General features: G+C 47.2%; 1 protein-coding gene across 1 annotated transcript; it reads left to right on the forward strand.

Moving 5' to 3' along the window:
- Nucleotides 1-33,985: 33,985 nt before the first annotated feature.
- On the forward strand, nucleotides 33,986-120,663 carry MTX1 (metaxin 1). The gene is made up of 8 exons (XM_086947391.1): nucleotides 33,986-34,283; nucleotides 104,301-104,370; nucleotides 104,716-104,795; nucleotides 110,610-110,702; nucleotides 111,957-112,139; nucleotides 113,516-113,592; nucleotides 117,135-117,289; nucleotides 117,675-120,663. Exons 1-8 carry the CDS (start codon nucleotides 34,203-34,205, stop codon nucleotides 117,902-117,904), a joined length of 969 nt encoding a protein of 322 aa, XP_086803517.1. The 5' UTR covers nucleotides 33,986-34,202; the 3' UTR covers nucleotides 117,905-120,663.
- Nucleotides 120,664-134,180: the final 13,517 nt, after the last annotated feature.

A 134,180-nucleotide genomic window follows, 5' to 3' on the forward strand; every position in this document is an offset into this window, starting at 1 on the left:
AATTGAAGAACTTGATGTACATAAACAGCATTCATTTCCCTTTTTTTCCCACTCCTCTCCCTGCGCGTACCATGAATACCGTAAAGCATTAACTACATCCCACTGCCAGCAAAGGCCTGTACTCCTGTGTACATGACAGCCATTTTAGGCACCCTGGCCTTTTGCCCGCCTAAGATTAGACTCACCGGCTTCCCTTCTGCGTGTATTCGAACTCTCTCTCGTGCATAAACCATGAAACCCTCTCCCTTTTGCGCAACCCTGCCCCGAAAGGCAGCCCTTCTGCTTGACCCACGCAAACCCCCCATTTCCCTCTTGAAAAAGCATCCTTCGCCTCAGCTGACATAACCCCCACCCCAGCTGTATCTGACTGTCCCCGTTCTCTCATGTACGGGTCATAAGACCTCTCTCTCTCTGTGCGACTCTGTCCCTGCGCGCACCCTGACCCCCTCCTTCTCCCTCACATGGACAAGTCATAAACCTTCTTCTGCAAGACCCTGTCCTTGGGAGTCACGGCCGCGCCTGACCAACACCTCCTTTCCCTCCATGAATGCCCCTCTATTGACAAAGCACTCCCTCCGCGCTCGATTGTCCACGCGGCATGAATGCCACTCCTTTGATGACCCCTTCCCCGAGTCCGACTGACCACACATGTCCGAGGCATCGCCTGAGCCAGAGGATACCATTTACTGCACTTTATTGTATGAAGTCACTCCCCTTCAAAGGACCCACTATTGATCCTGGTCTCCCCACCCCCTGGGCTACGATCAGGCGCACACATCCTAATAATCAGCGGAACATTCAGCTGCGTCATTGCCCCCTCTCCTATCAGCAGGTCAAGGGTCCCTATTGTGAACACATGTGGGGTAGGATTGACACGAGGATTATGGGGTTATCTTTTCTTTGTTTCACAATGTCTTGCTTGTAATGCCAAGTGTTTTGCAAGGTATAAAAGACGGAGTCTCAGCTCACTTGTTAGAGCACCTCCCGATGACACCTTGTTTCGTGTCTGAAATGACTGGCTCTCCTCATGAGAAATAAACTCTGTTCTTGTGATTCCTGCTCCCAGCGCCCGTCTCTTTTTTGGTAATTATTCAGAATGGAAACTAATAGGCGACTTGCGCTAGCCATCCGGGCATTGACACTAGCATGTCGCTCTCTTTTTCTACAAACCAGCAGGTCCTAGACCTCTGTTCGGGAGTTTAATATTATCACTAAAGAAGGATCCTGATACTAGAAGGCAAAGGGTGAATTCTGCTTCACATAATAATCATGCAATGTATATACTGCAATTGATGTTATACAGTGCTTATTACCCCAGACCAGGCGGTGAAGCGCTTTATGGTGGACTGCACGCTATATGTGGAATTCATATATTGTTATTGCTTCATTTTTAGTTGTCATTTTCAATGTAAACTAATGTCTCACCTCTGCTCACTGGCACAAAAGTGTTTTTTACCATCAATTCAAATTCTCAAACCAATTTGTTTTAACCACCAATCTAAGGACCCAATTTATATCTTAGCAGAAAGTATACTCCATCGCAATGGTGACAGAGTATGCTTAAAGCAAAGATAATGGTCCCCCCGTCGGATTTAGCTACGGGCAGACCATCGGTTTAATCACACCAAAGACTACTATGTCTCTGCAGTGATTAAGCCCCATTGAGGGCCCTGTGGAGTAAGAGACTTCGGAGGCAGACATGTAATTTACCACCTGATTTAGAAGGGTTGAATTTGAGATCAGTTTTCACTGCCTGTCACCACCAGGAAAATCCTGGCGGTAAGGGGCAGTGAAAACTGCTGAATGCTCCTCTCGCCGACTCCCATGTCAAAGGGAACACTAGCATTTTTATTTGCAAAATGAAAATCTAGTTTTGGAATTTTCTTTTTGAAAATCAAAAAGAAAACTGTTTGGTGCAGAGCTCATTCAATATGACAGAGCCATGAACCAAACAGTGAACTGCATTGACAGAAACTGCTTTGATGCCGGTTCCTGGTAAAGCTTCATACATGGCCCCCAGCATGGTGGGCCTTTATAAATCTGGCAAGCAGTCCCTCCACCTGGATGACGGAGTAATTTACTCTGTCGCCCTGGCGGCACAACAGGCTGTCCACCAGGAAATAAATCTTGCCTTTAGTCACTGAGAAACATTTGCAGCTATTTTGTGAAACATCTGTGTGAATGCTGTGGCAGCCAAATAAAAGAAATCCAATTACTGAAAATATAATTGAAATGGCAGGTTGGGAAATTGAAAGAAAGTGGAATTGAAGAAATCTGTTATAAACATCTTCTAAATTACAAACTACACATGCAATGTACTGCCTATAATTCAAATAGCTTCTCAGTCACTTTTTTGATGAATCGGAATTAAAAGTTATCCGTTCTGCCACTTTTTATCAGGCTTTCAACACCATAACTTAGGCGGAGAATCATAATTGTCTAACACCTAATGAAAGTATTTAAATATTTGACGAGTACCACTGTGAAGTGTCATGTATTTTCCAACCAAATTATTTGAAATTTTGATAAAATTAAGAGTTTCACCCCATTTTCTCAAAACTCTAATGAAATCCATGCTAATGTCCTCCAGGAAGGGCGCCTTAGAAGAAGTGTTTTTTTTTAGGGATTCTCATTCATAAAATCTTTTAATATCTCAGCTAAAGTCTTTAAAAACTGTGCTGTAAAATGCACTGACTTGCCTCTTTTTTTCTCAAACATTCCTTGTGTAGAAATCCCCCCAATCTACCCAGGCAAAAACAAGTTCTTGTCACTCTTGAGATTAAATTCTTAACTATTTTTTTGTTGATAAATCCATACCATAAATGATGAAGATGTTTAAACAACATGGTTTCCTTGATTTAGTCAGAATTTTCAAATTTCTAGTCATTATTTTAGATCTAATTCAAGTAACTGCAACAAGTTTGACTTGAAGCCCATGATAACTCGCACGCTCAGCTCCTTAAGTTGATACAAAAGGGGATGATGGACGGAGCGTTTGAGCCAATCAACACTCACCCCCAGTCAACTGATCTTGGTTTAATCCATCACCATTCTTTAGCTCGCTCAGCCACCCCAGTTCAGACATGGCCATATGCAAATCAGTCTGACCCTGTGCCTCATGGGAACAGTCCAGCACGAACTGCCAAGCCATGTCTTTCCTGGACCGGAAACTAGCATCCTGGGACCGGTTTCGGATTCATAATCCTCATCAGCCAGGCTATCTTAAATCCAGTGGCCAAGTGAGCAAGGGACTCACGTCTGAGCATACTCTACCAACTTAGGCCGAACAAAGCGATACAAAAGGGGATGATGGACGGAGTGTTTAAGCCAATCAAACACTCACCCCCAGTCAACTGATCTGGGTTTAATCCATCACCATTCTTTAGCTCACTCAGCCACCCCAGTTCAGACATGGCCATATGCAAATCAGTCTGACCCTGTGCCTCATGGGAACAGTCCAGTCCGAACTGCCAAGCCATGTCTTCCCTGGACCAGAAACAAGCATCCTGGGACCGGTTTCGGATTCATAATCTTCATCAGCCAGGCTATCTTGGATCCAGTGGCCAAGTGAGCAAGGGACTCACGTCTGAGCATACCCTGCCTACTTAGGGCGAACAAAGCGATACAAAAGGGGATGATGGACGGAGCGTTTGAGCTGGGGTGGTGTGGAGTGCAAAAAAACTATGGGTTTAGGCCCAGATCTCTGTACTGGAGTGAATGTATGACATTGTTCTGCATTCTGTCCATCAATTGTTGTTTTTGCATTTGTTACCCCGAGTGGGATGGGTATGCGTGAGAAGCGTGGCTCAGTGGTTAGAGGCGGCAGACCCGGAAGCTGAGATTGGCCGTGGACCAGGGTTCGATTCCCCGCCTCGGCGGGTCTCGTGCTCAAAAATTCCACGGAGTCGACAATTCTCGCTCCGGTGCCTACTCGACTCACGGGGTCACACTCTGCGACTCTGGGCAATAGCTTGCTTAATCTCCACTACGGCCCCTCGCGGCGGGATGCCTGGCTTTCACCTTGTGGATACCCGGCCGGAGTATCTCACAGGGGAATACCAGGACGGGTTCCCTAAGCAAGCGCCTTGAGACCCCTGGGTTAAAGTGCGCTATATAAATCGAAACACATTTACATTTACATTTACATATGCTCAGACGTGGGTCCCATGCTCTCCACACCACTGGAGTCAAGCTATCCTGGCTGAAGACGGCTGATAGCCAGAAACCGGTCCTAGGATGCTTGATTCCGGTCCAGAAAAGACATGGCTTGGCAGTTCAGGCTGGACTGTACCCATGAGGCACAGGGTCAAGGCTGATTTGCATATGGCCATGTCTGAACTGGGGTGGTGTGGAGTGCAAAAAAACTATGGATTTAGGCCCAGATCGCTGTAACGGAGTGAACGTATGACATTGTTCTGCATTCTGTCCATCAATTGTTGTTTTTGCATTTGTTACCCCGAGTGGGATGGGTATGCTCAGACGTGGGTCCCATGCTCTCCACACCACTGGAGTCAAGCTATCCTGGCTGAAGTCGGCTGATAGCAGAAACCGGTCCTAGGATGCTTGATTCCGGTCCAGGAAAGACATGGCTTGGCAGTTCGGGCTGGACTGTACCCATGAGGCACAGGGTCAAGGCTGATTTGCATATGGCCATATCTGAACTGGGGTGGTGTGGAGTGCAAAAAAACGATGGATTTAGGCCCAGATCTCTGTACTGGGGTGAATGTATGACATTGTTCTGCATTCTGTCCATCAATTGTTGTTTTTGCATTTGTTACCCCGAGTGGGATGGGTATGCTCAGACGTGAGTCCCATGCTCTCCACACCACTGGAGTCAAGCTATCCTGGCTGAAGATGGCTGATAGCCAGAAACCGGTCCTAGGATGCTTGATTCCGGTCCAGGAAAGACATGGCTTGGCAGTTCGGGCTGGACTGTACCCATGAGGCACAGGGTCAAGGCTGATTTGCATATGGTCATGTCTGAACTGGGGTGGTGTGGAGTGCAACAAAACGATGGATTTAGGCCCAGATCTCTGTACTGGGGTGAATGTATGACATTGTTCTGCATTCTGTCCATCAATTTTCGTTTTTTGCATCAGCTCCTTAAGTCATCATAAGTTTGCAAAGCCGCAAACAGCAGGTGTCCAGGTTCTTGCCGGTTTACCCATACAGTAGACATGGGGGAACAGCTTCTAGTCAGGGCAAAAACGAGCATTCAGGACATTAGATGCCACATGCTTCTCATTGCCAATGCCTGTGGTAAACTAATATCTTCAGCACTCCTCCCAGCGACGTTATCACTTTGACCATTACACTGCATCGTCGGTTGCTTTAGCTGTACCCACCAATGAGCTCAAAAGAGTAAGCCTTAATTTCTACTGTGAGGCCTTAGAAGATTCCAAGGCACAGGGTTCTAAAAGCTGCACAACTGAAATCACCATGCTAGCACCTGCCTTCTGAGCTACATCAACAGCCTAGACTTCAAATGAGGAGTAAGCGGAAACAGAGAAAATCATTGCATAGCCTTACTTTTCATACAATAGTTCACCATAAATGCCACAATTCAACATGATACCCTTAATAAAAGAAATATCTGTGGGTTTGTCTTCAGGTAGTTTGAATAATCGTGTTCTCTTTCTATACCCAGCATTTTCTTATTACAAAAATACAAAACACCCTCAAAGTATCTCCTGGTACTATCATCTTATTTTATTTATTTATTTAAGAAGTTTTCTAGAGCGCTGGCCTGATCCTAAGGTATCGGAGCGCTTTACAGCAGATGTTAGCAGATAATCACCAGATACATAACAGATAATCACCATATACAAAAGAGCATCAGATTTTCTTTTACAAAAAAAAGAGCATCAGATCAACACATTGTCCCGCAGGACAGAACTGTCCTCAGGTTTCATCAAAGTCTTGGAGTTGGAGCATAGCTCAATGTCCACTAGTTGCCTCAAGCTATCCAATCTCTGGGGAGCGGTTGAGGCACAAGGTTTTAAGTTGGCTTTTGAATTCAACAAAGAAGGAAATGGTTCTGAGGTGAGGGGGAATGGAGTTCCAGATTTTAGGAGCGCTTCCGGTGAAGGATCTAACTGCAGTTCTTTTTTTCTTGTTTTTGGAGAGAAGAGTAGGAGGGAATTTGAGCTTCTTAGGTTCCTGGTCTGACCGTCTTTTTTGAGTTTTTTCGCCAGGTATTCAGGTTTGCCGGTGTGAAGGGCTTTATGGGTGAGGCAGGCTGTTCTGAAGCTGATCCGCATTTCGACTGGCAGCCACTTAAGATCCCTGAGAGCAGGTGAGATATGTTCGAATTTCTTGATGCCGGTGATCATTGTGGCAGCCGCATGTAGCGTAGTTTTGATGGGCGCCAAATGTACTTTGCAAACTCCAGAGAGGACTGCGTTCCCATAGTCTAGTTGTGACAGTACCAGAGATTGGGTGGCCTGTTTGAGGTCACTAGGTGGAATGAAGGGTTTTATTTTGTTCAGTAGTCTGAGGTTAAGGAAAGCACTCTTGGCCGAATTCTTAATATGTCTTGTCATGTTCAATTTTGGGTCTAGGGTGATCCCTAGTGATTTAACAGAGTATGCTAGAGTGAGATTCCCATTGAGCGCATCAATGGCTTTTAGCCATTCTGCAATTTGGGGTTTTTCTACTTTATTTGAGATGAGGAGTATCTCCGTCTTTTCAGGGTTTAGTTTAAGGTGGTTGCGTGTCAGCCAGTCTTGGATATCTCTCAGTACATCATTGAGTCTTTGAATGTCTTTGAGAGAGGTAGTTACCAGGTAGATCTGGGTATCATCAGCGTAGAGGTGGAAGCGGATGTTGGCTTTCCTAAGTCATTTGGAGAGCGGTTCCATGTAGATGTTGAAGAGCTGCGGTGAAAGCACCGAGCCTTGGGGGACGCCTTTATTGACTTGTTGGAGATCGGAAGTGAAGCTTTTTATTTTTATTTTTTGTGTGCGATTGTGTAGAAAGGAGGTGAACCATTTGAGGACTATCTCGCCAAGACCAGCTCTTTCTTGGAGGGCCCTTATGAGGAGTTTATGGTCTACAGTGTCAAACGCTGCTGAGAGGTCGAGGAGAATGAGGAGGCAGCACTGGTCAGAGTCTAGTGAACCGTGGATATCGTCAATGATGTTGAGGATCGTGGTTCCTGTGCTACAGCCTTTTCTGATGTCAGACTGGTGGGGATCCAGGAGGTTGATGTTGTCGAGGTGTTGGGTTAGTTGAAGTAATACGCATCTTTCTAGAGTTTTAGAAAGAAGGGGGACGTTCGACACAGGTCTAAAGTTGTTCAGTTCCATAACATCAAGGCCTGTTTTTTTCAGTAGGGGTGTGACTTGGCCCATTTTAAGACAGCTTGGGACGATTCCGTTTTTCAGGGAGCTGTTTATGATTGAGCTCCAGAGTGGAGCTAAAGCGTGTTTAAGTTTTTTCATCAGTAGAGGAGGAATGGGATCTAGGACATGCGATGAAGGTTTGGAGGTGGCGATTAGCCTGACTATCTCAGATTCCTGAATGGGGCGGAAACTTAGCCAGGAATTGAAGGAGGAACCAGGAGAAAGATCATTCGGTTCAGCCACGATGCACTTCGAGAGGTGCGTGTTGTTGATGCCCAGAGAGAGTTACATTTTCGTGATCTTATTATTGAAGAAGTTGGCGAAGATATCACATGTTCTTTGGAAGCCTGTATAGAGGAGGACACAGGTTTGGAGGTTTGTTGTCTGATGATGCTGTATAGCTCCTTGGGTCTGTTCTTGGCGCTGTCCAGCGCCGAACGGAAAAAGCTGGATTTCTTGTTTTTTATGTGATTGTTGTACTTCCTGCGGGCTGATTTGAGTTGATCGCGGAGGATGGAGGAAGGGTTATTTCTCCACTTTCTTTCTTTGGCTCTTAGGTCTCTCCTTTCAGAGTTGAGGTCAGAGTTGAACCAGGATCCTAATCGAATGGCTCAGCTCTTTTTCAGCTTTAGGGGAGCTAGTTGGTCGAGCATGGACAATAGCTTAGCGTTGTAACATTCAGTGAGATCGTTTTTGGAGAGGTGGTCGATGGTGTCAGGGAGAATTGAGCTTATCTGTTCTTCAAGGATTCCCACAGGAATCTGGGAGAAGTTTCTCAATCGTTTAGGAGGGTCTTGTATAGGGGTTTGAAGGAGCGTTGGTTGATTAATATGAAATAGGATCATGTGGTGATCTGATCAGTCGACTAGAAGTATGTGATTGATTGTGATTGTGTTTCTTTGAGCGATGATGGCATCCAAGGTGGCTCCTTTGTAGTTTGTCTCCTCTGTGCAGTGCTGGACTAAATTGTTGTCACTAAGGAAACTAGATAGCGATTGGATTAGCAGGTTGTTGGGCTCATTCCATCGCAGGTTAAGGTCGCCAAGGATTAGATGATTGGCATCTCCGAGTGCACCATGAGCTATCAGGTCAGATAAGTGTTCCCCAAATGCGGAGGTGTTACCTGGAGGGTGATAGAGAAGATGGCAAAGTAAAGTTCCATTATCCTTGGTCTTAATGTTGGTTGAGAGACATTGAAATGTGTTGTATTTGAAGTAATCTACTTCCGTGATAACCATGTTGTCTTTATGGATGATAGCTACCCCACCCCCTCTTTGGTCTTTTCTGTCTTTGTTAATGATGGAAAAACCGGGGGATACAAGCATGTCTAAGCATGGTGAGGCTAGCTCATTGAGCCAGGTCTCAGTGATGGACGCAATGTCAATGTTGTGTGAGAGGATGGTCTCTGCTAGTTCAGCTGCATGTAACGAAGCCGACCTGCAGTTGATGCGCAAGCAATTAGTGAAAAGCTCCTTGTTGTTGGGAATCTTTTGTATGGGCGCCCTAGGTAGGGTAGTGAGGACGGGTGGTCTCGGGGGCTTGGTGCAGGGAAGGTTGTTTCGGAGACCCGTGATCACTTGGATTTTTGCTTTAGGGGAGTCAACGGGGTGGGTCGTATGAAGAGGCTAAATCAGCTGCTTCAATGTCAGACATGGCTGCTTTTGTTCTAGTGGGTCTTGAGGTCTGGGGTTTGGGACCAGAGTATGAGTGTCTCTGAGCCCTAGTGGGAAGGATTTCTATTTTTGAGGCTATTTGTGGCCAGGCTTCCGTGCCCAAGTTTGGGGGTCTCTGAGGCAGACTTCCGAGGGATTCTGAGAGTCCAGAAGGGCTCTTGTGGCTGTTGGAAATGGGAGTGGTGGAGCCCAAGGGGGGGATTGGTGTGGGTTGCGTGCCTTATCTAGGTTGGAGAGGATTTCGGACATGCCCCGGGAGATCAGGGCTATCTGGTTTTCTAGTGACGCTAGTCGTGTAGCCGCGGAATCATGGGAGAGGGTGGGGGCGACCTGGGGGGATGCGCTTTGTGTGGTGTAGGTCGGGTTCGTAAAGTGCTGTTTCTTGCTCAATGTGTAGGGCAAGTTGTCCTCTTTTGTAAACCTGGAAGGAGGGTGCGTATGTTCATGAAAAGAATTTGAGTTTCTGTGATCTGTGCGGGAGCTAGTGGAGTTAGGGGCCATTGTTGGCGGGGTTCTCTCGTGAAGTTGCGTTGGGCGGGTCCCAATAGGGAGTGTGATTGTGTTTTCTTTAGGGAGTTGTGTAGTATGAATAGCAGGAGTACTGTAGTGTGAGGCGCCTCGGGGGATACGGACAGTGGGGGTGTGTGATGGGGTGGATTGTGTTTCCTGTTGGGGCCTATTCCCTGTAACTGGGAGCTGGGATACGACAGGTAGGGGAAGGTGTGGGAGAGCAGAGCGTAGTTTGGGGAAAAGGGTGTCAAAGGCTTCAAGGTTCTCATTGTTTGCCTGAATGAGGACAGTGCCATTAGTGTAGATGGTTACCGAGGTGTTACCTCTTCTAGACAAGCAATTAGGGAGCAGGGCTGTTAATTTGCAGCTCTGTGGTGTGGATGTGGTTTGGACGATGTAGAGTTGTGCTCTGAGCGTGGCGATCCAGTTTTCTGGTCTCTCCGTGTGGAAAATTAGATCCATTTTAGTCAGACCTTTGGAGGAGGAGAGGTAGATGTCTGTAAATAGGGTTTCACTGTGTTGTCGGATTAGTTTCTGTTTTAGACTTCGTTTCATTTTGGTAGACAGGTGGGGGGAGAAGTTCATAGTGCATGAGTTTGGGTTGTGTGGTTTCAGATGGGCAGATAGGGATTGGGTGTGGTGGATTGGCGAGTCACGAGCCATAGTGTGAACTCTATAAGCAGAGGGATTAAGCCTCTTAGGGGGTGGGGTGGGGAGAGGGGCAGATCAGCAGAGAGTACGTTTGTTGTTGCGGTAAAGGTTGTTGTTTGTGTCAGTCTTGGGTCAGTTAAGAGTTAGACTCACGGTTAGACTCAGGCCAGGCAGGATCCTTGGTGGATATTGGCTCCACGTCGGGGATATGCTCTAATTTCAAAACTACTTTAGATTGTACCGTTAAAGCTAAGCCATCCCCTTGTTCAATGTTATTGCCGCTCAAGGACCCCCACCCAATGAAGATACACACAGCTCAATAACATACATGCCAATCGAGCTGATTCAGGTGAGAACCTCACGATTTTGTAAGCCAAAAATGACTTTCTTTTAGCTGTTCCCCCATTTTTTCAAAATCTCCCACTCACATTCTAAAATGTTGGCACGTATGCAATAACAAGGAACTCTGTTACACCGGGTGCACAACCCAATCTAGTCACTGGGCATGAACCTCCTTTTCGATCTGAGATGGTGGGCAAAAATAGTGTCCTGGGATTGTTCAGACTGCTGAAAGAAGGCTGCTTGATGATCAAGTATCTTCTAGCTGTGGAGCAATTAGTCAATGTTTCTAGAGCTCTCTGATGTGTTGACTCAAGTTTATAAAAATCCCTCCTTGGTTGTGCCTACATAGACCATGCACATCTCCTTTATGGATTCTATCTGGAACTTAGTGCCATGACTATCCCTGAGTTTACTATATGTTTGCGTGTTTACTCTCTTTGGTTGTGGAGCCCATTGAGGTTCTTTAATTTCGACTCCATCTTACATTCGCCGCCATTTTGTGTTGCCTTTACACAGGCTGCTCGATGAACGAAGTGTCTCTGCCCTTTGGACTGCAACGTGTCAAAAAACCCCTCCGTCCTTGTTTTGAAACCAATCTCAGACACCAGCCGGCCTAACTAATCCTTGTCTGGACTACCTAATCCCTGTATCAACTATCTGTTAGCCTTTGGTATTCTTCTCTTGCTGTATCTTATCTTTTTGGCCTTCGCTATTCTCTCCCTGTGTTTTCCTATTTCACAACCTTTCTTTTGAAGCATACAGACATGTCCTGCCATTGCAACACTGAACCATGGGTACCAGTATTGATTAACTCTGGGGGCTGGATAACACACAACATGTAAGCAGGGAGCATTCTGGTTGCACAACACCTTGTTTTCAAACTCTTCTGATTGGCTAAAACTATGTGCATTGGGTGTATGTTTGTACAGATGTATTTTGGCTATAAAAGTTTGTGAGCCACAGAGTAAAGTGGCAGTCTCCTGAGAACCTACTTGGTGTACTTCTTGGACAACTGTGCTTAGCTGCAGCTAATAAACTTGGTCTTTCTACGCCAACAGAGTATTCCGTGTCTCTGTGCAGCAAGGCAGGTGAACTCGAAGATTTCAGGCGTGCCCTGCGCGGCCAGGCCCAAAGGCCCGGTTCTTCAATTGGCAGCCCAACGTGGGGCGGCTTCAGAGGTAGCGGTTGAGCCCAAGGATCGTGAGGAGCCCCGCAGGAAAATTCCAGAGGAGGCGCCCCCACACCAGCGACCCCTGTATGTCGAAAAGTGGACCAATGGTCTTTTGAAGTGTGGCTTCTCCTTTCCAACGGCTGCTGGTGACTGCTGCCCTGACTGCCGTCCTGCCTTGGTCCCTTTTTTGGTGATGACTGGTATTGCGAGACATTAGACGGACCTCTGTTGGTGTGAGAAGACATTTAGTTAAGTACTGGTGGGTAACTCCCACTTCTTTGTTTTTGGGTTCTTAGATTCGACAATTGCAATTTTCAAAGCCAAGGGGTGAGTACGTTTGTGCTGTTTTGATTAGACCCTTGTTGTTTGTAGGAAGCCAGTGAAGTAACAATGCCTGGTTTCAGTAAGTTTAAAAAATGGTGTTGTTTTTGTTGCGATATGGACTCCCGACTGGAGGACTCTTGTCCAATTCCTCCAGCTGGAACTCCTACTTATGAGCTCTACTCTAAACATGGTGTGGGCCCCATCACCTTTAATGAAGTATGGGTCCGCTATACGAAGAAAGATGGTATTTTACAGTTGCCACATAATGGTAGTTTTGAGCCTGATATTTTAGACAATTTAGACGCTACTTTGTTTAAAAGAAAAGCACGGCCGGCTATGTTTGACTCTTTTCGCCTTTGGCGCAAGCAAGCCAAGCAGAAATAAATTAAACAGGCAAAAAGAGATAGGAAAGAAAGAGGCATGACTGTTATATATGCTGCCCAACAGTTTAAAGATAATGAAATAGATCATGCAATAGAGATCTCAGATAGGCAACATCGCATGACGATTGATAAATGTTAACCGGTGCTGCCGACTTCTTCCCCGAATCCCGATGATGATATTGAGAAGGATCCTTTAATGTGTCACTTGTTAAGATCGCCCCACCCTATGTACCAGGCGCTAATGCACCCCCGCTTTTGTTACTTGTCTAGCAACCTGTCATTCTCGCACCAGCTCCAGCTCCTGCACCTCCACCACAGCCCTTTGTGGCACTACCACTCTCGCCATTTCCTTTGCCTCCAGCTCCCTTGCTTCCAGCTCCTCTGCCTCCGACTTCTTTACCTCAGCCTCCTTTGCCCTCGACCTCCGTTCTACCTGTTGCCTCTTCTCCTGCTCCGTCTCCTACCTTATCTCTTGTTTTTCTGCAAACTTCCCCTTCTGTCTGTCAGCGGATGGTTGAGACTGTTTCTGGTCTCTTTTCTCCTCTTTTTGGGTCAGTAAGTCTGACTCCTGTTCTTCCCCTTAGGCAGACCTGTAGTTTACTCCCTGATTCCTAAGAACAAGGTGCGTTAGATCTCCTTGCTCGCAGATGGATCATGCAGGGTCCCGAGTATACCATGCAAGATATCATGGAAACATTTGAGCAGTGGGATGCCCCTACACAGAGATTTGTTTTTGACACCATGTGTGGCATTTTAGGTCAGGAATGGGAGGTTGCGGGATTGGGTTTAGCTCCCAAGGGTTTGCTGGATATTAGGACTGATTTTGATAAGGGAATTATTGTGGGTCCTGAGGTTGGGAATGCTGTATGGACACTTATCACTTTTAACTCAATGTTCTTTTCCCGGTCTTTTTCTGAAACTGATCCTTCTGTTAGGCGCAAACTGAAATACTACCCTATGCGAGAGGTTCCCCCAGTGTGGAGAGAAGCGGTTGCAGCCCAGGATGGTAATCAGCCTATACCAGCTCACTTCCTACGTATATGGGTACATGTATCTTGGAAGAGATCTGAGGTGCTGGCCCTTAAACAGTCCTTACTTGACCCCCGTAAAAACCCTGCTGGTTACTACAAAGAATTATCTCAGACTGTTGATGCTTGTATTATGAATTTGGCTGACATAGATATGTTGATGGGAAATGTTGTCCCACAACCATTGTGGGCTAGGATTCGGAAAGAGGACCACGTCCAAGAATTAGGAGGTGATTGGAATGCTATACTGGCTGCTGATAGACTCCAGGTGGGTGGTGCTAAACCCAATAATTTAGTTGCAGAACTTCCTGGTAGAATAATCACCTTAATGAAAACTATGATGCCCACTCTGCGAGTTAATTGGGATAAGTTAGCTGCCTGTAAGCAGAAGAAGGATGAGAGTGTCTCCGACTTCGTTACTCGTTTTGAGGAAACCTTCCTTGATCACAGTGGTCAGGATATGAGCACAGAGGGGGGACAGCGATTGTTCGTAGATACATTTGTATTCAATTTGCTTCCCGAACTCTCTAATAAATTAAAGGATTCCGAAAGTTCATGGGCTGTTTCTTCTTCAGCCCAGATATTGGCTACTGCCCAGTAGTACGAAAATAGGGATAAGGAGGAGAAGGACAAATTGGATAAAAAGACTAAAGAGTTAAAGACGAAGGTTCTTTTGCAACAGGCTTATCCTCCTCGTCCTGCTCAGCGCCAGTTTCAGCCGACTCCCCAGTTTCAGAAGGTGTTTCAGAAACCTGAGCCCTTTGTTCCACGGCCTCCACTGGGTCCTAATCAATGTGCCTATTGCAAGGAAGAAGGTCACCTCAAGAATAATTGCCCGATTTTATTGCAGCGTGCTGGTGGTACGCCTGGGCCGCGAGGCCGAGGTGGCTTCCAGTCAACACCTACGGGGAGGGGGCGAAGTGTAATGTTCCAGGATCAACGTTCCTTTCTGCCTCAAAATTCCTTGAATTATTTTGATCAGCAAAATACTCAGTCTGTCCATTATTATAATGACGATTATTATATGGAAGATGAGAATCAGGATTTATCTAGCTAGGACAGCCGTAGACAAAGTGAGGGAGTCATTTCAGTTCCAGTGGACCAAAATGGGCCTTATGTTGATGTTGTTGAGCTTGGTGTGTTAGAGCCATTTCTCTTGGATACTGGTGCAAAGAAGAGTTCTATTATCCACTCTAAAGTCCCTTGGGCACCTTTGTCTGGCTTAACAAATGTTTCTGTAGGATTTTCTGGTGCCCCAGTTCGTAACCCTTTGCCTATCTCCATTGGTCCTTATGATTTGGAGGCTCCGCTTATTTTAACGACTGGTTGTGGTGAGAATTTGTTGGGGTTGGACTTGTTAAAGAGACTGTATGCAACTCTGCATTGTTCTCCTTCTGGTGTACATCTTACTTTAGGTAAGAGATTGACCTCCCCGACATATTTGTCTATAGACCAACTGCCTTCTGAATTACATTCCCTGCCTGCTACTCTTTGGGCTACAGGCCCCAATGATGTTGGTCTCTTGCAGATTCCACCCTATGTTGTCACCCTCAAGTCAAATGTTAGGCTACCTCGCATTCCTCAGTACAAAATTTCGAGTGATGGTGAGAGAGCACTGATGGCTATCATTTATGATCTGCTTGAGAAAGGTGTGGTTGAAGAGACTAGAGGAAATGTGTGCAATAGTCCGGTTCTGCCTGTCCTTAAACGTACTGACTCTTCTCAGCCACCTGTTTATCGTTTTGTGATCGATCTCCGGGAGGTCAACAAGATTGTTTTACCCCAGTTTCCTGTCATCCCAGATATCACTGCTTTATTGACAATGATACCTGCTTCGGCTGCCTGGTTTTCGGTCATAGACCTTAAGAATGCTTTCATTAGCATTCCCATTGCTGAGGAAAGTTGGGATATTTTTAGTTTCTCTTTGGGAGGCCGAAGTTTCCGGTTCAAGCATACACCTCAAGGCTATTGTGAAAGTCCCTCCATTTATAGTCAGGCTTTGAAAACCCAGCTCGATGCTTTCACTTTGCCTCCAGGTGCCACCCTTATTCAGTACGTAGATGATCTGTTGGTTGCTGCTGATTCTGAGGATGTATGTAAACAAGTTACTGTTTCACTGTTGCATCACTTGTCTGACCTTCATCATAAGGTTTCGCCCTCTAAATTACAATATTGTCGCCAAGAGGTTACCTACTTAGGTCATCTCTTGTCAAAGGAGGGACGGCGATTGACCCCAGAAAGAATCCATATCAATTGCAACAAATGTCTGTACCATGCACACAGAGAGAGGTGCGTGCCTTTTTTAGCATTACCTCTTACGGTAGACAATGGATTCCGAATATTTCTTTGTTAGCGAAACCTTTGTTAGCACTTACCTTTAAAGATACACCCCAACCTCTCCCTTGGACAGAGGAATGCCAGAAACGTTTTACTGATTTGCGTACTTCCTTGTGTTCTGCTCCTGTGTTGGGTACTCCAAGTTACAGAAAGCCTTTCACACTTTGTGTGCACGAGAGAGAAGGTTGTGCGTGTGAGACTTGGCCCTTTCCCCAGAAATTTTTCGCTTTTTATCCCCTGTTAATTTAGGATGCCCCTATTGGAACAACAGTGTGTAGGCCTTGGGTGGTGGAGAATGCCCTGTTTAGTTTAAAACTAGTGTTAAAATGCAGGTGCCTTCTACCCCTAATATGGCTGCCACAGACCACTGCTGCAGCAGCGTGGTTTAGCGGGCGCATTCTAGTAGCCAGGGGCTGGCTGGAACCCTCAGGCAATGTATCCATCTTAGCCTGCCAGCCTGCCCATAGGTAGAATGGTGGAACCACCTAGCACCTCCTGGAACCTTCTGGAACAGGTGAGGTGACACCAACTGCCATTACCAACTGTCAACTGGCACTATAAAAGGAAAGGGAGGGAACTTTCCTGAGGAGAGAAGCTGAAGGGAAGACCTGGGGAAGTACCTACGCAGGAGGATAGGCAGTGGGGGTCAGGGCAGGGTCTTATGATGCTGGAATGACAGGGCCTAGTGTGCTGCTTTACAAGTGTTGAGGAATCCTGTTCCCCCCCCACTGACCTAGCCCCGCGGAAGGGAACCCCCAGGGACCCCTTGAAGGGATTGGCTGAGAAGAACGTGGAACACCAGCCACCAATTTATCCCCCCTTCAAGGAACCGGAAAACCAAGTAACTAAACTAAGGGCGCAAGAAACAGCTGCGCCAAGAAGAAATCAAGGAATCAATAACCAAGAAACTTACAAAGGCGCAAGGAACATAAAGCGCCAAGAAGAGACTGAATCACCACAGGACATTTGAAGAACCACCCAGGTATTGGCGCTGTGTTGCTCCCTGTGCCCCCTGACGCCATCTGGGATCCCTCTTTCTGATTTGCCACGGACGTGTGGTCTGTCCTGCGGGTTCTACTGAACTATATGTTCTGCCTGAGCTGTGTTAGCTATCCCTGACTAAACTACCTGTACTGCCAGGCGCTGAACTGAATTATTATTGGGACTGCTGTCCTGCTGCATTCCTAGCCAGAACCCTTATAAAGCGCTAAAGACTGCCTGTGCCTATAGAGCACTGTGACCTGTGCCTGGACGACTGTGATCAGCCTCCTTGAGAAGCGCTGTGGTGAATGCCTGCTGTGAACAGTGCTGGGAAAGCGCTTCGAAGTAAACTGGGAAAGCGCTAAAATCACTGAGTGCTGCTCTGCTTTGTACCCTGGCGTGGAGGACTGGAAGCGCTATTAAAGAAGTTGCCTTACAAGCGCTATAACTGCCCCAGGCACTGGTGCCACGAGCTGCTGTGACCTGTACTGTTTGGCGCCCTCCCCCACCCCTGAAGCGCTGTGGTGCCCGAGACCGTGGAGCTTCGTGAAGCGCTGTGTCGGCAAGCGCGCAATTTCCTCTCCAGCGCTCACCTGCGGTGTTGTGTGAAAAGCGCTGGTAATTGCTCCCCTGCTTGGCCGCCTTTGGAGCGCTGTGAAGGGCTGACGAGCACGCCCTGTCAACGGGCCTGTGGAGCGGATCCGATCGCATGCAGTGGCTGCAGCGGCCCCCGGAGTCTTGGGGAGGCCGCTCCGATTGACTGGGGGCCTCACGCCTTGTTTTGTGTCCTGTTGCGGCGGCCCCCGGTGTGAGAAGAGGGCCGCCGGAATTTCTCTCAGGCCGCGCTAGGCCTGACAGGCCCGAAGCCCTTGCCTGCATCACGTGACAGGGGCGCCGCGTCTCTAGCCACGCCCCCGTCTTCCTAATTTCCGGATTTGTCCGCCGAGCCTCCCAGTTCTCGGCCCGAGTCCCGGGGAAAGCCCGCCCGGGCCCAGCACTCGTCGCGGAGGGGGTCGTAAAGCCTGAGAGCCCCCTCCGATTTGCCCTGCAACGCTTGGAACTGCCTCGCGACCGGCGCTGGTGCTCTGTAGCTGCTCCCTGCACCGCGCCCGGTCGTGTGAGGCTCCAGAACCTATGCAAGGGCCCGGGAAGGGCCGAAGAAGGCAGGTAAACCCCCGGGGAGGAGGGCGGAAGGTCGCATGAGACCTCGAGTTCGCCCCTCCCCTGGGGAAGATTGTTGTTGGGCCCCGTTGGCCCAGATTAACGGAGAGGAGATAGCAAACCCCCAGGGAGGAGGGCGGAAGGCCCCGGGAGACCCCGAGTTCGCCCCTCCCTGGGGAAAACTGGTGACTGGGTCCTGTTGGCCCTAATTAATTACAGAAGCCCTTCAGGCATGGGGACTGGGCCCACGAAGGTCACTGTGGGTCCCCTGCAGTAGGAACCTTGTACTCCTGCAGTGAGTTAATTATTAAATTGGGCTGCATTGTTGATGGATGTTTTTCCCTTGCCTTATGGGACTGTTCCCTGATTAATAGGAGCAATTTACTGCTCATGTATGCACCAGCCGATGTGTAGTTTGCCTAATGCCAGGTTGGAAGTGATGTAATGCCTATTTGAAGCCTGATGCAGGGCTTATAGGGTGCTAAGGAACTACTTGGGGCCTATTGAAATACTGGGTACTGGCTAATTAAATGTTCACTCCTGCCTAGGGCAATGCCTTTGGAAATGTCTATTCAAGTAAATGACCAGTTTATGCCTATTGACATGTTAAATATAGCCTAGTGCCAGGTTTCCTGAAACTCCTATAGCTAGGTACTAAAATGTTTTGTTCCCAAACGGAGGATATGTATATTTCTGCCTAAGGCAGTGTTATCTGAATACTGTTAGCTGCCTCAGAAAGTGGTTATCCTTACCTAAGGAAAGGTGCTTACTTCACCCAATGGAACGCTTGTTCTTGCTCTATGTTGAAATGCCTAAATGAAATGCTGGTTTTCCCCAGTGAGGTGTTTTATTCCTAAATAGGGAGATGGTTAAACCTACACAAAGGGTTATTTATTTATAATGAAATGTTTTTGCCTCTTTAGTGTCATATTTATTGAAATGCTTCCTGTTATAACGCCTTAATATATTTGATGCAGGTGCTGACCAGGAGTAAGGCATAGGTCAGGCCTGGGTTTTACTAAAAATGTATTTCTTACAGGTGATGATGAGGAACCAGGCCAAGGTCAGGCCTGTGGTTATTTAATATTTAATATTTATTATTTATTCATCCAGTATTTATTGCCAAGTGTTCTCACACATGTATTTTAATGGAAAGCTAATAAGCTAATTTTATGATGAATTCCTAATACCCTGATCCTGCTCTATCTTAATAAAGTTAACTTGAGTTTTTACACAAGCTCACTGGAGTGGCGTCCCTAATTGCGTGCTCATGTTTCTGACTCAGTGGTTGCGTGTGCTGTATGGTCGCTTTACACATAAGCTTTCGGATGCCTACCCGCTCGTGCCATGCTACCCTAGGGGACTGGTGACCCCAGTTCCAACATATTGGTGTCGAGCGGTGGGATCCAGGACTTGTGACCATGCAGCACCCTCCATTGGGACAGGGTGCACAGCAATTGGGCTGCACAATTATTGTGTGTGTAAGCCAAAGTAATTGGCCCCTCCACTGTCTAGCCTGTGAGTGTATCAAGATCTGTTTGACCTAATCCTGTCACCCACGTCCTGGTATCTTTTCCCAGATTTATCTGAGTCCCCATCTGGCATAATGGAGTGTTGTCAGGGGATGGGGGTGCCTGTTGGGCGGAGGGAAGAAGGAACTCCGTACCACTTTGGGGGCACGGGTAGGAGCCCACCCAGAGGGGAGAGGGGATGGGGAACAGGAGGGGCAGGTCACACCCAGGGAGGCGGGCACACCAGAAGACCCAGGCCTACTCAAAAATTGTTGTGTCTGACAATGTGCTACCGGGAGGATGTTCTGGGGCAGGGAATAGAGTATCTGGGGGGTGTGCGTCGTCTAAGATGATAGAGCATGAGAGGGAGAGTGAGAGCCTTGCAATGGATGAGAGGAAGCTGGTGCACAGGCTTCAGCTAGAAGAGTTAGAGCTGAAGGCCTTGGAATTATGTGTACCAGGTACTTCCATGGTGGCAGCGTACCCGAGGTTCGGAGTTTGGACCAGTCACGGGGTGTAGAACCTGGACTGGGGTTTCAGGATCAGGAATTGCCTGACCTGGAGGGTGGGGTACCGGTAACTAAGGACCCTACCAGAGGGACTCTCAGGGGTACTACTCCAGGTGGGAGGGTGCGGAACCCTGGGAGGGGGTGCAGAGGGAGGAAGGACTCTCCTCTGGCACCGGTCCAGCCACGGGGTTAAGATCCTGGGTTGCGTGGCCAGGTTCAGGGGTTGCCTGACCTGGCGGGAGGAATCTCTGTATTCAGAGTTCCTCCGGTTGTGACTCTCAGGGGTGTCCCGAGGTGCCCCAGCTGTGGTCACTGGGCCTGGAGTGTTCTTTAAGAGAACCCCAGGTTGGGAGACTAGGCTGTCCCGATGTGTCATCCAGGAGGGAGGGTGCGGAACCCTGGGAGGGGGTGCAGGGAGAGGTAGGTCTCGCCCCTGTCACCAATTCAACTTAAGGGTTTAGACCCTAGGTTGAGGAGGAGAGTGGAAAAAGGTACCACGGGCCTGGGGCGACTGCCCCCCACTCTGAGAGAGAGTAAGGGCCAGAGACATCTGGATTGGAGGTCTGTCCTGGCCGCATCCCACTAGGAACACCAGTGGGGTGGTTGGATTAGCGAGGATGTCATGGTGGTATTGGGCCTGCGTCCACCTTATTCCGCCCCAAGCAGGGAAGCCCGTCAAGGGAATGATCAGTCTACCCTGGCTTTTGGCTGGGGGGGAGATGTGTGAGACTTGGCCCTTTCCCCAGAAATTTTTCGCTTTTTATCCCCTGTTAATTTAGGATGCCCCTATTGGAACAACAGTGTGTAGGCCTTGGGTGGTGGAGAATGCCCTGTTTAGTTTAAAACTAGTGTTAAAATGCAGGTGCCTTCTACCCCTAATATGGCTGCCACAGACCACTGCTGCAGCAGCGTGGTTTAGCGGGCGCATTCTAGTAGCCAGGGGCTGGCTGGAACCCTCAGGCAATGTATCCATCTTAGCCTGCCAGCCTGCCCATAGGTAGAATGGTGGAACCACCTAGCACCTCCTGGAACCTTCTGGAACAGGTGAGGTGACACCAACTGCCATTACCAACTGTCAACTGGCACTATAAAAGGAAAGGGAGGGAACTTTCCTGAGGAGAGAAGCTGAAGGGAAGACCTGGGGAAGTACCTACGCAGGAGGATAGGCAGTGGGGGTCAGGGCAGGGTCTTATGATGCTGGAATGACAGGGCCTAGTGTGCTGCTTTACAAGTGTTGAGGAATCCTGTTCCCCCCCCACTGACCTAGCCCCGCGGAAGGGAACCCCCAGGGACCCCTTGAAGGGATTGGCTGAGAAGAACGTGGAACACCAGCCACCAATTTATCCCCCCTTCAAGGAACCGGAAAACCAAGTAACTAAACTAAGGGCGCAAGAAACAGCTGCGCCAAGAAGAAATCAAGGAATCAATAACCAAGAAACTTACAAAGGCGCAAGGAACATAAAGCGCCAAGAAGAGACTGAATCACCACAGGACATTTGAAGAACCACCCAGGTATTGGCACTGTGTTGCTCCCTGTGCCCCCTGACGCCATCTGGGATCCCTCTTTCTGATTTGCCACGGACGTGTGGTCTGTCCTGCGGGTTCTACTGAACTATATGTTCTGCCTGAGCTGTGTTAGCTATCCCTGACTAAACTACCTGTACTGCCAGGCGCTGAACTGAATTATTATTGGGACTGCTGTCCTGCTGCATTCCTAGCCAGAACCCTTATAAAGCGCTAAAGACTGCCTGTGCCTATAGAGCACTGTGACCTGTGCCTGGACGACTGTGATCAGCCTCCTTGAGAAGCGCTGTGGTGAATGCCTGCTGTGAACAGTGCTGGGAAAGCGCTTCGAAGTAAACTGGGAAAGCGCTAAAATCACTGAGTGCTGCTCTGCTTTGTACCCTGGCGTGGAGGACTGGAAGCGCTATTAAAGAAGTTGCCTTACAAGCGCTATAACTGCCCCAGGCACTGGTGCCACGAGCTGCTGTGACCTGTACTGTTTGGCGCCCTCCCCCACCCCTGAAGCGCTGTGGTGCCCGAGACCGTGGAGCTTCGTGAAGCGCTGTGTCGGCAAGCGCGCAATTTCCTCTCCAGCGCTCACCTGTGGTGTTGTGTGAAAAGCGCTGGTAATTGCTCCCCTGCTGGGCCGCCTTTGGAGCGCTGTGAAGGGCTGACGAGCACGCCCTGTCAACGGGCCTGTGGAGCGGATCCGATCGCATGCAGTGGCTGCAGCGGCCCCCGGAGTCTTGGGGAGGCCGCTCCGATTGCCTGGGGGCCTCATGCCCTGTTTTGTGTCCTGTTGCGGCGGCCCCCGGTGTGAGAAGAGGGCCGCCGGAATTTCTCTCAGGCCGCGCTAGGCCTGACAGGCCCGAAGCCCTTGCCTGCATCACGTGACAGGGGCGCCGCGTCTCTAGCCGCGCCCCCGTCTTCCTAATTTCCGGATTTGTCCGCCGAGCCTCCCAGTTCTCGGCCCGAGTCCCGGGGAAAGCACTCGTCGCGGAGGGGGTCGTGAAGCCTGAGAGCCCCCTCCGATTTGCCCTGCAACGCTTGGAACTGCCTCGCGACCGGCGCTGGTGCTCTGTAGCTGCTCCCTGCACCGTGCCCGGTCGTGTGAGGCTCCAGAACCTATGCAAGGGCCCGGGAAGGGCCGAAGAAGGCAGGTAAACCCCCGGGGAGGAGGGCGGAAGGTCGCATGAGACCTCGAGTTCGCCCCTCCCCTGGGGAAGATTGTTGTTGGGCCCCGTTGGCCCAGATTAACGGAGAGGAGATAGCAAACCCCCAGGGAGGAGGGCGGAAGGCCCCGGGAGACCCCGAGTTCGCCCCTCCCTGGGGAAAACTGGTGACTGGGTCCTGTTGGCCCTAATTAATTACAGAAGCCCTTCAGGCATGGGGACTGGGCCCACGAAGGTCACTGTGGGTCCCCTGCAGTAGGAACCTTGTACTCCTGCAGTGAGTTAATTATTAAATTGGGCTGCATTGTTGATGGATGTTTTTCCCTTGCCTTATGGGAATGTTCCCTGATTAATAGGAGCAATTTACTGCTCATTTATGCACCAGCCGATGTGTAGTTTGCCTAATGCCAGGTTGGAAGTGATGTAATGCCTATTTGAAGCCTGATGCAGGGCTTATAGGGTGCTAAGGAACTACTTGGGGCCTATTGAAATACTGGGTACTGGCTAATTAAATGTTCACTCCTGCCTAGGGCAATGCCTTTGGAAATGTCTATTCAAGTAAATGACCAGTTTATGCCTATTAGATGACATGTTAAATATAGCCTAGTGCCAGGTTTCCTGAAACTCCTATAGCTAGGTACTAAAATGTTTTGTTCCCAAACGGAGGATATGTATATTTCTGCCTAAGGCAGTGTTATCTGAATACTGTTAGCTGCCTCAGAAAGTGGTTATCCTTACCTAAGGAAAGGTGCTTACTTCACCCAATGGAACGCTTGTTCTTGCTCTATGTTGAAATGCCTAAATGAAATGCTGGTTTTCCCCAGTGAGGTGTTTTATTCCTAAATAGGGAGATGGTTAAACCTACACAAAGGGTTATTTATTTATAATGAAATGTTTTTGCCTCTTTAGTGTCATATTTATTGAAATGCTTCCTGTTATAACGCCTTAATATATTTGATGCAGGTGCTGACCAGGAGTAAGGCATAGGTCAGGCCTGGGTTTTACTAAAAATTTATTTCTTACAGGTGATGATGAGGAACCAGGCCAAGGTCAGGCCTGTGGTTATTTAATATTTATTATTTATTCATCCAGTATTTATTGCCAAGTGTTCTCACACATGTATTTTAATGGAAAGCTAATAAGCTAATTTTATGATGAATTCCTAATACCCTGATCCTGCTCTATCTTAATAAAGTTAACTTGAGTTTTTACACAAGCTCACTGGAGTGGCGTCCCTAATTGCGTGCTCATGTTTCTGACTCAGTGGTTGCGTGTGCTGTATGGTCGCTTTACACATAAGCTTTCGGATGCCTACCCGCTCGTGCCATGCTACCCTAGGGGACTGGTGACCCCAGTTCCAACAGTGCGTTGTCAGTTTTGACACAACAATTTGGTGATAAGCAACGCCCGAGTGCTTATTTTTCGGCTACATTAGACCCTGTAGCTAAAGCATTACCTAGTTGTCTGAAATCTACAGCAGCAGCAGCAGTTTCTATTCGCCAATCTGCTGGATTGGTGCTAGACAATACGCTTAATGTCATGGTGCCACATGCAGTGGATACACTTCTAAACAGGACAAAAACTCAGCATCTTACGAGCGCCCGTTTATCGGGGTATGAGCTGACGCTCTTGGCTAGTCACGTGCACATTAAGCGATGTAATACTCTAAATCCAGCTACATTGTTACCGATCCCAGTAGAGAAAGACATTCAAGGGCAACATGATTTTTTCTCCGTACAGAGGAGGAGACAAAAGGTAGGATTGATTTAAAAGATACGCCCCTCCTGGACCCGGATGGGATCCTATGGGTGGATGGTTCGTGTTTTAAGCTTCCCAATGGTGAAACAACTGCAGCCTAAGCTGTTACCACTTTGCATACAATTGTGGAGACAGCAAGCATTAGGCAGAATTCAGACCAAGCAGCTGAATTGATAGCTCTGACTAGAGCTTGTGTATTGGCTAAAAGGAAGAGAGTGAATGTGTTTATCGACAGCCAGTATGTATTTGGGGTGGCCCACAGTTTTTGCCGCCTTTTGAGGGAAAGAGGATTCTTTACCTCACATGGTACTAAAATACAGCATGGTCAGTTAGTGAATGACCTTTTGGAATCACTTGCTTTACCCACTCAGATAGCAATTGTGAAGTGTAGTGCGCATAAGAGGATCGCTGATGATGTTGGTGAAGGAAACGCTTTTGTGGATCAGATAGCGAAAGAGACAGCGAAAGATGTGACGAGTCATATGTATGATGCTGGACCTGCTAGATGGGTCAGTCAAGGAGGAATGTGTGAGGACACAATAGAAAGTGTGAAAATGATTCAGGAAGAGTCTACAGAGAAAGAATTCAGTAAGTGGAGAGATGGTACGGGAATGTTGGATGCGACGGGGTGTTGGATAGAATTGTCGGAACACCAACGCTGGCTGTTGCCAGATGCCTATGTACTTCCAGTAGTAACTATGATGCATGGTCCAGCCCACATCAGTGCGAAAGGAATATGCAAGCTTTTGGCTCCGGTATGGCAGAATGCAGGGATTTCGAACAGCTGTTCATTCTTGTGTGGGACTTAGCCCATATGAGATTGTGTTCGGACGCCCGGCTAATGTCTGGGGTGTCCCTAGACCCAAGAAGTACTCTGACATAGAATACCCAATTCTAATTGACTATTTGCATGACCTCACCACTAAATTGCGTGTTCTCCGTCAGCAGTGACAAGACACCTTGCCGCAGGCTTCCTCGGATCCTGGGCACACCCTCCAACCTGTTGACTGGGTGTGTCTGAAAAACTTCCAAAGGAAGAGGAATTTGGAGCCTCGCTGGCGGGAGCTGAGGCAGGTCCTGCTGACGACACATACAGCTGTGAAAGTTGTTGGGAAAAAGAACTGAATCCATGATGTGCACTGCAAAAAGGAGCCCTTGCCTTTGCCTTTCGATCAGTGGGTCCGCAAAGGTATAGGTGATTGTGAAGGAGAGAGGGTCCCCCGGTTTGTACCTTTTGGTGATGCACACCTAGAATGGACTCAGTCTGAGAAAAAGGATGATGGCGTTTTGCAAAAAGCTGTACCATCGCATCTCAGAATAGATACAACTGATCCAGAGACACTTTTCCGAGACCAAACTGTGCCAAATAAGGACAGATATAATTTGAGGCCTAGAGAGGCAAAAGACATTTGAAACCTTTTTCCTTTTTAAATTGCATTTGAAAAGTCTGAATTATATATGTGATACTGGATTCATCCTACGTTAGGTTGCAGGGTCGTAGTAGGAGACTTGGTTTGTGACCTGAGTAGTGGTAATAAGTCTGCAGGACTTGCAGTGTCATAGGACGGCTAATAACCACAACTGGGTGAGATAGGAAGATTGCCACGAGCAACACTTTAGGGGATGACTTCTGGTGAATCAGAAATTGATAAAAGAACCAAAATGAAGAAGAAATATTGTAAATTATTACTTAATAGATGTGGCGTAGTGCTATGTGTTTTAACTTTGCTATGTGTTTTATTGGCTTGCGTGGGTTGGGTTACTCACACTTTGCAGCCAACATCTGTACCTATATCTACCTCCCAGCCCATACCTTTTCGCACTATTGCTTCCCCACACCAATTTCATACGCTTCCAGAGCTTGAGCAAATTAGGAGAATGGAGTATTTTAACAATTCCTTCATTCAATTTTTACACCAGCATCAATTGGTGATCAATACCACCAATTTCTGGGTATTGTGGACTTTTACCCCATAATACAGATAAAGGAATGCCATATTTAGTTCTACCCTTCTCCCTAAAAGGATCTGCTTGGTCTTACACCTCTATGTTTGCCAATGCCTATGAGAACCAACATCGACATCCTGTTGGTCCGTATAGGGATGGAATTGACGTTAGTCATGGCGCACTAATAAAAGGAATAGTGGCTATGTCAAAACATCATAAGACATTTTATGAATTCCTCACTGACGAACGACAAGTATACATTGATTAGAATGTGACACATTATGTCACTAGTCTTACAGACAGAGCCAAAAGGAAAAGATCCCCACCTATATATACTGTACCCCACCAAGGTCACTTATGTCTCCAAGGAAATGGTCAAAGTCCTAAGGTCCAATTGCGAAAGAGCACTTGTAACATCACATATACCTATGCATCCCAAACGTCTCCACTACTGGTAGCGTCTCAAGGGAAATATTTTGTTTGCCTTGACAGAGCCTATACATGGCTACCAGCCGATTTCTCAGGAACTTGTTATATAGCTTTTCTCCTCCCTCCATCATATACAGCTCCTTCGGGACATCACAAGACAAGGTACGATAGAGGGGTTATTGCTTTGGAAGACACAGCAGGACAAGAAGGAGGCGACTTCCTCAAGGGATTCCTCCCATTTTGGGGCCCTATGGCCAATAGTAGAAATATCAGGCATCTCATTCGAGTAGTTGAAGCAACAATAAATGAAAGTGTCAGAGCACTGGGTAATATAACTGCTGAGCTTCAGGCGGATCGCCTTATGACATTACAAAACAGAATGGTGTTAGACATCATTCTTGCAGATCGTGGTGGAGTCTGTAAATTAATCGGATCCAGTTGTTGCATTTACATACCTGACAATGCCCCTACAGTATACCAGGCCATCTCTAAATTACACCACATTGCTGAGTCCATCCACCAGGACGAAGGGAAATTAGTCTCTGATGGGATGGGTTTGGGGACTACTGTCCACATGGGGCTGGAAGGTATTGACTGAAGTTGGAGTAGTTTTGGCCATCATCTTTTCGTGTTGCCTTTGTTTGCAATGGGGCCCCACAATCTGTGGTCTTTGTGCTCCTATGTGTGTCCCAAGACCCATGTCACAGAAAACAGAGAATATGAAGATGATTTTGCAGCAACAGCTTGACGACCTCATGACCATCGAAATTGATTCAGATTAGCGTGAGTCTTTGTGAATTGCCTGCGTAATGGCAAAAGGAGGGTCTGAGGTTCTTTCATTTCGACTCCATCTTACATTCGCCGCCATTTTGTGTTGCCTTTACACAGGCTGCTCGATGAACGAAGTATCTCTGCCCTTTTGGACTGCAACGTGTCAAAAACCCCCTCCGTCCTTGTCTTGAAACCAATCTCAGACACCAGCCGGCCTAACTAATCCTTGTCTGGACTACCTAATCCCCGTATCAACTATCTGTTAGCCTTTAGTATTCTTCTCTTGCCGTATCTTATCTTTTTAGCCTTCGCTATTCTCTCCCTGTGTTTTCCTATTTCACAACCTTTCTTTTGAAGCATACAGACATGTCCTGCCATTGCAACACTGAACCATGGGTACCAGTATTGATTAACTCTGGGGGCTGGATAACACACAACATGTAAGCAGAGAGCATTCTGGTTGCACAACACATTGTTTTCAAACTCTTCTGATTGGCTAAAACTTTGTGCATTGGGTGTATGTTTGTACAGGTGTATTTTGGCTATAAAAGTTTGTGAGCCAAGGAGTAAAGAGGCAGTCTCCAGAGAACCTACTTGGTGTACTTCTTGGACAACTGTGCTTAGTTGCAGCAAATAAACTTGGTCTTTCTACGCCAACAGAGTATTCCGTGTCTCTGTGCAACAAGGCAGGTGAACTCGAAGATTTCAAGCGTGCCCTGCGCCTCCAGGCCCAAAGGCCCAGTTCTTCACCATGCCATGCTTCAATATCTTCAAGGATTTTGCACCTGGCGCTGTGGTGTAGCTATCCACTTTGCCACCCAAGGTGATCCCTGCTTTTGCCGACCCGCAGCAAACACATGTAAGAGCGGAGGACAGAGGCTGCTGCCTCAAAAACTTGTACCGCCCGGGGCGGACCCTCCCCCCACTACGCCACTGACCTGGCGTCTTTTTAAATTGCATTTGAAAAGTCTGAATTATATATGTGATACTGGATTCATCCTACGTTAGGTTGCAGGGTCGTGGTAGGAGACTTGGTTTGTGACCTGAGTAGTGGCAATAAGTCTGCAGGACTTGCAGTGTCATAGGACGGCTAATAACCACAACGGAGTGAGATAGGAAGATTGCCACGAGCAACACTTTAGGGGATGACTTCTGGTGAATCAGAAATTGATAAAAGAACCAAAATGAAGAAGAAATATTGTAAATTATTACTTAATAGATGTGGCGTAGTGCTATGTGTTTTAACTTTGCTATGTGTTTTATTGGCTTGCGTGGGTTGGGTTACTCACACTTTGCAGCCAACATCTGTACCTATATCTATCTCCCAGCCCATACCTTTTCGCACTATTGCTTCCCCACGCCAATTTCATACGCTACCAGAGCTTGAGCAAATTAGGAGAATGGAGTATTTTAACAATTCCTTCATTCAATTTTTACACCAGCATCAATTGGTGATCAATACCACCAATTTCTGGGTATGTGGACTTTTACCCCATAATACAGATAAAGGAATGCCATATTTAGTTCTACCCTTCTCCCTAAAAGGATCTGCTTGGTCTTACACCTCTATGTTTGCCAATGCCTATGAGAACCAACATCGACATCCTGTTGGTCCGTATAGGGATGGAATTGACGTTAGTCATGGCGCACTAATAAAAGGAATAGTGGCTATGTCAAAACATTATAAGAAATTTTATGAATTCCTCACTGACGAACGACAAGTATACATTGATTGGAATGTGACACATTATGTCACTAGTCTTACAGACAGCCAAAAGGAAAAGATCCCCACCTATATATACTGTACCCCACCAAGGTCACTTATGTCTCCAAGGAAATGGTCAAAGTCCTAAGGTCCAATTGGGAAAGAGCACTTGTAACATCACATATACCTATGCATCCCAAACGTCTCCACTACTGGTAGTGTCTCAAGGGAAATATTTTGTTTGCCTTGACAGAGCCTATACATGGCTACCAGCCGATTTCTCAGGAACTTGTTATATAGCTTTTCTCCTCCCTCCAACATATACAGCTCCTTCGGGACATCACAAGACAAGGTGCGATAGAGGGGTTATTGCTCTGGAAGACACAGCAGGACAAGAAGGAGGCAACTTCCTTAAGGGATTCCTCCCATTTTGGGGCCCTATGGCCAATAGTAGAAATATCAGGCATCTCATTCGAGTAGTTGAAGCAACAATAAATGAAAGTGTCAGAGCACTGGGTAATATAACTGCCGAGCTTCAGGCGGATCGCCTTATGACATTACAAAACAGAATGGTGTTAGACATCATTCTTGCAGATCGTGGTGGAGTCTATAAATTGATTGGATCCAGTTGTTGCATTTACATACCTGACAATGCCCCTACAGTATACCAGGCCATCTCTAAATTACACCACATTGCTGAGTCCATCCACCAGAACGAAGGGAAATTAGTCTCTGATGGGATGGTTTTGGGGACTACTGTCCACATGGGGATGGAAGGTATTGACTTTTGTTGGAGTCGTTTTGGCCATCATCTTTTCGTGTTGCCTTTGTTTGCAATGTGGCCCCACAATCTGTGGTCTTTGTGCTCCTATGTGTGTCCCAAGACCCATGTCACAGAAAACAGAGAATATGAAGATGATGTTGCAGCAACAGCTTGACGACCTCATGACCATCGAAATTGATTCAGATTAGCGTGAGTCTTTGTGAATTGCTTGCGTAATGGCAAAAGGAGGGTCTGAGGTTCTTTAATTTCGACTCCATCTTACATTCGCCGCCATTTTCTGTTGCCTTTACACAGGCTGCTCGATGAACGAAGTATCTCTGCCCTTTTGGACTGCAACATGTCGAAAACCCCCTCCGTCCCTGTCTTGAAACCAATCTCAGACACCAGCCGGCCTAACTAATCCTTGTCTGGACTACCTAATCCCCGTATCAACTATCTGTTAGCCTTTAGTATTCTTCTCTTGCCGTATCTTATCTTTTTAGCCTTTGCTATTCTCTCCCTGTGTTTTCCTATTTCAACCTTTCTTTTGAAGCATACAGACATGTCCTGCCATTGCAACACTGAACCATGGGTACCAGTATTGATTAACTCTGGGGGCTGGATAACACACAACATGTAAGCAGAGAGCATTCTGGTTGCACAGCACATTGTTTTCAAACTCTTCTGATTGGCTAAAACTTTGTGCATTAGGTGTATGTTTGTACAGTTGTATTTTGGCTATAAAAGTTTGTGAGCCACGGAGTAAAGAGGCAGTCTCCTGAGAACCTACTTGGTGTACTTCTTGGACAACTGTGCTTAGCTGCAGCAAATAAACGTGGTCTTTCTACGCCAACAGAGTATTCCGTGTCTCTGTGCAACAAGCAGGTGAACTCGAAGATTTCAGGCGTGCCCTGCGCCGCCAGGCCCAAAGGCCCGGTTCTTCACCATGCCATGCTTCAATATCTTCAAGGATTTTGCACCTGGCGCTGTGGCGTAGCTATCCACTTTGCCACCCAAGGTGATCCCTGCTTTTGCCGCCCCGCAGCAAACACATGTAAGAGCGGAGGACAGAGGCTGCTGCCTCAAAAACTTGTACCGCCCGGGGCGGACCCTCCCCCCACTACGCCACTGACCTGGCGTCTTGATTGCCACTTATTTCGTATGTTTCTTTACTGTTTTATCAGTCTGCTCGACCCTGTTTCTATTGTCTAACCTTTGGCTAAGGTACCATATGCCATAAACGTCCTCTTTAGTTATGTCAGACTGCCCAACAGTTTCTAGAAGCCTCTCTTGGTTTTAATGCTTTGGGGTCCTTGTCTTACCCTTCTTTTACTCTGCTAACTCTCTTTCTGACATTTTCATCATGTTCTTTCTAAAATGTTTCTTTGAGATACCAACAACGGTTAATGATTTCAGAAAATTTTTCTTACTGTGGTGCCCATGAACTCTCTCCTATAGGTCTTGGCTAGACAGCACATGCTCTGTCCCAAACAGACATGTATTCAATCTGTGGGCTTTAGCTCACCTGTAAGCTTACCATTTGTTAGCTCCTTCGTCACTCTTGTATCCTTTATTCCTGTTGGTCCATGGCATGCATGGGTTATTGATTTTTATGACAGACACACGAAGAGGGTTGAAACGTCAGCGTTCTAGAACTAGCATGTATTCAGCCCAGCAAGATCTATATATTTGAGTGGTCTTGTTAAGGTTTCTGTGGTCGCTAGTAGTACAAGAAAAAATAAGCTTTCATTTTTTGTCTCTTTATTAAATTCCTGCTGAGTTTTTGATGTGTATTGTCACAATCTGTCACCACTTTTATGGCACCAGTGTGAACATGCTTGTGAGTGCACAGTCCATGCCACCAAGACTAACTTTAGTCATAAATCAGTAATGTTCTGCAATATGTAACAGACAGCATTATTTTATCTTATATCTAACCGATATTCTGTGAGCCAGTGACCGCAGAGGTGCACCAATCCAGCCCCTTCTCCGCCTTCATAATAATGCATAGCCCAGCCCTCAATCTACAGATTCCTGTCTAAAGTGTATAGCCGCTGCTGCAATCTCCCTCAAGCAGCGCTTTGATCTTCTTCCCAAACTCATTTCCATTCCTCTACATAGCCCAATTCTGAACAAAGTCCTACTTCTTGTCTATGTATTCAACAAAGTATTTTGTGTATCACAAAGGTTAAGTAATAAATGCAAAGACGCCTTTAAGAGGAAACATTTTTCTTTTAGAATGTCTGTTTATTTTATTATATGAGCTTTACTTCATATTTTATATTGCCAAAATGCTTTGCATGCTGAGATATTTCAGTGCTCCCAAGTTTCCAGTGTAAATGCCTGAGTAGCAGGTTATTGCTTTGCATTCTGGTGCACACACCTTGATGAGCTACTCAGGAATAGACACGGAAACTTGACTTCTGATGTTCATCCTATACTTGGATGGCTTAAATCAAATCTAGAAGGCCCATGATGTAATCTACGGTTGGTTAAAAGCAGTGCTTTAAATGGGTCGGTGTTCACCGGTACTGAGTACCGGCACTTTTAATTTTTAACCTCCTGAGTACAGGCACTTTTTCATTGCCACAGAGCGTACCGGTTCTCATGACTGGTAGGCTCAGTGGTACATGTGCTGCTGAGGATGAGGCTGTCTGAACACCACTCTCAGTCTCAGCCAAAGCGCCACCGTAGCCCTGTGCCGAGCCCCTGCTGAATCATTCAGCAGCAGCTCATTACATTTTATTAGTGTGGCAGGGGAGCAAGCTCAGTATCACGTTGTGAGTGACAGGGTCCGATCAGACCTTGCACTGTAAATCACAAGTGTGAATTGCGCAGGCATTGAAAGTCCAGACAACTGGCTGAGAGTCTGAAAGAAGAAATCCGTGGGCGGTAGGAATTGCAAACAATGTCTTTAATTCTGTTGTGAGCCTTTTGTGCCAGTGAATGTCTGCTTTTGTGTGTGAGTGCGGAAGTGACAGAAAGAGCATCGGGACAGTATGTAAAGGTATTTTAAAGAAAAAGTGAGGAATGTTTTGTGTGTGCATGTCTGCTTGGTCTTGTGCCTGTGTGTGAGCGCGTGCTCATGGGCAACAGAATGTATTAATGCTGTACCCAACAAAACAAATAAGAACTGAAGCTGCAAATATTTAAAAAAAGACGCAGAAATTAAAGAATTACACATTTTAGGCCTTCATTTAATTTTTTGTGAGGAGTTAACCACTTTATGTTCATACATTTATCATGTGTTTTGGTGTGTGCTGAAACTGCTGTAACTAACATGACCTTTTAAATGCAATGGGCGGCTTACACAGTTGAAAGGGGCAGAGTAGGAGACAGGTCATTAATTGTCTACATATGCCATGCCCACATGTGCAAAGGTAATTTGCACATTCAGGCAATTTGAGACTATTGATAAGTGTAATTCAAGGGCAAAATGAGAAATGACGGATATTTCAAAGGAGAGAATGGGGCGCTAAAGCTAGAGCTGACAAACTATGAAATAACAGACCACACCAGATCCTACTATACAGTGACTGGCAATACTATTTATACAATGACAGGCCGATAGTATACCGTACTGTACCATCCCATCCGACAGGCATAACTTACCATACTATACAACATAACTAAAAATAAACTGACAAGACAATGGATCTCGCATAAGCAAGACCTATTGGCTTTTCCAATGCTTGTTTTCTTTACATGCGTCTATTCAGCCCCATTCAAGAACCATGGAAAGAGTTGGAACTACTAATATTAATTCGGCGCAACCGCCATTTATAAAAAAAAATCGGTGAAAATTAACGAACTACGGCGCACGTGCCTTAAGAATTGTCTGCGGCAGAAAAGTCATTGGCGATACCTTTCTTAAAAGCCTATCATTGGTCACCATATAAGAGGCGCTCCATATACATCTGATACAATTGGCTAAGAGCTGCCGAGGCATGTTTCGTGATTCGGAAATCCTGGATGGTGATTGGTTATCAACAAGCGCAAGTAGAACCTTTCCTGACTTCGATTTGTCAACCGTTGGAAATGCGAGCCTATGGCTTTCGTTGTGACCTATGAGTGATATCGCAGCTAAGGCAGGCTTGTGGATTCTGTCTTTCCTGAAGTCAGCGGCTCTGGTGCTTGTGATTTGTTAATGGTTTACATTTGAGTCTGTGATTGGTCACCCACGAAGTCGGCCTGCCGGTGCTGTCAGAGTGCGGAAGAGGTTGTGGGAAGATGGCGGCGCCCATGGAGCTGTACTGCTGGGTTGGTGCCTGGGGACTGCCGAGCGTGGAGCCTGAGAGCTTGGCCGTGCTGGTGAGAGACTGAATAGGCGTTGAGGAGTATTCACCAATTTCACCTGCGAAGTGGCACATCAAATCTAGGGTCACCCAAACCAGACACAGGGTATGAGATCCACTACTCGTCAGTAGAGGACGGGGTCACCCAGCCAGAGAAGTTATGAATGTGCCAACATTGCCTAGACAGCAGAGAAGTGAAATATTTGTAGAGTGTATTAATACTTTGAGAAGCAGAACAGCCAACACGCGGAACCGAGGTGTGGGTGGGGTTGTATCCTAATAGTTTTAGCATTTTTTATATCACTATCCGTATTCAGGCATTGGAGAACATCAGCAGCCTCTTAACAATTTGTATTCTGTCAAATGCAAAAAAGGATAATGGGATCAAATATATTTCAGCCAGTCTCAAGTGTCTGGGTTTTTATAAGCAAAACTGATTGTCTATTAGTAACATATTCACTGAATAAACAAAGGTTAAAGTAGCGTTATAGGTGTTAAAGTAGGCAAAAAATGAAATATAAAAAAAAAATTGCCAGTTATAGTTTACTGAACTAACTATAATTTGTGCTGTCCTGCCAAGTACCCCTCATCAGGCGTTAGACTAACTCATTTAAGTGTGGTGCTCAGCATCCCCACACTGAAATGCATTGTCAGACATATGCATGTGTCTCGGCTGTCACTGTGAAGCGCTGCAAACTGAGTGTGTTCTGGCAGCACGCCGCCCGTGGCCTGCACGCGCTGCTCCCACAGGCATGGGGCCCTTGTTACGTAGCTGAGCTAAGACACTGGCAGGCTCACTACTGCTTGTGCTACAATTTATCTTTTCTATCATTAATTGTAATTCCTGCATTGCTGCACGGCTCTGAGTCACAGAGCTAGATGTCACATGGTAGTGCTCAATGGCTACTTCCAAGACCGCTGTGTCCAGTCAGGGTTTGTGATACTTAAGGCCATGGCGCCACGTCACATCCTGCTGCCAGAGTGGGGAGTTTGTGAGGAAGGCGACTGGCAGCTACTGGTTTGTGGGCGACGCCGGTTGCAATGAAATGAAATCCAGTATTTGTAAAGTGCACAATTACCCGAGGGTGTCAAGGAGCTGGGGGCCGTCGGGAAGATTAAGCGAGCTATTGCCCAGAGTCACATGGTGCTGGGCTGACGGCACCGGGGATCTAACTCCGAACCCGTGGTGTGGAGTCAGGCACCCTGGACGCTGTGCCACACCTCTTCCACAATGCAATCATCATTGCGTGGCTCTGCTCGCAGCGCTGCCTCTGCTACTCGCACCGGCCCGACCGGGCTGCCAGCGCGACTGTGGCTGCATGAATATTATCTTGATTTGGCGGCCGCCTATGGCAAATCCATTATTGGAGAAGTGTGGCTCACTGGTTAGAGCAGGCAGACTGGAAGCAGAGGTCAGCCCGGGACCAGGGTTCAATTCCCGGCTGGGCGGGGTCTTGAGTCCTAAAATGTCCATGGACTCGACAATTCTCGCTCCGGTGCCTACTCGATTCATGGGCTCACACTCTGTGACTCTGGGCAATAGCTTGCTTAATCTCCACAATGGCCCCTCGCGGCGGGATGCCTGGCTTTCACCTTGCGGATACCCTGCCGGGGTTATCTCACAGGGGAATACCAGGACGGGTTCCCTAAGCAAGCGCTTAGAAACCACTCGGTGATTTGCGCTATATAAATTCCTGTACATTTACATTATTGAATGTCGAGGCCAGGAAGAGAGTGACGTCTTCTCGATAGTCATGACTGAGGTCACTGTGACCGGTTGCAGTAGCTGCAATGACAGACAGGACTGAAAGAGGACAGCCGGCAGCCTGTACTAAAGTTTGGTGGCAAACCAAAATGATTGCCGGTGAGGGGTGGCTCCCGGCCTGCTGCCTTGCAGAGTCGCCAATACCAGTCACACTGCCTGCAGTGCAGCAAAAGTTGAAGATCAACAGTAAGTAGTTTAGAGAGAGAAAATAATACAAATTATATCCAGTGGCACCACATGATCAGGAACAGTGGATCTGCTGCTGATTTACATCAGCTTCTTACCATCAGCAATTTGTATTTATTCATTTATTTGCACTACCAGTTTTTTAGAGCGGAACACCTCCGAGTTGTATGCTGGCGCTACCCAGCATTCTTTTTTTACCTTATTGCATTAGCGACCAATTATGCCTGAAACTGAGTGATGGTATTATCTCTTTGTTGCACTTGCTATGCTATAAAATTAGCTTTTTAGGCAAGCATGCCGTCATAAATGATCAGATCAACCCAATCTGTCTCCGGTTAGTGCCCTTCCTTCCGTTGCTGGTGCTATGCAGCAGTTGTAAGATCTTCTTAGAGTTTCTTGTTGCTCAAAAGGGTGTAATTTCTAATATTTATTATGGTTCCCTCATCTTCGTTGCTTGATTTTGCTCGCGAGAAAGTGGCACTCATAGGCGTTGAAATGTCACCCTTCATTACTCTGACATTATGAAAATGTCGAACATAGCAATCTGAAACCTTGGCAGCTATATTTCTGCCCCATAATGCCCTTGTTATGACCTCACATTTTACATCACTAATGCATGTTAAATCTTCCCTTCTAAGTACCACGCATCAGGATTTAAACAAATGCATTTTAGTGATGGTGTCCGCATCACTGCACTAAAATGCATTGGTCACACATTACACCTCTTCCGATCTCATGTATAAATTGCACAAATTTGATGCGAAAATATAGTTAAACAGCAGCAAGCGCAATTAATGGTGCTCTGCATTGGTCGCAGCGCCAGGTAATTTATTCACTGCCGGCCAAGCTTGGACTCGTTGCAATGATGACTGAATCAGGAGGGGGTGTCACTTAAAACATAAACAACGGCAAGCGATGGCCCAGCTCCTGGGGAACCAGTGCCCCCTGTTGCTTTCCGGTAACACTGCAGTTGATTGGTTCCAGGAGGCAGCAATTATATGATTCTCTCTTCTGATGCTGTACAGTGGACTGTGGTGGTCCGGACAGTGAGCTCCACGGGTTACTCTTCCCCTGCTTTCTGCCACTTTACTACAGTGTCCTGATGGTTATCTTGGCGCCATGTATGAGATGAGCAGTCTTTATTTCAGTTTTCCTTCCTCTCTAATAGTCTCCCCAATACAGCAGGCTGGCCTGTCCCAGGCGTGGAAAGAGAGTCTGATACTCAGACTGCTCCAGGGTGCATGCTCCAGGGTACAAGCAAACACATTACTTAGGGGAGTCCTTTGCACTCGAGGAAAAGCAAGAGCATTCGATTAAAAAGAGGATGTGGCATTACGGCCAGAGCTGCAGACTTTGGAACTGGGGAATCAGTTCAAGTGTCATCGTCGGCAAAGCACCAAAGGTGACTTGGGTCGCTTTTATCAAACAATATAGCAGCTGAAACCAGTCTTGTCTGATCATCTCAATTTCACCCTCTGTGCCTTAATAAAGAAAGGCATTGGAGATGGTTCTGTGTAGCTCCTGGAAGTCCAGAGAAGCTATTATTTTTAATTGCAACAAAGCCTGTATATTTAGGCTGGGCTGGATCCCTGAACAGAGTCTGCTGTCTGTGTCATCACTACTAAAAGATTAAGAGGTTAGTCTTCTCCCAGCGCTTTAATGGGTTTACTGTAGCGGTACAAAAGGGGGTGGTGATGGACGGAGCATCTGAATCAATCAAACACTCACACCTAGTCAAAAGATCTGGGTTTAATCCATCACCGTTCTTTAGCCCACTCTGCCACCCCAGTTCAGACATGGCTATATGCAATCAGTCTGACCCTGTGCCTCATGGGAACAGTCCAGCCCGAACTACCAAGCCGTGTCTTCCCTGGACTGGAAACAAGCTTCCGAGGACCGGTTTCTGGCATTTCAGCCGTCTTCACACCGGCTTGCTTGAATCCAGTGGCAAAGTGAGCAAGGGACTCACGTCGGAGCATACCCTGCCACACTTATGGCGGCCAAAAGCTGTACAAAAGGGGGTGGTGATGGACGGAGCAGTGCTTTAAGTGGGTTGAAAAAACTGGGGGGTCTCAAAGGAGTGTGGCCTATGTAATTAAGGCATGGTTTAAAAACATGTAAGCTTAAAATCTGTGCTTAGCATAGTGTGCCACCCAACTTGCATTTTGTTGTTTCTGTCATTGCATCCAGATATATGATCAACAAGTAACATCATACCTACAAGTCAGGGCTATTGGCTTTGTCAATGGTTGTTAGTTGCATAAGATAAATCAGCAGCAACTATGGCTTGTATATAATATATAATATTGAAAAAGCTTCCACTTAAAGTCCTGGGGACACCACGACAATTGTGCTGCTACCGAGTTTCAAAAAGAGTAGGGAAATACAGAGAGAAAATGACTCTTTAAAGGATTTACCTTCCCCCAGAACATTCACCTGGCAGGACGTCATGCAGTAACCTCCACTAGTGAGAAGTGAGCAGTGTGAGCATGCGCACATCAATGTGACTGCTGTCACTACAGTACAGAAGAAAAACGAACCGCCTGTGCCAGGGCACAAAACAGAGCCAGATAGGGACCCGTTTCGAGGCCCCCTTTAAAAAACTGCCAGTGCTCAGCACCGGTGAGACTCAGCCCACTTAGAACCCCGATTATAATTAAAAAAACACAAGTGTGTGTTGGGCAATGATAGGGCGGGTTTAGAGACAAGTAAAGCTGTGCTGCGTGCAGGCACATTTCTGGGGAGGCGATGAATCCACAAATCATTTAAAATTAACAGAATTCGAGGTTAAATGTTCTACTTTTCGCTGCCATCATAATTTAGGCCTATCATGTTTCCTTTGAATCATTGTTGTTCTCTTTGTGTGGGTCTATCAGAGCATGCTTTACTTTCACTACAGTCAATTCTTTAGATGCCTGTTCAAAAATTCTATATGGTCATGAAAACCCTGATCACATTGCTCCTTAGCACAGCTTTGTTGGCTACCTATTATTTTTGTTTCCAGTTTTATAATTATTTGTAGACAAGATGTGGCCTAACGACTAGATCTGCAGCCTTTGGAACCAGGGAGCCAGGTTTGAAATGCTGATATTTACACAATCGCTGTCAGACATAGACCTAGATTACATCAGGAGCAATGAAAATTTCCTAATGCTCCCCGAAAAAGCAAAAGAGGTAATCTTTGCTGTATCATAAAAATGATATTGTTCATAGCAACGTGGCATGCAAACAGTAAACTCGTATTTTACTTTGAAATGTGAACCTTTTCGTGACCACACTGTAAGGTTGCCTGCATGTTTAACATTATAATGGGTATAGATATATTTTTTAAACTTTATTTTTCATTTTACTGACTGAAAAACAAAACATACATTTGGGAAAAGGAGTCGTTAATACATGGAGTATGTTCAATTGCGGGCAGCCAGTTACAGCAGTGGGCGGAAGATATTGTGGCAGGTTCTTCAATGAGAAATACATTTACATCAACGTCGCAGATAAGCCAACACATAGGCAGGTTTCTAACAGTCTTTACCATCGGGCATTGGTTAGGTAGCATAGTTATTAAAGACTTGGTTCTGTCCTGTCGTGTGTGAGGTCTAGATTTCTCCCATCCGTGTCCAATTCCGTGGCATCCAAACCTTTAGAAAGTAAAGCGGGCAACCCCGCCCCTTGTAAATCACTTTCTCCACAACCATTTATAGGTCCATACTAGCCTTCCATTCCTTGAGTGTGGGAAGTTGTTGGGCCCCCCAATACTTAGCTATGTCCCTTTTCGCTACTACTAATCCTAGATTGGCCAACAGGAGCCTGTGTCGCTGCAAACCGATGTCTGTAGGGACCCCCAGTAGGAGGAATTTTGCATCCAGCTCTAGTTGGTTTCCCAATATATTGTTCCGTTCTCTGCGGATTGTGTGCCAGTAGGTTTGAATGCGTCTGCACTCCCACAGGGTGTTTATGTACGTGCCGTGCTCCACATGACATCGGAGACAAGTTGAATCCCCCGCCCTCCCCATCTTATGTAAACGTGCTCTGTGAAAATAGAAACTATGGAGGATCTTATATTGTGTGAGGCACAGTCTGTCTGATCGCTACCTCGCGTGGGTGCATAAGGGCAGTCTCCCAATCCATATCTTCTAGTGAGCCGGTGGTAAGTTCCCACTTGGCTCGCAATGAGCCAAGGTTGTCCAGGATATTATTGATTTGTGTCTTGTAGGTCAAGGATACCTCCTGGGTCGGGATCTCCTCCTGGAGGAGCCTGCCTTCTTCCGGGGCATATTCTGGCAGCTTCACACCGCCCAACCCTTCAGCATGCCAGGCGTGTTTAAGTCTAAGGTATGTAAAAGCTTGGGAGCTATGAAGTTGGTATTTAGACTGAAGGGAAGAAAAAGAGGCTAAGGAGCCCCACTCCAAAACATCCCCTACCTATGAGGTCCCATTTCCCAAAACCCCTCAATTTCCTGATCTCAGTCAATCTAGCGCCGTCCCACGGGGGGTCTCCTGCGTAGGTTTCCCCTCCCACTTCATCTGCTTTTCCGCACTCTTCCAGGCCGCTAGGACGCGTTGGGTAGCCGGAGGAGACGTGCACCCCGTATACGCAGTGTAGGTGGGTGCATGTACGAAATTGCAGCTTTTCTAATTTATATGTGGGGCGATCACCTGGCATGTGGTTCCACTCGTTGATGACTATTAGGTGGGCCGCTCTATTATATGCTCTTATATCTGGTAAGGCCAGCCCCTGTTGTATGGATTTCATTGCAGGGTTCGCAATGCTATTCGCGGGTGGGCTCCGTCCCACAACAGGAGACGCAGCTCACTGTCGATGGAAGCAAAAATGGTGTCTGGTAGTTTGTGATATGTGTTTTACAGAACGTAAAGGAGTTGAGGGAGTGTTACCATTTTATACATGGCCGCCCTCCCCATGATGGTCCGAGGGAGTTTCCTCAACCTCTTCACATCCCCCTGAAAATTCAGGAGTACTCGCCTAATGTTACGATCCATTCGGACCTCCGGGTCGGTGGTGATGTAGAGCCCCAGATAGGTAAACCCTGTAGGAAGGTGGATACCTGACTATGGTTACCCCAGATTTTTTGCCTAGTGTTTAGCTTCTTTTTGACTTAGTTGGCCTGGGATCCTGCTAATCCGGGCCCCAGGCTATCTGCTCCCTCTTTAAAATGGACTCCATGTACCCTAGGTACATCTCCAATTGGATACTGGGTCACCTTATGAGCCCCTGTTCAGTGTACTCTAGGTACCCAGGGCATAGGCGCATCCAAGGCCTACCAGGGGCTGCAGCATATATTATGCCACCCCTGGCTGGCCACCCAAATTTACACAACTGGCTGATCACTCAGCTGGGGCAAGGTGGTGTAATCACCCCTTGCTTAGATATAGTATACCTATGTCTAAACCTATATCTGGACACATATGCACCTATAAGTCACTCCTATGGCAGGCCTTAACAATCCTGGAGGCAGAGTGCTTGGTTTTATGTGAAATGGTGCTCTAGCATGAGCTGAGCCTGTCTGCAGCTTTCGGAACCATGTCATAGCTATTCTAGGATATTGCCATACCATATACTCTTAAGTGCAATATGAAGCTCGCGGTTCAATGCTATCTTTGGTTTGGCTTTATCAAAAGATATCGTGTAAGGTGTCATACGCTTTGGAATACTACCCCCTCGCCAGTCCTGGCGACGGGGGTAGCATTCCACCCTTCTAGAGGGAGAAGACATGTTACTTTCCTTAAACGCGGTTAAATCTAACCAGAGCCTCAGCATCACAAAATGGATGCTGCTGCCGCAGACACAAGTCTGGCCTCCTGCTGCTGACCGAAACTCCGGCAGAGGAGGCCTGGACAAAAGGTTTCCTGTCACAGGGAGGTGCTAGCACCACCCAGACAGGAGATAGTGGATTGGGGCAGGGAGGGCTGAATGAAACTAGACACTGTCTGGGGCGCACAAGGTGTCCCATGCAAAGTCCAGTTCAAACCGGTGCTGGGGCACTCCAGCCCCAGCTCTGGCGCGAAACTGGACAAAGCGAAAGGGGTGTAACCACCCCCTTCCTGGGTCCCACCCATAGGAGGGACCTAGCAGGTGTTCCAGCCCCTTGATTTGGAATAAAGGTAGGAGCTGTGCCCATAGACATTAAATCATCCTGACTGAAACTTTGATAAGAAACTCTGGACCCTTCGACATCCTACTCAACGTAGAAGACTGAAGAATCTCCCTTGTGGTCAAGGAGTGACCACCCTGCACAAGCGGGCACCATCAGCGCTCAAAGGTTTTCTTTGTTGTTGCTCCCGCCGGAGCTCGAACGACAGAGACCGACAAGACCTGGACTCCCAGACTTCCATCAGCCCTATCCACAGACCCAGCAAAGCTGAGACCCGTGGAGGCGACAAGAGACGTGGGACCGGCCATCTTGGAAAGCCAGCGAAGTGCTTCCTGTGCAGCTCCCGAGGCACCCTTGAAGCTGTACATTGGGGATTGAGAAGCCCCAGCCCCGAGCAGCCTCTGCACCGAAGATCACCTCTCCACACTCACCGAGTGCTGCGTGGGGCCCTTTTGCAATTTTCCTGCTCGACGCGTTTTCCGGTCACTTGCCTGTTGGCCTCTGTGATGACGAACCTTCGAATTTTCACTGCTGGTCTGGTTGCTCCAGACTGCCCCTTGCTCCCCTGAAAAGGAGCAGCCCATCAGACCTTGCCGGTCTGATCCAGAAGCCATCTTTGATTCCTGCGTGGGTTGCATTTGCCAAGGCCTGTTGACTCCGATTCGAGAACCGACACCGCCGACAGCGAGAGCCTTCGGGGGGACAGTCCGTGTCCACATCCTGATCGTCGTCGATACCTCCTGGTCCACGTGGCAGCGGAGACAAGCGTTTCAAGATCACCTGATCGCAACCCGACATCGCCTGGTTCCTTCCTGGTTCCATCCTGGTCACTGGCTAGTGACCCAGACTCTGTCCCCTCTGCTTTCAAGTACTCTACATCTTCGATCCACCCTTGGATCCAACCGGACTCTTCTCTCCTGGTCGCCTGCAGCATCTTTTCCTCCAGGCTCCATAGAACTCCACGACGAAACCCGATGCACTTTGACACCTATGCACCCGCTTCCTGTGTGTGAGGTAACAAGAGTACTCCGGTGCTCCTGTGGTGGTTAACACCTCTAGTGTCCTAGTTTTAAGTGGTTAAGTTCTAGTCCAGCCGGAAGACTCCCAAATCAGTAACTTTCTAACTTTTACGCACCATTGACTTCTATTGGTAAACGCGTGTGCCTAAAGACACTGCACCCGCATCCTGTGGCCCTTCCCCGACCTAACCTTCGTTACTCCAGTGTAGCCCCAGCGATTCTCAAGGCCCTAGGCCTTACCATTGTTCGTGACTTGGTTCTTATACCACTATTTTAGTATATGGTTTGAGTGGCCACCAGGGCCTATCCATATTTTTGCAACTTTTGTATGTTATATGAAGTTCTTTGTTTAACGCTTGTGCTTCTGTCCTCATAAAGAGTTCAGGGGATTATTCTAGTAATAAATACATATTTTTTTTTAATATATAACTTGTGTGGTGTCCATTCATTTGATGTTAAAAGGATTGCATATGGTAAAACAGATGGCTTCACATGCCCTCTTGAGTTTAGCCTAAGACTGCTTTTGTCCATGCTACCCCTAGGATAGCTGGTCTATAAGGTTGACTTACAACCAATCACCAAAAGGGTCGTTTGGACTGGTGCAAGGTGCTCACTAGAATAGTGATCATCATATACCAGGCCAACTTCTCACAAAGCCCTTTGTAGATATCCGCAAACATCTCAGGTAGGGATGAGGGTCCATTCCTCCACTGTGCGGGTAGAGGGTTGATTTATTCCAAATAATCGTATAACCCGCGAGGGTGCCATATTTTAAAAATATTTGAAATACTCGGGGGGGGGGGGGGAGTGTCTCAACTGGTTGTGTGACATATAACAGAATATCGTCCGCATATAATGATATGCGTTCTTCTAAAAGACGCATTTCCTTGAGAAAGCCGCCCAGGTCGGGTCCTAATCCCGCAAGCCAGCTGTTCTAATATGAGGGCAAATGTTAGGGGGGACAAAGGGCATCCCTGCCTGGTGCCACGTTCTTTCGGCCAGCTATCAGAAAGAGTACCATTCACGTGAACCCTCGCCTCAGGAGTATTATATAAAAGTACCAGCCATTCTCGAAAGACGGAGCAGAAACCCATTACCAGTGTGCACCACATGAAGGGCAAGTGAATCGTGTCAAACGCTTTTTCCGCGTCAAGCGAGAGGAGTAGATGGGGGGGCTATCCCGACCCTGTACCGTGTCCATTAAATTAGCTAGATGGCGCAGCTTGAACCGTGTGGTCCGCCTTGGCATGAACCCAGACTGGCGTATGTGTACCAGTGAGAGCATAGCAGTCAGGATACGTCTCGCCAGGATCGTGGCCAGGAGCTTCATTTTAATATTAAGAAGGGATATAGGGCGATAGGACCCACATTCCTCGGGGGGTTTCCCATCCTTCTGGATCACCACTACCATGGCTAGACGGAGGTCACGTAACGAGATCCCCAGCTCCTTGGATTCCAGGAACATTTTAAGAAGATGCGGCACCAACAGTGCACTATTCATTCTAAAAAAATTCACCCGGAAGGCCGTTAGGACCCGGAGTCTTGCCCGCCTTTTGTCGACAATGGCTTCGGTCACTTCCGCCAAAGTCAAATCTCCCTCTAGACTGTCTGCCTCTTCCTGTGTAAGGGAGGGTAAGTCAATGTCACTTAAATATTGACTTATCTGTGGTTCTTTCACCTGGGTACGGGCTGTGTATAGTGTTGTGTTGTACCTCGCAAAGGCTCCCGCTATAGCCTCAGGTGTGTTGTGGGTGGCATCGTGTTCCTTGATAGACCGTACCCATCGTGACTCTATTTCCTTCCGTCCCAGCTATGCTAATAACTTCCCTGCTCTAACCCCAGTTTCATAAAGTTTGTGTTGGGTTGCCAATTGTTGCATTCGCACCTCGTTGGTTGCAAGGGCCAGGTAGTCTCACTTGGTAATTTCGAGTTGTCGTAAAGCATTTTCAGATAGCATGGTGGGGTCAGTGCCCTCTAGGTTGAGGAGTTTATGTTCCAACTCCTCAATCTCCTGGGTCTCTTGTTTCTTCTTATGGGCTAATATGTTCTGTGCTCTATCATGTAGTACCGTTTTTTATGCCTCCCATGAAGTGACCGCAGATGTGACTGATCCCTAATTTTCGCTGAAAAAGAGCTCAGAGTCTACGCCGAGCTCCTCCGAGATTGTTTCGTCCTGCAATGCCCACGCGTTCAGCCGCCACTGCGCTGTGTGATGGCCACCTCCACCGCCCACCTTCATCAGTAGGGGAGAATGATCAGACATGCCCCTAGCCAGGTAGACAGACCGAGGGTATCTAAAAAACGGCCCAGAGGCGTGGTCTCGGAGGCTCCCGTTCGATTGCGGGTACGATCCAGTGAGGGATCAAGTATATCATTGAAATCGCCCCCCATTATGTGTATGGCTGGGCCAGATTGCAAGAGAAGCTCTGCTATATTATCCAACGTACGTTGTTGCAGCCTTGGGTGTGCATATACACTGATGAACAGGAATGTCTTTTGCTTCCAGATGCCTCGCACTGCCACATAGGTCCCCTCTGTATCTACCCACAGTTGTGTGACATAAAAGGGAGGGGTTTTTCTAATGAGGATAGCCACCCCTCGTAAGCCTCTGGTAAATCCTTCGTGAGCCAGAGTGGTGTAGTGTCCCTGTCCTAGGAAAGAGCTGCTCAATCCCAACAGGTGTGTTTCTTGCAAGAATACTATATCAGGTTTGTGCCTCTTAAGATATTGGGTCACCAACCCCCTCTTAACTTAGTTACCTAAGCCGTTGACATTCAATGTCATTAACCCCTTCAGCGCGGCGCGAATTTTCGCGCTGTGCTGAAGGTTCTAAGGTTCTAACGGGCTCATGACGGAACGGTTCCGTCATCAGCACAGCTCACCCGTAGCTGATGACGGAACCGTTCTGTCATCAGCATGGAAGGGGTTAATGCATATTTAACATCTGCCGTAGCGACTTAACCTTTAGGTCGTCCCCAGCCCCATCTCCATCTCCCATCGGAACTCCACCCCACATTCCCCACACTCTCCTGCTCCAGCATTTTGATCAAGATCCTGAATCAAACATTTTCCATTTCCATCAAACATCCGCAAAATAATGCTCAATACACTGTCCCAACCACCCCCCACCCCACACTCTTCAGATACCCCCACCGCCCCCCAACTGGTTAACATGACAACTTTGGCCCGGGTAATTCACTAAGAGGTCTGTCTAACCCCCCCCACACACATTTTCCTCCCACACAATTAACTACACAATACTAAAACAATAATCTCACACAAAGTGCTTTCCCAACTCAGTTCTCAGTCTCTAGATGCCCACTAAACCTCTGGAAAGTCTTACTGTCTGTTGATGGCCAGCGGCCCCGATTCTCATTCCCCAACGTCTTGGTTGGGTGGCTGCTGATTATGCGCCACTGGACTCGGCAGATTCTGTTCCGTGGATTCTAGGCCTAGAATACTTTCAAGCAGCTGGTTCTCACTAGGCACGTCATCTGAGTCCTCCCTTTCAGATAGTTCGGTGTGGCTAGTATCTTCTGATTGGTTCAGGCATGTTGATGGTCGTGAGCGAACCACTTCGTCCCCAGAATCTGATAAAGCATGTCCGTATCGCTTGGGCGCAATGCTCGCCTTATAATAGGTATAATCTTTTTTTTTTTTTTTTAACTTTGTTTTCAAGTTTTCTGGTTAATTTCACAATGCATTATATTGACCAGTGTCCCCATGATACAACATCCCGCTACTTCCAAGCTTTTCCATCAATAATTTCCCTTGCTTAACATGTCAACCAAATAGCAGATGATGAAGATGCCCAATCCTGTCTCTATAGCGCTTCCATTAAGGGGTATGGCACTAAGCAGTAAATAACACATATGTTACATTTGGCTATAGGTCAGGGCTCGTACTCTACTCACTCCTAGATTCGAAACCCACTAATCATCGCAGAGTTCGTCATCTGTGTCCTCAGCCTCCTGTAAACTGAGATAATCTAGCAATGGCCCCCAGATATCTTTGGGCTTGGAGGCCAGCGGCAGCAATTCAGCATACGTGTTGTTTTGCTCTTGACAATACGTCAGGTCTGCTATCCACTCCTTAAATTTCGGGGCACGGCCCCTACTCCACCTGCAGGCCACCCTGCGTTTGGCAAGTAATAGGGAAAGAGCAACAAAGTTTCTATACTTTAGGGGCACCTGTGCCATATACCCCAGCAATGTAGTAACGGATCCCGTTCCAAGACTTGACCAACCATTGTGCCTAAAGCTGCTAGGACCTGCTCCCAGTACTCCTGTATAGACGGACATTCCCATGCTAAGTGAAGAAATCCCACCCCTGTTTGCTTACACCGAAGGCACCTATCGTCATCTGCCATTTTGAACCGCAATTTTTTTGCCGGCGTGTAATACATTCTATGCCGATATTTATAATATATAACTCGTAACCTGCAACTAGATGAAATTTGCGCCGTCCGCATACAACAATAACATAATTGCTCATATGGCCGAGATACCCGCCACCCCCTCTCAACACAATCCCCAAGAATTGGGAAACCGGAAACAGTTCTTGAACTTTTGGAAGGCGGGAAGGGAGTCACCCTTCCCGGCCGTATTTATTAAAATATGAAACAAAAGAAAACATTAAAATAACAGTTTCATATAATGTACAATTTCATTTCCACATTACGATGTTTGGCTAACCTTAACAGATCTCTAATACAAAGGTTCTCCTAGCCGAACTAACATCCTACAAAACATTTGACTTGAAATTGTACATCCTAACGTTAAGGGCCAACGGCAAGGTCGTAACCGGTGTCAGATCCCTAAACCAGAAATACCCCCCTCACTTGTGAGAGGAGCGACCGCACAGAGGCGTACCTCAAGTGCATCTACCAATTTCCCTTTGTACTTGACGGGGGCCCCAATAAACTCGACGCCATTTAACGGTCGTTCGAGGACTCGTGTGAGGTGTCTAAAAAGGTAGCGTAAACCCCCTCCCGCACCCCACACAACTTACCCATCTGCCGTCGCAGATGTCCTGGCCCCGGGAAATTCCCCAGGAGGGGCCGTAGCCCCTCCTATCCAGGAAGGGGCCTTGACCACCTTTCCTTTCCTTCCGGCGGCCTCTCCTTAGACAGGACCGCCTCCCCGTTGAGGGGCCAATTGGCCACCTCCCCCGCGCGCTCCCATCCGTAATGGGTGACGCCCCCTCATAGGGATCTTCGAATTACTGCTCACCGATCATGACCTTACCGCCACAGGCCGGATAGTTGACCGGCTATCCGGACCCCCCACAACACTCCTGCCTAAAGGTCATGTCATACAGTCTTTAGCCAGGCTATCAGGTCTCCTATGAGTAACTCGTTCCCCATCCGGGACAAATGAACACCATCCCCCGAATACATACTGTCCCCTTTAATACAACCATGCGAAATAGAATGCAGTGTACTTGAACGGAACAGTCTACTCACTTTATTATTAATTTTCCTTACTGAATGATTCAGAGCAGAAACAGAAATAGCCCCCCGCCACACTTTCCGTGGGATCATATGGGACCATGCAATTGTGCACCCTGGAACTCTTCTCGCCAACCAACTTACCGTGGAAAGCATCGCCTCAAGAAGAAGTCGTCTACCAGTGGTCACCAAATCATTGCCCCCAAGATGTACTATGACTACAGACGGCGGTGACCTCGTCCGCCCTAACAAACCCTCGAAAAATGATCGAAACTGGTCAATACAGAGCCCGCCCTTTCCGTAGAAGGACACACTGTACCCGTATTCCCCAGCCACGTGAATCATGTCACCTGCTTTGAATACGTCCGCGGCACGCCTCACGTATGAGTGGCCCACGACCCACACCTCCTTTTTCACAGCCGGTAATGTCTGACCGCTGGCCCCCCGGTGTCGGGTCGACTGGACAGGCCGCCCCGCCTCGTAGGCTTGCGCAACTGAAAACCAAACAAAAACAAGAAGCGTGAGTACATCATTACAGCTTCACAACATGTGCAACCGCACATACCTCTTATAACAGTTCGAGGACCAACGCCCCACACGTTTTACTTGTTCAACATTCAGACCCCTGGCTGTAGCCTCCGTAGCAGCCCCTATCCGAAAGGAATGGGTCCCAAAGTCGCCGGGGTTCAAGCCCGCGGCAGAAATCGACATCGCAAGCACCCGCTGAAACTGAAACCTCATCAGTGGGGTGGCGTCAGCGTGTCTTAACAAGGTCCCCCCCCATGCTGCCACCCTCTGCGCTAAAAATTCCTCTACGCACCCAACAGGGCACATGGCAGACCCGGGGATCCTCTGGATGATTACGCAGTCCCCGATTGCATCCTGATCGGATTTGGACCTGACAAACGAGACCGTCATTGTCTCCTCCCTGACCTGAATGTGTTCCCGGCACAGTCCCCCCATCGTATCCTGCTTGTTCTTTGCCACTAATTCGCTTACCCGCATAGCCCCATGGAATGCTAATGCAAATGCGGCTCGGAACAACACTGCTTCGTACTGGGATGAACATGTTACCGGTAGCACGGATAATAACAGGGCCAACCTATCCAGACCTATCGGGTGCCGATCGTCTACTCTGCGACCCTCAAGGCGTTGCCACCCACGTAGCGCTTTCTGCACAACGAAAGACGCTGTCGGGTCCTGGATCCCATGAGCCCTCGCCATGAAGGAAATGGCGGCCCGATGCCTCTGGGCCGTAGCTACTGACTTGCCTGCGTGACGTAAAGAGAGCAGGAATCTCACTACACACTCTTCCAGACCCCAAAGCTCCCTCCCGGCAGTACCCAAAAAGGCCCAATAGGAACGGAACGCCCCTTCATATGCCTTCCTCGTCCTGGCTGCTAAACTCTCTCCCACGAGGTCTTGTAGTTCGGGGCACCGAGAGACCAGAGAGCTTCGGGAAAGGGTGCCGCCACCGGGTCCGCTGTGGGCAGAAAACCCCAGAAGGCCTGCATACGGAAACGAGAGAGCGCATCAGCCGCTTGGTTCATCACCCCCGGCACGTGTCGCGCCCTAAACAGTACATTCAGTTGCATGCACAACAACACAATTTCCTTGAGCAGTCTCAGAATCAATTTGCAACGTGCTGCCTGACTATTGATACACTCAACCACGGTCATGTTATCAGACCAGAACACCACAGAGTGATCCCTAAACCCTTCTGGCCATGTTTTCAAAGCCACCAGAATAGGGAACAGTTCGAGAAAAGCAATGTTACTCGTCAACCCGCACTCATGCCACCATGACGGCCATTTTTGAGCCGACCATTGTGTACCCAATATGGCGCCAAAACCCATACTCCCCGCCGAGTCTGTCCATAGCCCCAACTCCTCGGAAGACACTGCTGGTTTATTCCAGACAATTCGACCATTGAAATCCGCCAGGAATGCAATCCAAATGCGCATGTCCTGGCGAACCTCTGCCGAGAGTCTCGTACGATGATGTCCTTCCTTCAAGCCGACCATGGACTGTGCAATCGAGCGGGAAAAGGGGCGCGCCATCGGCATTACTCTTAGGGCAAAATTCAACTGACCCACCACCTGTTGCAATTGATGCAGGTTCACTTTCGTTGCACGAATACATGTCTCAAGTGATGACCTGAATTTTAACACTTTTTCCTTAGGTTATCGAAAACAACCTTCCACCGAGTCGAGCTCGATCCCCAGAAACTCGATCAAGGTCGAGGGACCCACCGTCTTACCTGGCGCCAATGGCACACCGAATTGATTCATTAGGACACAAAATTCATGTAAAGCCTGTCCACACTCAGAATCCCCGGCTGCCCCCAGAAACAGAAAGTCATCGAGATAGTGCATAACATGTTGAAAACCTGTCTTCCTCGTGAATACCCACTGCAGAAAACAACTGAATTTCTCGAAATAGGCACATGAAATCGAGCATCCCATTGGCATACATCTATCCATGTAATAGCGACCCTGAAACTGAAAACCAAGGAGACGCTGATCGTCTGGGTGTACCGGGAGCAACCGGAACGCTGACTCGATGTCCGATTTGGCCATCAGCGTCCCGGGCCCCAACGATTCAACATGGCAACGGCCTCATCGAAAGATGCGTACCGCACCGAACATACTTCCGGGTCTATCGCGTCATTCACGGAAAGACCACGTGGGGCTGACAAATTATGTATCAGCCGAAACTCACCCGGGTCCTTCTTGGGGACCACCCCTAGAGGAGAACACACAAAATTAGCAACTGGTGGCAAATCGAATGGACCGGCGACACGACCTCGAGTCACCTCTTTCCCAATCTTTACCTGCACCACCGCCGTGTGCTGTAAGACCGACATTTGATTCTTACAGTCCGGTACCCCCTGAAAATCCCCCACTGGGATGCGGAAACCATATGAAAACCCGTTCCGTAACACCCCAGCGGAAGCATGATCTGGGTATTCGCTGAGCCAAGGAATCATTGCCATGGTATCAATCGGGGTCGGTAAAGGCGCCCCTCGGACTATATTAGACCTGTTTGGCGCCTCCCTTACCACCGTTATCACCCGTTTTGGCTCTGCACATGGACTCAGGATGGGATGGCTGCCCGCACCCCCCACACTCATGTCTGAATTTGCATGACCCCTGGGGCCTGGTACATTTGCCTCTGTTAAAATTCCAACAGATCCCCCTTTTACCTGTGTTGCCACTCGGCTTCGAGTGGAACTCGTTACCTGCACCCGTCCGAAAGGGCGTCCCAGAGTTTTGGCGGGAGGATTCCCCCCCGTTACTCCCTACTAATGGCACCTTCAACATCCCTGTACTCTCCATTTTTTGCCAAGACACAGAGTCGTAACAATCCCAAGACAACAACGGGTTGTGTTCTTTAGCTTTTCTAAACAGATTATCATAGCAGAACCACTGATTGCCCCCATATGCCACAGAATACTCCATAATACGCGACTGATAAATGGGTAACTCGGTCAACAACTCAGGCCTGCGCTCCCCCATGATGGAAGTAAAAATTCCCCACGCTCTGCCCCAAGTACCAATGGTCTCGTCGACCTTAAAGGCGGCCATTTTTGCGCGCCAAACACTCGGATGCATGAGCTCCTTTTGACTCTTCACATGCTCGATCTCGTAATGGTCGGTAAGCAATGAAAACATGTTTACATATTTATCCGCCCAAATCAATTCCTTGATTTCTTGTGGGACGTGCTGGGCAATCTTCTCCTTTCGAGAAGGTGCAGACTCCTCCCCCGCAATCGGCAATGGCCGCTTACCTGAAGTAGACCCCACGCTTGTCGCCGAACTTGGGCCTGCTGTACTTCCAACCGCCGGGACCTGTGGGGGAACAGAAGATGGCGCCTTCGCAGCCTCCCTAGATTCCCGCAGTTGCCTCATCACTGCCCGGGCGTCGTCAGCCGTGGCGCCCTCGCTATTGTTTCCCAACCACGCTGCCAATTGTGCCGCTAACTCGGGGGGCATATCCTCCCTGTTCGCAGGGGTGACCACCACAGGGATTGGATTCCCCTCTTTCGGCACCGGGGTTGGCTCCTCTCGTAGGGCTTCGGGAACCGGGGTCTCCCCCCCCCAAGTGCTCCCCTTCTGGGCCTCTTGCTTTTTCCACCGGGGATTGTTCCCTGTAAAGGCCGTTTCGGTCCTCCCTCCCCGTCCTTAGCCTCAACCTTTCTCTTCAGATCGGCTATCTCCTTCATGAGTATGTGGAGCATCTCCTCGGTACCGACCCGCTTTCCGACCTTCTTGGGCATTCTCAGACGGGATATCTATAAGACAAAAAGAGAGATTACAACGCTCAAAATTGCTCTTCGTTCCGTCTCGAGCTCACGTGCAGCGGGGAGGTGCAGCTTCAGAGCACAGGAACAAGAGGATGCTTTCTTGGCTTCCGCTCCTTTTATCCGTCTTCAGGGTGGGCGTGAACCCGCCCCCGCCTGCCTCCGAGGGCGTGGCCGGCCGCGTCGGTGTCTAGGCCAGCCCACTCTAGGGCGGGAAAAAGGCGCGCCCCGGCTACGCCGCTTCGGGCATACCAGCCGAGACTCGCCTCCCGCCCAAGATGGCTTCCCGGGGGGATCGTGGTACTCCACCATACGTTCGGGGGGACCGATTGGTCGCCCCTTTCCATAAGTAATCTCGCAGTCTAATTCTTCACCCCAGTGTAGTCGCGACTTACTCTCTATCCCTGCCCTATGGGTATGGATGCTGTTGTATAACCTTGACACCAGATGTTTCCCATCTGGAACCTAACATGTGGTGTAGGGGAAGAAGACCTGCCTGTTCTTGTGGGAAATCGGGGAGAATAGACCGCAGTCCCTGTCTAAGCCGAATGTATCTAAGGGCGTAGGTTGTATACCCGTCAAGAGATGATCCAAAGAACGAAACACCCCATCATGAAAAAGATCCCTCCAGGTGGTGACGTGCACGTGCGCATAGGTTCTGAAAGCCCCTTTCTTGAAATAGCGATAGTTCGGGGTGATAGGACAGTGGGAGCTGGGTAGAGTAAATAAGTGGCACGGCAAGCAAAGCCGCAACCCTCTGCCAGGCCTCCACAGTGCCTGTGACAGTCGTAGGTGATGTTGCCCGTGTGCTGGCAGGCCCATATATCACACCAGTTAATGGTGTTGGAGCAGCAAGCCAGTCATCTACTGCTACCTGTGGCATGTAACGTTGGGGTGAACCCAGTAATAAGCATAGTGCGCCCCCGCACTTAAAAAATAGTTCAAAATCTGGAACATCAAACCCTCCTTGTTCATAAGGCCTCGTTAGCGTTGACCATCCGAGTCTCGCTTGCTCTCCCCCCCCCCCCCCCCCCCATAAAAGCCTAAGTAATTCAGTGCCCAATGTTTTAAAGAAAAAACGCCCTGGATTGTAAGGAACATTACGACATAAATAAAGAAACTGGGGCAAGACAACCATCTTGATAAGAGAAGCTCTTCCAGCGAGCGACAGAGGCAATGATATCCAGCGAGTGACATTGGCATTCAGCCGTGTGATGGCCGTGCCGTAATTGGCACGTATAGTTTCGTCTTTATCTTGGGTTACCTGTATTCCGAGAGAGTGGTGTGGCTCGGAACTACGCTATCGGAAAGTCCAATGGGAATTGCTTAACCGCCGGGGTGAGAGGGAAAACCTGTGACTTCCCCCAATTAATGCTAATGCCCTAGAGCCGACCACAATTTATGAACTCGCGTAAGATGGGATTAATATTCTGTTGCGGATCCCTAACATAGAGGGTAATGTCATCCGCATACAGCAAAACTAGAATTTGTCGCAGGCGGCATCGGAATGCCTGGTCCTGATGTAGCTGCCGCAGCCTACAAGGCAGGGCCTCCACCGCTAGGGCAAAAAGGAGGGCGATAAAGGACACCCCTGACGAGTGCCCCTAGAGACAGTGAAAGGATGTGACAAATGGCCATTAACCAGCGCCCGAGCCGTGGGGCGATGATATAATAGCGCAATCCAGGAGAGGTATACCTTGGGGAAACCCATCCTTCGCATCACTCCAAATATATAATGCCACTCCCCCGAGTCGAATGCTTTAGTTGCATCTACAAAAAACTGCGGCAAGCGGGAAAATGGCGCTAGATTCTGGAGCAATGCAAACAAAGTCCTAAGGTTATGGGAGGTTGCCCTACCTGGCACAAACCCGATTGGTCAGGTAGTACCAACTTATCAAGTAGGAGGGACAGCCTATTCGCCAATACTTTCGCCATTATTTTAGTATCACAGTTTATCAGTGACAATGGCCTATAGGAGTCGCAAGACTCTGGAGATTTACCTGGTTTCAAGAAGGATGTAACTATCGCCTCTCTCTTGGAAGTAGGCAGTCTTCCTATCTCAAGGGACTCTTCATAAACTTCCTTCAATACTGGCGCCATAACGTCAATATAGGCCTTATAAAATTCCGCCGGGAGGCCGTCTGAACCCGGCGCCTTCCCATTCTGAAGTTGCATAATTGCTTCCTTAATTTCATCTTATTCAAATTGGATTCTAAGGACCTTCTGCTGTGTATTCCCAAGCCAACTTAGTGCAACATCCTTCGTGAAGTCCTCCAGGTCCATGAGGTCCCTTCTCTGAGAGGTGTACAGTGTCGTGTAATGCGTGACAAATGTCTCCAGTATTTCCAGCACATGGGTATTGAAACGAGGGCCCCTCGCTAGTGCAGCCAACACCTTCCCTGGCCCATCGCCCTCCCCATATTTGCTGTCCAATACTCCCGCCCCTTCCCCCCCTAAACTTTGCCTCCCTGTGTGCGGCATCTTCGTATTCAGTTAAAAGTGTATGAAAATCATATTCCATTTCCCCCCCGCCCCATCCTTCTCTCCAACCCCTGAAGATCTTGCTCCAGTTTGTGCACTGTATTCTGAATATCCCTCAACACCCCAAAGCTCTTTGACATGCAGTGCCCTCGTATCGCCACTTTAAACGCCTCCCATATCATCTCTACTCTGTCTACAGAGCCTTTATTCCGGACAAAAAAGTCCTCTATTTCCTTACCCAATTCTGCCCTAAAAACACTGTATCCAGCAATGCTGTGGGCTGGAGCCGCCAACTCGTCGGGGTCTATCGTACCCCGGAAGAGGCAGCAAGACTTTAACCAGGCAATAATCAGAAAATGTGCGGGCCAGATGTGTCACATTCCCAATGGTTAGTCTGAGCCCCCTTGTAACCAGACAATAGTCAATGCGCGCCCAAGTTCCCTTATAAGACGTAAAATGTGTACCCTCACGTTGTGCGGCATGCACATGTCTCCAACTGTTGATCAACCCTCCTTCCAGTATTATGCTCTGCAGAACCTCCTGTCCCCTAGTGTAGTGTTGTTGCCCGGCATTGGACCTATCTAGTTGTGGATTCAGTGCCACATTGAAGTCCCCCCCCCCCCCCCCTCCCCCCCCCCCCCCCCCCTCCAGATAATATGAGTGGATCCAATTGCCAGAATCTTACCCCATAAGTCAGCAAAAAATTCTGGGCAGTCTGAGTTAGGACCATAACAGCTAGCGAGCGTTACAGTATCTCTCCCCAGTCACCCCCAAAGGATGACATACCTGCCCTGTGGATCCTCCACCTCCCCCATCCTTTCAAAGTGTACAAGTTTACTGCAAAGTGTTGCTGTACCCCAGGCATAGGAGGAATAGGAGGCAAACGCCAGACAGCTCGCCCAGCGGCTAGCAAATGAGTTCACCACACGTGGCGCAATGTGAGTTTCCTGCAGGAATGCTATATGAATCTGTTGCCTATCCAGATAGGCTAGCACCTGTCTTCTCTTTCAAGGATTCCCAAGGCCTCAAACATTCCATGAGATTACTCTAAGAGTATCTTCCCCCACCTGAGCCATCAAACAAGGAAGTCAACCCCTTATCGAACTGCAGCGCATGCAAACATCTCCTGATTTGTGCGTATGACAAAGCATAGATCCCTCCAGTGACTAGCATAATAGTACCATTGTGACAACGAACTGCCCCCCCCCCCTCCCACTGAAGCATCCCAATCATGCCAGTAGTACACAACCCACCGTCCTCCCGTTCCCACAACTGTTTCTCAGGTAGGCCAACTGGGCCCAAATCATCTCCCAAAATTTAAGGGGAGACTACTGAGAAGTATCGTAAAGGGTAGCAACCCACTGACCCCTCTTGTCAGCCCAGAAGCTAAGTAGAAGCTAAGTCTATTGATCGCAACTTACAAGGACTAATCCGAGGGTGACTGGCAGGGCAATGGACTCTCACACCTTTTACACACTCTACAACCCAGTGTCTACATACCAAATGTGGAAATGATCTTGATCTACCATTCTATCATCATTAAGGCTACCAGTCAATATAGTAGGGCATAAAATGACTTTACACAAAGCAACAGAGGTAGACTCCAAAAGTTTCATTCCTCCTCAGGAGACTGCGATCCAGGAGAATCCTCCAGTTCTCGTAGCTGTTGTTTCTGCTTCTTGAGATGTTTCAAGTAATCCTCTACTTGCTGTGGAATGGTAAAAAAAAAATGTGTGTCCCCTGATGAGTAATACTAACGCAAGCAGGGTATAGTAAAGCATAGTCTATCTGAGCTTGTCTAAGCTTTTGTTTTACCCCCCAAAATTTGCGAAGTTCCTCTTGTACATGAATTGTAAAATCTGGATACATTGTGAAAGTGATACCATCATACGTTAACTGCTTCTTCTCTCTAGCAATTCTTAAAGCAACGTCTCTGTCCCGATAGTTCAATAGGCAAGCGATGATGGGCCTGGGTGGGCTACCAGGGGGGGGGGGCCTCTCCCCCAGCGACCAATGCACCCTTTCCACCACAAATTGAGATGACAACTGGTCGGCACCCACCACAGCCTTAAGTAGTTTCTCAATGTACTCCTCCATTCGTCCTGTACCTGTACTTTCTGGAATTCCCAGGCCCGGACAGTTGTTTCTACGACTGTGGGCTTCTATGTCCTCATTCTTTGCCGCTGTTACCTTGAGCAGCCTGTCCATCTGCATCGTCGCCTTTTTGAGCTGGGCAGTGGTGTCCTCTACATCGAAGACTCGTTGTTCCGCCTCCTTAATCCGCTTCTCATGTCCCTCTATCGTTCGCACTATGGTATTCATTCGGGTGGAGACCGTATCGATTTTGTCCGCCATGGTCGCAAACCCCTGCCTGACTTCTGTGAGAAGCGATTTAAGATCGTCGCTCGATGTAAATGTAAATTGATACTTGTATAACGCACTACTCACCCGCAAGGGTCTCAAGGCGCTTGTACGAATACCGTTGTGGAACTCGTCCTGGCTTTCCCTGTGAGGCGTCCACTCCTGGGCACCCCCATGGTGAAGGCCAGGCATCCTTAGCGTTGTGGGGGCCGTTGTGGAGATTAAGCAAGCTATTGCCCAGAGTTGCAGAGTGGGACTCTATGATTAGAATAGGCACTGAGGCGAGAATTATCTGGTCCGTGGAATTTTGAGCCCAAGACCCGCCGAGGCGGGGAATTGAACCCTGGTCCCGGACTAGACCGCTGCATCAGGGTCTGCCGCTCTAACCATTGAGCCACACTTCTCCACGTTCTCCATGTTTGTAGGGAATCCTGTTGAGAGGCTTCCGCTCCAGCCCCCTCCACTGCAGTCTGCTGTTTATTGGCTCTTTTAGCCTCAAACGTAAGTTTCGGCTGCCGAGCTTCCATTTGCCCCATCTTATGCCCGGCCCAGCCGCACCCTCAATGGATCCGGGGCCCCGCTCTATCTGCCGGGAGGCACACGTCGGTGCCGCAACCCCAAGCATACTGCGGACAGGGAGGACCAGGTAGACCCTTCTTGTTATCCAGCAATTCTTGCAGCCAAAAATGCCAGGGGACACAACGCTGTGCACCGCTCCGTTAATAGTCACACACAGCTCCACTCCGCTTTAGCGGCCCAGGGACCCATGATCAGCCATTTCCATTTCCACTTCACACTCCGCACCGCAGTCAATGCACTCAGATTTTAGTGCTGCGTCCCGCATCCATAGACTCCACAGCAAGTAGGGGAAAATGGCGGTGCCCTCACAACTTATCCACCTCCTAGTCCAGTCCAGCAGCCTCCCAGTGAGCTCCCAAGGGCCACGCAGGTAGATATGATATTGCAGGCAGTAGCAGGAGGCACCTCCAACAGCGCGGAGACCAGGCAGCAGTGCGAGTATGGGTCGCAGTATGTCTCACTAAAATGGCCACGCCTTCCTCACAGGAAGCGGTCGAGTCGCCGCACCTCCGATCTCCAGGGACAGCCACCAGCCAAGGACCGCTAAGAGAGACCCACCAGCAAGTGTCCGCGCGATGCCCAGCAGCAGATGAGATGTCTGCTCCAGCACGACCTTCTTCACAGAGCCGATCACTCTCCGGAACTGCGGCCTGGGTTCCTCGTGGCCAACCGGTGCCTCTCGTAGCCGGGCACACCGACCAGCCGCTCCAGGAGCAACGAGCGGAAATCACGCCCTTCGCTACGCCCACTCTCCGGTACTCGCCAGCTCCTCCCGCGGCTCCGGGACGTGCTCCGCTGGGACCCCGAGGTCAGTAGAAGTCACTCCCTGCAAACTTTCTCTTCATGCAGGCGAAGAGGAGGATAATTGCCGGATTATGCAGCCAGTCCGCGGGAGCCTCACCACACAGCGGCCATTCCGCTTGTGCGCCACCTAGCGCCCCCCCTATAATGGGTATATTTAGCATAATACTTAGCACCCCAGGTTTATTATGGGCTAGGAGTCATCCTTTATTGAGTATGAGTAGGGGACGGAAAGAGAGGAGGGGAGAGAAAAGGAATAGTGAGTGGGACAAAAAAGATAGAAATACGTGTGGACAAAGCAAAACAAGCATTTACAATGCAACTGTTTCGCCCTTGGAAAAGTTTGAGCTATTGGCATTGTGAATGACAAACTTTTTATTTATGTGTTGGTTTTGAAAACAGATAAATAAATGGCATTGTCATTTACAATGGCAATAGCTTAATCTCTCGCAAATGCCATTTTAACGTTCCAAGCACATCAGCCAGCTTAGTGAGGCCAAGCTGTGATAGAAGACTGTCCCTTTAAAGGTATTGCTAGCTAGGCTATGAGACAATTAGAGAAACCCCTACTACTTCTTCTTCGGAAACTCTATTTTAAAGTATTGGGCAGTGTGGGAATGACTAAGGGACGCAGTCTTAGCTATTGTATCTGCTTTTAAACAGCTCGGCGTGTATTAGACAGACATTTTGTGGAAGCACCAGGTCATTTCTGCCAGTCCAAGATGCTGAGCCAGCGAAACCTAAAAAGGTGTAAAGGCCCCCTATTCTCTTGTGACACCAAAGGCAGATCAGTTTGCAGAAAAGTGTATTATTTCATGCACATCTTGAACCCACACAAGGTCCTAAGTACAAGCAGGTCAGCCAACAAGGATGTCAGTTGTGTAAGCATGAGTGATAAACACTGCATCATTAACAAACCAGTATGCCGTCCATCATGTACTAAAGAGGATTTCTGTAATGCAAGCGAGACTGGAAAATGCGCTGAAGGATAAAAGACTACATAAGCCTTCTAAGGTTTGAAGCTGCAATCTCCAGCATGCACACAGAAGCCTGCATGCAGCAGGCACATAAACTAAACGAACTGAGTGTGTATTAAACACTAGACAGGGTACAGGAATACAGAGCAGACAGGGACACGAGGCAGGCATGCCACAGAAACAGGAGGCAAGCATGGCACAGAAACAGGAGGACGGCAATATACAAGACTGGCACACCAGAGGTTCAGATTGCAGACATAGCAAACGGGCAAGGTAGGTTACAAATACACCTGGCAACCAGTGCACAGCACTAGGAAGCTTGCCAGCCAGGACAATGACATATTTGGCAGCCAGGGCACAGGATCAAGGGGAAGAATGGACATTGTGCAATGCATAGGATCACCAGATGACGCCATGCCATCAGGCCACGTGATCTGTATCCTGTGACTTACTTTAACAAATCATTTTTTTCGTGCCTGTCAACCCCAGCACTTCAATTAAACGGAAGCAAAACTACAATTTCTTGAATGCACCTATTTGTCAAATAAAGCCTGGGGTCTGAAAAGGGTGCTCAGAGGGTCATTAGGTGACCCTAACAAGTCATGGGCGAAGCCAAAAGGGCAGGTTAAGCACATGCACAATGGAAAGCCAGGGCAGAGTAGGCATGGCACAAAACACAGTAGGCGGTGCATTAGAATATAAAACGGGCAGGTCAAAGGTTCAAATGGCTGGCAGTGGACAAGTTGGATAGGCGGACACCAGACAGCCAGGGTTCAAGCGTGCAGTGGGCACAGACACGGAGGGGAAGGTCAACAAGGAATAGGGTCATAGCTTCAAGTCACTAGGACGAAACTTCTCCAGTCCTGGGATCGCCTTTGACAAAACATAGTTTCCATTGTGTTAATCCTATTGATTCAATGGAACGGACCTAGGTCTTTATTTACGAAGTAAACGGAGGTGTTAAATTAAAGTTAGGTAGAAAACAGGTATCCCGGTGGGCAGGGAGTCATCGAGTGACTAGACAGGGATAGCAGCTGACCATAGAGCAGGCGGTGTACAGGCACATGAAGCAGGCAGAACAAGGGCATAATTACATCAAATGAACAAGATATAAGTAAACCGAGTGATGCGGCCAGAAGCACACTGAAAAGTGTAAGACGGAGCAGGCACAGAACAGGCAGGGAGGGCTCGGGCACCCCTACCTAGCAAGTAAGATACGGGAAAATAAAGAAAGAAAGGACAGCAGGCAGGGCCGGCAGGATTCAACGTAGATAACACAGAAGGCAAGCGATGAACAGGCACATCGACACATGAAAGGCATACAGAGCAGGGATTAAAAACACTCCTTCCTCTTGTCCCACCTCCTGCCTCCCTCTATTCCTGGAATGCTCTCCCCTCCAGCTATCTCTTGTTTTTGTTAATACTTTTGTGCTTACTTTTACTCATGTTACCTCTTCTCAGCTCATGTGAATGCCCACTTGTACTTTTGTAACCAGGATATGTCAGCAAGTATTCCTTGTTGTAAGGAAAGTCCTCCATTGCCCCTCTGGGCTGAGTGTGTGCTATATAACTACCTCAATTATAACAAGGGTTCTCACCTCCAGCCATCGCTGCGCCTCGGTGAAAGCCTGCTCGCAGTTTTCCGTGGGGCTGTCTCTCCACTCCATGGCCGGCGGGACTGGTGCAGGCGCGGCCAGGGGTGGTCAGCGGGCGGGCAGGGTTGGTCAGCGGGCGCGCCGAGACTTTATGCCGCTGCAGAGCTGTTGTCCGAGGTGCCGGCCCTGTCTTTACACCAACGGGATAGGGGTGAAGAGGAAAGCCGAATAGTTGTTGCATTGGATTTCATTTCACGAGCAGCAGCGGGCTGGGGGCCTCCGCCGCCGCCGAGCCCCGCCCGGAGCCGGGCCCCGGGGACGGGCGGCGGGCAGCGCCGAGGCATTCTCCTCCAGCCACCCCAGGGGCTCGCTCCGCTCCGAGGTCATCCCGCCCGCTCACATGGAGGGAGGGCCGCTCTGTCGCAGTAGGACCCCCACCTCCGGAGCTGCACATCGTTGCCCACGAGCTGGAGAACAGCTTCCTCCCGCCTGGGGAAGAGGAAATGGAGCCCACGAGGCTCTTCTTTGTCACAGCCGGCCCCGCCCACCGTCAGGCACGGGCGCCGGCTCCTCTCTCTCTCTCTTCTTGCGCTGCAAGGCGGGGTGGCACGAAAATTGGCACAAGTGCGGCGTGGGCAGCCGCGGATTAAAAAAAAAAAAAAAAATGGCGGCAGCACCTACGAGGACGAAAATTGGCACAAGTGCGGTGTGGGCAGCCGCGGATTAAAAAAAATTAAAAAAAATGGCGGCAGCACCTACGAGGACACGGGGGGGGGGCGGGAGAGGAACGGACGGCGGGAGGGGGCGGGAGAGGACACAGGGGGCGTGAGGCCCGAAAATTGGCACAAGTGCGGCGTGGGCAGCCGCGGATTAAAAAAAAAATTTTTAAAATGGCGGCAGCACCTACGAGGACACGGGGGGGGGGGCGGTAGAGGAACGGACGGCGGGAGGGGGCGGGAGAGGACACAGGGGGCGTGAGGGGGGGCGGGAGAGAACACGAACGGCGGGAGGGAGGCGGGAAACGTGCCGGGGAAAAACACTCACGATGCCCAGGACAGCAGCAAGCACGGCCCGGCCGGAGGAGACTCGGGGGCGTTCCCGGCGTCGCGTGACGTCGCCAAAGCCAAAGAATCTCGGGAACGCCCCCGTGTCTGGTCCGGCATTGACGGACAGGCCCCTCGTCCAATGGCTAGGCTCCATTTATGGAGCTAGCCAATGGGACGGGGGGCGTGTTCCAGAGTGCTTACTGTACTCAATAGATTTCTCTGGAGGCGGAGCCTAACGGCTCCGTTCCCCAGCGAAACCTAAAAAGGATGACGAGAGAAGGTAGGAGGGAAAGACGATGAAAGACAGCAAGCAAATGGAGGAAACGAGACCAAGAGAACCCGTGAGATGGAGAGAGAGGGACCGTTAAGTCGATAGGTAGATCACGAACAGAGGAAAGGTCGGAGGAGAGGTCAAGATTGAGAAATAAGGATGGGGAAGCAAAATGTCGTGGAGGGAGGGGACAAAGAAATAGAAGACTGAGTGGCAAATATGAGGATGAGAGGGGAGGGAAAAGTGTCAGGAGTTTGCCTCTCTGTAACAATAAGGGAAGTGTGGATATTGTGACTAGGGCACTATCTTAGATCACATGCGAGCCAACCATCTATGGAGCCTGATTTCAGGATGGGCTTTAATACAGAATATTCTGTTTTCCAAAAGAGGTTCGAAATCTGGAGGAAAATCCACCAGTGAAATGTCTATTTTATAGACATAGTCCTGCAACGGACATCCTACTGGTAGATTCACCTCTGGTTTTATGACTTCCTGCAGAAATAGGATTTTTTATTACATGCCGAAAAGGGGGTCATTCCAGATATTTACCTCATTATATGAACTTGACTGCTGTCTTCTCTTTAATTAAGGTGTCACTCTTGTAACTTATATGGCTCTGAATGTAACATATAAATTCACTGAAAATATGAAAATGTCACACATATGTGAAGTGAAAACTTGGTAGTTATGTTAAATTAATTCATTTATGACAGCGCAAATGACATTGGTTACTTCACTGGTGATATAGCCAGTAATATCATTGTTGTGCTGTTATTCACGTTACTCTTTAACCCCTACATCCTTTTTAAAAAGAATATTGTTAGTAGCCATGTGCAACATAGTCACTGTGTGTACACTTGTGGGTGCATAGAATGGAAATGATGTAAGCCATGGAGGCAAGTGTGGTTGTGTGTTGAAAGTTATATGGTGAGTGGTTTGTAAACCAGTAAAGCTTGTGTGCAAGTAGTACTCCATGTTCAACAAGGTAAAGGCTGAGTGCACCAGATGTGGGTTGCAGAGTCATCCTTCATTGTAGTTTGTGGCGTAAAGCCAGTTGCAACAACAATCTGTCAGAAAAGCCAAAGCCTTTGTTGACAATAGAATATCCATTAGTGGATGTCTGAGCAAATGCCTAAGTTATACAGTTGTAATAGTGTGCTGTAGACAAATTCTATGTAATACGGTTGTTTTATAGGGTGTGGATGTTTATTCCCAGAACTTTTCTGAAGATTTCAAGGCATTGCAGAATAATGTAGTTTGTGTGAGTGACCCACTTAGAGCTGGTTTAACTCAGATTGGGGTTGTAAACATAGCTCTAATGTTGTATGCTATTGTGCATCTCTCAGGAATGGATGTAGTGTATTTTACTAAATTATGGAGATCTGTACATGGGGCCTGGCTGAAGGTGTATTATTAGTGACAAATGCACCCTGTAAAAAATTGGATTATTAGGCGAGACTGGTGCCTAGCCACCTTAACTAATGCACACAATCCCTGTCATGATGAGCTCACAAAGTCACTAGATTAACCTGAGCTCAAATCCCTGGGAGCTATAGTGCAGAGCAGGCAGACCAACGTAACGTAGGCCAATGTGTAAAACATCTATTTATTATCAAAACAGTAATAAAATCAAAAATGCAAAACATTAAAAATCCTGATTTAGAAAAGTAGAGTAAAAATATAAACAAAATGACATTGAAATGACAAAAATGTAATAAGAGGAACCAAAGAAAGGAATTTGTAAAGTATTGAGTGGATATAGCTCAAAGTGACGATGGTCAATGGCCGCTGTAGATTGGGTCCTAGGCACAATTTGAGGCTGACGGCAATGGAGCACGGGTCGGATACACCAACCTGGTCTTCCTGATCAAATAGTCTAGTTTCTGATTTACTTTTTTAAGTACCAACCCACCTCAGGAGTATTCTCATAAAGGCCCCTGGACCGCAGGCGAGGCATTAGAAGCTCACAGGGCTCAGAAAGCGGCCAGCAACAGTGTCCAGTCCAGGTCCAGTTGCACCAGGTCAGCTGGGCAGTTGCAGGAAAGGCCTCTTGTAGCTTTCTGTATTCCTGTATCTTGAACAGTCAGTCAGCCTTATGACCCTTGGGGTTGACTTCTTTGTCCTGGGTTAAAGATGAGACTGGACCCTGCTGCTGGCTGTTGTCTGAGCCCTGTGATTTTCTAAGTGCCCCCTTCAGCAACTAGAATGTCCTTCAGCAACCTGACAGTGGGTCCACAGGAATTGTCCTGGCATACTGTTCTCTTCCTTCTCAAATATGCTCCACGTCGGTGCTTAATTTTTGAAAACATATAAGTGCCAAGGCACTTGTCAGGAGGCCACTGCTGCTTGCATCATCCATTGCCCCCGTCTGCGCTGCCACTGATGGTACCAACATAACTACTAAACATCACATTCCTCCAAGTGTAACAATTCAGACTATTCCAGGCCCCCAAAGCTATAAGAATTGCTTGGGAGGCAGGTATTAGTCATTTTAAGAAATATTAAATAAACCAACAACTGCTGTGCTCGACGAACAGTGCCACCATGTCGCAGAATTTCATACGTACAGATATTGACAATTTAAAAGCTGGTGCAGAGCTCCGGAAACCCCTGGCCCAAATTAAGCACTGCCCCATGTTTTATATTTAACCCAGCAGGTATGTCAAGCTGGGTTTGACACAGTAGTTTCAAAAAGAATGCTCACAGACACACTCCCTTCTGCTGAGCTCAGAGGAGTCGTCCCTTCCCCTTCAGATCAATCTGTCAATCACAGTAACCTATTATATAGCTCCTGCAAATAATTTCACACCTTAATCAGGCTAAGTAGAGGCGGAGAGGAGTTGGAGATTTCATGTAAATTAACCTCCCGGAACTTCAGGCAAGGAAAAGTTAACTTTCTAAAAGTCACTTTTCTTTAATATTTATTAAGAATCAGACTTCATCATTGAATGGGGTTTCTAATAGCTAATAAAAGTGATTATTTTTCTAGTTGGTATATGTTTTTAGGTCTCGGTACTATCCGGTTCGTCAGAACCGGAAGTAGCGAGATCTTATGTTTCTTAAAGGGGCTCTTCATCCCGCCTCTAATTTTGGCTCTCTCCCATTGCCTGGCTTCCTAAATGGAGGCCAGCCATAAGAGGAGAGAGCCTTCACTCCAAATAGGCTCCGTCTTTTTCAGGTTTGGGGCGTCATTTTTGCTGTTCTTTAGCTAGTGACGTAGTCCGTCACTCAGGACAGCAAAACCACGCCCCCAAATCCGAAAAATATCGGAAGCTCGAGTCCGCCATTTTTCCCGCCGTCTAGTCTGCACCAACCCGTCCCCTGTGAGGTCGCCTCTTCAGGGACCATTGGGCTCTCCTGCTGCCTTCACTGAAACCACAGAGCCTGCTTCGCTGACCAGCCGCTGGACCCGCACTTCTGGGGCCACCCTGAGACCCTAACTCGCTATAAGTCCGTGCCGTACTGCCTGCACCGTGCGTCTCCGCTCAATCCTCGAGCCGAAGTACGCACTGCCCCAAAGCCAGACCGCACCGCACAGCGTTGTCCCTTCTGCCGCCCAGAGCTGCTGTGTCCCAGCCGCCACCGGAGATCTGCGGCCTTGCAGGACCAAGTGCGACTCGTACGCTTGGAGCGTACCAGCCGCCCTGCACAGCACCTCTCCCCGAAGCACCCGCTCTACTGGTGCGACTCGACCGGCATCGCGTACTACCCCAGTACGCCTCGAGTCCCTGCACAAACTCTGAAGGTACGCCTCGTACGCCGCATACGCTAGAAGCGTGAAGAATTGCACTGTGTCTAGGTACGCCCCGTACGCTAGAAGCGTTAGGAATTGCACTGTGCCCGGTACGCCGCGAACGTATGCCTGAAGCGTACATCGGCGCCCTGTCCCTAATCGCCCCAGAGAGCCTGGAAGGTACGGCTCGCACACCGCCCTCTTGACCTGGCATTGTTTCCCCCTGAGGCCGCGCCGCACTACAGAGCCGCCCTGTACCCTTGAAGCGTACAGGGCCGCTCGGTGCCGCATTGCTGCCTCGGGGCTCCCTGGCCCGCCACGAAGGATCGCCGACGACACAGACCTCCGCAGAGCCCCTCGAGGTCCTGCCTGGACGCCCTGTCCTGCGGCGCCTCTCCACAGCCGGACCCCCGCACTACCGAGGAACGTCTCCGTTTTGGCCCTGCAGTTTCTACAAAACACACCAGGTACATTGTGCAGCTCAATCCCGGGGGCTACAGCGGACCAGAAGGTCCGTTTTTTATTTCTCGTAAGTCTCATGCCTGCCTGGTAGGGAGCCCTCGTGGGGCAGATCTACACAGAGCGCTATTAACAAGCGCAGTACCATTGAGAAGCCTTTGTGTTTTCATTTTGATACTTTAATGTTAGTATGTGTTGGGGCTGTTTGTTGTTTATCTGTCTTTAGGTCTCTGCTACAGAGAGTTTTGGCTCGAGCTGACTGTAGGCATACCTATTATTGCCAACGCAAAATATATACTTAGAGTGGACCTTGGGCCTGTCTGAGTTGTTGCTCTTGATCCATGGTTTTCCTCTCTATACATGTGTGTGCCTGGGCCAGGAGCATTCTGGTCTTCCAGTGTTGTGATTGGATGGCGTGTATCTTTTCACTGTGTACTTAAAGGACTCTCTTTTTAGGTATCGCCGTCCACACAGCGCACCTACCTGGCTGCAAAAGACCTATTGTGTTCTTTCCTTGGTTGGCTTTATTGTCACTCTCAGTTGCTCGCTTCTTCCTTGATCATGGCTTGCATTCTCATTCTTCTGCTTCTACCTCCCCATGACCACAGTCTCTTCCTCATCCTCTTGATTTGATTTCTTGTATCCTTCCACTGCTCACAGTAGGACAACTACTTTTTTTCTTTTTCTTTCAGTGCTCCATGGGTGTCCATGTACCTTCTAGCTCCTTCGGTTCTGAGCTGCTTTCCTCATCCAAACAACCTCACCCTCGGCGCTTGCGCTCTGTGTTGCTCTCTCCCTCTTGTGCAGGTCTTTCTTATGTGGCTCTCTCCATACACTACATTATTTAATTGACTTATACCCAGGTCCTTTGACTCTATGGGTGACACCCCATTGATTTAATGGTCTCTCCATACACCTGCATTCCATATTGCTCTCTCCCTCGTGTGCTGCTCTCTATCTGCTTCTCCCCCACCACACTTCATATTGCTCTCTCCCTTGTGTGCTGCTCTCTATCTGCTTCTCCCCCACCACACTTCATATTGCTCTCTCCCTTGTGTGCTGCTCTCTATCTGCTTCTCCCCCACCACACTTCATATTGCTCTCTCCCTTGTGTGCTGCTCTCTATCTGCTTCTCCCCCACATCACTTCATGTAGCTCTCTCCCTCGTGTGCTGCTCTCTATCTGCTTCACCACCACACTTCGTGTTGCTCACTCCCTCGTGTGCTCATGGTCGGCTTCGATACTGTTGGTGACTGCCTCCATGCCCGGCATAAGACTTCAATAGCTCCCTTCCTGTTAGACCATATGCCACATATTACTGTTTGTTCCTTTGCTGTGCTGTGATCAGCATTTGGTGTTCTCGGAGAACTTCGCATCCTATTGGCAACAATGTGGCAACATTATGTTACTCAGTTATTCCCGCATAGCGCTTAAATGCATAGGTACTAAGAAGTGTTTGTGTAACTTGCAACTTGCGTTTAAAGCAACGAAACATTCATTTGAAAGAGCGCAAATATATGTTCAATACTTTTCAAATTTTGGTGGAACACGCCACACGAACAGACTGTAATGACAAATCTTCAGTTTGTGTATATATCTAGATCATTTGGACTGTGGTATTGGCAGAATTGAGTTTATTGCAATTGCGCTACACGTTAGGCAACGGTATTTCATTGAAAGGTCGCTGTGGCTCAAAATCAGTATTACAATATACATGCAGGGCAAAATGTTTATGCGCACAATTGCAAAGTGTATACATTTTTACACCTCCTGTTCATTATTTTCATTCGGTGAAATCAATGTTAGTACGGTTTTTATTTTCATGATCAGGGTGGTTTTAAAAGCAGTGTTTAATCTGATGACTCGCTGATTGATAAAGGCTGTTCACAGCCGAAACGCGTCTCAGTGATTTTTCTGCAGAGTGTGGTGGGACCTAACCTCATTAAACTGGCTGGAATAATGAATTCTCGTGTGTGTGCCCCGTTTTTAGGTCGAGGACTCCGTTGCACTGGGGCATACATACATCCCTGCAGAATAACCTAGGTTGGCATGTGTGACACAGCATCAGGAGTGGTGTGCAGCATGTCTGTGTGTGTGTGTGTGGCTCTGTCTGTCTGTGTGTGTGTGGCTCTGTGTGTGTGGCTCTGTGTGTGGCTCTGTGTGTCTCTGTGCATGTGTGTGGCTCTGTGTGGATAGCTTTTTTTGTAGGTGGCTCTGTGTGGGTGGCTCTGTGTGTGTGTGAGGGTGGTTCTGTGTAGATGGCTCTGTGTGTGTGGGTGGCTCTATGTGAATGACTCTGTGTGGGTGGCTCTATATGTGTGTGTGTGTGTGGCTCTGTGTGGGTGCAAATGCAATAGCTCATGCATATATGAGCAATTAAGCTATTGGCATTGTAAATGACAATGCCATTTATTTAACGATTAAGCTATTGGCAATGTAAATGACTGCTATTTATTTATGATAAAAAAAATGTCATGAGCAATGCCAATAGCTCTACCTTTAATAATGCCGAGACCATTGCATTGTAAATGCTTGTTAAAAATTGCTTTCTAGTGTTTCTCTATTGGCCAGCCAGCCACACTACTGTAAAAATAGCTTTTAGGTGCTTGTCACTGTAAGGCCATGTTAACATTACATATTGTACATGCATGCAGAAGCCCTTTGGAGCTTACTAATGTCAATAGTGCAGTTCAAGAAGGTGCTAAAAATGCAAAGGAAAGCGGTTTCTTATACAGCAGGCTTGGATTCCTCTAACCGCAAAAAACATTCTTCCAAAATGGCCACTTCCTTTGCTGAAAATGTAACTCCGGGTTATCTAATCTCCAGCATGACTAAATAGGTGAGGCACTCCTTTATTCGTCTGAGGGTTTTTTTTATACCAATATTGGAAATCCATCATTCCTTGACTAGCCATAACCACTCCACAATTAGTTGCATTTTCTCCAGTATTAGGGGTGTCTTTCATAGATTCACATGCTTGAATATTCCCCGTCGTCGAAGTGGGAGTCCCACGGTAAATAAAATAGCAATAATGCTAATATATATATATATATATATATATATATATATATATATATATATATGTATATATATGTGTGTGTGTGTGTGTATATATATATATATATATATATATATATATATATATATATATATATATATATGTGTATATATATGTATATATGTAATATCATAATAAATAATGAAACAGATAAAATATATACTGAAAAACCTCAACAAAGGTTCCTACATAGGAATGCATTAGAGAGAAAAAACTCATTTGCAACATATCAGTGTCATTATGTTAGTCCAAACTGCAGCCAATCAGGCTCAAGCACCCTCTAGAACCTTCTCCTCAGAAGCTCAAGCCCTCAGATTTTCTACCGCACGTCGTGTGAAGGGAGTCTCCCTGAGCTCTGCTCAGTTTTTCTTCATACCTACTCTTCTACTCAGTGTTTTCTCAAGATATCAAGTAAGAAGTCTTTATTTAGACCTTGCTCTTCCTGTGGGAAACTACGTTTGTTTGAGAAGGACCCCCACCAAAAGTGTATTTACTGCTTGTATCCAGAACACAAGGTGGCTGACTATAAGTTCTGTAGAACTTTCCCTCCTAAAACCCTCAGAGACAGGGAGGGTCGTCTCCTTTTATGGCTGAAGCGCCTTCAAGATAAGGACGCAGTTATATCAGACGCAGAAAGTTTCCAGTCAGGTCCTTCTTCTGTGGCTTCAAAGCGTGGCAGTGTTCAGGAGTTACCATCTCCTTTTCTAAAGAAGAAAAAGCTGGCTTTGACTGTAGCTACAGTACCACCTACTGCTACTATGACTGCTGTGTCTACGCCCACGAGACCTGGCTCTCAGGCGTCTTTTCCAGCCTCTATAAGTGTGGTTACACTTATGACAGCGCGGTCGTCGGCGAAATTCTCGTCGACTGCTTTCACGTCTACGAAAGCCTCTACCTATTCAGTCTCGTCGACAATCCCTATTATATCGTCGACGAAGAAGCCAACGTCGACGAAGAAATCATCGTCTACGGTCCCGTCGACGTCGAAGATCCCGTCGACGGCTAAGCTCCCGTCGACGACGAAGACTCCATCGACGAAGACACCGTCGACGTCGAAGACACCGTCGACGTCGAAGGCACCGTCGACAACCCAGTCGACGTCGAAGACACCGTCGAGGCCCACGCCGACCAGCTCGTCGACGACAGCTTCGTCGACGGCGAAGTTTTCATCCAAGGATTCGACGACGATTCCGTCGACAAACACAACGTCGACGGTAGTATCAAAGCCTCCTATGTCGACGAATACATCCAAGACATCACCGTCTACGACGACTGTTTCAAAGTCATCGTCGTCGACGCAAGGATCTACGTCAACGGCTGTGTCGACGACAGCTTCAAGTTCTCTGTCCTTTGCCAATATGCCCTTAGTGCCCTTGAACACTTCAGTCCCGGCAACGAAGTCTTCTATCAGCATTGTGGAGGATTCTACTCTCCAACTGCAAACACCTACTCTACAGCCACCTTCTCCGTTGTTCGTATCGGACCATGAGACTGAATCCGTTCCGGATGAAACTGTTTATGGTGATGCTCCGAGTCCATCGGATTTAATAATCAAATGTCAGGACACTAGTTCTGAAGAAGATGAGGATGAACCTGTAGACCAGCACGAGGAACAATGCGTGCAGGTTCCTATGGCGGCTATTCCAATGTCGCTATTTTCCAACCTCCAGCATATGTTGGATGATTACAATAGACGATTTCCGCCTACCCCCCAGGGTACTCCGGTACATGTTACCTCTGACGCAGCAATGTCGTTTCAGCCTCGGCAAACACCTCCTAGGCAATCTGCTCCTTCAGAACATCCGCGTACAACTCTCCCCGCTAATTCACAACAAGATATGGATGATGAATCAGAGCCAGAGAGAGAGGAAGGTGAGGTTAATCAGGATACAGATGATGAACAAGATCCTTATATGGCGGAATTCGATGACTATCGGGTTCAGACATCCTCGCCACAACAGGGCGCTTCAAGTGATTCACCTCCGGTGGACATCGCTAGCTTCCATAAACTGATGAATAAAGCGGCGGACCGCTTCAAGTTACCTAGGGTGCAGCGAGATGAAGACTGTTTCCTTTATGATTTTAAGAACCAGCCTTTTAAGCAAGTCCATACCATACCAATCATAGAATTTGTTTGGAAAGAAGGGCTAAAGATCATGCAGGCTCCTAACTCCTAGCCTGCACAAATACTTCGATTAGAGAATAAATATAAGGCCCCAACGGGCTCGCCTGCATGTTTACTCTCGCATCCTAAGCCAGACTCCGTAGTGACTCAGGCAGCACAACGTCGTGCGCGCAACCCAGCAGCGCCTATCACTTCCCCTCCCGATAGAGAGGGTCGTCGTTTAGATGCAATTGGAAAGAAGTTTTCGTCCATGGCGTCTACTTCAGCCCGTGCCGCAAATGCTCTGGCCATTTTAGGTTGTTTCGACCGTCAAATGTGGTCAGACATTTCCGTGCTGCTTGCGCAACTTCCGGAAACATCCAAAGCGGAAGCGCTCCAGATCCTTCAGGATGGGCAAAGAGCTTCGGAGGAAATGATTGACTGTGCTGTGGACGTGGCAAATACGGCATTCCGTATTCTTGCCAGTGCTGCGGCGCTCCAACACCAGGGATGGTTGAAATCCACGTCGTTCAGGCAAGAGGTCCAGTCAAAAATACTTGACATGCCGTATGATGGAGAATCTTTGTTTGGTTCTCATATCGATGACTCATTGGAGACCATAAAGAAAGATACCGACACGGCAAAGTCGCTTGGGTCCTTGCAGTTCAAAAAGCAGCCTTTTCGTGGAGCGCGTGGACGGGGCACCTCGTCCAATTTTTCACGAGGAGGACAATCGCAGTACCGCCAGTACAATCAGGGGAACCAACGTTACTCAAATCGGCAATCTTCTCGTCAACAACACTCCAAGTCCTATAGAGGAAAGTCCAATTATAGAGGTTCCAACAACAACAACAAACGTCAATGACTTTCGAGTTCAGCAGAATGTTGGAGGGCGAATCTCGCAATTTTACTCTCAGTGGTCTCAAATAACATCAGACCAATGGGTTTTGGACATTGTGCGCAAGGGTCACGCCTTGGAGTTCACAGAGATTCCTCCTCATTCTCCGCCTTCGGGTCCGCCACCTCCCCATCTAGGAGAACTACAACATCAAGTTCTGCTTTTGTTCACAAAGGGTGCAGTCGAAGTGGTTCCTGTATCTCAGCGAGGGAAAGGTTTCTATTCAAGGTTTTTCCTCATTCTAAAGAAGACGGGGGAGTGGCGTCCCATTATGGACTTGAGAGCTCTCAATCTATTCCTAAAGCAACAATCCTTCCGCATGTTGACGTTGTCGGAAGTCTTGCGACTTCTCTGCAACGGAGATTTTTTGACGACAATAGACCTGCAAGACGCCTATTTTCATGTACCAATTATCCATCGACATCGGCAATACTTGAGGTTCAAGGTGGGTCACGTTCACTATCAGTTCAAAGTCCTACCTTTTGGCCTCCAATCAGCTCCTCGTGTTTTCACGAAGGTTCAGGCTCCGGTCATGGCTCATCTGCGTCTTCAGGGAGTCCAGATATTTCCTTACCTGGACGATTGTCTTCTAAAATCCCAATCCTCACTCCAGTTGGATCACGACACACGTTTGTGCCAAACCCTGTTCAAGTCTCTAGGGTTGACCATCAATGTGGAAAAGTCACACTTCACACCTCTGCGGAACAGGGCCTTCCTCTGAGCTATACTAGACACGGACGTGTCAAAAGCGTTCGTCTCCATCGAACGGCGACAGAAGATAGTTCGTCTGGTCTCAACCATCAGGTCAAAAAAGTCAGTTTCAGTGCGGATGTTAAAATCATTTCTGGGGATGGCATCATCTTGTATCGCACTGATCCCAAATTGCAGGTTACGTACCCGTCCTATACAGGAGGAATTGGACCTGCAATGGCGACAAGTGTCAAGGTCGTTCAACGACCAGGTGACAGTCACACCCCGCATGAAGACCAGTCTGCTCTGGTGGGAGCAACAAACCAATCTGGACGAAGGGGTTTCTTTCCTTGCCCAGCCTCCGGATCTGACATTGACCACGGATGCGTCCATGGAAGGATGGGGTGCCCATCTCCTGGACCTTTCCATCAAGGGAAAATGGACGGCGATTCAGCGAACCTGGCATATCAACAGACTAGAGTTGCTGGCAATCTTCCTGGCGCTCAAGGCATTCTTACCCGTGGTGCAAGGGGAATCGGTGCTGGTTCAAACAGACAACACCACCAGCATGCACTACATGAACAAACAGGGCGGCACGAAATCTCAGCCTCTGTCTCGTCTTGCTCAAATTTGGGAATGGGCACTTCGTCACAACATTTCTTTGACGGCAGTCCATCTGCCGGGAGCATCCAACATACTGGCAGATTCCCTGAGCAGGTCTGCGTCATCCACTCACGAATGGGAGTTGCACCAACCAACTCTAGACCTAGTGTTCCGTCGATGGGGTCATTCCAAGATAGACCTCTTTGCAACCCCAGTGAATCGGAAGTGCCAGACTTTCGCCAGTTGGCATCCTCATCCAGAATCCAGCGGCAATGCCCTACTCATGGATTGGAGCGGACTGTTTGCTTATGCGTTTCCACCGATCCCATTGGTGCCAAGAACGTTGTGGAAGATGCGCAGGTAACCCTGCCGCTTGATTCTAATCGCCCCACGTTGGCCCAGGCAGGCTTGGTTTTCGGAACTCCTTCTAATGTCACAATGCAAGCCCATTCATCTACATCCACGTTCGGACCTCCTGACGATGGACGGCGGGCAAATTTGCCATCCAGACCCGTCGACGCTTCAATTGTCGGCATGGAACCTGAATACGTTGAATTTGCCTCCTTAACTATGCCCCAAGAATGTAGAGACATTCTAGCGTCTGCTAGAACTCCATCAACCATCAAAACATATAAGTTAAAGTGGAAGCGTTTCTGTCATTGGTGCGCTGCATCCAACATTCATCCAATCGATTCCACTCCGGAGCAACTTTTACCGTTCTTTCTGAGCCTCGCTCAGTCTGGTCTCTCACATGCCACATTGAGAGTCTTTCTGGCAGCCATTTCACGCTACCGCCATGATGGCTCTACGTCTCTCTGTTCATCCAGAATCATCCGACAGTTCTTTAAAGGACTTTTCAGGAAGTTTCCTCCGTTAAGGCGCCCTCCTCCGGCATGGCACCTCAACGTGGTATTATCACGACTTATGAAGCCTCCATTTGAGCCGATTCACCGAGCACAAATCAAGTTTCTTACCTGGAAGGTTGCTTTACTTTTGGCTTTGACATCGTCTCGTCGTGTAAGTGACTTACACGCTTTTACCATCAAGCCTCCGTATTTACAGTTTAAGCCCGATGGAGTGTCACTTTGTACCAATCCTTCTTTTCTACCAAAAGTACCTACTGACTTCCATTTGAACGAGCCTGTCTTCTTAAAGATTTTTTTCCCGGATCCTAAATCTCCAGCAGAACAACGACTACATTCTTTAGACATAAAACGTTGTCTAAAATTCTACATTTCCAGAACAGCCCCTTTCCGTAAATCCGATCAGCTATTTATAGCATATGGACTGCTGCGAAAAGGGCATTCAGTGACTAAACAAACAGTGGCACGATGGCTCTCTTCAGCCATATCATTTTGTCATCAGCAGGCTGGCAGGCCTTTACCGAGTCCAGTGAAGGCACATTCAACAAGAGCAATGGCATCGTCCACCGCGTTGTTTGCGGGGGTGCCTCTATACCAGATTTGTCGAGCAGCGACATGGTCCAGCAGGCACACCTTTACCAGACATTATTGTTTGGAAGCTGTCAATGAAGCGGATACCGCAGTTGGGCAAGCAGTGCTTCGTCATCTTTTCAAATAAGGTGAGCCTCTGTTCCCTCCTCCATTTCTTGAGATTGCCTTTGCTTTTAAGCTATATGTTGTTCTTTTCAATTGTTAAGAATTATTGCAATCTCAGTTCTAGGAGGTTACTGCTATCTATTCTATTCAAGCATGTGAATCTATGAAAGACACCCCTAATACTGGAGAAGAACAATTGTTACTTACCTGTAAACAGGTGGTTCTCCAGTATTGGTGTCTTTCATAGATTCACATGCGACCCTCCCTCCTCCCCTCAGAGGCTCTTGTTCTCCTCATACGCTCTTATTACTTGTGCTACGAAAATCTGAGGGCTTGAGCTTCTGAGGAGAAGGTTCTAGAGGGTGCTTGAGCCTGATTGGCTGCAGTTTGGACTAACATAATGACACTGATATGTTGCAAATGAGTTTTTTCTCTCTAATGCATTCCTATGTAGGAACCTTTGTGGAGGTTTTTCAGTATATATTTTATCTGTTTTATTATTTATTATATTACACATATATATATATTAGCATTATTGCTATTTTATTTACCGTGGAACTCCCACTTCGACGACGGGGAATATTCAAGCATGTGAATCTATGAAAGACACCAATAATGGAGAACCACCTGTTTACAGGTAAGTAACAATTGTTCTTATGTGGGTACAAATTGTAATCATTGGCTCACATTGTATGTGTATGCCCCCATTTATTAAGGGAAAAAATGAAAAGCTTAGACCATCCTTTTTGAAAGGTGGCTGCCATAATGTCAATGAGGCTATATAGTACGGGGAAAACGTGCAAGTGTTGTGCACTCCACCAAATTTATGTACGAATGTGGCCACCAAATTGTTGGCCACAAAGGAAGAAGGATCCTGTTCCAAAAGAGTTACCATTTGGTGACCTGTTTCTTTAATTGTGGAAAGTTCTGCAACACGTGATATCTAGACTTATTTAAAAATAAGTTTGATTTCAATCTGGGCTTCTTTCCAGAACAGGCATTTTATATTGAATGCTCTAGACACAGATATGTATTAAGGTCATACTACTTCTGATTATCCAGTTTTATCAAGCACTGCCTTTAAAATGTTTAGGATTTTAAATTGATACTTCGGTATGACTTACCTGTTTCTTACCCTTTTATTATTTTAATCTTTTGCTGTGCACTGTATTCATATGTACTGTACAAATGTATCCTGGTTTAAATTAACAAAAAAATGAAGGTTTTATTCACTCAATTTATACAGGATCTACTTTTAACCCGTTAAGCGCGCCGAAAATTCCGCCCCAGTGCGGACGTTCGATTGCGCTAACGGGAATGGAACGTTCAGCGAACGTGCGCAGCACTAGCGAGGTAGTGCACGCGACGACCGCTGAACGTTCCCCGCACTTAAGGGGTTAAATAACATGCATCTTGCCCTGTGGGCTGCAAGACCTATATTAGGGTGACTTATTAATATTTGAAAAGAAGGTTTTTACCTGTCAAAAGGGTTTATTTTGTCCGTTCGAATTGCAGTTTTTTCACTGCTACAGTCAGGCTATAAAGGTGGCATGAGGCCATGTTTGCAATGACACTGTAGTAGATGGCACAACAGGTGCTGCAATACACCAGTGGCATTTCATTTCCAGACCCTGGTACCACCAGTACCATATACTGGGGACCTAGAGATCAGTTAAATATGCTAATTAGCACTATATACCAAGTCAACCATGTTTAATGTGTTAGTGTGGGCACATTACTACGGGCTAGTAGGGGTAAAGGTCACATAGTTCTGTAGCCAGCCAAAATATAGCGTCAAGCAAAAGGCAAACCAATCTGGAGTAATAGCAAAAAAGGCAGATTTTGTACACATACCCATCCATCCATCTCTCGCCTTATAATTGCAGATCGTGGGAAGTGTTTAAAAGGGTGGTCCTGTTAAGGTGAATATAGTACACAGTTTTTTTGTAGGTTGTTCAAGGTTTAACCACATTAAAGTCTATTGATGCATTTTGTTTGGCAGATGAAAAACAGTAAAAACCTCCACCAAATGTGGGTGACTGGATGGATATGGTATGTGCCCACCATGTGGTCAAAGGTTATGTCCAGTATCATTAGATTAACAATAGAAAATTGGGAACAGGCACAGCTTGTTCAATAATTTCAAGTCCACAAACTCTATTCTGTGCTGTCACAATGAATGGATGATGTCATCAGTAATGTTATTTGAGATATCATCAACGATGTCATTTAACATGTAATTAATGATGTAATATGTGAGGTTCTAAACAGTGCACGAAGGGGCACACATTATAGCTAGTTTGCTAAACTATATTTAGCAAATGTCAGTCATTTTCTTTTTTAAATGTTCTTATGTCATTTTAACACCCAACTATTGCATTACTTTGGCCGTTGACTGCTGGAGGTTGGACGTAAGAGCCTGGCATCTTGCTGGGCACTGCACCTAACCACCTGCGGGAACCCAGCTTCCGTTTTGCACAACCTCTGTGGGCGGCTATGCTATTCTCCCAACTCCCCTTGGGTGGCCAGCCCCCCGCTGCCCATGGTGTTGGCAATGGTCAATGGAGTGTTTGTGGAAGGCCTGACCTGAGAACAGGCCCTGCAACTTCATGGGCCTGTTCTCTGTATCACCAGTCTTGGCCTTTGGCTGTGTCAGGATCAGTTGCAGGGCCTGCGCCCTGCCTCTGTTGGTGCCCATTGCTTTTGAACATGTGCAGCTGGGGGTAATCCCAGGGCTTATCTGCCAGCAAGGCAGTACATGCTACCTGCTGCGAGTGGCCGAACACTCCGCTGCACTCCGCCTTCAGTCATGTGCGGCAGAGGGTTGGCCTAGGGGCCCGACTTGTGGCCAAGCAAATTATGGTGGTGATAAAGAATTGTTAATACATGATTGTTTATGTCAAAAGGCTATGGTGGTAAAGAATTCTCATTACATTGTTGGTTATGCCCAACAGACTGGGGTGATGCTAAAGAAACCTAATTAAACTACATCGAATTGCCCACGCATATATGCGTTACAAAACCATATAATTTCAGATAATGAGGTATGTGTTTAAGATACGCACAATATTCTGCTTTACCTGCACCCAAAAGCGCTTGCATCTTGTATTTGAACTTCCAATTAAAATAAATCATTCGATACAATGAATGTGGGTGGACATGCTTTGGGCAGATCTGAAATTTGTATATTGTGGAAATCGGCACAAAGTTAATGGAAATTGATACATGGACCTATTGGTATTGCCCCAGTCTGGACTTCTTGCACCTTGCAACACACACTAATTTCATTTTACCTAGGAGGCTGCATTCATCAAGTCTCGAAATTTGAGAATTTTGAAATCAGGAAATTTGTTTAACAGTAAAGCAGTTTAAAAGCGCCAAGAATTGTAACAATCATTTTTTTTTTTATTTTTTTTTATTGGAGAATTAGAAACCATAGCTTACAATTGCTCAACCAGTCCACTCATGGTGTCCCCCCGCATCAATCATAAGAGCGTATATCATACACAGCCATTCAGCCCGCATCCCGGAGGCCGGGCGGCACAGCGTCCCAATTAGTAGTAAGACATCATGGTGAGCGTCCCTGTGGGACAATGGTCGAAAACTTTTTACGTATCTGCATTTTACCCCCCCAACCACAACCTATCCCCAACATCAGCCATCCTATGCTTACAGTCCAGTGCTACAGAGCCGCTGCCGTTCCTTCCCCGTGCCCTGTGAGGCCTTATCATGTCCGTCCCGTACTCCCCTGCCGCTTCCCGCTATCCACCCACGCCCCACAGGTCCAGTCCTCAGTCCCAGCCCAGCATCGCTGCCGTAGCTAATCTGCCTCCCGGCTCCTAGCCCACCCCTGAACAACCTCTAAACAACCCCCTAGTGCCCCCTCCCCAGCAACCGCTAATGGCGTGTGCCATGTTCCTGACTATTGTATGGGTTCCGCTACAGTGTCAATGATATCTCTGTACTAGTATGCCTCGCGGCGTCCTCAAGTCCCAACCATTCAGTCCTCATCCTCCACTAATGAATCTCGCAAGGCCTGCACTACCAATTCCCACGCACGCGCTGAGTCCAAGGCCTTCTCATTATCAAGCTTGACAGCCTGCTTCATTCGAAGCACACTCTCGCACTCGGACCACCTCAGCAAGTCATTCATCCACCTCCTTACAGACGGTCCTCCCTTAGATTTCCAATGCCATGTAATCTCTCTCTGCGCTAGTATCAACCCCAGGTCAATAAACTTGCTTGTCACCTTAGTGTGTTTGGTGTGTGGGAACCAGAGCAACAGACACGCCGCCATATCAAATGTCGGTCACTGCATTGAGAAGTTCCCCTACCTCTGCCCAGTAAGCCTCCAAATTCGGGCAGCCCCAGAACAGGTGATCCATATCCGCCTCCGGCGTCAAGCACCTCGGGCACCGTGCGTCCTGCACCTGGAAGTACCGTCTGATCTTTTCCGGAGTCAAGTAGGCCCTATGTAACACAAAGAAGGGCACCTGCTGGAAGCGCGCGTTCCTCGTGCCCTTCCACGTACGCTGCAGTATATGGCTCCACACTGTGTCCGGAATGGGCCTACCTATGCTCTCCTCCCATTTCGCCTTGAGCCCTAGGAGCGGTTCCAGTCCCTCGTTCAGCATCCTATTATGGAGGCAGGTCACCGCCTTAAAGGTGCCTGCTGCCATTACTACGTACTGGCACGCCATGGTCGTGTCCGGTTCGATGAGCCCCCCCCTCCAATGTTTCTGAATGGCCGCCACCACCGCCGCATGCAAGAGGAAGCCCCCTTCTGGTAACCCGAACTGTTCCTGTAGTACCCCGAAGGGCACCAAGGTCCCATCGACATTTAGGTCCCCTACTACTTGCAGTCCCGCCTCCTCCCATTCCGACAACGGGGACCAATCGCCCCCATGTGGTAGGGCTGTCAGCATGCCGATCGGTATCTCCGGTGCATACGGTCGAGTCGCCTTCGCCCTCCTTAGACTCCTCTGCCAGCATAACCTGAGCGTCCGCTCCTCCATAGTGAGGCCTCGCAACTCCAATTTCTGCTGCATAACGATGTAGGCCAGTACATGGCGCTGTATCCCCAACTCTCGATCGCACTCCGGTCCCCTGAACACCCTGGCCACATGCTGTGTAAGAACCTGAAGCTGCGCCACCAAGTAGTACAGCTCAAAGTCGGGGACGGCCATCCCCCCCTCAATCTTAGGGCGTAGCAACGTGTTCAGTGCCACTCTACGGCGGCCATGCCCCCACAGGAAACCGATAACCATCGTCCTCAGGTCCCTAAAGATCCTCTGAGGAATCCAAATGGGCAGCGTCCGGAAATAATACAGGAACCGGGGAAGCGCCACCATTTTCAAAAGAGCAATCCTACCCAGCACCGTCAGGGGAAAGGTCGCCCAAAAGGACATACTACCTCTCAGCGCCCGTACGCACCGTCCAATATTGCCCTCTAATAGGTCCGCGGTCACGTGGTAGATGCGGACTCCCAAATAAGTAAAGCAAGATGGCTCCCAAACCACCCCCAAGTCACGTGCGGGGCAGGGTGACTCCGCTCGAAGCGGAAAAACACAGGTCTTCGTCCAGTTAACCCTGAGGCCCGACAACCGGCCAAACTCCGACAGCATTTCCATCGCCCCTTCCAACACCCGCTCCGTGTCTTCCATATAAAGCAGCAGATCATCCGCATACAGCGAGATGTGGTGCAACCGCCCACCGCTTACAATCCCCGCATATCCGTCTCCCGACCTAGCATGCACCGCCAAGGGTTCCATCGCTAGGGCGAACAGAAGGGGGGAAAGGGAGCACCCCTGCCGCGTGTCCCTACCGACCGGATAAGCCACGGACACCAAACTGCCCAGGCGTACTCGCGCCGTTGCCGAAGAATACAGCACCTTCGTCCACCTGCGGAACCCTTCACCAATACCAAACCTCGCTAGCACTCCATCCAGATAGACCCATTCCAAACTATCGAAAGCTTTCTCAATGTCTACTGACAACACCGCCTGGGCACCGTCCGCATCCATTGCATCATCCATTATCCCAACCAGGCGACGAATATTTAACGCTGTGCTCCTCGTGGGGATAAACCCCGCCTGATCCCTATGTACCAGGCCAGTCATATGTGGGGCCAACCTAGCGGCCAAGATCCGGCTCAATATCTTGTAGTCCACCGTCAGCATGGACAGCGGTCGATAGGACCTCACATCCGTCGCATCCCTGCCGGGTTTTAGCAGCGGCACTATCAATGCTTCCCTCATGGATCCGGGCAAACCCCCTGACCTGTAAGCCTCCGTGTACACCACCAGCAGTCTGGGTGCCAAACTATCTACAAACTTCTGGTAGAACTCTATCGGCAATCCATCCACCCCGGGCGTTTTATTCCGCGCCATGTGCTTAATGGCCGTCCTGATTTCCGCCAGGTGATCGGCCCGCCTAAATCTTTCGCATCATCATCGTCAAGGACCGGAAGCTGCCTCGTCTCCAGGTATGCCGCGATTTCGTGGGCCTCCACTCCCAACTGACTCTCGTACAGTTCCGCATAATACGCCCGAAAGCACTCCAGCACCGCCGATTGGGAATACACCGTTTCCCCCAGTGCGTTGTTGATGCTAAGGACCGGGCAGCCCCTAAGTTCAGGATTAGCAAGTCTGGCCAGGAGCGTGCCCACCTTATCCCTGTCAGCATGCGCCCTAATGGCGTATTGTCTATAGTCATAGCTCCGTAACCGTTCCGTTTCGGTGGCTACCACCTCCTTTGCCTCCAGCAACCGGGCCTGCAAGTCCGGTCGGGCCGGCCTGCGCCACTCCAGGTCCCTCAGTTTCTCCTCCGCACTGGCAAGTGCATTCAGCACTGACCTACGAGCATTCGAAAACCTACCCAGGCACACCCCTCTCACCACCACTTTCATCGCATTCCATTCAGTGGACCTACATGTAGCTGTACCCTCATTCTCACTGAAGTACCGATCGATGCCCTGCTGGACCGCCTCACTGAACACTGAATCCTCCAACGTGTCGGGCCGGAGCCGCCATGTTGGAATCGCGGAACGCTCCCGCTGCCATTGGACATGCACCAACAGAGGATTATGATCCGATATGGTTCTGGCCAAATACTCCGTGTGAGAGATCAGTGGGGCCAGGGACCCGCCACACACTACCGAGTCAATTCTTACATGTAGGGCATGGAGGGCTGAGAAAAAGGAATAATCCCTAACATCCCTGTGTTGTTCCCGCCATACATCCAGCAGCCCCCACCTATCCTGCCAGTCCTTCCTATGCATGGCCAACTTGCGCACCGGGGAGTCAACAAGGGGAGGGTGAGATCTGTCTAAGACCACATCCGTAATTGAATTAAAGTCCCCCCCCCCCCCCCCCAGTATCACCGGGCCCGCTAGGAAAGAGGCCAAAGACCCGGATAAATCATCGAAAAATCGGGCCTGATCAACATTTGGAGCATACACACAGCAGAGAACCACATCCCGACCATATAACCTCCCCTCCACCGCCACAAATCTGCCCTCAGGATCCACCACTTGATTCAATACCTGAAACGGTATCCCCGCCCTCACCCATATCAGTACCCCTCTAGCAAACGCTGAGTAAGTGGTGCCAAATACCTGACCCCGCCATCTCTTTTGTAATGCGGTACATTCCTTTTTCGTTTAAATGAGTCTCCTGCAACATGGCAACCTGAACCCCCCTCCTCACCAGATACGCATGTACTTTGTGGCGCTTGACCATAGTTCGCAGCCCTCGGACATTCCACGTCAGGCATTTTAAATTAGGTAACGTCCCCATACCAGCAGTGAACAATCCAATTCAAACGTAGCCAGCCAGTGCCCACACCATAGCAGTTGCCCCCCCCCCAAAACAAACTTTAGAAAAGAAAACACCCCGAACCCCACTCCCCAGGACAGAGCCCACAAACCCAGTGTCAGCCCCAATCCAAACCTCAAACCAAACACACATCTGACTAACCTGTGGTCGCCACCACAGAAGGCCTTAAGGGCCCTGGGGGGGTGAGTTATCGCCGACCCCAGCAAGCGGAGCCCGCGCTCTCCATCCCGTCATGCCAACGCGGCACCCTACCCGGCGACCCACCCAGCTCCAACAGGATACCACCCTACCAAGAACAGTGTCCAAGTCCCAATGAAGAATCAGCCATGAAAAATCCCGTCGGATGTCTGGGGGGTGACCACCGGCCCCATCGAACTCTCCGCCTCCGAAAGTTCCTCTCCGGTCCTGCCGCCTTCGTCGCCAGAGTCCGTCTCTGCCAGTTCACTCTCCGGCTGCGATCTCGTAATGGCCGCCGTCGCTGCAAGCGCCTCTCTCTTGTCTGCAGCCATTTGGGCCTCCCGTTTCTCCCGCTGGCGCCTATTGCGGGATCGGATCCGTTGTGATTGTCGGACCTGAGGTGGTTTAGGCCGATCTCGCCTACTTTTGTGAGACCTATCCGTCCCAGCTCTGTACGATTCCAGCCACTGCCATGCTTCATCCGGGGACTGGAAAAAGTGTGTGGTCTCATCCAGGATTATCCGCAGCTTGGCCGGGAAGAGCAAGGAGTACTGGATGCCCTCCTCCCTCAGTTCTTTTTTCACTGCCAGAAACGATGCCCTATTCTTCTGGACCGCCTGAGTGTAGTCCGGAAAGATCGTAACCCTGCTATTCTCCACCTCATACGGGCCCGAGGCCCGAGCTCTCTGGATTAGGAGGTCCCGGTCCTTCTAATGAAGGATTCTTACCACCATCGGTCGGGGAGGGCGGCCAAGCGCTGGTGGGCGAGCCGGTACCCTGTGGGCCCGTTCCAGAGTAAAGAAAGGAGTAAGTCCCTCCGGTGCCACCACAGTTCAGAACCAGTCCTCCATGTAGGCCACCGCATCCTCCCCCTCAATTCGTTCCGGCAGGCCTACGACCCGCACGTTGTTCCGCCTGTTGCGGCTTTCGGCATCCTCCGCTCGTCGTTCCAGCGTATCCAACCGGGACAGGATGTCCGTTATCTTATGTTCCGCGGTCACCACCGCCGGTTTCAGGTCCAATAAGAGCTGTTCATGGTCCTTGACCTTATCCGCCAGCTTTGCATGATCCGCTCGCAAGAGCCCCAGCCCCGTGGCGACCTGCGCAATATCCTGCTGCAATGCCTCCTTGGTCGAGGTGATAGCGTCCAGTATGGCATCCAAGCGCCGATGCAGCCTCTGCTCCTGGTCCAACATCGGCGGGGGGGCCTCGCCAACCTGGGACAGTGCAGCCAAGTCCTCCTGTCCCTGCTCCATGGCCGCCGCTCCCCCTGCAGCCGCCATCTTAGGTTACTGCGTCACAGGCAAAGGGTCTCGCCAGGGCCCGACAGCCGCCGTGTGATGGGACTTGCGTCTCAGTAATGTACAGGATAGAGTGCCACCACTATGCCCGCAACTCCAAGGATCAAATGGGCCAGCACCGTCCGCCTTGTCACCTCCAGGTCCGGGGGGAGGGGGAGAGGGAGGAGGAATAGAGGCAAGCAATCGTCCCCAATGTCCGATCAACGCCGGGTTCCAAGCTCCCCAGCCATCAGGACCGTAGCTACAGCTCCCACAACGCCGATCTCACAGCAGCGGGCCCCCCCGCCAGTCGGTGCCAATTCCGCTCAGTGTCGCTGTCCGGAGCCGTCGGCCCGCTCCGCCGCCATTTTCTTCGCACTCTCAGCAACACCTCGGCCGTCTTTTGACGAGGTCTCCACGGGGCCAGCGAACCTCAAGTTGCTTTCCACCGCTGCCCAGTGGCTCCCCAACTCTTCGTAGGCCAGGGGTACCGACCAGGGGTTGCTCCGGGTGCAGAAATCAGGAGAATTAGCGGGACTCCGCGCGGAGCTGCAAGCTCACGCCGCCATCCCGATCGGCGTCCAAGCCACGCCCCCAAGAATTGTAACAATCATGACTTGTTCATACAACCTTTTCTCACTTTTTGTGAAACCCCCGTGGTGATGACCCTCTAGTTTCCATTTTATATAACCATGTGAAGAATGAAAATAGTCAGGGGCTTACTGCTGCTAGCATTGAGTGGGAAGGTGGTATTTTTATGTCGAGCCTGGGCAGCGCATGCTCTGCGAGGCATTCTGTATTCTAGTATGGACTTGAAGCTCTGCCCACTCTTTGCCCATATTTCTCATTGGCTTGTACCATTTTCCTTCAGAAACTGTGACATTGCATTGGTCAATAAGCTTAGTAGTTCTTCCTTATTACCGCCTTGTCTCATTTCGTACCCTCCCATCAGGACACCCCCTGTTACATGTGTTATTACTTTGTAGGCTTTAATTACAGCCTCCCAACACTATTTGGTTATATGTTTTTCACCAGCCTGCTGTTTCAGACAGGACACGCTCTTCCCCCAACTCATACCAGGGCAGGCCATACTGATGCAGTGGTGGCCATGCCTTTAGTTTTTTTCTTCTATTTTTCCACTTGTTTTGGTTTACAAGCACCCCATACAGCGCTTTCACTTTAATGTGGGTCATGCCCCTTTCTTTAGACGAGCCGCGTCTAAAGAAATGTGCGCAACTGCTTTTTAAGTGCAACCGCGGCTTGGGGCACGTTTACAAAAAAAGGATTTGTTTGTCAAGTTGACAAACAGATGCTTTTTTTGTAAAAGTGCCCCATATAGCATTTTCACTTTAATGGCAGCCACACGCACCCCTTTCTTCAGACGCGGCTTGTCTAAAAAAGGGGGCGTGGTCGACATTAATGTGAAAGCATGGCATGGGGGGCTTTTCCAAAAATTGCATTTGCAATGCATTAGGTCTCGCATTTGCGAGATTTTAAGCTATTGGCATTGTCATATACAATGCCAATAGCTCAAACTCTCATACATGTGAGACCTATTGCATTGCAAATGCTTGTTTCTAATGGAGCAATAAGCGAGACTAAGGACGGTTCCAGTCGGAGGTGGCCTGGTAGGCAAAAAAAACCACGACACGGGCGCGAGTAATTTACAGTCGTTGTGAGTAACTCAAGCATTCTACCCATCACTGTTTTCCTGCCTGAAAAATCAGGCTTTCTCCACTCTGCTTGGAAATACTCCGGAGGTAGTAAGTTCTGGGAAGAACTGCTTGTTGCCTTCAATGAAGTTTTATGTGCTTACTGTTCCGATTCCCCAGTATACCAAAGATACAAGGACGGTTTGTTAGTACTGTCATGATGGTGGTCAGTAGTGCTATTGCCGGTGCTGGTAGAGCTTGACTAAACTAACTCCCTATATGTAAGGACAGAGAACAGTCTATGGGAACAGTATTACTATTGTCTCCAAACCTACGGACATCTGGCATGAATTTTAACTTTATTGCTCAAGACTTGCAGATGGACTCTGGCGCATCTTTAACAGATCGCTGCTTTTCTAGGAAGTCCATTTCAGACCACAATTTCACTTTGTGGTGTTTCTTGATAGTACATTTCAGTACGGTTGTCTCACTCTGACAGACTGTTTAAAGTGCGCAAAAGCTGTAGGCTGCCATGGTAACTCTTGAACTTGAATCAGGAAGTGCCTACATCAGTCCTATTTGGCCACCAGCTACAGCTGATCTAATGTGGGTTTCTTTGTCTGATGGGGTAAGGAAAGCCAATGCATTCACAGGGGCACTCTGCCTTCTGTTTGTGCAGTCTGGACATGCCCAGAGGAGACAGGTGGTGGCTTTCAAATGCTCCTCACTATGCCAGTAGGATGGCTCAGCGAGTTGAAAAGCTTGCCACTGGTTTGGGGTGATCTGCAGGCCACAATATAGAATTATATGGTGAGGCCGACTGAGCTTTCCATCCTTTTGAGACGATAAAGAGAGCACCATTAGTTTGGTAATAGTATTATCTGTTTACGTACAGCCTTTGGACACAGCAGACATGTGATATGACGTGCTATAGGTAACCGGCATTGGCAAAGCCAATATGCCTCGCCTATTTAAGAGCTATTGGCTTTGCCAGTGTGTTTTAGCCATGTTGTATACTGCTGTGGTTACTGTTCAATGTGGCTAAAAGTTGATGGCATTGAGGAGAGTGGAGTGAAGTGTCATGCGGGGCCGTAGAGTGAAATCAAGTGTTGTAGAGGGGAAGGGCATAGAGTAGAATGGCATAGCGTACAGTGTTGTGGAGTGGCATAGCGTCGTAGACTGGGGTGGCACAGAGTGGAGTAGTTTGTTGCGGAGTGGAATAAAGTGTTGTGTAGTGGCATGGAGTGGAGTATTGGGTCATGGAGTGGAGGGTCTTAGAGTGGCGTGTGGTAGAGTGTAGTGGCACGTGTGTTGTAGAGAGGTGTAGAGAGTTGCGGAGTGGCGTAGAGTGGAGAGGCATGTCATGCTGCAGTGTAGAGTGGTGCATAGTAGGCTAGAGTGGAGTGTTGCAAACTACAGTGGAGTGGTGCAGAGTGGTATTCAGTGGTGTAGAATGAGTAGAGTTGTGGAGTGGCATGGATTAGTGTTGTGGAGTGGCATAGAGTAAATTAGTGTTGTGGAGTGGCATAGAGTAAATTAGTGTTGTGGAGTAGCATTGAATGGAGCATCGTAGAATGGGGGTTTGAAGAGCGGAGGGGCTTAGAGGGAGGGTTGTGGAGTGGAGAAAAGTGTTGTGGAATCACGTAGCATACAGTGGAGTAAAATGTTGTGGAGGGACATACAGTGGAGTATAGTGTCATAGACTGGGGTGGCACAGAGCAGCGTGGAGTAAGTGTGTTGTAGAGTAAGTAGAGTGTTGTGGAGGAGCATAGAGTAGAATAGTGTCAGAGCGGAAGGACGTATAGCAAAATAAAATGTTGTGGAGTAAAGTGTTGTGCTGTGGCATAGTTTGTCAGAGTGGGGTGGCACAGAGTGGAGTGGTGTACAGTGGCATGGAGTGTGGTAGAGTGGACTGGCGATGAGTGGGATAGAGTTTATGGACGTGAAGTGTTGTAGAGGGGCGCAGAGTGGAATGGAGTGTTGAAGAGCAGAGGGGTGTGGACTGGCGTATTATGCTGTGGAGTACAGTGAAGTGCTGTATATTGGCATAGAGTGTTGTGGAGTAGTATCATAGAGTGGAGGAGTATACAGTGAAGTAAAGTGTCCTGTAGTGGAATGGTCTGGTGTGGAGTTACATAGTGTTGTAGACTGGGATGGCATAAAGTGGCATTTAGTGGAGTAAAGTGGAGTGGCATAGAGGGGGTTGCGTATAGTGGAGTTGAGAGTTGTAAAGTGACAGTGGAGTGGAGTAGAATGGATTGGCTGAGTGGTGTAGTGTTGAGGGTGTATAGCGGAGTAGAGTGTAATAAGGTTTTGCAGAGCAGGGTGGCGTACAGTGGAGTAAAGTGTTCTGGAGTGTTACAGAGTAGAGTGGGGTGTTGTAAACTGAAGTATCGTTACATGCTGTAAGTAGAGTGTTGTGGACGGGCATAGAGTGGAGTAGAATGTTGTAGAGCTGGGGCATAGAGCAGAGTAAAGTGTTGCAGAATAGCGTACAGTAGAGTGGAATGTTGTGGCATAGAGTGGTGAGGCATGAAGTAGAGTGGATTGTGATTGATGGAGTGGCGTGGAATTAAGTACATTGGATTGGCATTGAGTGGAGATGTGTTGAGTGGTAAAGTGGAATAGAGTGTCGTAGAGTGAAAGAGCACAGAGTGGAGTTAAGTGTTGTGAAGTGGCATAGCGTATAGTGGAGTAAAGTGTTGGGGAGGGACATGGAGTGGCGTAGTGTGGAGCTGAGTAAAGTGTAATGGAGTGGAGTGTTGTGGAGTAAAATGGTTGGAGTGTAATAGTCAGTCAGTCAGAATATCTTTATTCGGCTTATTTAAAAGCCATACAAAGAGAGAAAAAGAGAGAAAATACATTTCATACAAAATTTTTCCTATTTACACAGAAAACATTAAATGTAGACAACAAGTTTAAAAAATGTAACAAACAATTAAAAAGTGTTGCGTTTGAACATAGACATAAATGATACAAAACATTTACTCTAAGACTAATCTTGACAGACAGCTTTCACCCTTGAAGCGGCTACCAGAAAATTAGCAATGCAAAAAGTAATGTGGGGATTGGGCAGTAATTGTAAAAAGAGCAGAGCCGGTCTCACTTGAGTGAAGCCGGCCTCTTTAAGAATAGGCAACAAATATTTTTTCCTTGGCTCTGAGTACAACCCACAAAACATGACAAAATGCATTGTATCTTGCACTGAAGACTGGTCGCAGCTACAGGGCAGGGCTTGTTCTGGCTTCTGCCAATTATTAAAAGAGCCTAAATAAAAATGTAACAAATTAAATCTGAATTTGGTTAAAAGGAACCTATGGAAGGGGATTGTGACAAAACCAAGATAGGGTGCAAGTGATAACGGGTTAACCAGTAAACAATGATCCCTCACTGCCGGTTTTACCAATTCGCGTTCTTCGCGGCATGCTTCCTTCCTTCCCATGAAGGACTTTTCCACAAAGTCAATGTCTTGGATCCTAATATTCTCGGGGGAGGTAAAAAGCTCCGGGCGGCCTAGGTCTGAAAAAGCCCTGGCCAAATAAGCCAGCCAAGGAATCTTGTTGGATTTATCCAGGGACAGAACGTCGGACATAATCTTGTGATTTAATGGGAGTTCTTCATTCATCCACATTTTTAGCCAAAAAATCAAGGGGGCATACTCAGTTTATCAGAAAGAAACTGTAGGCCCACTTCTTTATGAATGGAATAGGTTGGGGTCGACTGGGGTACAGAAAGCAGGGTTCTGATAAATCTATTCTCCGCTCTCTGAATAGCTTCCACATTTACATATCCCCACAATGCGGAACCATATAGTGCAATAGCCACAGATTTACTATTATAGATTTTTAGTATAGCTTCCATAGGCCTAGCCCCTAGCCTACCAGCAAAGCCCAGGAGTGCTGATTAATTAATTGCAGGTTTATATAGCGCTAGGATCGACTCCCGGAGGAGTATCTCCGCGCTTCGACCGCTGCGAAACCCTTCCTGGCTTCCCTGAGAGATGGTCCCTTAGTGGGTATCTCCAGGGTGAGACCAGGCATCCCCGGCGGTCTGGTGGGGCCGTTAGTGAAGATGAGGCAAGCTAATGCCCAGAGTTGCCGAGTGTGATCGCTGATCAGAGTGGGCACCGAGGCGAGAGAATTATCGAATCCGCTGACCCTGGTCCAGAAACCTGCCGCGTCGGGAATCGAACCCTGGTCCCGGGCCGTCCTCTGCTCTCGGGTCTGCCGCCTCTAACCAGTGAGCCACACTACTTCACTACTTGATGATGATCTAATAACAGCCAACCTCTTGGCTCTTACCTGCGGAGCCCAGGACCCTTTCTGATTGAACAATACGCCTAAGTAGGGAAATGTAGATACCCTAGAAACCGTGTCCCCCCTGCATGTGAATGTTTTATTTCTCTTTTTGCGACACTCTTGACCTACCACCATTGTGTGTGACTTGGTTACGTTTATCTTAAGATCCAGTTGCTCCATAAACGAACCAAAGGCATTCAAAAGGCGCTCAGCACGGCGTCATCCGCATACAGGAGCGCCGGGATCTTAATCGCTCCTACACACGGGACATCGGCTTCCTGCCCACCTAGATGTGCGCCCAGGCCATTGATATAGATGGTGAAGAGCAGGGGGGCTAAAATGCAGCCCTGCCGCACCCCCCTTAATGATCTAAAGAGAGGGGTACGCCTACCCTCGTTCGTTACTCGTACACTTGAAAAGAGTTCTTGGTGCAGGGTGGCTATAAAGGTAACCAATGCCTCATCAATACCCATCTCCAACAAGATGGACCACAACTTTGTCCTATTGACCAGGTCAAAAGCCGAGGAGATTTCCATGAATGCAAGATACACGGACCCCTCCTTGGCGTGGAGTGTAATAGATTGGAGTGGCGTATCAATGAGGGGATTTGAGTGGAGTGGCATAGAGGCGAGTGTTGTAGAGTGGAATGGCATAGTGGAGTGGCGTAGAGTGGAGTATGCATGTGGTGATAGTGCACTACCATTGCAGACAACCCATTTTGAATTTAAATGACCATTACATTTGCACAAATATACAGTTTTCGGATAAAACAGCGCACTAACGATAATGTGAGGAAATGGCATCACCTAGTGTATTGAATTGTTTTAAACATATTCAAATGTTTTCATCACAGTTCAGAATTACAAAAATATGTTCTTCATTGGGATTTCCAAATTCTGAAATATTTGCACAGTTCATTTACAGACTTTTACATTTTGTTGTGTGCTAGAAAAAAAGCCGTAAGTAAAATATATTTGTAAATCACACAGTACCCCAAGGTGTCTTAGCACTAGCAACATCCAGAAGCTGCGATAGAAACATGTATAGCAAATGAAAGTGACAAGAAAACTCTACAAATAATCAAAGGGAAAAAGGCACCCCTTTTCACACACTACAGATTGTCAGATAAAGCCTCTCACTTTGAAGAGAAAAGTAAACACCAAGCTCCCTGGAGCCTCACATTTGACCCTTGTCTTTGAATGGACAGCAAGTGTGACAAGATGAGAACAGTATTTAAAGACCTGTTTACAGAAAGCTAACCCTATTGGAAGAATACAAGGAACGCTGGTACATAGGGGGTGCTCCACGGAAGGGACAAATGTAACCTGGGCAGCCTAAAACCAATAAAGCTAGCAAATAGAAAGCAAGCAAATGTGGGTTATAAACCAATAAGCCAATGGTAAGCAGTGGGCCGAATACATTCCCAGGGAACCTTTCTGAATGTTCTTAAGATGTCTTTAGCAAACCAGACAGCTGTGCTGTCTGGTAGACTTCGACCAAATAAAAACTACTTATGCTTGCCTATCAAGTGGAGGGTTCTTCCTTTCAAGTGTCGAATCTGCTGCCAGCTAAAAGGCATCTTGCAGTCTCACGAGATGGGCCCCTGTGAAGATGGTACCCACTACCTAAGCAAACTAGGGGTACCTAATAGGATAAACTCTGAGGCTGCAAAATGGAACAAGGATGATTACATTTCAAGGCAGTGCATCCATCACGGGAGCACACTGCTTTATTTGTATGGCCCTGATTCCCCAGTGCCCTTGAAAGATATGTCACTTGGCACACCTAGCAATACTTGCCACTTGTTTTGAGTCCCAGCTCGCTGCTGATGCACAGTGTGACACTGGTCTAGTGACTACGTAAACCCTTAGGTATACTTGAATGTGTATCCCAATCCTGCCTCCTGTAATGTAGCACTGGAAGGGTGTAATCTCAACAGACTTCCTCCGATGCACAGTGTGAGTCGGGATTAGTGACACATTGCCAATGCAGGGTCTGTTGGGAAAGATATACACAAGGGATACGGCTCAAACACACACACTCTAAACGAGTGCTTCATACAAAACAAAATAGTGCTTGAAAAGAAAGTAGTGGAAGCAGAGATGCTAGCCAATCAAAGAAATTGTAAAGAAGCAATGCAACATGGGATGGACAAACACAAGAGTGACAAGCTGGGAAACTAATAAGAAGTAGGCGTGTGAGTGACTGACAAAAGCCAGCTAATGGCTTGTTCTTGGTAAGCCACGATATGCTTCACAACAGACAGTACAGGCACTGCCTAGTAGACTCAACGTAAAAATAGAACGAGTGAAGTAACTTTGCCCACAAAACATGCCACGTTTCGCAGCATAATTTGCATTTTCTTTCCACATAATTTGGTCCTCCCCACCACGTAACTCCAGTGGCCCTGCTCATGGGTCTTTGACCGGGAGTTTTGCAGTCGAGCCGACTCTTGCCAACCTCTTGTTCACAGTATGGATGCATGACTAACACAAGGAACTTTAAAAGACTACTGGGACACGCTCCTTGATCTCTGAAACAGGACCTGGTGTGCAATACACACTAATGCACACAGGGGGATCATGCAGCGACTCCCGATGGTCTTATGCAAACACCAGCGAGTTTCCATGGCACAGGGAAAACGCTCCCTCCTTGTGAACGGAGAGTCAATGGCTAAGTTGAAGGGCTATCGTGAAAGGCACACGGGGGGCCATGTGTACAAAAATGAGGACTAGCAATTTCCAAATTGCGATTCGTGTTGAATCACAGTTTAGAAATCGCAATTCCTAATGTACTAACGAATATATTTTTAAATAGTGATTCCTAGTGGGGTCTCAAATCGACCTACCTCATAATTATTAATGAGGTTGTTCACAATATGTGACTCCCTAGGAAGCATAGCAGTCACAGGGATGGTGGCCTGCTGGGGTCTGCAGACCACAATCTCTGATCGCTTTTTAATAAAGCAACATTTTTTCTTTGAAATGCAACAAGTTACCAAACCGCAATTTGGTTTTTGTACATAAAAAATGCTTTTTGTGGTCGTAAACGGCCAGATTCTGCAAATCAGCCGTTTAAAACCTGATTTTGATTTTTTTTGTATTTTGCATAATGCGGTGAACGGGGTAGACTTCCTTGTCAGCGTTGCCCACTGCCACCAAAAAACCATTTGTTCTTTAAGGTATTCCAGCTAATCTCTAGGTGTGCATGCGTTCATCATTCATAATGTTACCTTCGAGCAAGTACTTATGGAAACGAGCCTCCTCGGAAATTAGTGACCGTAACAGCCCAAAGGGGCCACCTGGGTTGCTGAAACCCAGTCTTTCCTCTCTACTTCCTTACCACTCTTAACAGCAAAGATATGAGTTTTTTTTGGTAGTCTAGTTTTTAAAATCTTATATTAGCCCTTTGGAGTGCCTTAAACACAAGTTACAGGCTGGTGTTTGTATTTTCCAGTGTGATAGAAGCCCTAAAGGATGCCAGAGTGTGCCTGGATTGAGATCCACACTCATGCTGAAGTTTGCAGCCAGAGCCAGGGTCTGCACCAAGTGTGCTCTGCACTCATCCCACAATCGGAAAGATTCACATCCTGGTCTTTTTTTTCCTCTACTCAGCAGTTTGGATTCTCCATTCGTTGCAAGCTCCTCCATTACCTCATCAACCACAGTAAGCAAAACAAATCGGGCCTTGCCAGCGAGGGTGCCAAGTGTGCAGACCCAGCCACAGAGCCTCGCCTATAGCACATGTTTTCATTCATGCTACCGCAGTCTCCCTAACAGTACGTCTTCATCACTGCAACCACAACCGTCTTCCCTAATGCTAGGGTTTCTAAACCCACATGTCTCCACGCCAGCTCTCACAACACGCCTTCTGTAGAGAAGTGCAGGGTCCTCGATTCTCCACAGTGGACCGACCCACTTCTGCATTCTCGAAACTGGCGAAAGCCCTCTTCAGCTGCTTCTTTTTGTTAGTCACAGAACACATGACCGCCCTTGTTGGAGATCCAACTGTACACATTTATCAACTTAAAGATGTATTAAATCTTTACCTCAGCCACCAGGAAAACCAATCGCTTCTTTTATTTAAAGTTTAAACAAGGGAAGTAGGAAATTACATTTCTTCAAGCGAACTTCACAAATGTTCTTTATGAATTTGCAAATATTTGAAAACTTCATAGTTTTACCAATGGGCGAAGTGTTGTGCATAAAAAGATTGCCTTAAAGCATGTTTTTGCACTGTTTTTCTCATCAAAACCTTTTTACATTTTTCTGTACATTTTGTTTCTATTTGTTGAGGACGCGATTGCCCACTGGTATCCTAGTGCTAAGTTTTAGAGAATTACACACAGAAGGCAGCTATCACGAGTTGAAGAGAGAATAGCCAAGTTTTAAACTGTTTCCTAAACTTCAGCAGATCGGTTTCCATTCTTAGAAGTAAAGGAAGGAAGCTTCACTAGCTCTGTGGCTAGTGTTTAAATTTAAACTTCTCACATTTTGTCAAGTTCACAAAGTTTTAAATATATTTTCATCAAGTTGGCAGAAGCAAGGTTCCACATTCGCCTAGAGCTCTAGTTATGCAACAGTTAGATACCAAATCATAAAAGACATGGTGCCAACATCAGAAGTAGGTCATGGTTGTTATTCCCGTTACTGTCTAGTGACTAAAAAGGATGGTATTTACAACAAGGGGTGGTGAGGGACAGAGTCTCTGAATTAAGCAGAAAGCTCTCACCCAGTCAAGAGATCAGGGCTAGATCCAACACCGTTTTTTAGCTCACTGCACCATCCCAGTTTCAGAACCTGGCTGTATGCAAATTAGTCTGTTCCTGTCCCAGTGCATGATGGGAACAGGGCAAACCAAACTACAAAAGCCAATTCTTACACTGGGAAGGAAACAAGCTCCCGGGGACCGGTTTCTGGCATTACAGCCGTCTTCGGCCCGGTTTGCTTGAATCCTGATGGTGCAATGAGCAAGGGTCTCACATCTGAGAATACCCTTCCACGCTTAGGGTGGACAAAAATATTTACAACAAGGGGTGGTGAGGGACAGAGTCTCTGAATTAAGCAGAAAGCTCTCACCCAGTCAAGAGATCAGGGCTAGATCCAACACCGTTTTTTAGCTCACTGCACCATCCCAGTTTCAGAACCTGGCTGTATGCAAATTAGTCTGTTCCTGTCCCAGTGCATATAGCCAGGTTCTGAGCTGGGATGGGGCAGTGAGATAAATAACGGTGATGGATCAAGCCCTGATCTTTGGACTGGGTAAGAGTGGTCTGCTCAATTCAGACACTCTGTTCATCACCACCCCCTTTTGTAAATCGATTTTGGCCACTATAGGTGTGGCAGGGTATACTCAGACATGAGTCCCTTTCTCACTGCTCCATCAGGATTCAAGCAAGCCGGGCCGAAGAGGCTGAAATGCCAGAAACCGGTCCCCGGTAGCTTGTCTCCTTTCTGGTAAAGAATTGGCTTGGTAGTTTAGTCTGCCCTGTTCCCATGATGCACTGGGCCAGGGACAGACTGATTTGCATATAGCCAGGTTCTGAGCTGGGATGGGGCAGTGAGATAAATAACGGTGATGGATCAAGCCCTGATCTTTGGACTGGGTAAGAGTGGTCTGCTCAATTCAGACACTCTGTTCATCACCACCCCCTTTTGTAAATCTAAAAAGGATGGTAGCCATCGTCCTATTCTAGATCTGTGCGCTCTCTTTTTCTTCCTCAAGAAGGAGAAATTCAAACTGCTCATTTTAACTCGAGTCCGGCCTGCCCTGAGACTGGATGGTAGCGTTGGACTTACATAACGTATATTTTCACATCCCCGTCCTGCCTGCCCACAAAAGTTACCTGCAGTTCATGGTAGGCCTTGGGTGCTTTTAGTTTCCCATGCTCCCTTTTGGCCTTACAAGTGCCCCTTAGGTGTTCAGCAAGGCGATGAGTTGTTGCAGCTCAACTAAGACTATCCGAGTTACTAGTCTTCCCCTATCTTGACAACTGGCTGTTGAAGGCAGGACCGCCCCAGGCAGTTGTCTTCCACCTCCAGACTACGGCGGACCTCCTGCACTTGCTGGAGTTCACTATCAATGTGCTGAAAGTCACAGCTGACTCCCTCTTAGATGCTCACTTTCATCTGGGTTGTTCTGGACACTGCGGTTTCAGGCTTATCATCCCGAACGGGGAGTGCAGGATATTCAAGCTATGATATCAATGATTCAGTCTCTATCCTGAGGCTGCTGGGCCTCATGGCCTCCTGGATCCTGCTTGTAACACATGCACGCTGGCATATGCTGAATCTGCAGTGGGTCATAAAGTTCCAGTCTCCGCAGCATCAGGAGAATCTTTACGACCTGTTCCAGATCTCGGAGGGAACTGCAAAAGATCTGCAGTGGCAGTTAATGAACAGCGATTGGGTCAGCAGCATATTCTCGCCCTTCCCCAACCAGATCAGAAGGCTGTGATAGATGCGTCACTCCTAGGATAGGGCAGCCATCTGGGAGAGGTGGAGATCAGATGTCCCTGGTCTGCAGGGGAATCCGGACTCCAGATCTTCTGTCGTAGCAACAAGAGAGTGTTCTCCACCCGAACCTATCAACGCTCCGCCTTCATGCATGGAGATTGAGCGGTGACAGTTGACAGGTTTTGACCTTCCGCCCGAAGACTGCAAAGTTATCTCGGCAGCCAGGCGTCCTTCTACCAAAACAGTATAGGCCTGTCATTTGGGGTAATTTTGTGGCATGGTGTGCATAGAAACCGGTTGAACCTCCTTTCTGCTCCCCTCGCTCAGGTCCATCTTTTTATTTTTCTCTTGCTCAGCAAGGCTCTGCTTTGGGCACCGTAAACGGCTATCTTTCTGCCAACTCAGCCTTTCCTCGGTTACCCAATCAACCACCCCTTTTCAAATCCCCTGTTGTAAATTTGTTTTTGAAAGGTCTACTGCACATGTTCCCTCCTTCATCATGCCTCAGTGGGACCTTAATCTAGTGGTCACTTTTCTGATGTGCGCCCCTTTTGAGCCGCCGCACAACTGTCCTCTCAGACTCCTTACCATCAAGATGGCCGTCATAGTGGTAATAACATGTGCCCGGTGAGTCCGTGAGCTTCAGGCTTTGTTATTTAAGCCCCTGTACCTGAAAATGTAACCCAGACAAGCTGATTCTTTGCCTTATAGTTTACTTCCTGCCAAAAGCTTTCACTCCTTTTCATGTAGGCCAGTCCATCAACCTGCTTACCCTTTATGCTATGCCACAACTCTCAAAGAAAGGGGAGTAACTTCACTGTTTGGACCCAAAAAAGAGTTGTTGTTCTACCATGACAACAAGGGGTGGTGATGGACAGAGTTTCTGAATTAAGCAGAATACTCTCACCCAGTCAAGAGATCAGGGCTAGATCCAACACCGTTTTTTAGCTCACTGCACCATCCCAGCTCAGAACCTGGCTATATGTAAATTAGCCTGTTCCTGTCCCAGTGCATGATGGGAACAGGGCAAACCAAACTACCAAGCCAATTCTTACACTGGGAAGGAAACAAGCTTCCATATAGCCATGTTCTGAGCTGGGATGGTGCAGTGAGCTAAATAACGGTGATGGATCAAGCCCTGATCTTTGGACTGGGTAAGAGTGGTCTGCTTAATTCAGACACTCTGTTCATCACCACCCCCTTTTCTGAATCGTTTTTGGTCACTATAGGTGTGGCAGGGTATACTCAGACATGAGTCCCTTTCTCACTGCACCATCAGGATTCAAGCAAGCCGGGCCGACGACGGCTGAAATGCCAGAAACCGGTCCCCGGAGGCTTGTCTCCTTTCTGGTGAAGAATTGGCTTGGTAGTTTGGTCTGCCCTGTTTCCATGATGCACTGGGCCAGGGACAGACTAATTTGCATATAGCCAGGTTCTGAGCTGGGATGGTGCAGTGAGCTAAATAACGGTGATGGATCAAGCCCTGATCTTTGGACTGGGTAAGAGTGGTCTGCTTAATTCAGACACTCTGTTCATCACCACCCCCTTTTCTGAATCGTTCTACCATGACAGCAGGAAGGAGTTCCAGGTGAAAGATTAACACTTCGTGGGGTATGTCGGAGTGAAGAAGGAGAAGGCTGTGCAGAAACAGACCATCTCCTGATGGATCGTACTCTGCATTAATATCTGCTATGCACAGGCCAAGAAGCAACCCCCTGAGGGCTTGTGTGCTAATTTCACTAGACTTTAGGCTGCTACCACTACGTTGGCATGCTGCGTTCCGGTCCTTGATGTCTACCAGGCAGCAACTTGAGCCTCTCTGCACACGTTCACAAAATACTACTGCCTGGATAGGTCCATCAGGATGGGCACTTTGGCCGTTTGGTTCTGCAGAACTTTTTGGTTTGAAATTATTTTGCAGACCCACCTCCGGTGAGGTATTGCTTGGGTATCTGTTCAAAGGTTAGGAATCTGCATCTAGACGTCTCCATCAAAAGAATGTTACTTATCCTCGGACCGCTGGCATGTCATCTCCGCACAGTGCTTGATGGTCAGGGCATTCGAGTGCTAGACATGGAGCACGTGGTGTCCCTGTATGCGGATGATGCGTTGATTTACTTGAATCGGCCGACGTAGTTATTGCCGACCCTGATGGTCGCACTGTCGCAGTTTGCGGCTGCTTCTGGACTTGCGGTGAATAAAGCAAAATCTCAACTTTACGCGATTGGAGAACAGTCCGACTGGTAGGGGGTCCAACGCCCGGAGATGGGACTCCCATGGGTAGATGATACGCTTCGCTATCTGGGGATCTGGATTGGACAAAACTCGGCCACCTTCTTCCAGCACAACATGGGAAGGATAATCCGGGGTCTGCGGGGGAGTATCACCTTCTGGAACACCCTTAAGCTCTCCTTGATGGCGAAGATCACCCTAATTAAAATGGTGGTCCTCCCGCGCTGTCTGTACACAATGCAAGGGTCCTTTTATGAACTGCCGCACCGGGTCTTTAGAGAACTGGATTCACTGCTAGTCGTCCTATTGTGGAATGGGAAGTGGTGTAGGGTGAGTCTAGAGGTCCTGAAGCGTAGATGGGGCGCAGGGGGTTTAGAAGTCCCGGATCTGGAACTTTATTACTTTGCGTCACAACTGCAACATGCTATTGCATGGCTGGATACGGACCCCTCTTGGGAGAGGTCCTTACTGGCAGGTACTTACGGGAGCGGCCAGTTGCGAGCGCTGCTATGGCGGGTGGGACTTCTATGAGACCACGGCCCCCCACTAGTGCGGCTGGTGGCCACGATATGGAATCGAGTGGTACGGCGCCTAATTCGAAACAGGCCGTTCGCCCCTGACATGGATCTCTGGCTGATGCCACCCTTTGCCTGGCTGGAACAGGTCATGTCAACGGACAAGTGGAAGGAGGGGGGCTGCCTGATGCTAGCCGACCTTTATCCGGACGGTAAATTTATCACTTATCAGGAGGTGGTGACCTCCGTCGAGCTGGGACCTAGGCAATTTCTCCAATCCGCTAAAATAGCGGCAACAGCGTGGCCACTTTGGCCCTCGTTTTCGGAGGCTCTGGTGCAAACCCACACTCTGGTCACCATGTAGGCGATGGCAGGGGGCCGTAAGTTTGCGACTCACCTCTATAGGGCTTTGAGGGAAGATGAAAAGTTGCGGCCCCTGACGATAGAACACAAATGGCAGCAGGCGTGCCAGCAGGAGATTACCCCCGTGAGTGGGAACAAATACACGAAAGTGTGCGTAAGGTATCAGTGAGTAACCGCTTCAAGCAAATCCAATATAATATTATACACATGACTTACCTCTCACCCGAGCGGCTCCAGCGCATTGATAACACCAGAGATTCCCGCTGCCCAAGATGTCGCAGTGCACAGGCGGATTTTATACACATGGTGTGGGCGTGCCCTGTGCTCCATTCATACTGGGTGTCGGTCTTGGAGGATCTGACAAGGGTGACGGGGTGGATAGAAGAACTGGACCTGCGTGCTTGCCTCCTGGGCTTGATCCCTCAGGATCCCAAACGGAAAGTAAGTAGATGATTCCTAATGTTAGGCCTAGTCGCAGCCCGGCGACGTATTGTAATCCATTGGTTGTCTCAACAGGGCCGACACTGTTGAAATGGAGGGCGGATCTGCAGGAGTTGGCACTGGCAGAGGAAGGGCACATGCGGAATAGTAGGAGAGATGGCAAACTACCTGAGGTCCTACTGGCTTGGGGGGCAATGCTTCAGGAGTTGGTGGGACAAGACACCCAGTTGACACAGGGCAGTTCTGAGTCAGGGCCCATTGGGCAGGGGGAGGCTCCAGTACAGGAAGAAGTGACACATGGGGGCCAACCATAGGGAGTAAGTGACTTAGACCTTATTTTTTGGACCCGGCAGCAGGAGAGGGGATAGGGGGGGGCGTTGGGGGAGGCATGGTTGGGGGGGTGGGGAGTTTTCATACAGTTGTGTTATGTTTAAGCAAAAGTAAAATTGCCAATGTAATAGACGCAGGGACCTCCGCCATCATCATCATTGATATACAGCTTTCCATGTGTTGTTGTTGCTTTACGGATCACCCCAGAAGGCGCTGTATGTTTGTACCTTGTTTGCTTTAATGTGCTGGAGATATAAACCTAATAAAGAAATTTGCAAACAAAAATATGTATATTGTAGCAAAGAAACATAATAATTGAAATATTGCAATTGGACATTATTGTGAATGTTTGACATGACTGCGAAATAAATGGTTACATTGTTTAAAAAAAATATATATATTTTTACTCATCCTCGGTAACACCTTATCTAGACACTCAGTCTAGCTGCAGATTTCTTAAAAACCCGCTCTGCGAATGGATTTCTAGGGCCAGAGCTGTTCCCTTTTTCATGGCCCTTGTTTTCCTCACCCATTGTCAGTGTTCTTTGGGGCTCTGCACTCCTGGCGTGAAAAGTCACATAAAGAAACTGAAATCAGTGCACTGGGATGGCGCCCATATAGGCAAATTTTTCATCTGGAGTTATCCATGGTATCTGTCACAACAAAAGACTTCCTTGAAATTTGAATTGTGGCATACAGGCATGATCCGTAGAACATTCAAGCACATTGATGATAGCTGTCTTCCACACTTCGCACTTGTACACTCTAATCGCCACCCAAAAAACTTGGTGTGTACTTGGTTGAAAGCGTACAAAAGCTATAATATTTTCTTCCACCTTAGAACTCGTCTCTCAACTTAAACGGGCCATCTGTTCAAGGCCATTTAATGATGCCAAAATAGGTTTTATAGCCTAACTTAACCTCATCAAACAAAGAAACATTCCAGAAGCCTTGATGTTGGTGATTGTTGATGTAAGATTGAGTAAGAGGGCACGCTTAATACTTTTCACGGGGTGGCTCCTTCAAGGCAGTGCTCTGCATTGCGAGTGTGGCGGATGGAAGATAGTACAGTAATTAGTAATCAGCAGCTCCCGTACTAAACAAATGCAGCAGTAGTGATGTGGCTTGTATACGTCTTGATGGGGGTGGGGGGTGTATTTTAAAGTTGCAGGCTTCTGGCGGGGCATTTTTCAATGGTCTTGGATATTGATGGCAAATTCTCCGAACTGATGCATGCAGAGCTATATCCTCTGTGACGTACAAATATTTTGGAGCAAGAAGGTCCTGGCACACTAGAATGATTGTTTTGCCTTGTGCTGAATTGCTTATATGTGATTGTAGGCCCTGCCAGCCTGCACATTTCCCACCCAGGCTTGAGAGACCGGTCCAAAGTATGAGAATTCCCTTGAAACAGAACTAGGCACAGGTTTGCTGTACCAAACCTTACAATGTCACAAATGCATACAACAAGAACATATTGAAAGTTAACAATTCATTTATTTTGAATAAATTTAAAAAACACTCTTGTAGGGCTGACTAATCTAGATCCCTAGTCTTAAAACTCAATTAAAACAATACAACCAATTGCGACCTGCACAATTGAAAACAGACAGAACAGGTACAACATGAAATTGTTGAGTATGAATTGTATATTCTGGCTCCGTTGTGGTTACACCAGTATTGTATCGCTACCACATCAGCATATCAACTTTGGTGTTGGAGACTTGAATTATACCAGTCGTTTCGTTGACGCGTTTCGGTGGGTTCTCCTTATAGTTACCACCTTTATCAAGACATATATACAATTCGTACTCAACAATTTCATGTTGTACCTGTTCTGTCTGTTGTCAATTGTGCAGGTCGCAATTGGTTGTATTGTTTTAATTGAGTTTTAAGACTAGGGATCTAGATTAGTCAGCCCTACAAGTGTGTTTTTTAAATTTATTCAAAATAAATGAATGTTTAACTTTCAATATGTTCTTGTTTTATGTATTTGTGACATTGTAAGGTTTGGTACAGCAAACCTGTGCCTAGTTCTGTTTCAAGGGAATTCTCATACTTTGGTTTGATAACCCCATTTCCCTTGGTCTACTCAGGGGGTACCTCTCGACTTCACACATTGAGAGACCGGTCCTACAAGCCTTTAGCTTCACCCTCACTTCCCAGTGCTGAAGTTGAAGACCTAACCTGATGTACTTTGACATGAGTAGCGCATGCTCCGTGTCCTTACAAATGGTGCTTGATTGAGATGTGTCATTGGTTTTCTGTAGCAATCGAGACCTTTGAACCCCCACGTCAATGTTTTGCCCCCTTGAGACTGCGCCCTTGCTCAAGACTGGGAACCCCATGATACGCAATCCACTTTAACAGGATCATTTGCTTCACTGTGTTCTTTCTTTCCTTTTCAGACATATGCTCGGTTTGCAGGAGCACCACTCAAAGTCCACAAGATCAGCAACCCCTGGAGAAGCCCCTCTGGTAAGAGGAGGATGAACAAGAAAGAGCAGGTTTCATATGTGCACAAACTGGGAGGGAATAAAAAGGGCAAGTGTGTTAGAAAGAAGCTAACTGTTATCCATTGTGTTTGAGAAGTGGACTTCCATATTTATACATTTGTTGTGTGTATACCAAGTAGGATTTGAGGTTTCCGCTGCTACAAACCCCGTGAATTGCTGTTTCACCAGGAATGTGTATGTTTGTGACTATGTTCCAATCAGTGTGTTCTGCGTGGACCTCTTCTCCTGCCTGTGTTGTGTATGTCTAGAATAGTGCTCTTGGTCAACTGCTCCTGCTGAAGAAAGCCTCTCTTTCTCCTTTTTGTAGGCACCCTGCCTGCCCTGAAGACCTCGAACAATGGTGTCGTATGCCAGACTCACAAAATCATTGCACACCTCAGAAAACAGGTGAGAAAGACAGCCTTGCTCTGCTCTCGCACTGCCTCTTCACATGCAACCTCATTCAAACGTGCACTCCCCTTATGTAACAGTCTGGCACAACCTTGCCCTCCACTCCCGCTCACATTCACTCTGTAAGACCACCTTCTCATCGGCTCCAATAAACACTCATACAACACCTTAGTTAGCTATGATTTTGTGCAACTTCTGCTACTTTTGTGACCTTGTTGTCACCTCAAGGGTTTTGTCGTATTTTATTTTTAATGAAGCACTGGCCTTCCCAAACTTGTAATGCATTGGCGAATTTCGCTTACAGCAAAAATCCAGTCTATAAGATAATTAAGTACCACAAAAAGAGAAACCACAGTCCGTAAAAAAATTCATGCAACAAGCACACATGGAGAAATTAGCTAGCGTTGGAATCGTAGGCGGATATGAAGAGAAATGTTTTAAATCCTGTTTTGTATGAAGTGTGGATGGAAAGTTATTGTAAGGCAGCCCAAAAGCATAATGTTGCCACCAAGAGAGGCTGCAGCAAAGTAACCTTGGAATGTCAAAAGGCTAAACATCCTTCCACTGCGTTTTTGAGATCCTCGCACACTTTTTTGTGATAGTCACCATTGAAATGTATTAAAAGCATTGGCCACATTTGGTCGGGTGCATTTAATGTGTGTGGGGGTGGATGGGTGTGCATATGTATATGTATATATAATATATATATATATATATATATATATATATATATGTGTATGTGTATATATATATATATATATATATGTGTGTATATATATATTTCCCCCCTCCATTTTTACACACATAAAACCGTAGAAATTCACCAGTTATAATTATCTCAAGTAACTATGACTCGTGCCCTAAGGTAACTCTAACTCGCATCCACGCCATGCACAGTTTTCTCATCAATCACTTTATTGCAAATTTTGCTGTGATATTATCAATTATGTCATAGAAGATGTCATGAGTGATGTAATATGTGGGGTCATTAGCAGTGCATGGTGAGGGCACGAGTTATAATTTCTTGAGATAACTATAACTGCTTAATTTCTTTGGCTTTATGTGTGTAAAATCTGAAGCGAACTATAACATCCCTGTAACCTTTGGATTTTTTGTGAATTGCTAAGATTTATAAAAATTCTATTTCATAATTATAACGTCCCTGTAATCTTTGATTTTTACAGGTCCTTGCCTGCGGCCAACCCCCCCTCAAGCAGCCAGCAGCAGCTGCTGCCAAAATAAAATGGTGGGGCAGCGCGGAGGCAAATAATAATGAAAAAAACACACTTACCTGCTTCTCCCGCTCCCTCTGCCGGGCACCTCTGTGCTCCTTTCTTTCAGAAGTCCTTGGGCCAGGCTCCCAGACTCCCCACTCTATCTCATTCTGTGAGAGCAGTGCCTGGATTGGTCTGAGCGTCCTGATTAGGCTCTCACGAAGGGACTGGGAGCTTGTAATATTTCTCCACCCTACTCTACTATACAGATGGGTGGGGAAATTCTAAGTGCGAATGTCCGTTTGGCCGGCCAAACTGACATGTGCACTTACAAGTGCCCTCCACTCATCGTCCCAGTCCCTGGCTAGTGTTGAGAGGATTGCATAGCCTAGACTCAGCAGCATCAGCTGCCATTGAAAAATAACACAATAATAAAATAGTTTTATTATAATTTTCTTTTTCATTCCCAGTGGTGTGACCCTCTTCTGCCATTGTGGATGAGCCACCGCTGCATGCAGCCAACCCCACCAGGTGCAGGTCTTTGGTGTCTGAGTGGGTGTGAGAGTGGTTTTCTGGGTCTTGAGTGGATGTATGTGTATGGATGTGTGAGTGCCTGTGTGGGTGTGTGAGTGGTCCTCTGGGTCTGAGCGGATGTATCAGTGACTGAAAGGGTATGCGAGTGACTGTATGGGTGTGTAAATGGGTGTGAGAGTAGTTTTCTGGCTGTGTGAGTGCCTGTGTGAATCTGTGAGTGGTTCTTTGAGTAGATGTATCAGTGACTGTATTGGTGTGTGAGTGGCTATATGGATATGTGAGTGGGTGTGTAGGTGGTTATGAAAGTGGGTCTGTGGGTGGATGTGTTTCTTTTTTATTTGGGATCTGGATCTGCAGTTCTGCTGCAGATTCAAATGGGGGGACGCGCTGAGCGCTGTGGTGGATCCACAAGTCCTTATGCACCCTAAAAAAACACGTATTTGGACAAATTCTTGCACATGAGGGGTCCCTCAAAGGCACGTCCATGAGTCCCATGGGGTCAGGATTCCTCTATTCTGACCTCTTATATCATGTTATTTCTCCTTCCTCCATGGTGGATCCATGTCTCTAGAAATACATCTTTTTTTGTTTAATAACTCCAAAACTACTGAACAGGTTTACATAAAATTACAAAAAGCACTATTTCTGGATCAAGATCTAGGTTTCTGCGAAATGTTGTGCAATTGCAGTCCGCTTGCCGGATCACCTCAAAACTTTCCAGACAGCAGCAGAAGTGGCTGGCAAACTAGTTTGGAAAAATTAGTGAAACTGCACCGAAGTAATTAGCAAAACAAATAATTATTTTCCTATGGAAACAACGTCCTAACTGTAACTACCTCCTGTAGGAGAATATATTTATTATACTCCCCCATGCAAGGAGCTCCAGTTCTTCCTAGCTGAGCCTATCTTCTGCTTTACTTGCAGCGGTCTCCATGGAGACTCCCTCCCTCCCTACCTCATGGAATAAACCCCTTCTACCACACAATAGAGAAACTTTACATACAAGACTAGGATCCCACACATGGATGCAGCAACATCTTTTGTAGAGAACAAGGGTGGGATGGCATCGTTCCTGTAAGATTTGTATTGCAGACAGAAATGTCTCTCGGTAGCTGCTTAATTTGAAGATCCCTCTTTTTTTCAGCTGAGGTCTTTGTGTAGCGAGACAAGGGGGATCATGTCAGTCAGGACCCTGTGATCCTTCTTAAGACCCTTTGTGTGCGCCACTAGACCCCCCCACAGTGCGTACGTGCGCCTCTAAATCTTCAGATGATTGTGTGTGTGCCCCTCCAGACCCTCAGATCACTCAAGGGTAGTACTTAATCTGTGGAATAAGTAAGCACCAGAGCCCAACATTTTTCTTCTAAGTGTGCCATAACCAAAGGGCAACCCACACCCACAAGTGGCGCTGCCCACTGCCTGCCTGGCCCTGTCCTTCGCCATCAGTGCTGGCACCACAAATTCCTTGAAGTGTTCTCTTTGGAACGAGTGCAAGGTGGAAGAGTTGCTTTGTGTTTTTACACCTTAATAAAAGGGTCTGCTTAACTTCAAAATACTAATTGCTGTCTGGCTGTAAGGACAGTGACACAGCTGATGACATTCCGAAAGTAGTACATGTGGTGTGATTTGAAGGTGGTGGATTTGGGGACCTTTTACTTCCTGGAGTGGCGCATCGCAGCATAATTTATACCTCCGTTTTGTCTGGGCAAATTTATATTTATTTATTTTATGAAGCTTATAGAGCGCACAGCTACCTCCGACGGAGGTGTCCCGGCGCTAAGATTACAGGAATTGTCCCCATGAAGAGAAACCAGGATCAGATCTCGCAGAGGGACTGGAAAAAAAGTGATGATCTAACCGAACCAGGTCCTACCGCTTAGTGAATAACCAAGTCTTAAGTTTGCGGCGGAAGGTTGGCTCGGATTCGCAGAACCTGAGGTCCAGGGGGAGACTATTCCAGAGCTTGGCGGCAGTGATGGTGAAAGATCTGCCGCCTGTCCGAGAAAGCTTGAATCTGGGAACCATCAGCAGACGAAGATTGTTGGATCTGAGATGTCTAACTGAGGCAGAAATTTTGACCCGCTTTCTCAGATATATCGGGCCAGTTCCATGAATGGCCCGAAATGTCAGGGTCAGAATTTTGAAGTCAATGCGACGTAGAATGGGGAGCCAGTGAAGCTCTTCTCGGTAGGCTCTGACAGAAGTACGGGCAGGGATGTTACCAATGAGCCGGGCCGCCGCATTTTGGACTATTTGCAGGCGATCAAGGAGGGAGAGGGGGGCGCCTGCATATAAACTGTTGGCATAGTCTAAATGGGTGGTGATAAGAGCCTGTACCACAGTTTTGCGTGAGGATTGGGGGAGGAAGGGGAAGATTTTTCTGATCATTCGTAATTTGGAGAAACAGGACCCTACCACTTTGTTGATTTGAGCACTTCCAGACAAGGAGTTGTCAAAAGTGAAGCCAAGGTTACGAGCTGTCTGCACGGGAGTGGGAGGGGGATTCAGGATGGTAGGCCACCAAAGGATTGCAGGAGGGGGGGGATTTCTTGCTGAAGAAAAGAACCTCCAAATAACAAAATTACCACAATAATCGGAGAACTGACTTGTGTCGAGATACATAATTGATGTATTTTGTTTTGTGACTGTGGAAGGTGTTTATTTTGGAAAAATAAAGGCAACATTCTTTTTGAATGCCTCAATTGCGCTTTGAAGTGACTTCCGGACAGTTATTTTCTTCATTCACTTTTTAGCAGCCTGAAAGTGGACAAGAATCTCTTGTATTTCCTTGGATTATTGTTGGAATTGTTTAATCAGAAACCGACGGCCAAGGCTGTTGAATGCTTACTAGATCATTTTATGCAATGAAGTGAATGCCTGTGGACACCAGTGCTCGCTGGAAAGAGCCCAGGGCAAGGAGATGTACACAAGAAGAAGAGGGCGCGGAACTGCTCAGTGAGGTGAGGAGTCGAGGCACCTCAAGGAGCAGAGCCACCCTGGTGCCGCAGTGACCTTACTGATCAGCTGACCCCAATCGCCCTACAGCCACCAGCCCCATCAGAACTCCAGCAGCTGCAGGGTTGCGATCCGCCTGTTGAGCTTGTACCGTACCCTAGGGGAACCCATTTGTACCAAACACTTCACTTCCTCTTTAGCCTAAACCTCAGAGTAGTGTCCTTTTGACTACAGCCACCTCACCAAAGTGGGAAAAGATTAAATAATCTTGCTTACCCTAACAATTCAGAATATACGAACTATGTAAGGCCACTGACTCAAAAAAACACAAAAATAGTTCCCAGTCTTTGATGGTTGAGCCGATCAAAGCTTGTTGCACCTGGCTAGGTTTGAGATACAATTCACTCCCGTTTGGTAGTTCCAGGGAGACATTGTTGCGCCTGCCCTCTATAGCACATCGGTGAGCCCTTAACTGGTTTCTCTCCTCCGACAGCTCTTAGTGCTCCAGAACCCCTACCTGTCAGACCCTCCACAGCGTGGTCTCCAAGGCACCAATATTGTGTGTGAATTCGCCTTTGGCACCCTTACATAACAACATTTTGGGATTTTGATTGGAAGGTATTGGGCTATCGGGTTTACTTTTGCCAGAAACTCAACCATACAGACACAAGCCCAATTTGTTCTTTCACCTTGCACCAAGGGCTGCCAGGTAATTATGCCAGGCTTAAAATAGCAAGATTGATGCTATATTGATTTTTGTTTTTCTAGTAGCTGTACCACATTGACTGAAGTAATACAAAACTTAGTATTATCTGTTTTTGAATGAATATTTTAATTTTAGGTGACTTATTGCATGAATATAAATAAACAGACGCTATAGCTTAGGCATTACGTTTGTGTGTTCTATCTCGTGCTGTATCTGAATTCCTAGCCCACAATCGCCTCCTAGAGTAAGCCTTGACTACTCGACTACTCTTTCTCTGGACAGTCAAGTGCTTAAATCCATTTTCTTTGTTATCAAATAGAGAGCACATACAGCCATAGCCCCTGGACGCATTTTTTTAAATCTCTTGATAGTTTCAAAAATCATGTTTTTATTCTTTTTCAGAAATATAATGCAGACTACGACCTTTCGCCCACACAAGGTGCAGATACCCTGGCATTTGTGTCTCTATTGGAAGAAAAGCTGCTTCCGGCTTATGTAAGTGTCTCTCATGACAAAAGACTGGACTTGACACATAATTTAGGGGGACGGGAATTAAAATATTTACTGGAGACCGGGGTTGAGACCCTGCCGACCCGTGACTTCTAGACAGCTTTTCATAAAAGGCATAAATTATTACGGAGAATTTAGGGGTCACATCTTGTAAGTCTATGATCTTAATTCTGCAGAAAAATAAGATGTTCCTTACTCTGTTGTGTTACTGCACACCTACCTTAAACTTCTTTTGATGCTTCTCTCAAAATGCTGTCTGCTTAATGTTCAGCTTTTTCTCCTCTATCTCCACACATTGTACGCCTCCTACTTTGCGCCTTGAAACCCTCTGGGTATGTAGTGCGCTATACAAATTCTCTGACTTGACTACTTTGTGGGAAAAATCTCTTTCCACTTGCTGCTGAGCCCAGCAGCTCTACTGGAGGGACCCCCCCCTTTCTATAATTTATTTTTGTTGCAATCCTTGTTTTGGCCCATGATCATAAACCTCATTAAGGGCTGTTCTATCTGTTCGCTTCAGATTAACACACTTGACCCACATTTAGCTAACTTAATCAGAAAGCAATTTCCAGTGTTTCCTTGCACTATCTGCAGAAACAGGTTTGATGTTCCATATTCCTACTCCACCTGCATGCTATATTAACATAATATTGCCCACGATTTAGCTGTCTTTCAGACTAATTTGCACAAAATGTATGTCTTTCTCTGGGGACCAAGCTAAAGCTGATGTCTACACTTGTCACAGCAATTGCTCTGTTAGAGCATTGTATGGTTAGGCTATTGACATTTGTGTAGCACCATCCACTTTTGTTATGTCATTGTAGTGTGTTCTCTATCTAGGAATCCTCTTGTTTGGATCTGGAAAGCCATCGATCGAACCAGAAGAGCCACTGTTTATTAGAGTTTGTTGTTTGTAGGTTTCTCTAGGTTAAACATCTACTAAACGGGTCTGGGTTTGGCTGGCATGCTCTGGTTTCAATTCTTTCCGCCACTCTCACAGAGAGCCTGAATCTGAACGATTGTTCACACCACAGCCTCGGTCAGACAGTCATTTGATGCAAAATCCTGAGCCAAGTACTTTCCTTGTATTGCTTGTCTTTGGACAACTTCTTGAAGGTATTCCCCCTGCACTGGTCCTTTGTAATCCTGCTGAGACGTGGGATAGCAGAACTGCTCTCCTGGGCCTCTCTGGTTTCTTAAGTTCTCGTCCAGTCTCAGACCTGTTCTGTCCCTCTGCAGATCCACACCTTCTGGGTCGATTCCAAGAATTACGTGGAGCACACTAGGAAGTGGTATGCGGATGCCATCCCTTTCCCTCTGAATTTCTTCCTCCCCAATCAAATGCACAAGCGCCACCTGGAGCGACTGCAGACACTAAGGGGAGACCGGTGGGTCGAGGACGAAGAAGAACTGGAAAAGGAGGTGCGTATTGGTGGACTGCATCTCTACCCAGCTACCTTACATCAAACTGCTGGAATATGTGTCCTGCTTTGTCCCTCTCTGTTATGTGTGTCCTCTAAGTTGGTGTTTACACCTGTTTATAAATTATACAATGGCCCAACTTCAGGCCACCTGTGTCTCTGCCCACCATCCCCGGATTTTAGTTGTTCCCTCACTCTGGGCATGTCATTTTGTTAAATCTATTTATATAGTACGAGCCTAGCCCCAAGACAGCAGTGGAACACTACATGTTGCAACAGGAAAACATTCCACACTTGCCTCTGGGTGTTTTTACCCAGCAGACACATACAGATCACATTGAAGGTGGGAGAATAGAGAGATTTGTTCATGGGTAAGAGGAAAATGGCGAGGAGACGTGTTGTGAGGTCCTTGAACCTGTGTAAGGCGGTCTTGGCTTCAGGTGCCCTGAGCGGTCAGGCACCAGGGAAAGACGAGGGGCACATATCTGCAAAAAACAATCAAGAGCTACAGAAACTTTGACTTGCAGGCCAGTGGGAACCTTCATGCTATTACTGCTCAGAAACCCTTTATTGCCAGGTTTTCATTTTAACTTTGGTAGCTCTACAGTTCTTAAAGTTCGTATATTTAAGCATTTTCGTTGCAATGTGTAGGACTTTCAATACCTCTCCTTTGACCTAGTTTCCTCTTCCCCACCAGAAATCTCTCGTGGATTGAGAATTCTTTTTCACTTGAGGTTGGTGAATGATGTGGAACATCTTAGCCCAGGTCATGCGCCATAAGCAGACACATCTTAGCATACAACATATTTGTAACTCTGTCTTTGACTCCTGGAACTGTTCAGAAACATAATCCTTGTTTCTGTGAACCAAAAGATTATAAAAGTGATTGGGCTCATGACTAGGCCTCAGAAGTTGTTGAGACATTCTCTTATTTCTATTTGAGCATATATTTAACAGCTGTACTTTACCAACAAAAAATATCTCTTCTTTTTAAAAGCAACTGCTGAGACAAGGCATTGTTAAGTTCTAACCAACTACACATCGTGGAGTATGTCTTGACTGATCAATCTACCATAATTGGAGAGTCAAGAGTACAAAAGGAGTGACTTGGTTGTCTATAAGAGTGCAGTGGTACCCGAAGCTCCGGTGGCACCAGTGATAAACGGTACCTACCACTGCTAGTGCTTGGTACCCGCTGGCGGGCCCTACTATGCATAGAAAAGTCCTATCTCCATCTGCATTACACTTGTTACCCACTGATGCCTGCTCCCACTTATGGCCCACATGATGAGGTCTAATTGCTCTGTGAGCCCTCCTGTTCGGTGAATGCACAATATAAATCTGCTAAACTGACACTGATCATCTATTCTTCTTCAGCTCTACAGGGACGCACAGGAGTGTATGACCCATCTCTCTCAGAGGCTAGGGACCCAGAAGTTCTTCTTCGGGGAAGCGTAAGTATTGGCAAGATTTTGGATTGCTTATGATGAGCCTATTGGAGCAGGGACTTTTAAAAGTGTGTGTGTGTGTATATGTGTGTGTGTGTGTATATATGTGTATATATATATATATATATATATATATATATATATATATATATATATATATTCGAAGCTCCGCAACTCTGCAACCGGCAGCAGAAAGCAACAAGACGGCACTCGCAGCAGATATTAAACCACATTCGGTTTATTTTGCGCAAAGAAAATGGTAACAGACGCGTTTCAGCACTTGCCTTCGTCAGTGTCCTATATATATATATTAATCAAAACAATTCCCTTGCAGGCATAGAATGACGCATAAATTATGCAAAAAAGGAGAGAACTCTGGGTAGTTCCCTAGTTTAGGTGGAAGGCAGCTCCTGTATAGAGCACCCTCAACACCAGCGACACTCTAAATTTGCTCACCTCAAATGTCTGCTTTTCTATCAAAGTTTTTAAGCATAGGATTAGCACCGATAGAAATGGACAAAGTCTTCTGCCATTTGTACAGCAAAGTCTTCAAGCGTAGGATTAGCACAGTGCTGTCCATGCCGAGCTGTAAAATGACAAAAGCCATTTACCACTTTTGAGGTGAGCAAATTTAGAGTGTCGCTGGTGTTGAGGGTGCTCTATACAGGACCTGCCTTCCACCTAAACTTGGGAACTACCCAGAGTTCTCTCCTTCTTTTGTGTGTGTGTATATATGTATGTGTGTGTATATGTGTATATATATATATATATATATATATATATATATATATATATATATATATATATGTTATAGGCTATACAGTGCACGTTCACGATAAGTTCTCTTGGCGCTAACTATATATAATTTATATATATTTATTTTGGGGGGAAACAAAGTTTAAAGGGAAGTTATTGCTTGCTTTGGTTATCACAAGTTAACATGTTTTTTTGAAAAAACTTTATGAATCCACTTAAACACAGTTAACGTGAAATTATGGTTACAAATAAAAAATACCCGAAAACTGAGTTATGATTAGGATCAAAACAGCCGTGCCAACCATAACCTGCACACCAAATGCAGTGCCCAGATAAGGAGAACATCTACTTGATATTATGGATGATTAGTTTAATGTTATATATATGCCCACTCTTAAAAAAATGTGGCGTCTGACCTCACCCTGTACAAAGCTTTCAGCTTCGACAAAAGTGTGGGGGCGGAAAGAGTTGTTGTGGGGCCGGGAAGAGTTGTTGTGGGGCCGGGAAGAGTTGTTGTGGGGCCGGGAAGAGTTGTTGTGGGGCCGGGAAGAGGTGTTGTGGGGCCGGGAAGAGTTGTTGTGGGGCCGGGAAGAGGTGTTGTGGGGCCGGGAAGAGGTGTTGTGGGGCCGGGAAGAGCCCAGAAACCATATATAACAATTTTTGTTTGCGAGCCTAAAGTTTTGTCTACTTATATTGTAATTAAATCATTGCTGTTCTTCATATCCCATTGAACTGATGGCTATTAATTTAATCGACCTTAAATAAGGAATGACAGGGTATGCCTTTCTGGAGTTTTGATCCTCAGACTTGCAGGGTGCGCACACATTTCTAAACATGCATGTCAACTAAATGAGATTTTTAACATAAAAACTGTAGCTTAAATTTGCCCTACGCTGTCCGAGGAAATGGTAGTTATTTCGGGAGAGTAAGCCCTGGTGGGTTACCACGCTATTTTCCCCATTCCGACAAATCCTCTCTGCCAGGAAGCCGCTAGCCCACCTGAGCCGCAAGCTACCCGAGCGTTGGGCACATTAGAGGGATCCTTGTCAGCTTGGCCCTAAGGGAGCTGAAGATTTATGATCTGAACCCTGCCAGGTGAATTGGGCCGCTTGTGCAGGGCAGAGAGCTGGCTCGTGGTGCAGTATGATCTGTGCACAAAACTGCTTATTCGGGGACCACAGGGGAGAGCGCGCAGGAAGGCCTTCAAAGCCAGCCTCTAGGAAAAGCAAGCGCCTCCTCTAAGCCAGACGCCCATTGATAGGTTCTCCATAAACACCCTTTCCCTCTTGGAACCTAGGCTATCAAATGTAATGTCTGCCGTAGAGCAGTGGTTCTTAACCTGTGGTCCGCGGACCCCTGGGGGCCCACGCCGCTTACTCAAGGAGGGGTCTATGCCGTCTTAGAGACTTAATTAAAATTAACCGATAAATAAAGTGTAAATAAATAAAGAAGCATAATTGAAATTGGAAGCTAAAAGTTGAGTTGGTATTCTCATTGATTTGTGGGTGCTGTGAAACTGCATCAAGCATAATATACTATGGATGAGGAGTAGCCTCAATTGAATTTAGAACATCTCCAAGCTTTCTATTAAAACGTTGATTTAAAAAAAAAAAACATATATTTTTTTGAATTAAGTAAAATATTTCACCATTTGTGCATTTGTTAGATGAATGCTTGTTTTTGTACTTGTGTGCTGTATTGTGGTTCAAATAATCGAAATTGGTTAGGCCGGGTTCCCAGGATCTTATCTTATCTTATCTTATTCGGGATTTGTTAAGCGCACGGACACCCAGAGGTTTCATGGCGCTGGTTCCACAAATGATTCAGTGGGGGGTGTCCCAGCAGTCCATTAATAATTACGTGGGGGTCCACAGCCATCAAGATGTTAAGAACCACTGCCACAGAGCACCATAAGTGGGAGCCAAAGCCCTTTATCGGTCAAGCGGTCCTCCTTCTAAGCCAGCTGTATCTACTGGCAGCACCCGGAGCATTCTCTGAGAGACTTGCTGAAATTTCTATAAAGACATTTGTTGGACATCTCCATTATGCCCCTTAGACCCAAGAACCCTTGCCAGTCTCCTCCCAATATGTTTGACACACAACTGACTAATACTGCCAGGTGGAACATTCACTGCAGGATCTTGACTACTGCAGACTTCCCTTAGTTTACTAAGACCGGCTTCCTGAACTAGGTAACCCAGACCCCATACTATTGAAAGTCTGTTGCAGAATTATCAACAGACCGAAGACTGTTGGACTCCTGGAGCGTTCAGCAGCACAAAGCTCTACCAAAAGTCTCCTGGAAATTTCTGTTTTGCTCCGCCAGCTCCCCAAAGAATGCTCCAAGGACCGCTAACAACAAGCGGGATCTTTGAGAGTTCTCTAGGGAACCCCTACCTGATGCAGCCTCCTGGAGAAATCCCTAGGGGCCTCGTAGTTGCCTCCAGCTTCCAAAAGCATGGCATCAGTGACTGCTGACTACTGCTAGCCTTTAAGGAATACCATTGGAGGCCTCTGACGACCACCAACCTCAAATGTTCTAGTATGCTGCCAACTACTTCCATACTTCTGGAGAATGCCCTAGGGAACTTCTGACTAGTCTGCTTCTCAAGAACGCTTGAACAGAAGACTACTCACTGTCAGCCTCCTAGAGAAGTCTCAGTGTACACTATCTGGTTGCTATTTGCCATTGACCATTTTTGTTGTTCCTTCAACCTGTAAGTTATCACTTGCGCTCCATTCTTTTAGTTTGTTTTTCTTGTGGCCTGTGATCGCTCTATTCTCTTTTGCAGACCAGCCTCACTCGATGCACATGTCTTCAGCTACTTGGCCCCTCTGCTGAAAGCACATCTGCCCAGCAGCAAACTGCAGCAGCACTTGAAGTCTCTAGACAATCTCTGTAACTACTGCACGTCCATTTTGAACATCTACTTCACCTGGGACGGAGGTAAGACCGTGGCACTTCACAGTATTCTTCGATATGTCGAGTACACAGTGACGGTGTGAGGTTGGGACAGAGATCAATTTATTTTGGACATTAACATCAAACGTGACTGATTCTGGCCCAGCTCTTCTATTAGAGAAGCTTCCCCTTTTCTCTTTTGTCTGTTCTCCTAGATCTTCAATTTTCCTGTTAAAGTATTTGTCTATGTCCCACCCACTCCCCAAGTTCTAACTTGAATTGCTTTCCATACAGAACGCGGATAATTGCTTCCTTATAGAAAGAATTTCCCATCCAATCACCCTAAACCACAGCCCGGGCACACTGTTCAATGACATTACCTTTCTGTGTCTCTCTAACCTATCTCTCTTTATTCCTTCCTTGTTTGTAGATGGTCCACAGGCACCCCTAAAGACGCCTCCTGGAGATTCTGCCGACTCTGCAGACACTGAAGAAGAACCACACAAGCGGCGGACCCAAGTTCTGGCTGTCATGGTGGGGGTGTTGGCCATGATTGGATACGCTTTGCTCAGCGGTATCGTATCCATCCAGCGGGTGTCGGAGGGTGACAGTGGGCGCCATGCAATCACCATGGAGGACGATGATGAAGAAGAGGATTGACCTACAGGGGGAGCCCCGAGGGCTGGTATTTGGTTCTGGCAGATGGCCTGTCCAAGCCACTTTTACAACCCAAGATGGAGGAATCGACTGCCTGGCAGAGAGTACACACAAAAGGGGACCATCCATTGGAGTAATCTCCTGCTCAAAAAAATGGACATCTTATGGTCGGTTTCACAAAGCACCATCCTACAAGACCAAAGCAGACTATGCTATGTGTTACTAGAATAAATGACGGTTCCATACCAGGAAATTCTTAACAATCCCTGCTTTTACCAGAGGGAAGGCCCACCTAGTTGTAGACTTGCACAGGTGATGGGAAGTCCCACTTCCTTTTCGCCTGCCAGTTTGCCCAGTTGACTGAAAGCTCTGCCTCACTTTTTGCAGGATGCTTGCTTGCCCTCACCTCCTGTTTGTCAGGAAGTTTGCAAATGTGACAATCACATATATCTTAGGCACCCTATTCTAAAACCGGTTCTTACCCAAAGAACTTTCACTGGTCAACAACTGTCCGTGGAACCGCGGACAAGATGTTCACTGTAAATAGCAAAAGAGACCCCAAACATACGGCCCAAAGCAATCGAACAAGTCACCAAAAGATGGCTACAAAATTCAGATTTTACAGTGGAACGGCTCACTGCAGGCAGAGCGCGGACACCCTAGGCTCAATTGTCACATAGACCATGCAGGATGGCAGTGATTTCATGGTACCTTCCCAAAAGTGACCGCTTGCCCAACTTTTCACCATTTGTGTATTTATATGACGGGCCTCATGCTTAACAGGGTGGGTGTTACAGATGTGAGGCTTGGGGTGCCAGTGGCAATAATAATTTTCAGAGATGTGTATTATCCAATAAAGTGTTTTATATGGGTATTTCGAAAGAAGAGTTGAAACCATGAACACTTTATTTAAAAAAAAAAAGACAATCTTGCAAGGAAAATGTTTATAATTACACGTTTCAGTTGGGGTGTTCACTTCATGAAGTCCTTGTTTCTTGACATGCATTAAAGATCTATCACATACATCTATTTTTGCTTACATTGTCGCGCACCACCATGCCTAGAGATGTGGTCGCCTACCTCTCAGTAAATGCACGTCTATGGAAGGCTCACCGGTAACCAGGCCCACTCTTCATGCTCAAATACCAGCGTGCATGTGGTTCACCACAGGCCGCCCTGCCTTTTCCCTAGGGAGGGTCGCACAGCTTCATCATTTCAGGCACCAAAATAGGTCTTGCTGTCGACCACGCAGGCGTTGTATATCCCACATGTAGCGAAGGGCCTTGATCCCACCCTTCCTCAGCCTTCTCCATAATAATAGCCCAGAAAGGGCTGACAGATCCTTCCACACTTCTCCTTCTCTACAGACATAACCCCTACCCTGATTACCAACTCTGTGTATGCCCTGCCTACTTTTCTTGATGCACCAACCGCATAGATCACAGGTTTTACCATTGAGTTATCAATATTTTTTATTGTTTTTTCATCTTCCTATGTTTTTAATTGATTTACTTTATTTTGCTTCACTGTTGCTCTGGGCTGTTCTGTTTTGTATTTCCTTTCTGTATTAGGGCGTCTACTTTGTTCCCCACACATCTTTTTATCAGTCTTCACACATTTACTTTCTTGAGCCTTCCAGTTTGCCCATCGGTGTCCGATGAAGGGATTTTGTAAGTGAAAGAAGTGGTGTCCCAGCCCACATCCTGTCAACGTATGCTGGTCAGATCTTTTTGTGCCCTGTTCTGCCTAATGTGCTGGTGGGGAGGGTGGTCACCACACTCTCACTTTCCCTTGACACGATCATCATTTGCAACTCACCCTGTCTTGTACCAAATAGTTTCTCAATTCTGCCTGTCTAGTGACCGGTGCCATTTTTTTCACTTGGCTTATCAATTGATAGATGCCCCACACCACTCTACCTTGTCTAATAATATCCTCTACACACATCTTCTCATACTTGGACTGTCTAGGCACTTCTCTTGAGCTGGACTTCATTGCTTTGTCCACTGACACACCTCCTCTATCCCACTGGGCCTATTGAATGACTTGCTCTCCATTTCCTGCTCAGTGTCCTGTAACCAACTAACTCCCTCACGTACCAGTCAAGTGATATTTCTTCGCTTTCTATATCACATGTTGGAATTGTCTGCCACACTCATCTTTTCCACAATTACCCCTCTGCACACATTCTTTCAAACAAGGACCGTCCAGTCACCCCTTTTCTTGACCATCGACAGACCCTCCTTTACTACTGACTATCCAGCTGCGACTGACTCTTTATTCCCTTCCCCCATTCTATCCACTAAGTAAAGCGTTCATGTCTTGCCTTCTCAGTGATCCACCCACTCTCTTTAAAGTGACATGCTCCCCCCCCCCCTTGCCAATATCCTGCAAAAGACTCCCGATCTGCCAATTCTGCTTACCATTTCCTGCTTCACCATGCCAGGGAGGAGCTTCTGTCTGTGCTGGATCATGTTGTACCAACGTTTTGTCAAAGTTAGTTTCACTGCATTTGCTTTTGCACCTAAACCGTTCCAACGTATGGTAAGAGAGGTGTCAATAATATGCCTGTCGTGAAAATACATGTACAGCTTGGAAGTGACTGGTTTGTAGTCCTCAACAGAAACCTGCTAGCAAGCTGTATGTAAAAGAAACGGGTGTGCGCGGAGATGGGCCAAGATCCATGGGATAACGTGAAGCAGTCTGTAGCAAGAACATGGTCTATACCCTGACTCAACATTAAATAAATATTGTTTTTATTACTTGTCTGTACCACTTTCGTTTGTTAAATATGTTTGGATTTTTATGAATGGGTATCAAGAGGCTGCCATTAGGAGTAATGCGAGCTTGTGTATGTCTATAAGAAGCAATTAAGAATTTTTGTCATTGGGGAGGGAGAGGATGTAGCCTTACGGCTAGAGTGGTCGACATCGAAGCTGGGGAACCGGGTTCGAGTCTCTGCAACAACGCTCATCATGTGATTCTGGGCAAATCACTCTCCCCATGTCTAACAAAAATGAATGTGTTCTCATGTAACAAAACTGGTGCTATGTAAAGCGCTCTGATGCCAGATATCTTCAGGTCTAGTTTGCGCTATATAAAACTCCAATTTTTTAAAACTTTTTTTCAAATTGGAGAATCCTTTATCACGTCAGTCAGTAGTTCTGCACTATGCTCCCAGGGCATAGACAATATATTACACTTCGGTAATACCATCCATTTTTAATGGTGTAGCACTGTCCACGCTTCTGACACCTGTAAAGATAACATGCCCTTTCTAAAATATTTGTTTTCAAATGGAGCACCATAAAGTGCTATTTTTTCACATGCAGGAAGGTATTGAATTGTACAGCACCATACATTTTTGCAGACTTTCACAATTTTCCCTTCAAATTATTGGTCGTCACTAAATGGAGAAACCTTTTTTCACCAACATTTTCTTTACTGCAAGAGCTTATGTTGGTTGTAGCCAACATTAAAGGGATTTATATATTTTTCAAAGTTTAAATAGCGTGTACTTGACCCGTAGATATAGGAGCTATTTACAGAACTTGCACAACACATACAAGGAATATTTACAGAAATTGCACAACACATACAAGGAATACATAGGAAGAAAAAATCAGGGTAAAAATACAATATATGGTGTAGTAGATGGACGATATAGTTCGGGGTAGCAATGGAAAGCCTGGAATATTTCAGGAGGGAAGGTTCAAGTAATTGTTGAGAAGGAGTATTTTAACTTTTTCTCTTAAGTGTAGGAATGATTGAGTGTCACGTAGTTCTTGTGGTAGGGCATTCCAAATTCTAGGCGGAAGCCCAGAGAACGAACAGGCGAGTAATCTTTCTTTGGGCAAAATCAAGAGCAGAGTGTTTGAGCTTCGCAAAGGCCTGTTACGGCCAGCAGTTTATTTGCGAGGTAGTTAGTTTTTTCAGTTTAGAAAGCTTTATGGGTAATGCAGGTTGTTTTGAATATACTTCCTGCTTCAATTGGTAGCTAGTTTGTTTTTTTAAGTGTGAGAGTGATGTGAACCTAGCGGGTCTCACCGAAGAGGAGTTTGGCTTGCATGGGAATAAGGTAGATTTTTAGGGTATCGAGATAGTTGCTTTATCGTAGTCGAACTTAGAGAAGACTGGGGATTGCACTACAGTCTTTAGGTCTTCATGAGGGATGCAGCGTTTGATTTTTTTTTTCCCCTTGGGGGTTTCACTGTGTAGGAGGCACTTTTTGTTGCTGCACTGATATGATCCTTCATGGCCAGATTTTTGTCGAGTGTAATCTCCAGAGACTTGATAGTATAGGAGATAGATGGTGTACAGTTTAATGCAGTTAGGTTGTCTACCCAGTTGTGGACTGGATAGGGCTTTCCTTTTCGTTGGATAAGGAGTTCAGTTTTGTTGGGGTTAAGCTTTAAGCAGTTGTTGGTCAGCCGGGATTGTACCATGGAGAGGCTGTATGATGTCTTTAGATGATGAGATTTTAATGTAGAGTTCGGTGTCATCTGCGTAGAGATGGTAGGCGATTTTGGCTTGTTTCAGGGTCATTGCAAGGGGTTCCATATAGAGGCTGAACAAGACTGGAGACAGGATTGATCCTTGGGGGTACTCTTTGTGGGACTGATACCGCTGGTGAGGTGGAGCAGTTTAGTTTGGCTAGGTGTTACTGGCTCAATTATGAGGTAAACCGCTGACGGACCGTACAGTTGATGCCTGCATGTTGTGAGACGGCGTTTAGGACAATGTTGTGGTTAACTGTATCAAAGGCCTGGAGAGGTCCAGGAGGATTAAGAGGTAGGCCTGACCAATGTCTAGCAATCTGTATAGGTCATCCATGATGTTCAGTATTGCAGTCTCCATGCTTAAGCCTTTCCTGATTCAGAATAGAAGGTGTTGTGTAAGTTGGATTTTGCATTGTGGTTAAGTTCTGAGATCACACATTTTTCAATAGTTTTGGCAAGGAGAGGGATGTTAGTTGCAAGTCTGTAATCATTCGGGTCCGCATCTGGCTTTTTGATTGGGGGGTGACTTGAACAAGTGAGTTGGGGGAGATCACCAGAGGTGTGGCAAGGGGGTGGGCATCTATGGTAGAAGGGGCATCTTTTGGGTGAGGAGGTGGAGGGGTACAAGGAGAGTTTGTTTATTTTTCAGAGAAGAATTTGGTGAACTCTTCACTGCACTGGAGTCATATGTTGGATGTAGTGGGAAAGAGGAGTTTTGCTGTTTGATGATACTAAAGTGGTCTTTAGGTCTGTTTCTGGAGTGGTCAGGTTGAGTTTAGAAGAAAGATGATTTCTCTCTGTGGAAAGTTTTTGCGTTCAGCTCTGAGGGAGAGAGATGGTCATCTTGTGTTGTTGTCTCCACGTTCTTTCACCCAGCCTAAGTTGTTGTCTTTCTTTATTGAATCTGTAAAGTGTACTTCTTGATTTTTAAAGGGGAAAACCGTGTCATGAAGTTCCGCCATGTTTGAGTTGTAGTGGAAGGTGAGTTCGTCGGCGGAAGTTAGGTCGGGAGGAGGTAGAATTTGTGAACTGATTAAGGATTCTAACTCTGATTGATGGATTTGCGTATTCCTCGCCCAGCGCATAGCATGATTGGTTTGGGTGTGGTGTTTACGTTGGTTGACATTGAGATCAAATGGCATTAGGTGGGGGGGTTGGTCCAATCAGTGGGTAGGATGGAGAGGAGGAATATGGGATTAGGGTTGGAAATGATTGCGTTGAGGGTACAGCCTTTAGTATTTTTTTATTTTTGCAGTATTGAGTGTGGTCTTTAGTTCCAAGGAGGGTGGATAACGCTTCTGCTGTTGTGTCTTTAGCATCATCCAAATGTAGGTTTAGGTCTCGTAGAGAGGTGCCTTCTGGGAGCTTTGTGTTATTAGGTCTGTTAAAACACAATTCTTCGAGGATGTGTAACCTTATGGGTGATAGATGACGTGGAATTTGATAGAGCCCCCAGCAAGAATACTGTTATCCCAAAGACTCCAACTCTAAGGGAAATAACCCCAAAATACCTTAGTTGCCCACTTATGGTTCCATGAGCATTTTCACTTGATTTGAATGAAGCCTTCAGCATCAGTCTCTTTCTCAAAAAGCAACCTGACCACCCACTCATACTCTTCATGGAAGCATCACATACACTACTGGTTAATTGTTGGCAAGAATAATAGACCAGTTTATATCAAATACAAAAAAAATGTGTTTAATGACCTAGGACTAAGTAAATCCAACATCTCCATGCCCCAGAAGCTGCGTCCATCCAATTTATGCACAGAGTCACGGCTTACCTGAAAGGGATGCCTGGAGGATTCTGCCATTGGGGAACAATATGTAAATAGAAGAGCGTTTGATTTGTTTTATTGTAGCAAATATCCCTTACAGCGAAAACCCTTTATACTGACAAATACAATGTAGCATATAACCATTCTTCAATAACTGGAAGGGAGAGATGGTTGATACTTGGATTGCATGCTATCCTTCCTTCCAGTCAACATTCAAATAGATTACACCGTGTCAGAGGTGACCGCTCATCTCAGTACAGAAGCAAGAGGGGGCCATTATTTAGACAACAGACTATTCAAGGATTACTGCGAAAGCTGCCATGAAAATGCAACATGAGTGGACTGTTTTATCACCAGAAACCTCAGTCGGTAGATGCCATTTGCAGTAGAGCAGTCGGATGCGCATAGGTCAGTTGCTATCCAGCACGAGTGGCAGAGGGGTTTGGAGCGATACTGCCAACAATAAAGAAGTGCCTCCCACTGGAAGCAGTGTTGGCAGCAAGCACCTTTGCGCACACAAGCACCTGCGACTTGACCACACAGGTGTTTTGTATAAAGCATATTTTTACAAACCGTTAACCACTAATGAACTAAGAATGTGGTCACACATGCAGTGAAGCAGCCAGCGATGCCTTAAATCATTGAGCTTTGTGTAGGATTTTGGTGTCCGAAGACTTTCTAAAGATGCTCTTACCACCTTCTAGATTGATAGACATGCCTATTGCACAGCAGATGGAGACATTCTGAATGTATTCTTGCTTTATATAAGGTGTCTGAGCTGTTGTGTCTAGGAGCTACTATATTTAGTGTGCTGTAGTCTATATTACGTCTTCTTAGCTTTTGTGTTTCAGTCTAATGTGTTCCTTGTGTTTGAGCTTTTTATGACACCCAAGTCAATACGTCAGAATTTTATTGAATTGTTTGTGGGTTGAGGCAGAAACTACAAACACAGTAAACAGCGAGGTAACATCCTCCTTATTTGGCCTGTGTGTACTGTTTTCTAGGGTAAAGTGGCTAAGTTAGAGATAATTAGTATGTTTCGTTTCATTGTGTCAGTTTGATAGCTGATGCTATTGTGAAATCCGTGGATGCCACCAACACAATATATCAGCACTTATTCGCTGTGGATGATGTTCAGCCAAAGCGTCTTAATTTTATGTGTTGCAAATCTTAAACAAAAGTAATGCTGGACATCATAAAGGCTATACTATAACGGCATCTGTTTTGTGTTTGATGTGTGGTGTGAGCTCTGGCACTTTGGAGGTTGGTATACTGTTTTTCTTGGTGACAAATGCTTTGGTAGCCACAAGATAACACACTAACTAAATGGATTACCTCTATGTACCCTATTGAATGGATGAGAGGTGTTCGTTCTACAGTGTTCCTTTATTGAGTTTCTTTGTGTATAATATGGTTATGGGCTTCAAGAAGGCTGAACTGAAATCGTATTTGTACTGTGTTTGATATGTTTAATTTGTGCTGTCTAATGTGTATAACTTTCTTCTGGGAACAAAGTATAATATTTATTGCCTGGACACAGATTATAGTGTGATAGCTAAGATAACACAACGCATTGAACAAAGTCATTTATTAGGTCTCGGCTAGTAACGCGCTGAAAGCGCGTTCTCGCCAGAGAACTATTGTCAGCGTCTCAGCAGTCTGAGAACACTGAAGTGAGACCAGACCTGGCCGCACGCAGCGTTTCCCCATAGGATAACGTTGTGCGCACGGCCAGGTCTTGTCTCCACAGCATGCCAATGCAGGCCGGATTGCGACGCGCGCCTGCTGGAATGCAGGGGGAGTCTGCATACCAGCGCGTGGCGCTGATAACACACACTAGACAAGGACACACGAAAAACAGTGAAGAGCTGACGGTGAATACAACTTTCACAAAACTCACTTCTGCCGTACATGCTAAAATGCTTTATAGCTGATTGTATAGGAACAGTTATGCATCTCAAACAATTTTTCATTCGGGTACATGAGGTGCTGCACCATGAAGTAAAACGTTATTTTTAAATGAAGACACAAACTTTGAGGATTATTCTAGCTGAACCTGCTTATTTTACTTTCAAACTTAAAGCCATCAAAAGCAGATATTCAAAAAAACATCATTGGTGAACGTTAAGAGCAAGGTGAAGGTACCAACCAAAGCGATATCAAAATGGATTTTTAGTCGAGAAACACTTTGAAACTGATGCGAAAGCCCGGATCCCACAGAAGTGCTGCTAGTTGAGGACGAGGGGCTTCTGTAATCACGGCAGTGTTTGTGCATAGAAAGGGATTTGCGGCTCCTTACACCTCCGGGCGAGGAAACAAAATGTAAGATTTAAAAGACATCTTTTCTCTAAGTTTAGCTGTTTGAGCCACAAAGCTTTGGGGAACGATGTACTGTCTTCAGCCTCAGTTTTTAAAATCTATTTGATCACATCATCCCACAGGTTTTTCAAAAAAATAAAGTTCACTTCTCAGTTTAAATCACATTATCGGGCCCTCAGCTGTCCCCCACACACCATTCTCCCCTCTACGTTGTCTTTGGTGCAGGTGCCGCTAGAGCATTTCTCTTTTGTGTAAAACAGGCTGGTGCAGATGATCCTATTGCATTTAAAGTATAAAACAGATGATTGGATTAAAAAAATTGAACATTGACAGTTTTCCAAGCCAGTTTCTAAATCAGTGCAGGGAATTATAGCACCTGCAGCAGCTTGTTGTGTTGACCTGATTTGCAATGGCTGGAGAGACTTCTGAAAACCCAATGGTACCAGGAAAGGGAGGGCGGGGCTAGCATGCCCGATGAGACACGTCTGTTTCCAACCGGAAGAGTGCTTCTGGTGGTAAACATAGCTCCTAGACAGGGATGGTGGGTATTATATTTTAGGTTAAAGTTCAGGCTAAGTCCTTCAGCGCCCAGGCTAGCAGATTTACTTCATTAGACAGGCGAACACTCGGTATAAAAAGAGCCAGCAGCAAGGTTGCACTTGAGTCAGAAAAAGACATAGAAGGTGCCGGGAAGCCCCGCGTTGAGGAGTCACAGGCTCTTCCACAGCACAGCTCCCACTCCCTTCACAACCCACGCTTCCCTCCTCACTCACAGCTTACCCCACACTTCTGACAGCTCTTCTCCCTCCCCACATTTCACCACCTATCCACTCTACCCTCTCTCACCCACCCGTCCTCAAGGCGTACCACTGCTGCCTACAGGCAGACCACCCACCCCCAAACTCAACACCCCACTATTCTCACAGTTCTATCCCCTACCTTTCTCACAAACCACCCTCCTCACATACCACCCCCATTCCCACACGCATCTCTAAACTCCACTTTCCTCACATTCTACCCCCGCCCTCCTCACTCACGGCTCACCCTCCTCTCCAGTCAACTCCCATCTTCACCCCCACCACCCATAGGTCAACTCAGCACCCCACATCTCACCCTTTCCATCCAAACCCCCTGCCACCCTTCTCTCTGCCTGCGCGTGCTTCTTCCAGTAACGGACTCCTTGGACTCTAAGTGCTCTCTAATCACATCGACGTCTGGTTAAGTTAGTGGGATCAAGCAGGATGGAAAATATGTGTGGGTGGCTCTGTGTGGGTGGCTCTGTGTCAATGACTGTGGGTGGCTCTGTATGTGTGTGTGTGTGGGTGGCTTTGTGTGTGTGGCTGTGTGTGGGTGCTAATGTAATAGGTCTCGCATTTGCGAGCAATTAAGCTATTGACATTGTAAATGACAATGTCATTTATGTTTTAAAACAAAAACATAAATAAAAATGTCATGAGCAATGCCAATAGGTCTAACTTTAACAATGCCAAGACCATTGCAGTATTTAAAACAAGCGATTAGTGCTTCTCAACAATAACTGTCCCAAAACAGTGTAAAATCTTTGCATACCTCATGTCATGCGACCAATCCGAGGCATTTAGATTGGCGATATAGTAAAAAACAATGAATGAAAGTGTGTAGAATCCTTGTGTTCATCATCTTTGGGCGGAGGAAAGTCAACTGGCATGAGCGGTCCGAGGGGGACTCTGGGTGTACCTTAGGAGAGCAGAGGTAAGGAGGTGTTTAGACAAAATATTGTGATGCACAAATATCATTTTTAGAGGTATGTAATATCTATGTTAATATCATCGTTAAATCGTTTTTTAATTATTTAAATGTGTTTTTAGAAGTAATTGTTTTAAATGCAGTTTGTAATTTTTTTTTAGTTCTTATAGAAATGTATTGTGTTGTATCCGGTTGTTGGGGATATATAGGGGAGGAAGTTAATAATTATTTGATAATGATTGCTATTTATTATGTAATGATTTATTTTCATTGTTATTTGCACACTGGTACGTTGGTATGGGAAGTTAAGTAATTAATTCATTATTTTAAACATGTAAATTATGGAATATGTAAGTTACATTTTAGGTGCAGGTTTCTAGATTTGTAGGGGGATATGATGGGAAGTTAAATATTGAATAGATTATTATATGAATTAGATTGTTTTTATTGCATATCTGTATTTTTTTATAATGAGTAATCTTTATTTTACATTTGTGGTATTTATCTATGTAATGTGTTTGAAGTGAAGTACTTTCCTTACTCTTGTTTAGACTGCAGAATGAATAATAAAATTAACCTCTTTACAATTCAACACTTTTGCACTGACTGGATTGGAAAATAGTAAATTCTACACCTCCAGAGTCCAACACTTCTCTTACAGTTGCATAAACCAGAGTACTATAGTTAATATTCTTAAATTATAATATTGGTTAAATAGAGTTTATAGCATTCATTGTTATATATTTTATTTTAATACTACATTAAGATATTTTATTCAAAATTTTTAATGGCTACATTTAGTGTAACATTGGTACACATTTATTTTACATAATATTAATAATGTTACATTTATCTGTACACATGTATCTAGATTTTCATTTTAATAAATTATAAATGTAAAATACACTTTACATATTTTCATAGTGATGCATTTAAAATATAAAATCAATAATGTGAAAGTTAATTATGTTGCACTTATAGTTTTAACCCCTTCCGTGCTCCCGTCGGCTGTTGGGAGCACTCCCTCCCCAGTGCTGCCAACGGCTGTTGCAGCCCCACCCACTCAATAGGAAGCCCCGCACCGTGGTGGAATTGCCACCGCGGTTAAGGCGTTGAATGTTAGTTGAATCTATTTAATTTACATTAAAAGATATAACTACTTTAAATTCTTTACTAATCCCATGGGTGCTCATGACGGCTCCACTGCGTCATGAGTCACGGTAGGAGTGTGCTCATGACGGCGTGGAGCTGTCATGCCGCTCTGCCCTCGCCGCACTAATTCCCCACCTGTGCGGGCGGGGTCATGACTGCACCACGCGTCATGAGCACACGCTGCACGTGACTCATGACGGCATGGAGCCGTCATGAGGACCGAAGCGCCACACCCACCCCGTGGGTGCAGGGAAGGGGTTAGTAAAAGATATTTTTCTATGATACTGTCAACGATATTGTTTACCGCAACATTGCCAGTAATCCCATAAAGAACCAGGGGCTGGGACAAGTCTGCAAAGGTATAAGGGCCTAATGTACCATAAAAGAGAGCAAGTACCAAAGAAATTAAAGAGATCACATGGGCTGAGGAAATGGTGCGTGGGGGGTGGGGGCACCGCATGACACTTCAAACAGCACATACTAATGTGGCATGGATGTGAAGGAAGGGCAAAGTTCCAACCTCAGGTAAGTTCCAATCTCAGCTAAGAACAGATGAGGCCAAATGGGAACTCAAGGCATTAGAAAATCCAACTTGATGACAACTGTTTTGCAGCTGAGAATTACTCAAACCCCATGCATTGTTTATTCATTCAGATGAGTGGTACCCAGATACGATAAATCTCACAATTAAGAACACACATCAGAATTACTTAGTCTAGGTCTACCAAGGTGAGAGGTCCAAGGAAGAGCCTAAAAATGGACAAGTTAGTTACCTTCGGTAACGCCTTATCTGGTAGAGAGATGATCTAGCTGCAGATTCCTTATCTTTGAACTTCCAGGCCTGAGGTTGTATCTGGAAGATTTTTCTCAGCAGTACCGCTGCACGCCCGTGGGTGGTGTCTGTCGACCCCGTGTGAGGTCTGCATCATCAATGTAACCACCACTCTGGTGTGCTGCCATCAGTACTTTTCTTGACTTTCCACACCAGAAGCGCGGAACCATGAAGTAACTGACCATGGTGTTAAAAAGAGACTAGGGCCCTGGAAGAGAACAGCCCTGACACCAAAAGACAATACAGCTGTGTGGGAAGGATGGGTGAGTCGGTAAGGAATCTGCAGCTAGATCATGTCTCTAACAGATCAGGCGTTACAGAAGGTAAGTAACTTGCCCATCTGATAGAGTGATAGAGACATCTAGCTGCAGATTCCTTACTTTTGAACAGATACCCAAGCAATACCTCCCCTGGAGGTGGTGCTGCAGAAAAACTTCAAACCAGGAAATCCTGTAAGACCGAGCAGCCGAATGGGGCCCTCCCTGCAGATCTGAGAGTCCAGGCAATAGTGTCTGGCGAACATGTGCAGAGATGCCCAGGTGGCTGCTTGACAGATGTCAGAAATAGGAACCCCACGCTAAAGGGCTTTGGTGGCTGCGTTCACCCTGGTGGAATGGGCCCAAAGGCCTTCGCGAAGCAGCTTCTCTGCCAAGGCATAACATATTTTAATGCAGAGGATAACCCAGTGTGATGTGGTCCTCTTTTGGACAGCACACCCCTTCTTTGCTCCCACATATCATTCTTCCTCAATCGCACAAAAGAGTTCCGGGTGGATGACGAACTCTTTATGGGATAACACTCTTTTTGGGTCCAGACGTGGAGACACTCTTCTTCCTTGGAAGGATGTGCATAGAAAGTGGGCAGAGTAACGGACTATCCCAGATGAAAGGGAGTTGCAACCTTGGGCAAAAAGGATGCCCTAGTTCTCAGTACCACTTTGTCCTGGAAAACTTGACGGGTAAGGAGGCTGTGAGGACAGTGCCTATAGTTTGCTCACCCTCCTGGCAGAGGTAATGGCCACCCAAAAAACCTTTGATGATGAGCAACCGTAGAGACAGTTGCATCGGCTCAAATGGTGCGCACATCAAGAAAGTGAGGACCAAATTAAGATCCCATTGTGGCATAAAAAACAAGCATTTACAATGCAATGGTCTAGGCAATATTAATGGTAGAGCTATTGGAATTGCTCATTACTTTTTTAATCATAAATAAATAGCATTGTCATTTACAATGCCAATAGCTTAATCGCTCGCATATGCATGACCTATTGAGTTTACTTACGCTCTCTCTCGCCCTCTCTCTCTCGCCCTCTCTCTCGCCCTCTCTCTCGCCCTCTCCACTTCCCGACACAAGATAGGTATTATCTGCTCATTTCAACTTCCCAGATGCCAGATCACACACTTTCAGATATTGTTACAATGTCATCTTCGCTGAGCAGGTCGTTATCTGTAAAATGGCCTTTTGGGAAATGGCTGAGGAGGAAAAGGAAACAATTAAAGTATTGCCCTGTACCTGGAAAACAATCAATATTCTACAGGCTTACACAGCAATGCTCATTTCTGAGGAGATCATTCACTAGCAAATAAAGTCCTACCCGTCCACCTGGGGCTTTGATGCACCTATCTCGGGGTGTGATTGTTTTTTTTTTTATTATTAAGCATAGCGCGGCACAAAACAGTGTTTTTGCTGCGAGTACCAAGTTTGAAATATGGCAAAACTTGAAAGTGATTTGAGTGACTAGGTGATCCGCATCAGTGGAGCGCAGATACGGGTATGCGACGACGATGTCACTGCACGCAGGGTCTGTCCAGAGGACATTAAAGGTTTACGTTTGTAACGTGAAAACTGCAGAGAAGCCAAAGCCACATGTGGGGGGCGTCAAGGCGCTGTTGGCATAATGTATGAAGTGGCCCTGCGTGGTTTATCGGGGATGAGGGAACACATGGCAGTAACCGGAGCCTTGCGGGTCCCACTCATTTTTCGACGGCCATGAACTCACACTAAACAGGGCAGGGGTGGCAGGGGAGAAAATCAAACAATGCGGGGGGGGGGCACCTGGGGAGGAGCGCTTCTCTTACCTCTGCCTGCTCCACCGAGGAGTCGCTGCCGTATCCCAGAATTCATGATTACACTTTCCAGGCTCCCGGATTTGAACAGCTTTCCTATTTATGCTCCACACTTTCCGCGCTCCAGGCATCCCCCAACTTTTCCTGCCACGCACACTTTACTCCGGCAAGCCATTTTAAGCCACATTATCACAAGTGAGAGACGGCCACGCAGGGGGCTGGCATCTCTGGGAGCCTCCCGGGCTGCGAGCTGTGCCAGGCAGACTGCTCAGCCACATGGCGGCGAGGAGCCCCGCAGGCTGCAGCACCCATGTCTAGCCTCCACAGCGCCACCGAATGGGTGGGGGGGGGGGTAGGGGGTGAAGGAGGACCACTTACCTCAGCAAAACTGCGTCGGGCAAAACAGCGTCAGGCAGCATGTTCAGCGAGGTCCAGGAGGGGAGGGGATCTGTCCTTTTCAGACTGGGGGGCGTGTTTTTTAGGTTTGAGTGACTGAAGACGTCACAGATAGAACCTAAAAAAAACACCCCCGAATCCGAAAAAGACGGGGCTTGAACAGAGTGACGCCCCTCTCCTCCAATGGCTGGCCAGCATTTACGAGGCCAGCTAATGGAGAAGAGAGGCGGGTTCAAGCCCCCTCACTAAAACATTAAATCTCGGAGCTCCGCCCACACTGCTACGCAGTCCTCGACCTAAAAAGGAGAAGGAAACAAGTGGGTTAATTCCTTCACAAATCTCTGCACCAGAGGGGACTTAAAAAGTGAAGGCTTATCTGGTAGCCAGAAAAGCCAAAAGGTAACCCTTCAAAGTGCCCAAGACAAAGCGTAGCTGGGCCAAGGAAAGTATAAACAGGAGGATATCTGTCAGGGAGGCAGATAAGGTGTCAATGTACTTTTCTGTACAATATTTACAAAATGTGTTTAATCTGCAGGCATATACCAATTTTGTGGAGGGCCGCCTGGCTGCCAGAAAAACCTCGCTGACTACGGGAGAAAGGTCAAAAGCTGCCAATTGTCACACAGGTTCAGGTCTGCTGCAGTCCTTGGCTGCGGGGGTAATTCTGGCCCGGGTGGGGGGTGTTGCCATGCTTGTGACGGAACCACGCTGTCACAAGCCATGGGCGGGCTGTGCTTATGATGGCGTGGCTCTGTGACTGCTCCACCCACTCACTAATTCGCCGGCACAGGCAGGGAATCAGTGCCGCGTTGGCGGAGTGGCCGCAGCATGACGGAACCACGCCGTCATGAGCACACGCCACCCGTGGCTCGTGACGGCATGGTTCCGTCACCAGCACAGAAGGGGTTAATAACGAAGTCTTTACAATGAATGAACTGAACAACTAATTATAAACAACGACCTTTCTATGAACCACTACATCATTAACCACGACTTACACAAACAGCGACTTTCAACACTTTATGCAACATCCTGGGCTACCCAGTGGAGCGTGAACCTCTCAGGGGCCTTACTGGGCATTCACAATGTGCGGGGCAGTCCAACTGGGGACAAGATACTGTAGACTCTCACCCATTTTGTTAGCGTGAATAGGGTGCCAACGAGAAACTTTTTTTAACCACAGTGTAGTGTGAGTTATGTCCAATCTTTCACAGGCACTTTCTTTCTCGCTCTCCTGCCACACGTGCAATCGATTTTTATTTTAACACCATTTTCAGGAATGGTGAGCATTAAAGACATTCTTTTATACACCAAACCACAGAAGATGTTCATTTTATAGCGTATTTAATTTGAACCAGAGTGAATTACATCCTAATTCACACAGTTTGTTTTCTTATTCATGTTCTTGCCTCATCACTTTGAAACTTCAGCACATGGTGGGGTAGACTGTGTGCAAAGTTTATTTTCATGGGACTCTAGTTCATGGGAAATTAAATTACTGACTTTGATTCC

Source organism: Lissotriton vulgaris, chromosome 12 (genome assembly GCF_964263255.1).
Source record: "Lissotriton vulgaris chromosome 12, aLisVul1.2, whole genome shotgun sequence".
In the NCBI taxonomy this organism is placed as follows: Eukaryota; Metazoa; Chordata; class Amphibia; order Caudata; family Salamandridae; genus Lissotriton; species Lissotriton vulgaris.

Bases quoted from the DNA above. Each gene is read 5' to 3' on its own strand.
- MTX1 (XM_086947391.1), top strand. From the start codon at position 34,203: ATGGCGGCGCCCATGGAGCTGTACTGCTGGGTTGGTGCCTGGGGACTG. The intron at 112,140-113,515 runs GTGCGTATTGGT...ATTCTTCTTCAG, and splicing joins AAGAAGAACTGGAAAAGGAG to CTCTACAGGGACGCACAGGA. The intron at 117,290-117,674 runs GTAAGACCGTGG...CCTTGTTTGTAG, and splicing joins CTACTTCACCTGGGACGGAG to ATGGTCCACAGGCACCCCTA.